This window comes from Phyllobates terribilis, unplaced genomic scaffold, assembly GCF_046119375.1.
Source record: "Phyllobates terribilis strain yellow unplaced genomic scaffold, ASM4611937v1 Scaffold_7__3_contigs__length_470593459, whole genome shotgun sequence".
NCBI lineage: Eukaryota > Metazoa > Chordata > Amphibia > Anura > Dendrobatidae > Phyllobates > Phyllobates terribilis.
In genome coordinates, this window is record NW_027362767.1 from 173,213,160 (window position 1) to 173,357,338 (window position 144,179).

The window sequence follows — 144,179 nt, forward strand, 5'->3', positions numbered from 1 at the left end:
AAGCGCGGATCCCTGTACATTACTGCTGGTACTTTTCTGTGGGAATTTGCTTGCCCCCTACCAGCCTGGAATATTTCCAGTAAACTATGGTATTCGCACTGCTCCCAGTAACAGTAGCGAAGTCATCCCCAATTTCCCTCTCAGGAATTTTATTTCGTAGACTGAGTGGCTGCCCAAATACAATAGTTTATTACAAAGGAGCTGAAGATAGAGTGGCAGTAGATGCAAGTTTCTCCAGCCTGTTAGATATTAGTGGGTGAATGGCAGCACATTGGATCAGTGGTTAGCACTGAAGCTTTGCAGTGCTGGGATCATGGGTTCAAATCCCAGCAAGGACAACATCTGCAAGGACTTTGTATGTTCCCCCCATGTTTGCATGGGTTTCCACCTCAGTAAAAAAGCAACCATAGAGTGTCCGGGAAACTTCTTAGCCAGGACTGCTTCTCGGCAGGGTTGGACGGTCCCATCAGAGAATCCTCTGGTCTGCCCTGGCTTCTACCTCAGGAGAGTTCATGATAGCGCTAACTTTGCAGCTGCTATGGGGCTCTTGAGAGGGGGAGAAAGGTGAGCGCTCAGAATCAAATCCTCTGGTGGGCACAATGTTTTTCAATCTGAAACAGCTTCTCAGTGGCAGTTGTATTTCACCACAGCCATATTCTTTAGCTCGGTGAAAGGACTGGCATAGAGGGAAACCGTATCTACTCCGGCTGTCATTTCTCCGTCACCAGGTTCCGTCCATTGTCACACACGACCATGCCTGGCTGTATGTTCAGCGGTGAGAGCCACAGATCAGGCTGCTATGTTACAGCTTTCAACAACTCTGCAGCGCTGGACGGTTTGTCACCTAAGCATTAAGCATGTTATCTTCAGCACAGCCTGTTGCCGCTTGGCCAAGGCAGTGCTGCAGTGCTGTCAGCTTGTGACTGATGTGGTCATTTCGGAGATGGAGGAGGAGGTGCAGGAGCTGAACAATGTGATTACATTGAGGTTACATTGGCGACTCTGTTTTTATACTAAAGAAAGATCCTACTGTTTTTTTTTTTTACGTTATTTTTTTAAGGCAAATGCATTCACCAGGAAATGTGATTTTAACGTTTTACAACCTTATCTGGCAATGTGGTGTGTGACACATCATCAGACTCATCCTGTTTCATTGATGATGGAGGGACTCTGAAAGACGCATATAGCAGGGCCACAGTAACGAGTACGACATGTTCCCATTAGAAAGGAGAGAGTCTGCTATACAGTTATAGGGTATGCAGTGAGTCCAACGGCTGACCAAATTTAGGAAAAACCCCACTAAGAATTTAAAGACACACAGAGCAAGGCCACAGTAACAAGTACGACATGTTCCCATTAGAAAGGAGAGGGTCTGCTATACAGTTATAGGGTATGCAGCGAGTCCAACGGCTGACCAAATTTAGGAAAAACCCCACTAATAATTTAAAGACACATAGAGCAGGGCCACAGTAACGACAAATTCCCATTAGAAAGGAGAGAGTCTCCCTTAGTGTTGGCCTATGCAGTGAATGCAAGGGCTGCCAAAAATTTGGAGGCACTTCAATGCCCCTTGGAAGAGACAAGGAGGTCAGAGAGCCTCCTCAAAACAATGCTCCCATTATTAGAAAGTGGGTCTCCCATAGTGTTGGCCCATGCAGTGAATGCCCCTTGCTAGAGACGTGGAGGAGGGCCTCATAAAAAAATGTTCCCATTAGAAAGGAGAGGGCCTCCTATACTTGTAATGCCCATGCACTAAGTGTATAGGCTGACAAACATTTACCCCTGGGGGATATACATGAACATACTGTATAAAAAAACTTTTTTACGGGCATCATAAACACCCTTTAAAAAAATGATGTGGGTGTTGCATCACGGACCACGGTCACCCTGGTGATATGGTGGTGGAGGATGAGGAGAAGGAGGAGGACAAGAGCAAATTGCCAAAATCAGGAAGCGTATACCCATGTCTTGGTGTGAAAAGGTGCATGGTAATACACCTCCCAAGAAAAGACACGGGATTTGAGTTTATGTTACGCTGCTATCATTCGGTGGTGTTGAGAAGCCTGGCCCAATCCAGCCCTTGTTCATTTTTATAAGAGTCAGCCTGTCAGCATTTTCAGTTGACAGGCGGATGCGCTTATCAGTTATAATCGCACCAGCGGCACTAAAAACACGCTCTGATAAAACGCTGGTGGCAGGGCAGGCCAGGACCTCCAAGGCATAGAGAGCCAGTTCTTTCCATGTATCCAGCTTGGATACCCAATAATTATAAGGCACAGAGGAATCACGGAGGATACTGGTACGGTCGGCAAGGTACTCCCTCAGCATCTTCCCAAACTTTGCACTCCTTGTGAGAGTACCCCGCGCCTCAGGGCCTGTGCGATGGGAGGGGCTGAGAAAACTCTCCCAGAACTTTGACAGTGTTCCCCTGCCTCTGCTGGATTGAAGTTTTGTCTCTCTCGCCTGTACTCCTTGGTTGTCCAACAAAGTGTGTCCTCTGCCGCCAGCGTTTTCAGATGGGAAATTTTTTTAATAGTTCTGCAACAAGGGCCTTCTGGTACTGCCCCATTTTTGTAGACCTGTCCGCCTGAGGAATAAGAGATATAAAGTTCTCCTACTAGCATGGGTCTAGAAGTGTCACCAACCAGTAATGACTGTCACCCAGAATTTTGAGAACACGAGGGTCATGGGAAAGGCAGCGTAACATAAACTCAGCCATGAGTGTCAGACTACTAACAGGCAAAACTTCCGTGTCTTCACCAAAAGGATGACTGACCATGCTCTCCTCCTCCTCCTTCTCCTCTCTGTCCTCTGGCCATCCATTCTGAACAGACGGTATAACAGCTGTGCAGGTAGTACCGTCTATAGCGCATGAAACTAGCTCTTGTCCTTCGTCCTCCTCTTCCTCATTGTCACCCAATCCACGTTGGGATGAGATGAGGTTGGACTGTGTGTAATCACCCTGTTTGGTTCCTTGCTCCATCTCATCGTACTCTGCGTGCAATGCATCCTCTTTGATTGTGAGCAGAGAGCGTTTCAGAAGACAGAGAAGCGGGATGGTGACGCTAATTATGGCGTCATCACCGCTCACCATCTTGGTGGAGTCCTCAAAGTTTTGGAGGATGGTACTTATGTCTGACATCCATGTCCACTCCTGAGGTCTTATGTTTGGAGTCTGAACTGAATACCAACGGCCTTGTTAATGTTGGTACTCAACAACTGCCCTCTTCTGCTCACAAATCCTTCCCAACATCTGCAGTGTAGAGTTCCAACGCGTGGGGACATCACACACCAGTCTGTGAGCCGGAAGCTGCAAACGCGGTTGTCTAAAATGGGCACACAGGCAGCGTACTTTAACAAGCAGATCCGGCATCTCTGGGTGGGATTTGAGAAACTGCTGAACCACGAGGTTAAGCACATGGGCCAGGAATGGTACGTGTGTGAGCTTGCCTCGCCTCAGAGCCGCCACCAGGTTCCGGCCATTGTCACACACGACCATGCCTGGCTGTAGGTTCAGCGGTGTGAGCCACAGATCTGCCTGCTCTTTCAGAGCTGTCCACAACTCTTCACCATTGTGCGGTTTGTCACCTAAGCATATTAGCTTCAGCACCGCCTGTTGCCGCTTGGCCGAGGCAGTGCTGCAGTGCTTCCAGCTTGTGACTGATGTGGCCATTTCGGAGATGGAGGCTGAAGAGGAGGAGGAGGCTGAGGAGGATGAGGTGCAGGAGCTGTAGACCGTGGGGGCAACCCTAATTGACTTAGGGCCCACAACAGAGTTTTAAATAGCTGGATTTCTAGCGCTGTAATATGGAAAGGACCTGGCTGTATTCTGCAGTGCCAACAAGCAAATGGTGCAGAAAAACGGTTTTCTCTGCACTGCTTTTTAAGCAAATAATGAGGATTAAAATCCAAAAAAAAGTATTCCTGGCCCCTGAGACCTGGGCCTTTGTATAGAAATATCTAACAGCAGCAGAAGGCAGAATTGGAATGGAGCCTCTTGTGCTATATGCACTGCAGTCTGCTATATATATACACTGCCTGCCTGCCTATATACACTGCCTGCCTGATATCTCTGCAGATGGATTAGTCCTCAAAAGGACTGTTTGTTAAGATGGATATGTGTAATGTATGGTTTTTCTCCCTACACTACCTAATACACAAGCAAATCTCTCCCTGACGCAGCAGCACCTCTCCCTACTCTGACTGATTCCTGGGTAGACTAATGAGCATGGCGGCGCCAGGTCTGATATAGACCCGATGACGCTGTGCTGCCAGCCAATCACTGTAATGCCACAACCACCATGGCTACGGCATTACAATGAGTGGCAAGCAATCCCTGCATGTTGATTGTCGCTCTAAAGAGTGACAAACATGCAGGGAGGGGACCCGATCTCCCACTGAGCAACCCCGGAAATACTTTCCAGCCAGTTAAATAGACGGGCAATTATCTGGAAAAGAAACACCTGGAGGAAACCCAAACAAAACACTGACAGCCCGACATAGCCCTGCTATCCATATTTTGGCTGAGCTGTCACTCGCAGCACTGACAGCCCGACACGCCCCCCGCTATTTTTTTTTTTATAGTTCAGACTTTTATGAACGCAGCAATAGTAAATAGCCTTAATTTTTATTTTTTACATTTCCTTGTCATTTTGTTTTTAGTTCTCTTAGGTGACTTGAATCTACAATCGTTTCATTGCTTGTTCTATATATTACGATACAACCGAAAATCATGGTCTCCTATGAAGCCCAACTTACAGCTGTACCAAAATGGCAGTGATGAGTCCTTCAGTAGGCTCACATTTGCCAAGGCAATCCATTGCCCCTCACAATCACGTCACAGGGGGTCAATGGGTGCCTGGAATCATGCGGCTTAACTTTTTCATGCAAATTTTCCCTAGTGATTTAATGTTCATGAAGCGATTGCGGGGTGCCATGAGATGCTATAGCATTAGTGGTCTGCTGAATATTATGGTGGTCCTCTGAAGACCAGACTGTAGCTGGCATTCATAAGAGGCTGTAATTTTTACTAAATATTGCAATATTGTGGCATTGTAGTATATAGTGTAAGCGATCCGGTGATCACAGGTTCACGTTCCCTAAAGAGGACTAAAACAAAAGTTTTAAAAATAGAAAAAAATAAAAATTCAAATCCCCTTACTTTTACCCCCATTAAAAATAAGAAAATAACAAAAATAGGAAAAAAACATATTTGGTATCGCTGCTTCCATAAAAGTCCAATTTATCAAAATATAAAATGAATTAACGCAATTGATAAATGCTGTAAAAATAAAAAAAAATTAAAATGCCAGCATTGTTTTTTTGGGGGGTTGATCAAAACATCAGATCTACACTAAAATGGAATTGATAAAAAGGTCAGCTTACGGTGCAGAAAACTGTTCCTCACACAGCCTAGTGGAAAAATTAAAACGTTATGGGCGTCAGAAAGAAGACTACACATGTTTGGTATCACCATAATCATGCTGACCTGGAGAATCATATTACAAGGTCATTTTTACCTTACACAATGAATATCGTAAAATCAAGGCCCCCAAAAAAACTATTTTGGAATTGCGTTTTTTGTGCAAATTTCACCGCACTTGGATTTTTTTTTTTCATTTTCCACAGCATTGACTGATAAAATGAATGGTGTGATTGAAAACTACAATTTATCTACCAAAAACAAGCTCTCATACATCTTAAAGGATAATTCTGGGTGTTGGAAAAAGGGGAGGAAAAAAACAAAAGAGAGAGAAGAGTAATAAAATCCTGTTTCCAGAATCATCCATAAAAAATCCAAAACCTTCATTTGAAAAAACAATTGCGGCTACACCACCCAAATGACCATGCGAATGTGTTTCAGACTTGCAATGATAAGGACATTCTCGTCTGAAACGCATTTGCACGGTCATTTGGGTGGTGTAGGCACAATGGTTTTTATTGTTTATTCAAATGAAAGTTTGGGATTTTTTTATGGATGATCCTGGAAGCTGGATTTTATTGAAATAAGAGCGTGCGGTGAATTACTTTCTACTGGTATCTTGGATGTTTCCCGCTTCACCAGCACCTCACCCTTAACACGGTGTGCATGCCAATTTTCTTCGACATACGGTAACTCCTTAGTGAACTGTCCTAGGGAGGCGATTCTGGTGCCATTGAATCCAGCCGGGTCCCTGCTACGTGTTAAGACCAAACACTGCTTTGCTATCTTTTTCCTATTAGCTATTCTATGTATCTCCCCACCCTGTGAGACCAGATCGGATCGAGACCCTGGAAGGTGTCCGGTCCGGTTTTCAGACCTCGGAAATATACACAATGTACGGCTAGAACATATAGTATCTCCATAACTCCTTATGAAATCATTGCTGTCTTAACAGAGCAGTTCAGACCTTATGATATTCACATGGCAAGCAAGCCTTTTGTTCTGCTCTGAGCTGGTCAAAGTGTGAGATCTGTCACTCACAGCCTTTTGGCTCTTGACCCCCCATGCTGCAGCTAGCTGTTTTGTTACAACTGCACACTGAAGGGTTTTTTATTATCCCATGCTAAATAGGATACAAATGATTGACTTGGAATTATATCTCCAATATTCTTCACATAAAGGTATCATTTTATTCAGCTTCCTTTGACCTACATGCCCATATAGACGGCTTAGGAGGCATGATTCTTCTGACAGATTAAGCTTTAATATTCCATATAGTGCAGATTTTCAGAACTGTAGGCACAATAACAGTAGTAATAATTAGTACAAATCACCTATAAAAAAGATCTGTAAATATCCAAACAAATACGGACACCAATAAGCCTCAACAAGGAGGGTCTTCAAGATCTACCTTGGGTGTTTGAATGGTGATGGCTTATAGTAAGTGACTATTATGAAACTTTACAGCTTGATGCAAAATGAAAGCAATTGCATAAAACCAGGAAACGTGCTTAGTAAATACGAAAGTGAATGTAAAATTAGAACTTTATAAAAGCCTACAGTGTGCAAGGGGAGAGACAGAACTGACATTTGGGACACCACAACATTTCTCTAGCCATGGACAACCCGGAAAGAAGAAGCCAAATCCTTCAGTTTGATGTTCAAAAAAATTCTCTGGAAGCGAACGGGTACAAGAGAATTCTCCTGCAGTTATTTGGCTTTTCAGGGCATGGTAAATCCTCCTTTGTTAACTCCTGTATATACACGTTACAAGATGGAATATTTCAAGCTAAAGCCAGTGCTAGTTTGAGGTATGGTGGTAAAACAATGGAGAGACTAGCCTATAAGCTGACTGATTGCATTACTCTTGTTGACAACAGAGGACATGGAAAGATGATGAACAGTGAGACTGGAGAAATATATGCCCAGCTGGGTAAGTGATCATTTATTATCTGTTATTCCTAGAAAGGCTAATTTTTTCCCAATAATCATGAAATGTAAACAAGGCAAACGAGCAAAACACAAATGATTTAGGCTTGCTTAAAAAAATCATCATTTTTGGCAGCACATCCTTCCTGTACAAATATGTGCAGCCAACTGAAGCAGGCTATGTAATAACCACATGTAAACCATTACTAAAATGCTCGAGTGCTCGGTACTCGAATCGAGCAGGTTGGACTCTCGGTCGGGCTCAACTCGAGTACCAAGTAAAATGGAAATCATTGGGAAACTCAAGCATTTTTCCGTAAAACCCTAAAAGGAGGGCTGGGGGCAGGGAAATCACTGAAATGGATGGAAACAGCATGTGGAAGACACCTGGACGCATCTCAGACTCACAGGTCACTGCTGGGAATGATGTTGTCAGAGTATTACTCCACTTTTACTGACTGACAATAAACCATACAAAACTGAAGAGAAAATGGGTTTTACAGGAAAAAATGTTAGGAAGCATGCTTTACTGTATAATGACTTGTATATAACTCCTGGATGAAGCATTTCAATGCAAAACGCACTTCGGGTGTGGTGGACTCCTGGACATCCAAACCTATAAGGTAATGACTCTATAACAGTTTTACTTATGTGGCTCAATGTAGGTATAGGTATGCTTATTAGTGATGGGCGAGCACTAAAATGCTCGGGTGCTCGATGCTCAGGTCTAGAGATGAGCGTTGTTCTACTCGAACTGTTCGCCAATCTCAAATTCGAGCTGTTTTGGGCGGTGTTCGAGCCGTTCGGCGAACACGAACAATTTGAGAAAAATTCGGCTGTTCGAGGTTATGTTCGATAACTGTTCGTGCACCAAAATCATAACTGGATTTTTTCTCAGTAATGATGAAAATTAATGTTAATACGCAGTTTGAGTGTACAGCGGGGTGGGGGGAGGGGCAGGGGATGGATCTCTGCAGGAACAATGAAGATCTCCATTTTTTTTTCTCTTTCCCGCATTTGCAGTGGGTAGGTGCAATCTGTCAGCCTATCAGCAGCGCACACACGGAGCGAAGTGCTTTTTTTCACACAAGCAAGGGCATGTGTGATTGGCAGTGTATGTCACATGTCCTTGCCCTATAAGACCAAGCCATTTTCCCCGTCGCCACCATTTTCTCACTGCTGCAGCTGCGTGTTAGACGGCACCGCTGTTGCTGTGTGTGCTATACCTTGTTAATTTCAAGCCAATTTTCGCACAAATCTACAGATAGCTTGGGAGTAGGGAATAGTTGTGATTGCAGTCCTTTTAAGGACTAGGTTACAGCATTTCCTACGACTTTTATCAGGCAGGTCTGTGCTCTTAAATAGATAGATTGTGGGAGTAAAGACTAATTGTAATTGCAGTCCTTTTCAGGACTAGGTTACATCAGTTCCTATCAGTTTTTGCCAGGCAGGTCTGTGCCAGTGCTGTGCAAGTTTTTTTCACAGCATTTGGCTGAATCTAGCAAAGCTAATCCTTTTTGGCCTATTGCAGAGTGTGTTAGTCAGTGGAGTAGCCTATCTGTGTTGCAAGATATACCACCTGTGTATAGAATACCAATTTTTTTACTGCACCTAGTGAAGTAAAATCTTTTGGGCATAGCATCATTCTATTAGTCCATCTATACTGACCTCCATCAGGTTGCAAACTGAATAGAATTTTTTTCTGCATCTAGCTCTGAAAAAATAGTTGGCCTTCTAGCAGTGTGTGGGACTTTCTCTATTAGTCCATCTATACTAACCTCCACCAGGTTGCAAATTAAAAATAATTTTTATCTGCATCTACCTCTGAAAAAATATTGGGCTTCTAGCTGTGTGTGGGACTTGTTCTATTAGTCCATCTATACTGACCTCCATCAGGTTGCAAACTGAATATAATTTTTTTCTGCATCTAGCTCTGAAAAAATATTTGGCCTTCTAGTAGTGTGTGGGACTTTCTCTATTAGTCCATCTATACTGACCTCCATCAGGTTGCAAATTAAAAATAATTTTTATCTGCATCTACCTCTGAAAAAATATTTGGCCTTCTAGCAGTGTGTGGGACTTTCTCTATTAGTCCATCTATACTGACCTCCATCAGGTTGCAAATTAAAAATAATTTTTATCTGCATCTACCTCTGAAAAAATATTTGGGCTTCTAGCTGTGTGTGGGACTTGTTCTATTAGTCCATCTATACTGACCTCCATCAGGTTGCAAATTAAAAATAATTTTTATCTGCATCTACCTCTGAAAAAATATTTGGGCTTCTAGCTGTGTGTGGGACTTGTTCTATTAATCCATCTATACAGACCTCCATCAGGTTGCAAACTGAATATAATTTTTTTCTGCATCGAGCTCTGAAAAAATAGTTGGCCTTCTAGCAGTGTGTGGGACTTTCTCTATTAGTCCATCTATACTGACCTCCATCAGGTTGCAAATTAAAAATAATTTTTATCTGCATCTAGCTCTGAAAAAATATTTGGCCTTCTAGCAGTGTGTGGGACTTTCTCTATTAGTCCATCTATACTGACCTCCATCAGGTTGCAAATTAAAAATAATTTTTATCTGCATCTACCTCTGAAAAAATATTTGGGCTTCTAGCTGTGTGTGGGACTTGTTCTATTAGTCCATCTATACTGACCTCCATCAGGTTGCAAATTAAAAATAATTTTTATCTGCATCTACCTCTGAAAAAATATTTGGGCTTCTAGCTGTGTGTGGGACTTGTTCTATTAGTCCATCTATACTGACCTCCATCAGGTTGCAAACTGAATATAATTTTTTTCTGCATCTAGCTCTGAAAAAATATTTGGGCTTCTAGCAGTGTGTGGGACTTGTTCTATTAGTCCATCTATACTGACCTCCATCAGGTTGCAAACTGAATATATTTTTTTTCTGCATCTACCTCTGAAAAAATATTGGTCTTCTAGCTGTGTGTGGGACTTGTTCTATTAATCCATCTATACAGACCTCCATCAGGTTGCAAACTGAATATATTTTTTTTCTGCATCTACCTCTGAAAAAATATTGGGCTTCTAGATGTGTGTGGGACTTGTTCTATTAATCCATCTATACAGACCTCCATCAGGTTGCAAACTGAATATAATTTTTTCTGCATCGAGCTCTGAAAAAATAGTTGGCCTTCTAGCAGTGTGTGGGACTTTCTCTATTAGTCCATCTATACTGACCTCCATCAGGTTGCAAATTAAAAATAATTTTTATCTGCATCTAGCTCTGAAAAAATATTTGGCCTTCTAGCAGTGTGTGGAACTTTCTCTATTAGTCCATCTATACTGACCTCCATCAGGTTGCAAATTAAAAATAATTTTTATCTGCATCTACCTCTGAAAAAATATTTGGGCTTCTAGCTGTGTGTGGGACTTGTTCTATTAGTCCATCTATACTGATCTCCATCAGGTTGCAAACTGAATATAATCTTTTTCTGCATCTAGCTCTGAAAAAATATTTGGCCTTCTAGCAGTGTGTGGGACTTTCTCTATTAGTCCATCTATACTGACCTCCATCAGGTTGCAAACTGAATATATATTTTTTCTGCATCTACCTCTGAAAAAATATTTGGCCTTCTAGCAGTGTGTGGGACTTGTTCTATTAGTCCATCTATACTGACCTCCATCAGGTTGCAAATTAAAAATAATTTTTTGTCTGTATCTAGCTCTGAAAAAATATTTGGCCTTCTAGCAGTGTGTGGGACTTTCTCTATTAGTCCATCTATACTGACCTCCATCAGGTTGCAAACTGAATATAATTTTTTTCTGCATCTAGCTCTGAAAAAATATTTGGCCTTCTAGTAGTGTGTGGGACTTTCTCTATTAGTCCATCTATACTGACCTCCATCAGGTTGCAAATTAAAAATAATTTTTATCTGCATCTACCTCTGAAAAAATATTTGGCCTTCTAGCAGTGTGTGGGACTTTCTCTATTAGTCCATCTATACTGACCTCCATCAGGTTGCAAATTAAAAATAATTTTTATCTGCATCTACCTCTGAAAAAATATTTGGGCTTCTAGCTGTGTGTGGGACTTGTTCTATTAGTCCATCTATACTGACCTCCATCAGGTTGCAAATTAAAAATAATTTTTATCTGCATCTACCTCTGAAAAAATATTTGGGCTTCTAGCTGTGTGTGGGACTTGTTCTATTAGTCCATCTATACTGACCTCCATCAGGTTGCAAACTGAATATAATTTTTTTCTGCATCTAGCTCTGAAAAAATATTTGGGCTTCTAACAGTGTGTGGGACTTGTTCTATTAGTCCATCTATACTGACCTCCATCAGGTTGCAAACTGAATATATTTTTTTTCTGCATCTACCTCTGAAAAAATATTGGGCTTCTAGCTGTGTGTGGGACTTGTTCTATTAATCCATCTATACAGACCTCCATCAGGTTGCAAACTGAATATATTTTTTTTCTGCATCTACCTCTGAAAAAATATTGGGCTTCTAGCTGTGTGTGGGACTTGTTCTATTAATCCATCTATACAGACCTCCATCAGGTTGCAAACTGAATATAATTTTTTTCTGCATCGAGCTCTGAAAAAATAATTGGCCTTCTAGCAGTGTGTGGGACTTTCTCTATTAGTCCATCTATACTGACCTCCATCAGGTTGCAAATTAAAAATAATTTTTATCTGCATCTAGCTCTGAAAAAATATTTGGCCTTCTAGCAGTGTGTGGGACTTTCTCTATTAGTCCATCTATACTGACCTCCATCAGGTTGCAAATTAAAAATAATTTTTATCTGCATCTACCTCTGAAAAAATATTTGGGCTTCTAGCTGTGTGTGGGACTTGTTCTATTAGTCCATCTATACTGACCTCCATCAGGTTGCAAATTAAAAATAATTTTTATCTGCATCTACCTCTGAAAAAATATTTGGGCTTCTAGCTGTGTGTGGGACTTGTTCTATTAGTCCATCTATACTGACCTCCATCAGGTTGCAAACTGAATATAATTTTTTTCTGCATCTAGCTCTGAAAAAATATTTGGGCTTCTAGCAGTGTGTGGGACTTGTTCTATTAGTCCATCTATACTGACCTCCATCAGGTTGCAAACTGAATATATTTTTTTTCTGCATCTACCTCTGAAAAAATATTGGTCTTCTAGCTGTGTGTGGGACTTGTTCTATTAATCCATCTATACAGACCTCCATCAGGTTGCAAACTGAATATATTTTTTTTCTGCATCTACCTCTGAAAAAATATTGGGCTTCTAGCTGTGTGTGGGACTTGTTCTATTAATCCATCTATACAGACCTCCATCAGGTTGCAAACTGAATATAATTTTTTTCTGCATCGAGCTCTGAAAAAATAGTTGGCCTTCTAGCAGTGTGTGGGACTTTCTCTATTAGTCCATCTATACTGACCTCCATCAGGTTGCAAATTAAAAATAATTTTTATCTGCATCTAGCTCTGAAAAAATATTTGGCCTTCTAGCAGTGTGTGTGACTTTCTCTATTAGTCCATCTATACTGACCTCCATCAGGTTGCAAATTAAAAATAATTTTTATCTGCATCTACCTCTGAAAAAATATTTGGGCTTCTAGCTGTGTGTGGGACTTGTTCTATTAGTCCATCTATACTGACCTCCATCAGGTTGCAAACTGAATATAATTTTTTTCTGCATCTAGCTCTGAAAAAATATTTGGCCTTCTAGCAGTGTGTGGGACTTTCTCTATTAGTCCATCTATACTGACCTCCATCAGGTTGCAAACTGAATATATATTTTTTCTGCATCTACCTCTGAAAAAATATTTGGCCTTCTAGCAGTGTGTGGGACTTGTTCTATTAGTCCATCTATACTGACCTCCATCAGGTTGCAAATTAAAAATAATTTTTTGTCTGTATCTAGCTCTGAAAAAATATTTGGCCTTCTAGCAGTGTGTGGGACTTTCTCTATTAGTCCATCTATACTGACCTCCATCAGGTTGCAAACTGAATATAATTTTTTTCTGCATCTAGCTCTGAAAAAATATTTGGCCTTCTAGTAGTGTGTGGGACTTTCTCTATTAGTCCATCTATACTGACCTCCATCAGGTTGCAAATTAAAAATAATTTTTATCTGCATCTACCTCTGAAAAAATATTTGGCCTTCTAGCAGTGTGTGGGACTTTCTCTATTAGTCCATCTATACTGACCTCCATCAGGTTGCAAATTAAAAATAATTTTTATCTGCATCTACCTCTGAAAAAATATTTGGGCTTCTAGCTGTGTGTGGGACTTGTTCTATTAGTCCATCTATACTGACCTCCATCAGGTTGCAAATTAAAAATAATTTTTATCTGCATCTACCTCTGAAAAAATATTTGGCTTCTAGCTGTGTGTGGGACTTGCTCTATTAGTCCATCTATACTGACCTCCATCAGGTTGCAAACTGAATATAATTTTTTTCTGCATCTAGCTCTGAAAAAATATTTGGGCTTCTAGCAGTGTGTGGGACTTGTTCTATTAGTCCATCTATACTGACCTCCATCAGGTTGCAAACTGAATATATTTTTTTTCTGCATCTACCTCTGAAAAAATATTGGGCTTCTAGCTGTGTGTGGGACTTGTTCTATTAATCCATCTATACAGACCTCCATCAGGTTGCAAACTGAATATATTTTTTTTCTGCATCTACCTCTGAAAAAATATTGGGCTTCTAGCTGTGTGTGGGACTTGTTCTATTAATCCATCTATACAGACCTCCATCAGGTTGCAAACTGAATATAATTTTTTTCTGCATCGAGCTCTGAAAAAATAGTTGGCCTTCTAGCAGTGTGTGGGACTTTCTCTATTAGTCCATCTATACTGACCTCCATCAGGTTGCAAATTAAAAATAATTTTTATCTGCATCTAGCTCTGAAAAAATATTTGGCCTTCTAGCAGTGTGTGGGACTTTCTCTATTAGTCCATCTATACTGACCTCCATCAGGTTGCAAATTAAAAATAATTTTTATCTGCATCTACCTCTGAAAAAATATTTGGGCTTCTAGCTGTGTGTGGGACTTGTTCTATTAGTCCATCTATACTGACCTCCATCAGGTTGCAAACTGAATATATATTTTTTCTGCATCTACCTCTGAAAAAATATTTGGCCTTCTAGCAGTGTGTGGGACTTGTTCTATTAGTCCATCTATACTGACCTCCATCAGGTTGCAAATTAAAAATAATTTTTTGTCTGCATCTAGCTCTGAAAAAATATTTGGCCTTCTAGCAGTGTGTGGGACTTTCTCTATTAGTCCATCTATACTGACCTCCATCAGGTTGCAAATTAAAAATAATTTTTATCTGCATCTACCTCTGAAAAAATATTTGGGCTTCTAGCTGTGTGTGGGACTTGTTCTATTAGTCCATCTATACTGACCTCCATCAGGTTGCAAACTGAATATATATTTTTTCTGCATCTACCTCTGAAAAAATACTTGGCCTTCTAGCAGTGTGTGGGACTTGTTCTATTAGTCCATCTATACTGACCTCCATCAGGTTGCAAATTGAATATAATTTTTTTCTGCATCTAACCCAGCCAATAGTTTTGGCCTAATACCACAGTTTGGCCACTCAGCTCTGCTCGGTTCCCATCCATTGTTTTTCTGTGCAAACAACTCCAGAGTTGTGAATTAGTTAACTACCAAAATGAGTGGCAAAAGGCCTGCTGCTGGTGGAAAGGGGAATAGGCGTGTTGGGAAGGAGAAAAAAGGTTGTGTCCGTGGGGTAGGTGTTAAAGCAACAGTAACATCTGCAGAAGAAAGACCATCTTCCAGCCAAACTAAAATGTCTACTTCTTTTAGCGGACAATGTGATAAGATCCCTTTCTTACGGCCACGCCAATCGCTACAAATTCCAGATGAGGCACAAAAACCGCAGGTGCTTCAACGGATATCAAGTGCTCCTTTAAGTGGGCTCTCCTCCACATCAACTTCAACATCACAAATACTCCAGTCCTCAAAGGTGTCACCCCAATCGCACTTGCTTCCTCACAGCTCCCAAATCTCCAGCTGCCCGTCTGAGTATGAGGTAGAACAGATGGTTGAGTCTGCAGAGCTGTTTACTCATACTATAGCCTGGGAATCAGAGGTCGACTCCAGCGCTTCTGTGAATCCAGACGAGGAAATGATCTGCACTGATGCCCAGAATCTTTATGAGTCGGATCCAGGACCAGACGCAGAAGGTTCTGACCATAATGTAGACCCTCATTCCCAAACTGTAACTCCTGTTGGTGGAGACAATGAGGAAGACGATGATGAGACTCAAATACCTGATTGGAGCCACAACTTTAGCTTTTTGTCAGGGCAGGAACAGGTTGGCTCTGAGGACGACGGGTGTGATAACGCACAGGGTGATGATGATGAGGTTGGAGATCCCACTTACTGTCAACCCACAGTCAGCCAAGAGATGAGGTCAGCAGAGGAGGTGGAGGAAGATGCTAGTGACGACGAGGTCAGGTTGCGCCTTCCTGGACAGAGACGTAGTACTGGAAGCACGTCAACAACTGCATCCTCAAACACAACTCTGCCTCTCACCACAAGTCGTGGTGGCTCTTCAGGTCGCATGGGTGCTAAGCCTTGCATAGCCTGGGCATTTTTTCAGATCGATAAAGATGACCCAACTCGTGTTATCTGTAACATTTGTCAGCAAAAGCTAAGTAGAGGCCAAAAAATACATAGTTTGAGTACTTCATGCATGAACTGACACATGGACATGAAGCATAAGTTGCAGTGGGAAGCTCAGTGTGCTACAATGCGGCCTAGCCGGCCGGGCCAACCACCGTCTGCCATATCTTGTGCATCCGCGGCCTCTTCATCCTCTGTGACTGGGGGGACAGCAGTCACACCTGTTTTGGGGCGCAGACCTGCCACCTCTTTACCCGCAACAGCCAGCGTGATTGGCAGGTCATCATTTTCTTTGGAGGTGGTAACGCCAGCTGGTGTTGAGCGCTGTCCGACATCGATAGCACCACCTTTGGATCAAGGCAACCTAACATGTCCGCCTGCATCTTCCTCACAGACCGGCAGTTTGCCGGGGACACCCTTATCAACCCCGTCTAAGCACAATAGCCAGCCCTCGGTCCCTCAGATGTGGACAAGTAAAAGACCATTTCCTCCTAGCCATGAGAAAGCTAAGAGGTTGAATTTCACCATCTGCAAGCTCTTGGCTACAGAAATGCTGCCTTTCCGCCTGGTGGACACAGAGGATTTTCGAGACCTTATGTCCATCGCAGTGCCCCAGTACCAGATGCCCAGTCGGCACTACTTCTCAAAGAAAGGTGTGCCTGCGCTCCACCAGCATGTCGCACACAACATCACCGCTTCTTTGAGAAACTCTGTGTGTGACAGGGTGCATTTCACCACAGACACTTGGACGAGTAGGCATGGACAGGGGCGTTACATGTCGCTGACTGGGCACTGGGTAACTATGGTGACAGCAGGACAAGGGGCTGCTGTCCAAGTCTTGCCATCCCCACGAGTTGTGCGTCAATCCTCTTTATGTCAAAGTTCCTCCACTGCTTCTGCCTCCTCAACCTCCTCTCGGTCTTCCACCTGCACCCAAAGCCTGTCTGGTCATGCCACAAGCTTTCTAACTGTGCAGAAGGGATCCTGCACACCTCCTTACTATGCTGGCAGTAGGGCTCAACGTCATCAGGCGGTTTTTACTTTGAAATGTCTGGGAAATGTGAGTCACACAGCTGAGGAGTTGTGGTCAGCTCTGGAGAACCAATTTCATGAATGGTTGTCTCCACTGGACCTGAAACCAGGGAAGGCCGTGTGCGACAATGCTTCAAACCTGGGTGCGGCCCTTCGCCGGGGCAATGTCACACACGTGCCTTGTATGGCTCACGTGTTGAACCTGGTTGTCCAGCAATTTTTAGCCCACTATCCCAGACTAGATGGCCTTCTGCAGAGGGCACGGTCGCTGTGTGCTCACTTCCGCCGTTCGCATCCCGCAGCTCAGCGACTTACATCTCTACAGAAGTCGTTGGGCCTGCCACTTCACCGGCTAAAATGCGATGTGCCTACCCGGTGGAATTCAACTCTGCACATGTTGCAGCGACTGTGGCAGCACCGACAAGCCCTGGTGCAATACGTTCTGACGTATAGCCTGGGCCAACGAGATCCGGAGCTGGGGCAAATCACGCTGGAGGAGTGGTCTCAGATCAGGGACCTATGCACCCTTCTGCACAGTTTTGAAATGGCGACGAAGATGTTTAGTGCTGACGATGCCATTATCAGCATGACTATTCCGGTGATTTACATGCTGGAGCACATGGTAAACAGAATTCGGAGTCAGGTGGTGGCACAAGAGGAGGTGGAGGAAGTAGAGGAGGAGGAGTTGTATGCGGAAGGGCTAACATCTGCAAGGTCCAGACGGTCGGCAGCACCAAGGCGGCAGGCATGTGAGGGTGGGGGAGATGGTTTTACCAGGGCGCATGGTAGCAGCCAAACTAGTGAGGAAGGTGCAGGAGCCCAGGAAGAAGTGGAGGACGAACTGATGGAAGACTCATCAGATGAGGGAGACCTTGATCACATTTCTGTTGTGCGAGGTTGGGGGGAGAGGACAGAGGAAGGAAGCATGATTGTTACCTCGCCACCAACACAACAGGGACTTGGTGCTCCTGGATGCGCAACACACATGAGTGCCTTCTTGCTGCACTACCTGCAACATGACCCTCGAATTGTGAGAATTAGAAATAATCCTGACTACTGGGTTGCCACACTGTTAGATCCCCGGTACAAAAGTAAATTTGCAGAAATTATTCCTGCCATAGAAAGGGATGCACGCATGCAGGAGTATCAGCAGAGACTGTTGCAGAATCTTACATGTGCTTTTCCACAAAACACCAGTGGTGCACGTAGTGAATCTCACAGTTCCAACTTGCCAACCGTGGGACCGTCAAGTGTTCAGCACTCAAACCGTAACAGAACCACAGTATCTGCTGGTAACATCAATTTTGCGCAATCTTTTCACCACTTTTTTAGCCCATCCTTTGCAAGGCCACAGGAGACAAGAAGTCTGACACATAGTCAACGCCTAGAGACGTTGGTACAGGAGTATCTCCAAGTAAACATTGAAGCCATGACTGTGTCACTGGACCCTTGCTCTTTTTGGGCTTCCAATCTGGATAAATGGCCGGAGCTAGCCACTTACGCCTTGGAGATCTTGTCATGCCCCGCAGCCAGCGTTCTGTCTGAACGTGTGTTCAGCGCTGCTGGTGGTGTGCTGACAGATAAGCGCACGTGGCTCTCCACTGATAATGTAGACAGACTCACGATCATAAAGATGAACAAATCATGGATCCGAAACGACTTTTCTACCCCTGTGTCATCCTGGGGAGAGTAAAAGCTTAATGATTTGTTAAAATCACCCTACCAACCGTTTTAAGCTTTCAAATTACTAATCATGTTTATCTGTATCTTGACTGGAAAATAATTTGGGCTTTGTAGCAGTGTGCAGCACTGATCCTATTAGGCCATCTATACTAAAGCTCCACCAGATTTAAAATTAATAATAATTTTTAGCTGCATCTAGCCCGGAAAATAATTTTGGGGCTCCGAGATGCGCAAGACACATAAGTGCCTTCTTGCTGCACTACCTGCAACATGACCCTCATATTGTCAGAATTCGAAGTAATCATGACTACTGGGTTGCCACACTCTTAGATCCCCCAAACTTTTCGATCAACCTTTTCATTTTAATAAAGACCAAAAAAATGGTCATTTTTGAAATTATAAGCATTAGCAGGTTATTAGAAACTGAAATCAAACAGTTTTCAACTCAAAACTTTATTCTAGGTGATGTTACATTTGTACATAAGACCCCTTGTTCGAAAGGAGCTTCTGAACTCTCTCGTCCATTCAATTTGTCAGGTTTTGGATGGTTTCTGCTTCAATTGTTTTGCATGAGGACAGAATACCCTCCCAGAGCTGTTGCTTAGATGTGAACTGCCACCCGCCATCATAGACACTCCTTTTGATGATGCTCCAGAGGTTCTGAATGGGGTGGAGGTCAGGGGAGCATGGGGGTCACACCATAAGTTTGTCCCCTTTTATGCCCATATCAGCCAGAGATGCAGATGTTTTATGTGCAGCATGAGATGGTGCATTATCATGCAAAAAAATGATCTTGCTGTGAAATACATGGTTCTTCTTCTTGAACCATGGCAGGAAGTGCTGTTTGAGAAAATCCACATACATTATGGAGTTCATCTTTAGCGCCTTCAGGGATCCTAAAGGGGCCGACAATCTCTCTCCCCATGATTCCAGCCCAAAACATTACTCCACCTCCTCCTTGTTGGCGCTGTAGCCGTGTTTGCGTGGGGTGTCCATCAACCAGCCATCCTCCACTCCATCCATCTGGACCATCGAGCGCTGCACGGCACTCATCCGTGAACAAAACAGTTTTGAAATCAGTCTTCATGTAATGTTTGGCCCACTGGAGCCGTTTCTGCTTGTGTGAAGTGGATAGAGGAGGTCGACAGGATGGCATATGCACAGCTGCAAACCTCTGAAGGACCCTGCATCTTGTTGTTCGGGGGACGTTGGAGGCACCAGCAGCTTCAAAAACTTGTCTGCTGCTATGACAAGGCTTTTTTGCCGCTGCTCTTTTAACCTGACGTAATTGCCTGTAGGAAAGAGTCCTCAAGTTGCCCTTATTAGCACGCACACGTGTGTACTGTGAATCAGCTACATACTTCTTGATTGCCAAGACACTTCATCCTGATCATCGCACAATGTTGATTGTAGTCATGCCTTGACCTAAACACTCCACAATTTGTTGCTTCTCAGCAGCCGACACATCCTTTTTCTTTCCCATTTTGGCAGAAAATGTAGGCTGCTTAATAATGTGAGACAGCCTTCTTAAGTAGTCTTGCCTTTCATTGGACACACCTGCCAAACTAATTAGCACAGGTGTCTGCAATTGCTTACAGTGATATAAAGAGCCCTGACACACATCACCATCAATGAGTTTAACTGACAAACAAACAAATTCTTACCTTATCACTCCTAAACACTTTTTGCATAATAATTTGGAACACAGTGTACATGTGCTTTTCCACAAAACACCAGTGGTTCACGTAGCAAATCTTACAGTTCTGACTTGCCAACCGTGGTCTGTATGGAGTTGTTCAATAAAGGGCCCAAAATTAAGATAACATAGATGGGAGAGGTCTCTATGAATAGGAATTCCTAAGTATTTGATACCCTGTGAGGGCCAGGCAAAGGGAAAGTTGGACTGGATGGAATCCTATATGGATTTGGGGAGGGAGACATCGAGGGCCTCAGACTTCGCTGCATTGATTTTAAAATTTGACCATGTAACAAAGTGATCTATTTCAGCCATAACAGCATGGATGGATATATGTGATTGAGTGATATATACTAGTACATCATCAGCAAATAGAGAGCACTTGTACTCGGTGCCTCCCACCTCAATCCACCTAATATTGGGGTTATGGCGAATTGATGAGAGCAGGTGCTCCGTCACTAGGATGTATAAGAGAGGGGACAGAGGACATCCCTGCCTTGTCCCATTGGTGATTGTGAAAGGTGATGAAAATGTTCTGATGCACCCCCTGGGCCTTGGGACACCCGGAGCCGGACCCTTTTTGGTGGATGCTGGTGGTTGTAGTCTTCGTGGCGGCGACCCGGTTCCGTGGCTCAGGGCGGTCAAACCAGTGGCGGAACTATTTATGTGGTTTTGATGTTTAAATGTCCGACTACGCCACCCGTGGATTGCGGTCAGAGTGAACCGCCGCTGCAGGGCAGACCGCTGAGGCTGGTGTTGTGGGTGCAGCAGAGCGTAGCATAACTCCCCACGGGAGGAGTATAGCCTCAGGGCAGTGTATGCGGAGGATGGGGGTGATGGTGCAGGGCAGCAGCAGTAACGACACGGAGTCAGTGATGCAGTCCAGGGCCTTTACTCACAGTTCTTATTATCCAGACCACGTCTGCAGGTAACGGCTGCCCACGTCGTACTGTGCTCACCAGGTGAGGGGCTCAGACAACTCCCAGATAACTTTGGAGCGCTTCACAGGACCCCCTTTGTGTGTCCTTTGTCTGGCCTTTCTTACCAACCCTTCTGTCCGGCTGCCTCGGGCCTCCTCTTGGTAAACTTGGCGCCAGTTTCCCTGACCCTATGTGCTGCCCTCCTAGCGGGTGTAGCGAGGGGCTGCGCCACATAAAATATCACAGTCTCCGGTTTCTAGCTGAGGGTCGTTTCCTGCCTCCACTAGTTTCGGGGACCGGTCTCCCCCTTTGGCCTGACCCCTCCATGCAGGTGGATTCGGGCGTGCGGTGGCGACTCGCCCGTCCGCACCCCTGGGATCCCTTCGTTCCTCGTTCCTGGAGCCTTCTCCGCTCCTCTTCCTTCCTTCTCCCTCTTCCAGGCCTGGGCCTCTGTTACTAGGCCCGCATCCGGAGCAGAGCTCATGCAGAGCCCCTGCTCCCTGCCACTTCTGCTCAGACTTCTCTGCACTGAACTAAGATGGTGCCCACCTTTTATACTCCCTTCTCAATGCACCCAGGAACTGCTTCCTCCCTGCTCCTGCACTACAGGGTTCCCCTTCCTCAGTGTTCCCTCCCCCCACTCCAGCCAGGGACAGGGACTGTCGTGCCCATCTCAGGGGCATATTGGTCGCCCTGCCCCACGGCAATGTGGTGTAATGCATGCAGGTGTCGGGTCCTGATCCACACTCCATCCTTACCTGAGAGTGAGATATCAGACCTCTGGGTGAGGTGCAATACCTCTGTAGCAACCGAGCCCTCAGGGTGCTACAGTTCCATTTATCTTCAGCCTAGGTGACGTATTGTGATACAGGGCCGTGATTTTGGCTATACAAGGGTCCCCTAGACCCCTACCCCAAGCTTTTTAAGAGAATCATATATGGCGTGCCAGGAGACTCTATGGAATGCTTTCTCAGCATAAAACGAGAGTATCTAATTACAAATTTTTAACTGCATCTAGCCCAGGAAATACTTTGTGCCTAGTAGCAGTGTCTGCTAGTCAGCGGATTATCCCGGCTGTTAAGCAAGCTACACCACCTGTAGTTTGGACACTTAATTTTTTCAAAGGAAATGCTTCGGGACCACGGGATACTCAGTGAAGAGCATCAGGAGGCACCCCAAGGCATAGGGGCTGGGACTGGCAGTAGGATGCCTTGCGGTGGACAGCCGAGCTCGATCCTTATAAAAGCTTTTTAACTGCAGCAGCTTTAGTGGACGCTACTGGAGCTGGAATTACGCGGCTGCTGGCATGAGACTTGCCCTCCAATAGATCCTTGTAAATGGATTTAAAGTGTATTCATTCAAATTAGAGGGACAATTTAAATTAAAAAGCTTAGAGCTGCCTCCACCACAGGGGGGCTCGCTCGACCCACCAGCGGACAGGCACCAGTATTGGGAGAGGGGGGCTGGCCGTCAGGGTTCACCGCGGCTCTGGCACAAACCCGGCGACACGGAGGTGGCACGTGCAGGAGCGGACTGAACGTGTCGGCTTCTCACTTTTTGGATTTTAGAAGGGCATGACGTCTATATCTGTGTCTCCCCCTCCTTTTACTCCTCCACCTCTTTTCTTTTCTCATGACTATATGTACTTGTCACTTTTCCATGTGTTAGTTGTGTCTTCTGAGCAGTTTGTCAGCTTTTGGACACCTTTGAAGGTGTTTTCTATGTGTTTCTATGTGTTTTTGTTTGCCTGCCATTGGTTTTAACGGTGTTCGAAGGTGTTCGACGAACAGTTCGGCGAACACACGGGTGTTCGACGAACCGAACCGAACTCGAACACTACGGGGGTGGCTCAACACTACTCAGGTCAAGCAAATTGGGATGCTTGGGTGCTCGACCCGAGCAACGAGCCCAATGTAAGTCTATGGGAAACTCGAGCATTTTTCAGGCGGCTCCCCCCGGCAGTCTGCAGAGGGCCTAAAAATTGCCCAAATCGATGGGAACAGTGCTCAAATGACATGGGAACAGCATGGGGAAGACCCCTGGAAGCATTTCTGACTCCCAGCTCACTGGTGTCAGCAATGTTGTCAGAGGTATTACGCCACTTTTACAGACTCACAATAAAGCATACAAAAACAAAAACAAAATGGATTTTCCTGGGAAATATGTTAAGGAACATCCTTTCCAGGGTAATGACTTGTATATAAGGCAAAATAAATAACCAAAAACAAAAATACTCCTCCACACCATAGGCTATGTTCACACGTAGCATTTTTGATGCGTTTTTGCACGTTTGCATTGTTTTCAACCGTGACAAATGCATTCACCAGGAAATGTCATTTTAACATTTTACAACCTTATCTGGCCATGTGGTGTGTGAGATATCATCAGACACATCCTGTTTCATTTATGAAGGAGGGACTCTGAAAGTCACAAAGCCTATTTTTATAGAGCCATCAGGCGGCCTTTACTATTCTTAACCCCTTTACAACCCTTGCCGTATTAGTACGCACATTTGCGTACCCCCCGTTCAGTGAGGGCTGCTGCGCTGAGCCCTCACTGAACCGAGCACGTCAGCTGATTCTTACAGCTGACATGTGCCCGCAACAGCCGCGGGTGGAATCGCGATCTCAGACAGCGGCATTTAACGCGCGCTTCCATCGGCGACCCCGTAACGTGATCGCGAGTTATCGATGGGTGGGCATGACAACTCAGGGTCTGCAGCAGACTCCCGTGGTTGTCATGATCTGGTTGCTATGAGCGCCACCTAGTGGTCGGCGCTCATAGCACAGGACCATTTCTGCTGCATGCAGGGGATCTTCTGGTCCCCTGTATGTAGCAGAGCCGATCGGACAGTTGCTGCTTCTAGTCTCCTATGGAGACTATTGGAGCATGCAAAAAGTAAAAAAAAAAGTTTTTAAAAATATAAAAAAAAATATAAAAGTTTAAATCATCCCCTTTTCGCCCCATTCAAAATAAAATATAAAAATAAAACCCTACATACACATATTTGGTATCGCCGCGTTCAGAATTGCCCGATCTATCAATATAAAAAAAGAATTAATCCGATCGGTAAACGGCGTAACGAGAAAAAAATTCTAAACGCCAGAATTACGTTTTTTGGTCGCCGCAAAATTGCAATAATATGCAATAACGGTAGACCAAAACATCAGATCTACCCCAAAATGTTATAAATAAAAACGTCAGCCCGGCGCGCAAAAAATAAGCCCTCACCCAGCCCCAGATCCCGAAAAATGGAGACGCTACAGGTCTCGGAAAATGGCGCTATATATATATATATTTTTTTACCAAATTTTTGAATTTTTTTTCACCACTTAAATATAAAAGAACCTACACATGTTTGGGGTCTATGAACTCCTAATGACCTGTAGAATAAGAAGGGCAGGTCAGTTTTAGCATTCAGTGAACGTGGTAAAAAAATAAATAAAAAACAACTGTGGTATTGCACTTTTTTTGCAATTTTAACGCACTTGGAATTTTTTTCCCGTTTTCCCGTACACGATATGGTAAAACTAGTAATGGCGTTGAAAAGTACAACTCGTCCCGCAAAAAATAAGCCCTCACTTGGCCATATTGACCAAAAAATAAAAACGCTATGGCTCTGGGAACAAGGGGAGCAAAAAACGAAAATGCAAAAATGGAAAATGCTCCGGGGCTTAAGGGGTTAAAGGGCCAGCAGTCAGCCCTCGCTACTCTTAGAGTCCCATCAGCCGGCTATGCTTTGTTGGTCCCATTACTAAAGATTGGTCTCCTATACTGTTATTGCATATGCAGTGAGTGCCAGGGCTGCCCAAAATTTGGACGCACCTCAATACCCCTTTGAAGAGACTTAGAGGAGGGCCTCCTGAAAACAATGTTCCCATTATTAGGAAGTGGGTCTCCCATACTGTTGGCCTATGCAGTGAATGCAAGGGCTGCCAAAAATTGGGAGGCACTCCAATCAGGGCCGGCTCCAGGTTTTTCTGGGGCCCGGGTGAAAGAGTCTCAGTGGCCCCTTTAACACATACCACGATTCATGATGCACAGATACGGCGGAGAAATATATATATATAGTACAATGCAAAGATTTCACTTCATGAGTGATATCTATTGTAAATTCCACAATAGCTCAGAAACCGGTGAATCGCTCCACACAGAATACTGGCCCCCATATAAGGCTCCATACAGAATACTGGCCCCCATATAAGGCTCCATACGGAATACTGGCCCCCATATAACGCTTCATACGGAATACTGGCCCCCATATAAGGCCCCATACGGAATACTGGCCCCCATATAAGGCCCCATACGGAATACTGGCCCCCATATAAGACCCCATACGGAATACTGGCCCCCATATAAGGCTCCATACGGAATACTGGCCCCCATATAAGGCCCCATACGGAATACTGGCCCCCATATAAGACCCCATACGGAATACTGGCCCCCATATAAGACCCCATACGGAATACTGGCCCCCATATAAGACCCTATACGGAATACTGGCCCCCATATAAGACCCCATACGGAATACTGGCCCCCATATAAGGCCCCATACGGAATACTGGCCCCCATATAAGACCCCATACGGAATACTGGCCCCCATATAAGACCCCATACGGAATACTGGCCCCCATATAAGACCCCATACGGAATACTGGCCCCCATATAAGGCCCCATACGGAATACTGACCCCCATATAAGGCTCCATGCGGAATACTGACCCCCATATAAGGCTCCATGCGGAATACTGACCCCCATATAAGGCTCCATGCGGAATACTGACCCCCATATAAGGCTCCATGCGGAATACTGACCCCCATATAAGGCTCCATGCGGAATACTGACCCCCATATAAGGCTCCATGCGGAATACTGGCCCCCATATAAGGCTCCATACGGAATACTGGCCCCCATATAAGGCTCCATACGGAATACTGGCCCCCATATAAGGCCCCATATGGAATACTGGCCCCTATATAAGGCTCCATATGGAATACTGGCCCCCATATAAGGCTCCATATGGAATACTGGCCCCCATATAAGGCTCCATACGGAATACTGGCCCCCATATGGAATACTGGCCCCCATATAAGGCTCCATACGGAATACTGGCTTCCATATAAGGCTCCATACGGAATACTGGCCCCCATATAAGGCTCCATACGGAATACTGGCCCCCATATAACGCTCCATACAGGATACTGGCCCCCATATAACGCTCCATACAGGATACTGGCCCCCATATAACGCTCCATACAGGATACCGGTCCCCATATAATGCTGCATGCAGGCTGTTACCCCCCACATAATGCCCCATACAGGCTGTCCCCCCCTTATAATGCTCCATGCAGGCTGTTACCCCCCACATAATGCCCCATACAGGCCCCTCCCTTTTAATGCTCCATGCAGGCTGTTACCCCCCACATAATGCCCCATACAGGCTGCCCCCCCCTTATAATGCTCCATGCAGGCTGTCCCCCCCCACATAATGCCCCATACAGGCCCCCCCTTTTAATGCTCCATGCAGGCTGTTACCCCCCACATAATGCCCCATACAGGCTGCCCCCCCCCTTATAATGCTCCATGCATTCTGTTCCCCCCCACATAATGCCTCATACAGGCCCCCCCCTTTTAATGCTCCATGCAGGCTGTTACCCCCCACATAATGCCCCATACAGGCTGCCCCCCCTCTTTATAATGCCCCATGCAGGCTGTCACCCCTCCTCTTTATAATGCTCCATGCAGGCTGTCACCCCTCCTCTTTATACTGCCCCATGCAGGCTGTCACCCCTCCTCTTTATAATGCCCCATGCAGGATGTCCCCCCCTCTCTTTATAATGCCCCGTGCAGGCTGTTCCCCACCTTATAATGCCCCATGCAGGCTGGTCCCCACCTTATAATGCCCCATGCAGGCTGTCACCCCTCCTCATTATAATGCCCCAAGCAGGAATCCCTCCCTCTTTATAATGCCCCATGCAGGCTGTTCCCCACCTTATAGTGCCCCATGCAGGCTGTCACCCCTCCTCTTTATACTGCCCCATGCAGGCTGTCACCCCCTCCTCTTTATACTGCCCCATGCAGGCTGTCACCCCTCCTCTTTATAATGCCCCATGCAGGATGTCCCCCCCTCTCTTTATACTGCCCCATGCAGGCTGTCACCCCTCCTCTTTATACTGCCCCATGCAGGCTGTCACCCCTCCTCTTTATAATGCCCCATGCAGGCTGTCACCCCTCCTCTTTATACTGCCCCATGCAGGCTGTCACCCCTCCTCTTTATAATGCCCCATGCAGGCTGTCACCCCTCCTCTTTATAATGCCCCATGCAGGCTGTCACCCCTCCTCTTTATACTGCCCCATGCAGGCTGTCACCCCCTCCTCTTTATAATGCCCCATGCAGGCTGTCACCCCTCCTCTTTATACTGCCCCATGCAGGCTGTCACCCCTCCTCTTTATAATGCCCCATGCAGGATGTCCCCCCCTCTCTTTATAATGCCCCGTGCAGGCTGTTCCCCACCTTATAATGCCCCATGCAGGCTGGTCCCCACCTTATAATGCCCCATGCAGGCTGGTCCCCACCTTATAATACCCCATGCAGGCTGTCACCCCTCCTCATTATAATGCCCCAAGCAGGAATCCCCCCCTCTTTATAATGCCCCATGCAGGCTGTTCCCCACCTTATAATGCCCCATGCAGGCTGTCACCCCTCCTCTTTATAATGCCCCATGCAGGATGCCCCCCCCCCTCTTTATAATGCCCCATGCCTCCATACATTAAAAAAAAAAAAAAATCAAATACTCACCTCCCTTCTCCTCACCTGCTACCTGCTGCCCGCTGCCTGCTGCCCGCCGCTCGCTGCTCGGCTCCGAACTCCAGCGTTGTCGGCGTCTTCCCGCTCAGCGCTCCCTGTGACGGCTCAGGGGAGGGCGCAGTGTAAAGACGTCACCGCGCCCTCTGACCTGAGACGTCACAGGGAGCGCAGAGCAGGAAGACAGCGGATCTGCAGAGGCACGGGGAGAGGTAAGTATCGGGCTGCCGGGGCCCTGAGCAAGCGGCGGAGAAGGGCGGGCGCTGACACCGCTCTCCTCCGCCCATAGCCCAGCGGGGTGCGCGACCGCCAGTGGGCCCCTCTGCCTGCTCAGGGCCCCGGCATTTGCCCGGGTGCGCCGGGTGCTGACGCCGGCCCTGACTCCAATGCACCTTGGAAAAGACGTGGGTCTCCTATACTTGTAATGCACATGTACTAAGTGTATGGGCTGACAAACATTTACCCCTGGAGGGTATACATGGACATATGGTATAAAAAAAAATTTTCACGGGCACCATAAACACCCTTTAAAAAAATAATGTGGGTGTTGCATCACGGACCACGGTCACCCTGGTGATATGGTGGTGGAGGATGAGGATGAAGAGAAGGAGGAGGACAAGAGCAAATAGCCAAAATCAGGAAGCGTATACCCATGTGTGGGTGTGAAAAGGTGCATGGAAATACACCTCCCAAAAAAAGACACTGGATTTGAGTTTATGTTACGCTGCTATCATTCAGTGGTGTTGAGAAGTTTGGCCCAATCCAGCCCTTGTTCATTCTTATAAGAGTCAGCCTGTCAGCATTTTCAGTTGACAGGCGGATATGCTTTTCAGTTCTAATTCCACCAGCGGCACTAAAAACCCGCTCTGATAAAACGTTGGCGGCAGGGCAGGCCAGGACCTCCAAGGCGTAGAGAGACAGTTCATTCCACGTATCCAGCTTGGATACCCAATAATTATAAGGCACAGAGGAATCAAGGAGGATGTTGGTACGGTTGGCAAGGGAGAGTACCCCACGCCTCAGGGCCTGTGCGATGGGAGGGGCTGAGAAAACTCTCCCAGAACTTTGACAGTGTTCCCCTGCCTCTGCTGGATTGCATCTGTGTCTCTCTCGCCTGTACTCCTTGGTTGTCCAACGAACTGTGACCTCTGCCGCCAGCGTTTTCAGATGGGATTTTTTTTAATAGTTCTGCAACAAGGGCCTTCTGTTACTGCCCTATTTTTGTAGACCTGTCCGCCTCAGAAATAAGAGATATAAAGTTCTCCTTTTAGCGTGAGTTAAGAAATGTCACCAACCAGTAATGACTGTCACCCAAAATTTTCAGAATGCGAGGGTCACGGGAAAGTAACATAAACTCAGCCATGCGTGCCAGACTACTAACAGGCAAAACTTCCGTGTCCTCACCAAGAGGATGACTGACCATGCTCTCCTCCTCCTCCTCCTTCCTGTCCTCAGGCCATTCATGCTGAACAGACGGTATGACAGTTGTGCAGGTAGTACCATTTATAGCGCATGAAACTAGCTCCTGTTCTTCCTCCTCCTTCTCCTCATTGTCACCCAATCCATAAGGGGTTAAGATGAGGCTGGGCTGTGTGTAATCACCCTGAATGGTTCCTTGCTCCATCTCATGGTGCTCCGCCTGCAATGCATCCTCTTTGATTGTGAGCAAAAAGCGTTTCAGAAGACAGAGAAGTGGGATGGTAATGCTCATTATAGCGTCATCACCGCTCACCATCTTGGTGGAGTCCTCAAAGTTTTGGAGGATGGTAAATATATCTGACATCCATGTCCACTCCTGAGGTCTTATGTGTGGAGTCTGAAGTGAATACCGACTGCCTTGTTAATGCTGGTAGTCAAAAACTGCCCTCTTCTGCTCACAAATCCTTCCCAACATCTGCAGTTTAGAGTTCCCAATGCGTGGGGACATCACACGCCAGTCGGTGAGCCGGGAGCTGCAAACGCTGCTGAAGCACGGCAGGGGCAGCGGGAGCTGTAGCTAACTTTCTAAAATGGGCACATAGGCGGTGTAGATTGACAAGCAGATCCTGTAGCTTTTGAGAAACCGCTGAACCACGAGGTTAAGCACATGGGCCAGGCATGTGTGAGCTCGCCTCACCTCAGAGCCGCCACCAGGTTCCGGCCATTGTCACACACACACCATGCCTGGCTGTAGGTTCAGCTGTGTCAGCCAAAGATCTGCCTGCTCTTTCAGAGCTGTCCACAACTCTTCAGCATTGTGTGGTTTGTCACCTAAGCATATTAGCTTCAGCACAGCCTGTTGCCACTTGGCTGAGGCAGTGCTGCAGTGCTTCCAGCTTGTGACTGATGTGGTAATTTCGGAGATGGAGGCTGAAGAGGAGGAGGAGGTTGAGGAGGATGAAGTGCAGGAGCTGTAAACTGTGGGGGCAACCCTGATTGATCTAGGGCCCGCAATCCTTGGCGTTGGGAGGATGTGTTCCGTTCCTAAGTCCGACTGGGTCCCGGCTTCCACTATGTTAACCCAGTGTGCCGGTAGCGAGATGTACCATCCCTGCCCACAAGCACGTCCATGTGTCGGTCCATATGTCCGTGGTTAGGTGGACTTTCCCTGTAACTGCATTGTTGAGGGCAAGGCTAATGTTGTGGGACATGTGCTTGTGTAATGCAGGGACGGCACACCCAGAGAAATGGTGGCGGCTGGGGACCGAGTACCAAGGGACGGCCGCTGCCATCAGGTTGCGGAAAGCTTCCATCTCCACGAGCCTAAAAGGCAACATTTCAAGCGCAAGCAGTCGCGAAATGTGGGAATTTAGCAGTGTGGCTTGTGGGGTGTTGGCTGTGTATTTGAGCTTGCATTCCAAGGACTGGAGTATGGACAACTAAACACTGTGCTGGGACAAGGACGTGCTTGCTGATAGTGCTAGTTGAGAGTGTGCAACGACAGGTGCAGGACAGGAGGCATCTTCGCATGCACTATGGACAGGGGATTGGTTAGCATGCACAACAGCGGAATTAGCAGTGGTGTAACTCACACACACTGTTCCTGGACCCTGGGGTTCGGCCCACAAAGTCGGGTGCTTTGCTGTCATGTGCCTGATCATGTTGGTGGTGGTCAGGCTGGTAGTTTTGCTACCCCTGCTGATGCTGGCCTGGCAGGCGGAGCAAGTGGCCTGTTTGGGGTTATCGGCAGAGTCTTTAAAAAACAACCAGACTCGGGAAGAGCTAACAGTTCTACTGGCAATGTCCGTCGTTTTGGTGTTACGGGCAATGGTTGCCCGCCCTCTGTCTGCAGCCACCACACTGCTTCTTCCTGCCTGTTGTGGTGCTCTGCCTCCCTCCCCCTGTGTGCTTCTGTCCTCGCTCTGCATGTCCTCCTGCCAGTTTCGGTCAGTTACTATATCATCCACCACCTCGTCTTCCACTTCCGCACCACCCTGGTCCTCCTCCTGACTTTCTGGCAATTGTGTCTGATCATCGCCAACCTCTTGTGACACTTTCCCACCGTCGCCTTCGTATAACCGTGGCTGCTCAAATATTTGGGCATCGCTACATGCAATCTCCTCTTGCCCCACTTCAAGTGGACCAGGCGAGAGGCCTGAATCTATAAATGGAAAAGTGAACAGCTCTTCGGAGTGTCCAATTGTGGGATCAGTTGTCTCTGGGCACTCGGCATGGTGGTAGGAAGGAGGTTCAGGGTGAGGAATATACGGTCCAGACTCACAGCTACTGAGACTTGACTGTGTGGAAGACAGGGTGGTGGTGGTGGCTAAGTGACTGGAGGCATTATCTGCTATCCAACCAATAACCTTTTCACACTGCTCTGTGTTCACTAGTGGTGTTCTGCGGTCCCCTATTAATTGGGACAGGAAGGTCGAGCAAGAAGATATGGGTGTTTGTTGTGGCACAATTTCAGCTTGCCCACGGCCTCGGCCTCTGCATGCACCATCACCATCACATCCAGTTCCCAGTCCCTTGCCACGTGCCTTACCCATTTTAAATGGAGGACAATATCTTCCAAGCTCACTACAAATTACTAAATTTGGAGCGAACTTATATGTGATCCGTGTGACAGACAAACACAGTTTTAAATACCTGGCCTGTAGGTAACTATTTTTAACAGCAAACCGGTGTCAAGAACTTCGATGACACACTGGAACAAAATTTCAATGGAGGGCAGAAATGGCAATATTTTCAGTGTGACGGACAAACCACAGTTTTAAATAGCTGGTGTTAGAACTCTCCTGTTAGGTTTTTTTGAGTTTGCTGGTCACATGACCATTTTTGCCTATTTAATCCGGCTCCGCCCTCCTTGCCTTGCTGGACTTCATTGTATTTACTACTCTTGAGCTAACTTGGTGCTCTGTTGCCGTTCTCTGTTAGTTTTGCTAGGTCTTCTGACCTCTATGCTTTTTGTTGTGTGTTTGTCTTTGACTGCTACTATTTCTGCTAGGAGGTGTCCAACTTATCCCAGTCCCTAGTTCTTGTAGGGATTCCTCCCTCACATCTATAGGTCTTCGTACAGACTAGCCGAGGACTTTAGCGGGTCTGATCGCAGGATCAGGTTCCCCGTTACATCGTAGGGATCTAGTTTAGTTCTATTGTAGGGACAGATCTCCTGTCTTTCCTTAGTCTCTGTAGCAGATCATAACAGTAAGTCCAGCCCTAAAAGAAAAAAAAAAAAAATTTTCTCTAAGGAAAGACCTCCAGTTTTCCATCATGGTCTCGGTTCAAGATTTGGCTCAACGCTTGCAGGGACTCTCTCTGGAGGTGGCCAAGCTCCAACAACACGTGAGTAGCTGTCCTGGAGCACATTTTGTTGAACCAAAGGTACGTCTGCCTGATTTATTTTTTGGCGAACAACAATATTTTTTTTCTTTTAAAAATGCTTGTTTATTGTATTTTCGTTTGAGACCCGGATCCTCTGGTGATGAATCACAGTGCATAGGGTTCATAATGTCACTTTTGCGCAAAGATCCTCAGGGATGGGCCTTCTCTCTCCAACCTAGTGATCCGTGCTTTAGATCAGTGGATAGTTTTTTTTCTGCTTTGGGTTTGTTGTACGATGATCCTGATCGTGTCTCATCTGCTGAGTCTGAATTAAGACGTTTGAGGCAGGGATCGGGTAATGTGGAAAAATATTGTTCTCACTTCCGTCGGTGGTCTGCCCAGGTGGGGTGGAAAGATTCAGCTTTGAAAAGCTTGTTTCTTGCAGGGCTATGTGAAAGGGTTAAGGATTTACTGATTGCTTATCCCACACCTGGAAACTTGCAGGAGGCAATGCAATTAGCTATATGGGTGGACAGGAGACTGCGTGCTAGGATTAATGAGAGCAAATCCTCTGCTATGTCAACTCCGAGTCTTGAGAGGGTCTGTGCTGACAATGGAGAGCCGATGGAGATTGGGGCGATGGCACCCCGCTCTCAGGAAAAAGACCGCAGGCTTTCTGAAGGCTTGTGCTTCTATTGCGAAAATTCTGGTTATTTTATTAAGAACTGTGTGCTTCGTATGAAGAAAGAAAAAAAAATGGTCAGTCATGCCCGTATTGCCTGTTTAAATTCTAAGGGAGTATTCCTATATGCCACTACTGCTGCTCAGGATGAATTAATTGAATTTCGGGTATTTTTGGATTGTGGTTCTACTCTGAATGTGATTGATGGGGGATTCTTGGAAAAACTTAGATTAGAACCTAAAACTTTGTCATCCCCTATTTCTGTGGTTTCTGTTGATGGCTCTCCCTTGAAGAGTGTTACTCACAAGGTCTGTGAATTTCCCCTCACTATTAATGGTATTCATCAAGAGAATTTGGATTTGGTGGTATTGGATAATTTGCATTCTCCAGTAATATTGGGGTTACCCTGGTTAAAATTGCACAATCCTGTATTGGATTGGTCTACCAATGAAATTAAGTCCTGGAGCCCTAAGTGTTATGACAAGTGTTGTAACGGGCGCATTGCTGCGGTGGAAAAAGGGGAATTACCTGTACCTATTCAGGATTTTTGGAGAGTTTTTTTCTGAGGAGGAGTCGCAAATTTTGCCTCCCCATAGAGACTATGATTGTACCATTGAATTTGTCCCTGGAGCGACTCTTCCTAAGAGTCGTTTATTTAATCTTACTATTCCTGAGAGAAAGGCTTTGGAGGAATACATACAGACAAGCTTGGCCGCCGGTCACATTAGGACTTCCAAGTCTCCTGTGGCTGTTGGATTTTTTTTTGTAAAAAAGAAAGATGGCGGTTTACGTCCTTGTCTGGACTTTCGTGAGATTAATAAAATTACTGTACGCAATCCTTACCCACTGCCATTGATTCCTGATTTATTTAACCAGTTAGTGGGGGCCAAGTGGTTCTCTAAAATTGATCTCCGGGGGGCATACAATTTGTTGCGCATGAAGGAGGGTGATGAATGGAAGACTGCTTTTAACACTCCTGTGGGTCATTTTGAGAATCTGGTGATGCCTTTTGGTCTTACCAATGCTCCAGCATTTTTTCAGAATCTTATTAATGACATCCTTAGACCTTTAATCGGTAAAAATGTGGTTGTGTATTTGGATGACATTCTGATTTATTCGCCTGATCTGGAGTCTCATTGGCGGAGCGTACGTGAGGTATTACAGTTATTAATGGACAATTCGCTTTTTGCTAAGCTGGAGAAATGTGAGTTCGCTGTACAGAGAATTAGTTTTTTGGGCTACATTATCTCCAGTGAAGGTTTTGAGATGGACCCGGTGAAGGTTCAGGCGGTTCAGGAATGGCCTAGGCCTATTGGTTTGAAATCGATACAGAGGTTTTTGGGTTTCGCCAATTATTACAGAAAATTCATAAAAAATTTTTCTATTATTGTCAAACCGCTGACCGATCTCACCAGGAAAGGTGCTAATGCGGTTCAGTGGACTTCTGAGGCCATTGAAGCTTTTGTGTTTCTAAAGGAGAGGTTCACCTCTGCTCCCATCCTTATGCAGCCTGATGTGACTAAGCCGTTTTCGGTTGAGGTTGATGCTTCTTCGGTGGGGGTCGGTGCGGTGTTGTCTCAGGAAAACAAGGATGGAGTACATCCCTGTGCCTTTTTTTCAAAGAAATTTTCTGAGACTGAACTTAATTACGATATTGGTAATCGGGAATTGCTGGCGATTAAACTCGCATTTGAACACTGGCGTCATCTCTTGGAAGGTGCTGAATTTCCCATTCAGGTTTTCACTGATCATAAAAATCTGATCTATCTTGATGCTGCCAAGCGCTTGAATGCCCGTCAGGCTAGGTGGGCACTTTTTTTCTCGAGGTTTAATTTTTCCGTTACTTACATCCCGGGTACCAAGAATGTTAAAGCGGATGCTTTGTCTCGCAGCTTTTCTCCCATGGTCGGTGTTGAGGAGGAAGAGGAGACCATTTTACAAGAAGGTGTTGTGATTGCTGCTTTGGACTCCGTTTTGGAGGATGAGATTCTTAAAGCTCAGGAGAATGCCCCATCTAACACTCTCCATGGGAGGTTGTTTGTGCCTAGGACCTTTAGGAGAGATTTGTTTGTTGAGTGTCATGAGTCTCGGTTGGCAGGTTATCCAGGAATTTCTGAGACCAAGAGACTTGTGGGTCGCAGTTTTTGGTGACCTGGATGGCAGAAGGAAGTCATTAAGTGGGTGCGCCAATGTACTGTGTGTTGAAGATCCAAGTCTTCGCATGCTCCTGCTGCGGGGTTGCTTTGCCCTCTGGAGGTTCCTAGTGCACCTTGGACACATCTGGCTATGGACTTTATTACTGACCTTCCCCCCTCTGAAGGTTTCACGGTCATCTTTGTGGTCGTGGACCGTTTTAGCAAGATGTGTCACTTGGTTCCCTTCATCAAACTGCCCTGCGCTAAGACACTCGCTAAGGCCTTTGTCAAGGAAATTGTCAGACTACATGGTGTTCCTACTGACATTGTTTCTGATAGGGGACCTCAGTTCGTGGCTCGTTTTTGGCGTGCCTTTTGTGACAGGTTGGGAGTTCATTTGTCGTTTTCATCCGGATATCATCCTGAGTCTAATGGCCAGACAGAAAGGAAGAACCAGGATGTTGAGCAGTTCTTGCGTTGTTTTGTGGCAGACAATCAAGAGGGGTGGTCTGAGTTTCTGCCACTTGCTGAATTTGCTCTTAACAACCATACATCCTCTTCTGCTGGGTGTTCGCCTTTTTTTTGTTGTTCTGGGAGACATCCGTCTTTTGGGTCATTCTCCAAATTGGTTTCGGCTGTGCCTGAGGAGAGTTTTTCCGGTGATTTGGAGAGAGTTTGGACGGATGTGCGTGGTAATCTTCAGGAGACTAACAAAAAATCTAAGAGGTACTTTGATAGGAAACGGCAAGAGGTTTTGTTTGCTGTTGGTGACAAGGTTTGGTTGTCCTCTAAGAATCTGCGATTGAGGATTCCTTCTAAAAAATTGGGTCCCAAGTTCGTAGGGCCCTTTAAGGTGCTTCAGATAGTTAACCAATCTGCTGTTAGGTTGGAGGTTCCTACGTCCTGGAAGATTAACCCGGTGTTTCATGTTTCTCTATTGAAAAAAGCTGATGTGTCAGATGGTGACGCCTCTGCCACTGTTCCTCCGGTGGTGGAGGACGGGGAATATGAAATTTCCCGCATCCTAAATTCTAGACGGTATAGAGGGAGTTTGCAGTATCTCGTCGCTTGGAAGGGTTTCGGACCTGAGGATAACTCATGGGTGAGGGCGGATGATGTTTCTGCTTCCAGACTTGTCAGAGCGTTTCACAGGAGGTTTCCTGGTAAGCCTGGGCCTAGGGGATCCGGAGGATCCTCTTAGAAGAGGGGGTACTGTTAGAACTCTCCTGTTAGGTTTTTTTGAGTTTGCTGGTCACATGACCATTTTTGCCTATTTAATCCGGCTCCGCCCTCCTTGCCTTGCTGGACTTCATTGTATTTACTACTCTTGAGCTAACTTGGTGCTCTGTTGCCGTTCTCTGTTAGTTTTGCTAGGTCTTCTGACCTCTATGCTTTTTGTTGTGTGTTTGTCTTTGACTGCTACTATTTCTGCTAGGAGGTGTCCAACTTATCCCAGTCCCTAGTTCTTGTAGGGATTCCTCTCTCACATCTATAGGTCTTCGTACAGACTAGCCAAGGACTTTAGCGGGTCTGATCGCAGGATCAGGTTCCCCGTTACATCGTAGGGATCTAGTTTAGTTCTATTTTAGGGACAGATCTCCTGTCTTTCCTTAGTCTCTGTAGCAGATCATAACAGCTGGATTTTTAGTGCTGTAATATGGAAAGGACCTGGCTGTATTCTGCAGTGCCAGCAAGCAAATGGCACAGAAAAACGGTGTTCTCTGGATTGCTTTTTAAGCAAATAATGAGGATTAAGATAAAAAAAAAATTATTCCTGGCCCCTGATTCCTGGGCCTATTTCTACAAATATCTGTAAAAGCACCAGCAGACAGAACTGGAATGGAGCCTCTTGCTATGTGCACTGCAGTCTGCTATATACCCTGCCTGCCTATATACACTGCCTGCCTGATATTTCTGCAACTGGATTAGTCCTTAGAAGGACTGGTAGTTGAGATGGATATGTGTCTCTAATATAGTCTGGTATACCTACACTAACTAGAAACAAGCAAATCTCTACCTAGCTCAGCAGCAGCTCTCCCTACACTGTCTGATTGTGGAGTAGACTGTGATGAGCATGGCGGCGCCAGGTCTGATATAGACCTGATAACGCTATGCGGCCAGCCAATCACTGTAATGCCACAACCAACATGGCTGCGGCATTACAGTGTGTGGCAGACAATCCCTGCATGTTGATTGGCTCTATAAAGAGCGCCAAACATGCAGGGAGGGGACCTCAGCTCCCGCCGAGCAACCCCGGAAATACTCGGCAAGCGCAGAGCATCTCGAGCAGTGAGATGCTCGGGCGAGCACTGAGCAGTAGCGAGTATGCTCGCTCATCACTAATGCTTATGTATATTTACAGTAGTGTTCAAAATAATAGCAGTGTGTTCAAAAACATGATTTAAGCACAAAATCTTTCTACTAGTTTTTATTTCCAGCATTGGGAACATTGCACACTGTTTTCTAATTCAAAACATGAAGAGAAATGTATATAATTTTTAGCTACTTTACAGAAAATAATAAAAAATTAACATTGGGCTGTTCTCAAAAATAGCAGTGTCTGCATTTATCTTTACAAACTCACAATATGTTTTTTCTTTTTTTGAGGATTTAGCATTCCTGTGAATCACAAACCTAATATTTAGTTGTACACCCACAGTTTTTTAGAACTGCTTCACATCTACGTTGCATAGAGTCAACCAACTTCTGGCACCTGTCACCTGTTATTTTGGCTCAGGATGATTTGATTACATCCCACAATTTTTTGGCATTTGTTGGCTTTACCTCAGAAACCTTATTTTTGATGTCACCCCACAAGTGTTCTATCGGATTAAGGTCCTGGGATCGGGCTGGCCACTCCATAACCTCAATTTTGTTGGACTGGAACAAAGATTTTGCTCATTTACTGGTGTGTTTAGCGTCATTTTATTGAAACACCGATTTCAAGGGCATATCCCCTTCAGCGTAAGACAACATGACCTCTTCAAGTATTTTAATATATGCAAACTGGTCCATGGTACCTGGTATGCGGTAAATAGGTCCTGCACCATAGTAAGAAAAACATGCTCAGATCATGATGCTTGCACCATCATGCTTTACTGTCTTCATAGTGTACTGTGGCTTGAAAGCAGAGTTTGGGGGGCGTGTGATGAACTGTCTGAGGCCCTTGTATTCAAAAAGAACAATTTTACTTTCATCAGTTCAAAAAATGTTTCTCCATTTCTCTATAGCTCTGTAGGCCAGTTGATGTGTTCTTTGGCAAATTGTATCCGCTTCAGTACATGTGTTTTTTTTAACAGTGGGACTTTGCAGGGACTTTTTGCTAAAAGATTAACTTCACACAGGTGTCTTTTAACTGTCACAGTACTCACAGGTAACTTGAGACTGTCTGTGATCATCCTGGAGCTGATCATTGGCTGAGCCTTTGCCATTCTGGCTATTCTTCCATCCATTCGAATGGTAGTCTTCCATTTTCTTCCACGTCTCTCTGGTTTTGCTTTCCATTTTAAAGCATTGGAGATCATTTTAGCTGAACAGCCGATCATTGTCTGCACTTCTTTATAAGCTTTACCCTCTCCAATCAACTTTTTAATCAAAGTACTCTGTTCTTCTGAATAAAGTCTCCAACGACCCATATTTCTCAGGCTTTCAAGGAGAAATGCATGTACAACATGTGCTGGCTTCACACTTAAATAAGGGCCACCTGAGTAACACCTGTTTCTTCACAGAATGATTGACCTCACATAGTGAACTCCACACTGCTATTATTTTGAACTCATCCCTTTTCAATTAATTATTCAAATACACAGACTCAAAAACACACAGATCATGAATCATGAGTCTTTTGGTTTTCTTAAAATCTACTGCACCAACTGGTAAATTGTTTGACATGTGGTGATATAATTTATATCAAAAACAGTGATTCATCTGGTTAGTCATATTGGACTGCTATTATTTTGAACAATAATAATAATAATATTTTTTATTTATATATCGCCAACATATTCCGCAGCATTTTACAATTAAGCGGGGACATGTACAGACAATAAATTCAATACAAGGTAAGACAGTTTAAACAGTTACATTAGGAGTGAGGGTCCCTGCTCGCAAGCTTACATTCTACAAGGAAATGGGGGGGACACAATAGGTGGAAAGTGCTTGTTATTTCCGGTTATTTCAGGTCAGGCAATTATAATATGTAGGGATTTTCATATAAGACTGCATGATCCGGTCATCAGCCAGTATGTTTAAGTGCAATAATCAAGTATCGAGTGCAGTTATCGTGTGCATGGAGGGTGTGGAGACAGATGAATAGTAGGGTGCAGATTCTGAATAATATTTAGGAGAGAACAGGGGAAAGTTAGTTTACTGAGTAGTTGAAGTGGTAGGCTTTTTATTAAAGAGATGGGTTTTTAAAGCGCGCTTGAAGACGTGGGGGCTAGGCATCAGTCGGATCGTCTGGGGTAGAGCATTCCAGAGAACTGGAGCAGCATGAGAGAAGTCTTGGAGATGAAGGTGCGAGGTTCGGATTATGGGGGATGTTAGTCTTAGGTCATTTGTAGAACGTAGGGCACGTGTAGGGCGATAGACAGAGATGAGAGAGGAGATATAAGGCAGTGCAGAACTGTGGAGAGCTTTGTGGGTGAGAGCGATGAGTTTATATTGGACCCTGTAGCGAATGGGTAACCAGTGTAATGACTGGCACAAGATGGAGGCATCGGTGAAGCGACTGGACACAAATTCGACCCTGGGTGCCGCATTCAGGACAGATTGGAGAGGAGAAAGTTTGGTAAGAGGGAGGCCGATGAGAAGAGAGTTGCAGTAGTCCGAACGAGAGTGAATAAGAGCGACAGTAAGAGTTTTAGAAGTTCCAAAGATGAGAAAAGGTTGGATTCTGGAGATGTTTTTAAGATGCAGGTGACAAGAGCGAGTGAGTGATCGGATATGGGGAGTAAAGGAAAGGTTAGTGTCGAATATGACCCCAAGGCAGCGGGCGTGCTGCTTGGGAGTTATGGTTGAACCCTTCAAGGTAATTTCGATGTTAGGTAGAGTTGGGTTAGTAGAGTGTAGAAACACAAGAAGTTCAGTTTTGGAGAGATTCAGTTTAAGATAGAGGGAGGACATGATGTTAGAGACAGCAGACAAACAATCCTTGGTATTTTGTATTAGGGTAGGGGTGATGTCCGGTGACGAAGTGTATAATTGGATGTCGTCAGCATTCAGATGATAATGGAACCCAAATCTGCTGATTGTTTGTCCAATAGGGGCAGTGTATAGAGAGAAGAGGAGGGGGCCTAGGACTGAGCCCTGCAGAACCCCGATAGTAAGGGGACGAGGAGAGGAAGAGGAGCCGGCAAAAGATACCGTGAAAGAGCGGTCAGAGAGGTAGGAGGAGAACCAGGAGAGAACAGTGTCCTTGAACTCAATAGAGCGAAGCATAGTGAGGAGGAGCTGGTGATCCACAGTGTCAAAAGCGGCAGAGAGATCTAGGAGAATCAGCAGGGAGCAGTGACCTTTGGATTTAGCTGTTAGTAGATCATTAGAGACTTTAGTGAGGGCAGTTTCAGTGGAGTGTAAAGAGCGGAAACCAGATTGTAGAGGGTCGAGGAGAGAGTTATCTGAGAGATAGCGGATTAGACGGGAATGGACCAGGCGTTCCAGGAGTTTATAGATGAATGGCAGATTAGAGACCGGTCTGTAGTTAGCAGTGCAGTTCTGGTCCAGGGATGGCTTTTTAAGTAAAGGTCTTATGATGGCATGTTTAAATGACGAGGGAAAGATACCTGAAGAAAGAGAGAGCTTAAATGTTTTAGTCAGGTGAGTGGTGACCACCGGTGAGAACACTACTGTATCTAGGCATATCCCTAGTGGTATTTTATGAGTGGTATACTGTATTATTGCCAGATTTCTCATCCATCTACAGTGGAGTGTAAATGTATTAACCACTGAGTCATTTTTGTATAGTTTTGTTTAATGCTCCATGACCTACTGTTTAAATGATTATATTTCATACAGACACACATAGTTGTGCTGTCCTTACCATATTGCTCTTGCCTTGAATAACCTTTGGGTATTCTATTAGTGTTACTGTTACTCCATAATCCTACGTATTTAACTTATGTATACGTTATGGCTGGGTTTGTCCACCAATTTACCTCATCTGTGGTCTTTTCCTGTTTTATGTCTGTCATTTTATGGCTTGAATTTATGAATTGTTAAATAAAAAATGTATTTTTATATTTCTCTTGGCCTATGCATAAAGTGTTTTCTCTCTTAGTGCTTCTCTGACTTGTATATAAGGCAAAATTAAAAAAAATGTAAAAAAAAATAAAAATGCCTCCCTCACTCCTTTACAACCTATGATGTATACAACTGTGGCACCCCAGGGGTCTGGTTTCCACAGTAACAAGCAATGTTATGTCTGAGAGCAGGTGGGAGGTCTCTTGGTCAGGAATCCTATGCATGCCACACCTCCTGCCCAGTCCTGGGAGGGGAAGAACTTCCCCTGTATAAACCTGGGGCTGAGGCAGGGTTAGAGATTTCAGAGGGAGAGTTCAGCCAGGAGGGCTGACAGGGAGCTGTGGCTCCGGCTGGGCCCAGCTCCTGGGCCATGCCAGGAGTAGAGAAGAAGTAGAGAAGAGAAGCAGCATAGGAAGAAACAACAGGAGCTCTGTGGGAGCAGTGTTACAAAGAGTCAGGGGCTGGCAGCTGCAGAGCTCGCCCTGACTGAGCAGATTTCTTACCGGACCCGGAGTCCGAGGCTGTGGGGACTAACTCCTACCCAGCAGCAGAATCCGTCAGGCAGGGGATTTCAGGTCCTCTGGCCAAGAAACCCGAAGGCACGGTCACACGCATGGGACCAGCACCGCCGTCGTGGAGCGGAAGCTACTAGAAGGCCCCGAGTCACCGGCCATACGGGTGAGCACCACACGGTACACTCAGGGACGTGGGCTACTTATACTCGCTTCTAGCAAGGTAGCCAGAAGAGTATCGTTAGTTTGGGAGGCCTACAACTCCGCCTGGCCAGGGGAGATCCCATCTGCTCAAGGACTGACCAGGCCCCAACCGCTAGCCAGTACTCCGGGAGGGTCTATCTTTGTCACCAGTAAAGACCCTGAACTACACCGCATCGTCTCTGAGTGGTTCCTGCTACCCCCATCATCCACGTCGGCTGCCCTGAGGCCATACCCCTCCCGTTGGGGGTTATACCATCCACGCTGCACCATCCTTCCACCGGCCTTAGCGGTCTGCCCTGCAGCGGCAGCTCCATAGCTGCATTCAACGGGTGGCGTAGTCGTCCATCATCTACCGCTGATACAGCGCCACTTAGTCTGACTCCCTGGGCACGGACCGGATCACCGCCACGAGACTACAACCCTCAAGAGATCCGGCTCCGGGTAAGCTCCCGCGTGCGCAACGCAGCGCGACACAGGCCCAGGGGCGCGTCACAACCCCTGGCAAAAATTATGGAATCACCGGGCTCGGAGGATGTTCATTCAGTTGTTTAATGTTGTTGAAAAAAATCAGATCACAGACATGGCACAAAACTAAAGTCATTTCAAATGGCAACTTTAGGGCTTTAAGAAACACTAAAAGAAATCAAGAAAAAAAAATGTGGTACTCCGTAAGGGTAATATATCTACTGCCCTTCCCAGCCAATTAATATCAGCTCCCAGCTGTCTGCTTTGCCTTAGCTGGTTGTTAAAGATAGTGGGAACAGCAAGTCATTTTAAGGGTCCTCATAATAACCAGCAAAGGAAAAGCAGACAGCTGGGGGCTAATATTAATAGACTGGTAGGTTCATGGATATTGGCCACTTCCCAGCATAATAGGACCAGCTCACAGCTGTCTGCTTTCCCTTGGCTGGTTATTAAAAATGGGTGGGACCTTACGACATTTTTTCATTTATTTATTTATTAGTAATCAATAAATAAATGAAAACAACATAAGGGCCCCCCTATTTTTGACAACGAGCCAACGTAAAGCAGACAGGTGGGGGCTGGTACTCTCAGGCTGGGAAGGTCCATGGTTATTGGGCCCTTCCCAGCCTAAAAATAGCATCCCGCAGCCACCACAGAAAAGGTGCATCCATTAGATGCGCCAATTCTGGCACTTTGCCCGGCTCTTCCCACTTACCCTGGTGAGTTGGTAAACGGGGTAATATTTTGGGGTTGCTGTCAGCTGTGTAATGTCCGCTGGCATTAAGCCCAGAGGTTAGTAATAGGGCGGTGTCTATCAGACACCCCCATCAGTAACCCGGTAAGTGAATAGTTAAAAAAAACACAGACACACAGGAAAAATACTTTATTTGAATAAAGACCCCACACTCCTTTGTTTACCCATTTATTAATTAAATATAAATCCAGGAAGTTCCGACGGTAATAAAAGAGTGTAATGTCCCACCACGACATCAATCGAACCCTACGGAGTCTCTTTCTTAGAAAGTTCTCAGAATGAAACTTCATAGTTCACTTGCGGTCAGCGGCAGGCACGGAAAATGTCACGCTCCTGCCTGCCATTGACCGCAAGTAACCCTATTGAGCCTCGTCCTCAAAACTTTCTCAGAGTGAGACTCCATAGGATTCGATGGGTATTGTGGAACATTTCACTATTGGATTACCATCGGAGAGTAAACTCTTAGACAAATGACAAGGCCCCTATGAGGTGGTGGAGAAGCTTGGTGAATTGAACTACAATGTTCATCAACCAGGAAGACGAAAATCATATCAAATGTACCACATCATTCTTATCAAACTGTGGCAAGACAGGGAGCCCATTGAAACTCCATGTTTTCTGGTCCAGCTAGAAGCAGATGTTGAAGGAGTCGCAATAAAGGAGACACTGTCGAAGCCCAAAAACAGCAGTGTCAGGAGTTTCTGCAGCAGAAATGAGACCTGTTCTATGAAGCTCTATCAAATTCCCGAGGCCCAGCGGGAGCTGATCTCCAAGGAAGTAAAGCGTATAATGAATCTTGGAGTTATTGAGGAACCCAAGACTAGCCCAATTGACCTGGTTCCAAAACTTGATGGTGAATGGAGGTTCTGGAATGATTATAGGAAGCTGAATGAAGTCTCCTAGACTTGGGCCAGCAAGGTACAAAACCACCCTAGATTTAACAAAGGGATATTGACAAGGAGAAGACCGCTTTCTCTATGCCAGATGGATGCTCCCAATACGTCCGGATGCCATTTGGACTACAGGGAGCCCCCACCCATGGCTTTAGGCAGAGGGGGGAGGTATGCAAGGATGGATGCCTGACACATAGTGGATAGGATATATGTATCACAGAGGTGCATGTCCTCTGTGATATAAACTGGGAGTAATGCTCTAGTACACATAGTACTAAGAGGGGTTAATCTGCCGTGTTAGGTCCAGCTCTAATCATGAGCAGCTGAAGAGTTAGGTGTAACAATAAGGCTGTGTTCACACGATGCGTATTTCATGCGTTTCCGCGGCGTTTTTGCAGTTGCGTAAACGCCGCGGAAACGCATGAAAAACGCATGGTAGAAGGGCAGCAATGTTCCCCAATGGAAATCCGCATGTGCTGTGCCCATGATGCGGATTTTTCCGCAGCGTTAACGCTGCGGTCAAAAATCCGCAGCATGTCAATTAATTTTGCGGAAACGCGGCGATTTCGCCGCCATTGACTTGCATTAGAACGCGCCAATTCCGCAAGACAGCATTTGTACTTGCGTAATTGGTGCGTTCTAATGTGCGGATGGTACCCGGGTGTGGAGGAGAGGAGAGTCTCATCCACACCCAGGTACCATTAAAAAAGCTGTAAAAAGAAGAATAAAATAAAAAATAAATGTATTCTTACCTTCTGTCGGCCCGCGCAGCGCTCCCGCTTGGTTCCCGGCACTTGCAGTGAGTTGTAGGACCTGCGGTGACGTCAGAGTCATGTGACGGGTCACGTGACGCTGACGTCGGCAGGTCTTTCAATTCAAAGTTGCCGGCAGCCGGGAGAACGGAGTGAGCAGGACAGCGCGGGCCATCAGAGGTAAGTATATACACTCTCTCGGTTCACACTGTATAAATCCATGCTGTTTGCATGGATTTATATAGTGTGACCTAGTTATCAAGCACTTTCCAGGTGATGCTAAAATCGCCTGGAAAGCGCTTGTCAATCTGCATGCGGAAACGCATGTGAATCTGCATGTGGATCCGCATGTATTCTGCAGGAAAAACGCATGCACAATCTGCATGCGTTTTTTCTGCCAGGGAGATGCAGAAATGATGCAGAAATTTTCTGCTTCATTTCTGCATCGTGTGCACATACCCTTATAATGGATAGCTCAGGAGTCCCTTTGCATGGAGACACTACAGAACACAGTTTATAGGTGGAAAGTCTATATTATAAACACACGGTGAATAAACACTAGTGCAGAGAAAACCTCGAAGTCCATAAACACTTGAAGATGCTTGACACAAGAAAGTCTTTGTTTAGTCCAAACACAATTAAGTGCATATATATTCAAGAAAGTCCATATATACATATTATATATATATATATATATATATATATATATATATATATATATATATATTATATTATATTATAATATATATATATATATATATATATATATATATATATATATATATATATATAATTGTCCAGGGAGGCCTGGATAGAAAGTCTCAAAGTCCAGAACAGACCTGTGCTCTGATTTTATCAATCATAGGTAGGAACAGATCAGAAACCAGCTTACATGCTCAGCAAATGCAGGTGGGAGCAGAGGCACAGAGGAAGCAGCACAAGCAGCAGAGGCAGAAGGAATGCTGGAAACCAGGGTATTCAGCAGGATCTCTTGTGAGCCGGAGACTGGAGAATCACACAGGATTGCAGGAGAGTGCAGAAAGCCAAGAAGCTACCAGGAACTGGTCACAGGCCGAATACTCAAGCACTGGCTGGAGGGTGGGGTGGAGTTATAAAGCAGAAGACAAAGGGCACATGAGACCAAGGACGCCATCTTGAAAAAGGGCAGAAATGCCAAAAGGTAATAGAAAATACTCAGAGTCCTGACATTAGGGCAGGTAGGCTGCTCACCATATCTCCACCCCTGGGTGTGGTTCACAAAATAAAATGGAGTCTGTTTGTTTGACACATGGCATGTGTGTCTGGAGGTGTGCAGACCTCTTGTGTGATGTCTCCAGACTAAGCCAGTATGTGTGTTCTGAACTAACCATTCATAGTTTGCAGTCTGCTCACCATCCTGGAAGCTCTTCTCTGAACTTGGTCCATTTTTTTTATGTCTTTTTTTTTTTTTTAAATGTGGTGCCCAGAACTGGACACAGTATTCCAGATGAAGTCTGACCAAGGAGAAGTAGAGGGGAATAATTACTTCACGTGATCTAGACTCCATGCTTCTCTTAATACATCCCAGAACTGTGTTTTTAATTGTGTTTTTATTGTGTAAAATGTGTTTTTCCAGGTAATTTTCTTCCTCTTAACAAGAAGGTGGAGTGGAAAACAGATTTCGTTGAGATAATGTCCAGTGTGGAAGATTCAGATATGGAGCCAAACTATTCAGATTTTGTTGTTCCAATATTTGTTTATAGGTAAGAGAGACACCCAATGCAAAAGCTGGATATAGGATATTTCCAGATGTGATGTAAATACTATTTTTCAATTTTTATCTGAATATGTCAACAGGTTTTTGCTATGTAATCTAAGAGCTGCATGTAGGGGTTGAGACTCTGATTCCAGCAATGTGTTTGCATGCTGTAATTTTGATACAATCACTGTTTTATCTGATGCTGATCTAACATTGCTTGGGAATGCAGAGCCCTGTGTAACCCTGCCCATACCATAGATTGGCAGTTTTCTATGTAGACTGTACATTAACAGGAAGCTGCTAATCAGTGTTTGTTGCAGGCTTACAGAGTAGCAGGACTAGATGGCATGTGACACCTAGTCCTGTAGTGATAATCTCCTGCTGATAAAACAATGATTTTATTGAAACAACACACAGCCCAATAAGTGATACATTACTGGAATCAGGGTCTCAGCCCCTACATCACGCTGCTGTCAGATTATATAGCAAAATTCTGCTGACAGATTCCCATTAACCCCTTAACAACATTTGACGTACTAATATACGTCTGTGCCCTGGGACTTAAGAGCCAGACCCGTATTAGTACGTCATGGTGATCGCGTGCGCACACAGGCTGTGCGGGCGCGATCACAGCCGGGTGTCAGCTGATTGTCACAGCTGACACCCGGTACTATGTGCAGGGAGTGGTCCTGCACCGCTCCCAGCACATTAACCCCCGCGATGCTGCGATCGAAGTCGATCGCAGCATTGCGGTGGCAAGGGGAGGTGATCGCAGATACTCACCTCCTCTTCCGGCTTCCAGCGCTGACTGCCGTGGCTTCCAGGATGTTGCCATGACAACATCCGGGTCACCAGACAGCAGGAAGATTTTTTGGACATGCGCAGTGCATCTCCAAACAATCTTCTCCCTGTCCAGCGCTGACTGCCTGCATGGCATAGGGATGGTACTGCATTCCTGTGTCATGCAGGCAATCAGAGAAAAAAAAATGAAAGTCCCACAGTGGGACAAAGTAATAAAGTATAAAATCTATTAGAAAGTGAAAAAAATAATAAAAATGTAAAAATATTAAAAAAATAAAAAAAATAATCCACCAAAAATAAAAATATAATGTACCCATCAATAAATATTATTATAAAAAAAAAAAAAAAACAATAAAAGTACACATATTTGGTTTCGCCGCGTCCGGAACAACCTGACCTATAAAACTGTCCCACTAGTTAACCCCTTCAGTGAACACTGTAAAAAAATATAAAAAAAATGAAGCAAAAAACAATGCTTTATCACCATACCGCCAAAGAAATAATGGAATAACACGCGATCAAAAAGACAAATATAAATAAAAATGGTACCGCTGAAAACGTCATCTCGTCCCGCAAAAAAACAAGCCGACATACAGCTCCATCAGCCGAAAAATAAAAAAGTTATAGCTCTCAGAATAAAGCTATGCTAAAAAATTTTTTTTTCTATAAAATTGCTTTTATTATGTAAAAGTGCAAAACATAGAAATACGATATAAATGTGGCACCGCTGTAAACGTACTGACCCGAAGAATAAAGCTACCTTATCAATTTTACCACACGCGGAACAGAATAAAAAAAAAATTCCTGAATTGTTGGTGTTTGTTTATTCTGCCTCCCAAAAATCGGAATAGAAAGCGATCAAAAAATGTCACGTGCCTGAAAATGGCACCAATAACAACGTCAACTCATCCCGCAAAAAAAGCCATCACATGACTGTCTGCCAAAATCTGGAAAAATTATAGCTCTCAAAATATGGTGACGCAAAAACTAGATTTTACAAAAAATGCGACTTTTAGTGTGTGACAGTTGTCAGTCATAAAAACCCCATATGATTCTGGTATCGCTGTAATCACACCGACCCGAAGAATAAAGTCGTCTAATCACTTATACCGCATGAGGAACGGCGTAAAAAATAAACTCTCAGGTTAGGGTTCTGCTAAGGTTAGGGTTGTGCTACGGTTAGGGTTGAGCGCAAGTGCTTGCTACTTGAGTTTGCATCGGGTGCTCTGGTATGCATTGAGTATCGTGGGTATTTGAGTGACATGCTTGAGTCTCCGCCCCATATGCTTCACGGCCCAAAAAACTTTGCGGGGATTGCCTGCCATGCACGAGCGATCCCCGCATGGTTTTTTTTGGGTGTCTAATAACTGTGAAACATCCGGGCAGGGACTTGAGCATGTCACTCGAGCACACGCAGTACATGGTGCATACCTGAGTACCCGATGCAAACTCAAGTAGCGAGCACTTGCGCTCAAGACTAATGACAACTTATTCAATATGATGACCTAATTTTATCAAATACTGTGTCGTACCTCTGGGTTCAAAATGTTCACTATACACCTTAATAAAATCCTTGAGGGGTATAGTTTCCAAAATGGGGTCACTTGTGGGGGAGCTCCACTGTTTAGGCACATCAGGGGCTCTCCAAACGCGACATGGTGTCCGCTAACAAATTGAATGGAAAATCGGCTCAAATTGTTAGCAGACGCCATGTTGCGTTTGGAGAGCCCCTGTGTGCCCAAACATTGGAGCTCCCCCACAAGTGACCCCATTTTGGAAACTAGACCCCCCAAGGCACCTATCTAGATGCATAGTGAGCACTTGGAACCCCCAGATGCTTCACAAATTGATTCATAAAAATGAAAACTGTTTTTTTTTTCACTTTTTCATTTTTACAAATCAATTTGTGAAGCACCTGGGGGTTCCAACTGCTCACTATGCATCTAGACAGGTGCCTTGGGGGGTCTAGTTTCCAAAATGGGGTCACTTGTGGGGGAGCTCCAATGTTTGGGCACACAGGGGCTCTCCAAACGGAACATGGTGTCCGCTAACAATTTGAGCCGATTTTCCATTCAATTTGTTAGCGGACACCATGTTGCATTTGGAGAGTCCCTGTGTGCCCAAACATTGGAGCTCCCCCACAAGTGACCCCATTTTGGAAACTAGACCCCCCAAGGCACCTATCTAGATGCATACTGAGCACTTGGAACCCCTAGGTGCTTCACAAATTGATTCGTAAAAATGAAAAAGTGAAAAAAAAAAACACTTTTTCATTTTTACGAATCAATTTGTGAAAAAAAATTTGGGTTCCAAAATTGTGCTGATGTAAAGTAGACATGTGGGAAATGTTATTTATTAACTCTTTTGTGTGACATATCTCTCTGATTTAAGGGCATAAAAATAAAAATTTTGAAAATTGCAAAATTTTCGAAATTTTCGCCAAATTTCCGTTTTTTTCACAAATAAACGCAAGTGATATCGAAGAAATTTTACCACAAACATGAAGTACAATATGTCATGAAAAAACAATCTCAGAATCAGGGGCATCCGTTGAAGAATTCCAGAGTAATTACCTCAGAATTGTAAAAATTGGCCTGGTCATTAACGTGCAAACCACCCTCGGGGGTTAAGGGGTTAAAGTGATCAAATTTGCATATTTCCTACACTCAGTATTTTCCGTGAAGCACTAATGCATGGAAACTTTTCACATAAAGTTCTTCAGAATATATAGACATTGATAACAGTTTTACAATCAACCATAATGCCGCTAACAGAGAGTCCTCTCATCACATCATCCTCAGGTTTTGTAAAAATGTTGTTTTTCCTTTTTTATTTGTCTAGTGTGAAGAACACAATGTCAGATGATGTTTTTTCAAATGTGAAGACATTTTTCAAGAACTGTCGAAATTTGACAGGTATGTTTTATGTGTAGGCAATCCTATGAAGACAGAGCCGTAGTCACCATATACAATAAATACTTGCTGGCAGAGGCATAGCTAGGGGCTCAGCTCAGGAGGGGCAAAACATCTGAGTGGACCCCTTACCGGTAACCCTGATTACAACTATGGTGGCGCACCCTAATTGCTGGTATAGGGGAACCTCAGCAGATGACCGAGCTATTACTGAAAATAAATCTCTACACAAAGACCAACAGTGATATTACCTCCATATGGCGACATATAGTGGTAGATACCGGACCTGCAGAACATACAAGTGATTACAGTACAGTTATAGATGGTGACCTACAGCTGCTGTTCTTTCTGATGGAGTTGTTCTTTCTGTATAATGGCCCCCGCATTACCTCTCGCACTCTATAATGGCCCCCATAGTAGTCCCCACATTGTATGATTGCCCCCACAGTAGGTCCCAAACTGTATAATGGCCCCCATATTAGCTCCCACACTGCATAATGCCCCCCACACACACACACTTTATGAGGACCCCCACAGATGTACCTACAATGTATTAGAGCCCTCCACACTGTATGATTTCCCCCATGGTAGGCCCCAAACTATATAATGATTCCCGCATTAGCCACCAAACTATATAATGGCCCCCACATGAAACCCAAACTCTATAATGGCCATAGTATTAGCCCCAAATTGTACATTGACCCCCACATTAGCCCCCAAACTGTATACTAGCCCCTGCATTAGCTCCCAAACTGTATAATGGCCCCCACATTAGCCTGCAAACTGTACAATGGCCCCCACATTAGCCTGCAAACTGTACAATGGCCCCCACATTAGCCTGCAAACTGTACAATGGCCCCCACATTAGCTCCCATGCAGCATAATGGCCCCCACACTTTATAAGGGCCCCCACAGTAGTCCCTATAATGTATGAGGGCCCCCACACTGTTTCAGAGTCCCCCACAGTAACCCCTACACTGTATTAGGGTCCCACATAGTTTATGATGCCCTCACCAGTATTAAATAAAATTGAAAACATCATATACTCACTGATTCCAGGATCCTGAGGAGTCCACCGGCAAGGCCCAGGCAGACCAACACGCTGTGATCGCACCGGAAAATATTTAAGAAAGTAAAAGTGAGATATTGTCTTTCTTAAGAGAATATCTATGTGGGCATAATAACTGGGCAAATATTAGAGTGCAGAGTTATTATGTAGCTAAATGAGAAATGTAAAATTCCCCATCAAAATAGTTTATTTTCATCTGTTAAAGTGAGAATAATAACCAAACTACTCAAAATGTACAAAGATACATTTTTGACATTTCCATAAAAAATATCAGTGATCAATGTTGCCCCCCTTCTTCTCAACTTCAATTATATTCTCCATCCATGGAGTCTGCTAGGTTTTTCATCTGTTGATGATGATCAACACCAAGCACAGCCTCAGACACTGATGCTGAATTTTATGGTGAAGACGCAGGAGAGGTTTTCTTCTGATGACTCTTCCATGAAGGCCATATTTGGGCTGGTGTTTCTGAACAGTAGAACAATGTACCACAACTCCAGAGTCTGCTCAATCTTTCCGAAGATCTTGTGCAGTCAAGAGGGGGGTTCTGATATGCCTCTCTAGGCAGACCTTATCTTGACTTCCACTGTTCCTGATAATTGACATTTCTTAATTACATTTCGAACTGAGGAAAGAGCAACTTGAAAACGCTTTGCTATCTTCTTATAGCCTTCTCCTGCTTTGTGGGCCTCCACCATTTTCATTTTCACAGTGCTAGACAGCTGCTTAGAAGAACCCATGGCTGTTGTTTTTTGGCACAAGGCTAGAGGAGCTGTTTTTTATAAAACTGGGAAATTTGCATCACCTGGCCTTTCCAAAGGATGATAGTGAACAAGCCCTAACCCTAACAGACTAATTAATGTCTGAAATCTTGGCCAAAGTTATTTGAGCACATAAATCTCCAAGGGTACCCAAAGTTTTGCATCAGCCCATTTTCCTTTTTGTATTTTTTTAAATGAAAGAAATTTATATATATATATATATATATACACACACACACACACACACACACACACACACACACACACACACCTTCTCATTTAAAGATTTTTCTGTATTTTCATGACTATGAAAATTGTACATTCACACTGAAGGCATCAAAACTATGAATTAACACATGCGGAATTATATACTTAACAAAAAAGTGTGAAACAACTGAAAATATGTCTTATATTCTAGGTTCTTCAAAGTAGCCACCTTTTGCTTTGATGACTGCTTTGCACACTCTTGGCATTCTCTTGATGAGCTTCAAGAGGTAGTCACCGGAAATGGTTTTCACTTCACAGGTGTGCCCTGTCAGGTTTAATAAGTGGGGTTTCTTGCCTTATAAATGGGGTTGGGACCATCAGTTGTGTTGTGCAGAAGTCTGGTGGATACACAGCTGATAGTCCTACTGAATAGACTGTTAGAATTTGTATTATGGCAATAAAAAAGCAGCTAAGTATAGAAAAACGAGTGGCCATCATTACTTTAAGAAATGAAGGTTAGTCAGTCTGAAAAATTGGGAAAACTTTGAAAGTGTCCCCAAGTGCAGTTGCAAAAACCATCAAGCGCTACAAAGAAACTGGCTCACATGAGGACCGCCCCTGGAAAGGAAGACCAAGAGTCACCTCTGCTTCTGAGGATAAGTTTATCTGAGTCACCAGCCTTAGAAATCGCACATTAACAGCAGCTCAGATTAGAGACCAGGTCAATGCCACACAGAGTTCTAGCAGCAGACACATCTCTTCAACATCATCTCTGTTAAGAGGAGACTTTGTGCAGCAGGCCTTCATGGTAAAATAGCTGCTAGGAAACCACTGCTAAGGACAGGCAACAAGCAGAAGAGACTTGTTTGGGCTAAAGAACACAAGGAATGGACATTAGACCAGTGGAAATCTGTGCTTTGGTCTGATGAGTCCAAATTTGAGATCTTTGGTTCCAACCACCGTGTCTTTGTGCGACGCAGAAAAGGTGAACAGATGGACTCTACATGCTTGGTTCCCACCGTGAAGCATGGAGGAGGAGGTGTGATGGTGTGGGGGTGCTTTGTTGGTGACACTGTTGGGGATTTATTCAAAATTGAAGGCATACTGAACCAGCATGGCTACCACAGCATCTTGCAGCGGCATGCTATTCCGTCCGGTTTGCGTTTAGTTGGACCATCATTTATTTTTCAACAGGACAATGACCCCAAACACACCTCCAGGCTGTGTAAGGGCTATATGCCCAAGAGGGAGAGTGATGGGGTGCTAAGCCAGATGACCTGGCCTCCACAGTCACCAGACCTGAACCCAATCGAGATGGTTTGGGGTGAGCTGGACCGCAGAGTGAAGGCAAAAGGGTGTAATGTGTAGAATTCAGTGTATATGGAGTCTATGCATGAGTGCAAAGGAAGTACGAGAAACACAGATCTTGATAAAGTGATATTCTTGTATTATGTCATACAAGCAGATGCACAGTAAAATACAAGCCTCTGAGTAAAAGAGAACACCTCCTGGTGTACTGGATTAACCCCGGATTCCCCGAGGTTGCAAAAGGCACAACAACAAAAGACAGTCTTTAAGCAATAAGCAAAGTCTCTCTTACGGGTGCTGAGAAGTCCTTTGAGTAGACCAATAGTCCAGTGATCCAGCAGGTAAGAAGACTCAGATCCATAAAGGGAAACCTCAGACATGCAGGTTAACAAGGAGGATTCCTCAGAGAGTGAAGCTGACTTGAAGAGCTTAGTCCAGAGGCTTCAGGAAGCAATGTTACAAACTGGCTGCAGACAGGATTCAGAAGCACTGAACTGACAGCTGAGGCTGCTTAAATGCAAATGGCAGAAAAACAGGGTGGAGATGTAGAGGCTGAAGACTCCATTACAACTGAGGGCAAAATGGATGCACAAAACAGAAAGCATGATGGCTGCAGGGAAAAAACAATATCCAAGCACAATATGACATAAAAACCATGATAGATAGTCTCAGAACCTCACAAAGGGCCAACAAGTGCTAAGCATCTCTGGGACTCCTTCAAGATTGTTGGAAGACCATTTCCGGTGACTACCTCTTGAAGCTCATCAAGAGAATGCCAAGAGTGTGCAAAGCAGTCATCAAAGCAAAAGGTGGCTACTTTGAAGAACCTAGAATATAAGACATATTTTCAGTTGTTTCACACTTTTTTGTTAAGTATATAATTCCACATGTGTTAATTCATAGTTTTAATCCCTTCAGTGTGAATGTACAATTTTCATAGTCATGAAAATACAGAAAAATCTTTAAATGAGAAGGTGTGTCCAAACTGTGTGTATATACATATATATATATATATATATATATATATATATATATATACCGTATTTTTCGGACTATAAGACGCACCTAGGTTTTAGAGGAGGAAAATAAAAAAAAAAATTAAGCAAAAAATGTGGTCATGATGCACTGTTAAGAGGGAGCGGGTCTGCTGCTGACACTGGTATAGGGGTAATGTCCCCCAATTCTGATAATATCTCCCATCCTGGTAGGTATGGCCCCCCTTCCTATTATACGTGGCCCCCATCCCCATTCTGGTATGCATGGCACCCCTCCATTCTGATATGCATGGCACCCCTCATCCTTATCCTGCTATGCATGGCACCCCTCATCCCTATCCTGGTATGCATGGCACCCCTCATCCCTATCCTGGTATGCATGGCACCCCTCATCCCTATCCTGGTATGCATGGCACCCCTCATCCCTATCCTGGTATGCATGGCACCCCTTATCAATATCCTGGTATGCATGGCACAGCAATCCCCATCCTGGTATGCATGGTACCCCTCATCCCTATCCTGGTATGTATGGCACCCCTCATCCCTATCCTGGTATGCATGACACCCCTCATCAATATCCTGATATGCATGGCACAGCAATCCCTATCCTGGTATGTATGGCAACCCTCATCCCTATCCTGGTATGCATGGCTCACCTCATCCCTATCCTGGTATGCATGGCTCACCTCATCCCTATCCTGGTATGCATGGCATCCCTCATCCCTATCCTGGTATGCATGGCCCACTCATCCTTATCCTGATATGCATGGCCCCCTCATCCTTATCCTGGTATGTATGATCCCTCTCATCCTTATACTGGTATGTATGATCCCCCTCATCCTTATCCTGGTATGCATGGCCCCCATCATCATTATTCTGGTATGTATGATCCCCCTCATCCTTATCCTGGCATGCATGGCATCCCTCATCCCTATCCTGGTATGCATGGCACAGCAATCCCCATCCTGGTATGCATGGCATCCCTTATCCCTATCCTGGTATGCATGGTACAGCAATCCCCATCCTGGTATGCATGGCATCCCTCATCCCTATCCTGGTATGTATGGCACCCCTCATCCCTATCCTGGTATGCATGACACCCCTCATCAATATCCTGGTATGCATGGCACAGCAATCCCTATCCTGGTATGTATGGCAACCCTCATCCCTATCCTGGTATGCATGGCTCACCTCATCCCTATCCTGGTATGCATGGCATCCCTCATCCCTATCCTGGTATGCATGGCCCACTCATCTTTATCCTGATATGCATGGCCCCCTCATCCTTATCCTGGTATGTATGATCCCTCTCATCCTTATACTGGTATGTATGATCCCCCTCATCCTTATCCTGGTATGCATGGCCCCCATCATCATTATTCTGGTATGTATGATCCTCCTCATCCTTATCCTGGCATGCATGGCATCCCTTATCCCTATCCTGGTATGCATGGCACAGCAATCCCCATCCTGGTATGCATGGCATCCCTCATCCCTATCCTGGTATGCATGGCACAGCAATCCCCATCCTGGTATGCATGGCATCCCTCATCCCTATCCTGGTATGCATGGCACAGCAATCCCCATCCTGGTATGCATGGCACCCCTCATCCCTATGCTGGTATGTATGGCACCCCTCATCCCTATCCTGGTATGCATGGCTCCCCTCATCCCTATCCTGGTATGCATGGCACCCCTCATCCCTATCCTGGTATGCATGGTCCCCTCATCCTTACCCTTGTATGTATGGCCCCCTCATCCTTACCCTGGTATGCATGGCCCCCTCATCCTTACACTGGTATGTATGACCCCCCTCATCCTTATCCTGGTATGCATGACCTCCCTCATCCTTATCCTGGTATGCATGGCCCCCATCATCATTATTCTGGTATGTATGATCCCCCTCATCCTTACCCTGGTATGTATGGCCCTCTCATCCTTACCCTGGTATGTATGGCCCCTTCATCCTTACCCTGGTATGTATGGCCCCCCTCTTCCTTATCCTGGTATGTATGGCCCCCCTCTTCCTTATCCTGGTATGTATGGCCCCCTCATCCTTACCCTGGTATGTATGGCCCCCTCATCCTTACCCTGGTATGTATGGCCCCCTCATCCTTATCCTAGTATGCATGGTCCCCCTAATCCCCATCACGCTGCGCATAAAAAAATAAACACTCCTACTCACCTCTCTTCTCTCTCCTCCAGCGCTGCGTCCTGTCTGCCCGCACTGATCTCGCCATGTGATCCGCGCATGGTGTCACTGCCATGCGCAGCTCACAAAGAGAGATCAGCTGCCGGAAATCACGCCGGGACTGTGTGCGCGGGGAGCAGTGACTTCATGCTCCTTAATAGCCGGCACACAGTGTAGCCGCATCACATGGGCGTGGGGAGGGGGTGAATGTTCATGCCCTTTAATATCGGGCACACGCGATCGCCCGGCAGTAGCAGGAGCCGCGCTACGGATACACTGTGTGGTGCTATTAAGGAGCATGAATATTCAGTGCTCCCCACGCCTATGGGCGTGGGGAGCAGTGAATATTCATTTTCTTTAGCAGCGGGGACAGTGTAGGCTGCAGCAGGAAGCTGCTGCCTCCTGTGCCCCGCTCCTCCGCCACAACTACTCCCCCCACTCCCCACACAGTATATTTATATACCCCCCAACATTTGGACTATAAGACGGACCCCCCATTTTCCTCCAAAATTTTGGAGGAAAAAAGTGTGTCTTATAGTCCGAAAAATACGGGGCATATATATATATATATATTTTTTACTAAAATACTAAGGAAATGTGTCCTCTTTAACTTTAGGCCTTTTAGAGATCATTTCACCTTCAACTTGCTTAACTGTTCACAATAACAGTCATTTTGACCAGGAGTGACCACACTTTTACATGCCACCTTTAACCTAAACTTCACACTAAATCTGTCTGACTAAACCAGGAAATGCTTTCCCTTTTTTACTTGACCTTACTTCCTCCCATGCTGGGCTGATCCCAAACATATTAACTATATGAAGAAACCTATAAATTGACTCTATACTACAGCATTCCAAACAAATATTAGATCTTACATGAGACATGGAGTACCACAGCCAAGATAAATTAAACATAAATTTTATTAAATAACATAAAAATTTAAAACATATAATTAAAAAAGAGTAAAAGGAGATGCTAAAACAGAAATGAATACCACACTAGATGCATATCAGGTATAAATAGCAGCTGCCAAGAAAATGGTTAAATCACTCATTAGATACACAGGTAGGATTAATCAGAGTTCACAAAAGAGTCATACATAAACTTTTGAATACAATATTCATATCATGACAGAAAATTATTAAATTCATGTGCCAAATGGTAGGATATAACCTGTATCTAACATAGGCCCAGAGAGAAATGGATTGCTTTATATATTGTATAGTACTATAGCCAATCAGGCTAAGCCAGAATAGTAAGAACGATATTTTTGGGACAGTGTGCAGTTAGCATAGAGGGAACGGCACAAAACTAATGTTGCATAATCAGATGTCTAAAGTAGACAGTCAATGTTGTAAAATCTATGCAAGTATGCACAAGGTTTCATAGGGCAATCTAGAGTATCAGGAGAGGCCCATACAAAAAGAAACATAAGTATGCAGAGATGGCAGCATGATATAAACAGTAAATAAATTGTAATAAAGAGGCAAATCAGGGTATTCAAGCAAAAAACACCCTTGACGCGCGTTTCGCCTTGAGCTTCTTCCGAGGGGTCCTTTTCTTGGCAGCTGCTATTTATACCTGATATGCATCTAGTGTGGTATTCATTTCTGTTTTAGCATCTCCTTTTACTCTTTTTTTAATTGTTTGTTTTGAATTTTGTGTTATTTAATAATATGTATATTATATTTATCTTGGCTGTGATACTCCATGTCTCATATAGGATCTAATATTAACTGTATCCTAAGTGGTCTGACCCAGCAGTTTGTTGCTGGGGAAACTTCACCTTCTACTTAACTTCAGTCACTAACTTGTAACAGTATACACTGAATTTCCTATCCTGTACACGATTTCCTACTACTAATACGCCCAACAGTGCATATTTCCCTTTCTTAATATTTCCTCTAAGCCCTATACTTTACTTTATGTCTTAAACCTAACTCTATACTTTCCCTATTCACTACACTTTACTCAAATTGTACAATAATTACATTACATTACCATAACCACATTAAATAGTACTAGTGATGAGCGAGCACTAAAATGGTCGTGTACTCGTTGCTCGGGTCGAGCAAATTGGAATATAAACATTAGTGATGAGCGAGCACTAAAATGTTCGGGTGCTCAATGCTCAGGTCGAGCAAATTGGAATATAAACATTAGTGATGAGCGAGCTGCCATGCCAGCATCAGCAGGGGTGACAAAACTACCATCCTGACCACCACCAGCATGATCAGGCACATGTCAGCAAAGCACCCGACTTTGTGGGGCGAACCCCAGGGTCCACGACCAGTGTCAGCAGGTGTCACCACTGCTTCTTCCGCTGTTGTGCGTGTAAGAAAACCCCCTGTTGTGCGTGCAAGGCAATCCCCTGTCCATACTGCATGCAAAGATGCCCCTTCCTCTCAATCTTCACTTGTTATAGCAGTTTCTCAAGAAACAGCATCAACGTCCACATCCCACCGCAGCGTTCAATTGTCTATTTCCCAGACCTTTGAATGAAAGCGCAAATTCGCAGCCAACGCCCCACAGGCCACAGTCCTAAACTCGCACATTTCACGACTGCTTGCGTTGGAAATGCTGCCTTTTAGGCTGGTGGAGACTTCCGCAACCTTATGGCGGTGGCTGTCCCTCGGTACTCGGTCCCCAGCCGACACTATTTTGCCTGGAGTGCCATCCCCGCACTACACAAGCATGTGTGCCAAAACATCTGCCGTGCACTCAGCAACGCAGTTACTGGGAGAGTCCACCTGACAACGGACACGTGGACAAGTGCTTGTGGCCAGGGACGGTGCATCTCCCTGATGGCACACTGGGTAAACATAGTGGAAGCCGGGACCCAGTCGGACCTTGGGACGGAACACATCCTCCCCACACCGAGGATTGCGGGCCCTATGTCAGTCAGAGTTGCCCCCACAGTGTACAGCTCCTGCGCATCCTCCTCCTCCTCATGTTCAGCCTCCATCTCAGATATCACCACATCAGTTACAAGCTGGAAGCACTGCAGTACTGCCTCAACCAAGCGGCAACAGGCTGTGCTGAAACTCAGAAGCTTAGGTGATAAACCTCACACTGCTTGTGAGTTGTGGACAGCTGTGAAAGAGCAGGCTGATCTGTGGCTGAGACCGCTGAACCTACATCCAGGCATGGTCGTGTGTGAAAATGGCCATAACCTGGTGGCGGCTCTGAGGCGAGGCGTGATCACACACGTACCATGCCTAGCTCATGTGCTTAACCTCGTGGTTCAACGGTTTCTTAAATCGTACCACGAGTTGCCAGATCTGCTCGTCAAAGTACGCCGCCTGTCAGCTCATTTTCGGAAGACAGCCACCGCTTCCGCCGCCCTTGCTGTGTTGCATCCGCGTTTGCAGCTTCCGGCACACCGACTGGTGTGTGATGTCCCCACACGTTGGAACTCTACCCTCCACATGTTGCAAAGGATTTGTGAGCAGAAGAGAGCAGTTGTGGAGTACCAGCTGCAACAAGGCCATCGATATTCAGGTCAGACTCCACACATAAGACCTCAGGAGTGGACCTGGATGTCTGACATATGTACCATCCTGACAAACTTTGAGGAGTCCACCAAGATGGTGAGTGGCGATGACACCATCATTAGCGTCAGCATCCCACTTCTCTGTCTTTTGCAACGCTCTCTGCAGAGAATTAAAGAGGAGGCATTGCAGCCAGAGTATGATGAGATGGATCAAGAAGCCGTATCGGGCGATTACACACAGCCCAGCCTCATCTCATCCCAATGTGCATTGGGGGACAATGAGGGAGAAAAGGAGGAGGAAGAACAGGAGCTGGTATCATGCGCTGTAGACGGTAGTACCTGTACAACTGTCATACCATCAGTTCAGCGTGGGTGGCCTGAGGACAGGGGGGAGGAGGAGGAGGAGAGCATGGTCAGTCGTCATGTTGGTGAGGACACGGAAGTCTTGCCCGTTACCAGTCTGGCACGCATGGCTGACTTTATGTTACGCTGCCTTAACCGTGACCCTCGCGTTGTCAAAATGTTGGGTGACAGTCATTACTGGTTGGTGACACTTTTAGACCCCCGCTACAAGGAGAACTTTCACTCTCTTATTCCTGAGGCAGAGAGGTCTACAAAAAATGGGGCAGTACCAGAAGGCCCTTGCTGCAGAACTGTTAAAAAAATTCCCATCTGAACACTCTAGCGGCAGAGGTCACAGTTCGTTGCCCAACCAAGGCGTACAGGTGAGAGAGACGCAACTCCAATCCAGCAGAGGCAGGGGAACACTGTCAACTTTCTGCGACAGTTTTCTGAGACCCGCCCAGCTTACAGGCCCTGAGGCGTGGGGTACTCTCACAAGGAGCGGAAAGTTTCAAAAGATGGTGAGGGAGTACCTTGCCGACCGTACCAGCGCCCTCCGTGATTCCTCTGTGCCTGTTAATTATTGGGTATCCAAGCTGGACACTTGGAATGAACTTGCTCTGTACGCCTTGGAGGTCCTGGCCTGCCCTGCCGCTAGTGTGTTATCGGAGCGTGTTTTTAGTGCCGCTGGGGGAATTATAACTGATAAGCGCACTCGCCTGTCAACTGACAATGCTGACAAGCTGACCCTTATCAAAATGAACAAGGACTGGATTGGGCCAGACTTCTCATCACCACCAAATGACAGCAGAGTAACATAAAGTCAAATCCACTGTGTTATTTCGGGCGGTGTATTCCCATGACCCGCTTCACACCCACACATGGGTATACGCTTCCTCATTTCGGCTGTATTTTGCTCTTCTCCTTATCCTCAGCCTCCACCAACACTATACCACCAGGGTGACCGTGGTCCGTGTTGCCAGCATTGCAAGTTCCTCCGTCCTAATTTTTGGCAGCTTTTGCTTGGAAGGCATAGGCAAAGACTATGGGAGACCCACTCCCCAATAATGGGAATAATGTTTTTAATATGCTGTACTGCATGGCTCTTGTAAGGGGCATGAAAACTGTCTTGTTAAACCACTCTGAACTCCACCACTCTTCCAAGGGGCATTAAAACTGTCTTGTTAAGCTACTGTGACCTCCACGTCTCTTCCAAGAGGCATTAAAACAGTCTTGTTAAACCACTCTGAACTCCACAGCTCTTCCAAGGGGCATTGAAATGTTGTTTTTAATTACCTCTAACCTCGACGACTCTTCCAACGGGCATTACATTTCCTCCTAATTTTAGTCAGCTTTTACTTTTCAATGCATAGGTGAACACTAAGGGAGACCCACTCCCCATAATGGGTAGAAGGTTTTTAGTACGCTGTAATCCACATGTGTTTCAAGGGGCATTGCAGTTCCTCATAATTTTTGGAAAGCCTTCCATTCACTGCTTAGGCCGACAGTGTACAGGAGACCCAGTTGCTATAAATGGAAAAAAAACGGTTTAGTTAAGGACCTCTGATCTCCATGTCACTTCCAAGGGGCATTGGAGTGCTTCGAAATTTTTGGTAGGCATTGCACTCACTGTATGCCCTATAACTGTGTAGCCGAACCGCTCCTTTTGGTACAGAAACATATCCTACAAGACATGTGTGGTTGACTGGTCTGGTATTGATGTGAATGGTCCCTGTTCCTCCTGCTCTTTCTCCTTTGCCACCACCTCATCCATCATTCATCACCTGAAGCTTTGTTTTAACGAGAGTCATAGAACTGGGATAGTAGCAGGAAAACATCCAGCAATCCTCGGAGGAGGTAGGATATGCGCCAAAATGCTGACCACCTCAGGCCTAGCCGCTACTACATACATGTGCTTCCATTCCAAGGAACAGAAAGCTAAGGAGATGGATGGCCTCATGATCATGAATAATTTACTCGTTGTGTAGGAGGCCGACCACTGCTGCTGTCTACCTTCTGAACTTTGTGTTGAAGCCTGATTGACCCAGGACCTGCAATCCTCTATGTCTGGAGGACGTGTTGCATCCCAGTGTCCAACTGTGTCCCGGCTTCCACAATATTAACCCAGTGTGAAGGCGTCAGTCAGATGGACCATCCCTGGCCACATTCACTTGTCCACGTGTTTGTGGTTAGGCTGTCCTTCAAATAGGGGTGGCTGGGAAACGTTTATGGACACCCGGCCGCCCCCAGGCAGCTGGGGACCGTGTATGGACACCCGGCCGCCGGGCGGCTGGGGACTGAGTATGGATACCAGGCCGCCGACGCAGTCATGACGTGGTGGCCAGATTCCGCCTCCACATGCCTAAAAGGCCCAATTTCAAGTGCAAGCAAGCAAGCAGTATGGCATTGCAGCCTGGGGGTGGGTGGAAGGCTGCATACTTGCGCTTGCATTGCAAGGAATGGGGGAGGTACAATTGAACACTGCCCTGGGACAAGGACTTGCACAGGGATAGTTGCAAGTCTGCATCTTCTGATGCGGCAAGGATCACTTCTGATGGGCACACTTTTAGGCAGTGACCTGGGTGTCAGAGATGCTTCCAGGGGTCTTCCCCATGCTGTTCCCATGTCTTTTCAGCACTGTATGCATGTGTCACACAGCACATGGCCAGATAAGGTTGTAAAATGTTAAAATGACATTTCCCGGTGAATGCATTTGTCACGGTTGAAAGCAATACAAAAGTGCAAAAACGTATAAAAAATGCTACTTGTGAACATAGCCCAAGGTGTGGAGGAGTATTTTTGTTTTTGGTTATTTATTTTACCTTATACTCAAGTCTTTACCCTGGAAAGGAAGTTCCTTAACATATTTCACAGGAAAGCAGTTTCAGTTTCGTTTTTGAACGTTTTATTGTGAGCCTGTAAAAGTGGTTTAATACCTCTGACCACGTTGTTGACAACAGTGACCTGGGGGTTAGAAATGCTTCCTGGAGCGATGCCCATGCTGTCCCCATGTCATTTGAGCATTGTAACTATCGTTTTGGGCACTTTTTAGGCTTTCTACAGACTGCCGGGGGTGCCGCCGCAAAAATGCTCGGGTCTCCCATAGACTAACATTGGGCTCGTTGCTCGGGTCGAGCACCAGAGTATCACGGTGAGCTCGGCCCGAGCTTCGAGCACCCGAGCATTTTAGTGCTCGCTCAACACTAATAAACACCCTTTAAAAAAATTATGCGGTTGTTGCATCACGGACCACGGTCACCCTGGCTATATGGTGGTGGAGGATGAGGATGAGGAGAAGGAGGAGGACAAGAGCAAATAGACAAAATCAGGAAGCGTATACCCATGTGTGGGTGTGAAGAGGTGCATGGGAATACACCTCCCAAAAAAAGATACTGGATTTGAGTTTATGTTATGCTGCTATCACTCGGTGGTGTTGACAAGTCTAGCCCAATCCAGCCCTTGTTCATTTTTATAAGAGTCAGCCTGTCAGCATTTTCAGTTGACAGGCGGATGCGCTTATCAGTTATAATTCCACCAGCAGCACTAAAAACCGCTGTGATAAAACGCTGGTGGCAGGGCAGGCCAGGACCTCCAAGGCGCAGAGAGCCAGTTCATTCCACGTAACCAGCTTGGATACCCAATAATTATAAGGCACAGAGGAATCACGGAGGACGTTGGTACGGTCGGCAAGGTACCAAACTTTGCACTCCTTGTGAGAGTACCCGGCCCCTCAGGGCCTGTGCAATGGGAGGGGCTGAGAAAATTCTCCCAGAACTTTGACAGTGTTCCCCTGCCTCTGCTGGATTGAAGCTGTGTTTCTCTTGCCTGTACTCCTTGGTTGTCCAACGAACTGTGACCTCTGCCGCCAGCGTTTTCAGATGGGAATTTTTTTTATAGTTCCGCAACAAGGGCCTTCTGGTACTGCCGCATTTTTGTAGACCTGTCCGCCTCAGGAATAAGAGATATAAAGTTCTCCTCATAGCGTGAGTCTAGAAGTGTCACCAACCAGTAATGACTGTCACCCAAAACGAGGGTCATGGGAAACATAAACTCAGCTATGTGTGCCAGACTGCTAACAGGCAAAACTTCCGTGTCCTCACCAAGAGGATGACTGACCATGTTCTCCTTCTCCTCCTCCTCCTCTCTGTCTTCTGGCCATCTACGCTGAACAGACGGTATGACAGTTGTGCAGGTAGTACCGTCTATAGCGCATGAAACTAGCTCCTGTTCTTCCTCCTCCTTCTCCTCTTCCTCATTGTCACACAGTCCACGTTGGGATGAGATGAGACTAGGCTGTGTGTGTGTCCCTGTATGGTTCCTTGCTCCATCTCATCGTGCTCCGCCTGCAATGCATCCTCTTTGATTGTGAGCAGAGAGCATTTCAGAAGACAGAGAAGCGGCATGGTGACGCTAATTATGACGTCATCGCCGCTCACCATCTTGGTGGAGTGCTCAAAGTTTTGGAGGATGGTACAGATGTCTGACATCAATGTCCACTCCTGAGGTCATATGTGTGCAGTCTGAACTGAATACCGACGACCTTGTTGAAGCTGGTACTCAACAACTGTCCTCTTCTGCTCCCAAATCCTTCCCAACATCTGCAGTGTAAGAGTTCCAACGCGTGGGGACATCACATACCAGTCTGTGAGCCGGAAGCTGCAAACGCTACTGAAACACGGCAAGGGCGGCGGAGGCTGTGTGTGACTTTCTAAAATGGGCACACAGGCGGCGTACTTTAACAAGCAGATTCGGCAGCTACGGGTAGGATTTGAGAAACCGCTGAACCACAAGGTTAAGGACATGGGCCAGGCATGGCAAATATGTGAGCTCGCCTTTCCTCAGAGCCGCCACCAGGTTCCGGCCATTGTCACACACGACCATGCCTGGCTGTAGGTTCAGCGGTGTGAGCCATAGATCTGCCTGCTCTTTCAGAGCTGTCCTCAACTCTTCAGCATTGTGCGGTTTGTCACCTAAGCATATTAGCTTCAGCACAGCCTGTTGCCCCTAAGCCGAGGCAGTGCTGCAGTGCTTCCAACTTGTGACTGATGTGGTCATTTCGGAGATGGAGGCTGAAGAGGAGGATGAGGTGCAGGAGCTGTAGACTGTGGGGGCAACCCTGATTGACCTAGGGCCCGCAGTCCTCGGCGTCGGGAGGACGTGTTCCGTCCCAAGGTCCGACTTGGTCCCGGCTTCCACTATATTAATCCAGTGTGCCGTCAGCGAGATGTACCGTCCCTGCCGACAAGCACTTGTCCACGTGTCCTTGGTTAGGTGGACTTTCCCAGTAACTGCATTGTTGAGGGCACGGCTAATGTTTTGGGGCACGTACTTGTGTAATGCGGGGACGGCACACCGGGAGAAATAGTGGCGGCTGGTGACTGAGTACCGAGGAACGGCCGCCAACATCACGTTGCGGAATGCTTCCGTCTCCACGAGCCTAAAAGGAAACCATTCCTAGTGCAAGCAGTCGCGAAATGTGGGAATTTAGTAGTGGGGCGTTGGCTGCGTATTTGCACCTGCGTTCCAAGGACTGGGGTATGAACAACTGAACACTGCGCTGGGACAAGGATGTGGACGTGCTTTCTGATGCTGCTACTTGAGAGTGTGCAATGACAGGTGCAAGGCAGGAGGCATCTTCGCATGCACCATGGACAGGGGATTGGCTTGCATGCACAACAGCAAAAGAAGCAGTGGTGCCACCGACAGACACTGTTCCTGGACCCTGGGGTTCGGCCCACAAAGTCGCGTACTTTGCTGCCATGTGCCTGATCATGCTGATGGTGGTCAGGCTGGTTGTTTTACCACCCCTGCTGATGCTGGCCTGGCAGGTGGTGCAAATGGCGTTTTTGGGGTTATCGGCAGAGTCTTTAAAAAACAACCAGACTCAGGTAGACCTAATAGTTGTACTGGCAACTTCCTTCGTATGGGTGTTACTGGGAATGGTTGCCTGCCTTCTTTCTGCGGCCACCACACTGCTTCTCCCTGCCTGTTGGGGTGCTTTGCCTTCCTTCCCCTATGTGCTGCTCTCCTCGCTCTGCATGTCCTCCTGCCAGTTTAGGTCAGTTACTATATCATCCACCACCTCATCTTCCACTTCTGCACTCTGGTCCTCTTCCTGACTTTCTGGCAATTGTGTCTCATCATCGTCCACCTCTTGTGACACTTTCCCACAGTCGCCTTTGTGTGACCGTGGCTGCTCAAATATTTGGGCATTGCTACATGCGATCTCCTCTTGCCCCGTTTCAAGTGGACCGGGCGGGAGGCCCGAATCTATAAATGGGAAAGTGAACAGCTCTTCGGAGTGTCCAAGTGTGGGATCAGTTGTCTCTGGGCACTCGGCATGGTCTGAGGAAGGAGGTTGAGGGTGAGGAATATGCGGTCCAGACTTACAGCTACTGAGACTTGACTGTGTGGAAGACAAGGTTGTGGTGGTGGTGGCTAAGTGACTGGAAGCATTATCTGCTATCCAACCAATAACCTTTTCACACTGTTCTGTGTTCAATAGTGGTGTACTGCGGTCCCCTATTAATTGGGAAAGGAAGGTCGAGCAAGAAGATGTGGGTGTTTGTTGTGGCACAATTTCAGCTTGCCCACGGCCTTGGCCTCGGCATGCACCATCACCATCACGTCCAGTTCCCACAGCTTCAGGAAGATGGACGGGCACACCGGAAACTTGCGCCGCTCACAGCCCCAGCCCGCAGTCAGACACTGCCCGCATCCAGTCTAACCCCAGCCAGACACCAAGGGCCCCCAGCCAAACACCCACGGCCCCCAGCTAGTCACCCACAGCACCTCACCTCCTCCCCCTTTGCTGTTGCCGCCGCTGCCACCACCACCACCACCGGTCCCGGTCCCCAGGCACGCCTCGGTGGCACGTAGCCAGACCCTGGTCCTTGCCCTCAGGCAGGCCCCTATCGCCAAACACTGGCCCCGGCCCTCAGCCAGGCCCAGGGCCTGGCCCCCAGCCAGGCCCCCAGCCATTCACTGGGCCTCAGCAAGGCCCCGGCCCCCAGCCTGGCATCGGGCCCCAGCCATCTCTTCTGCTGCAGCCGCCAGGTTCCTGAGGGAGGTAACGGAGGGCCCTGCAATCTTGCTCCACTGCAACTCCCCGCTGCTGGAGCACCGAATTCCTGAAGGACCCTGCCTCCTGTGACCCTCGCTCCACCGACCCCCAGGTAAGATACTGTACCTATTAAGACTATAAGACAGACCCAATCTTATAAAAATATTTTTTTTTCTATATTCCACCCCAAAATTTGGGATGCGTCTTATGGTCCGGTGCGTCTTATAGTCCAAAAAATATGGTATATGTGATCCATGTGATGGACAAACCACAGTTTTAAATACCTGGCATGTAGATAACTATTTTTAACAGCAAACTGGTGTCAATTGCTTCACTGACACACTGAAACAAATTTTTAATGGAGGTTAGAAATGGCAGTATTTTCTGAAAACATATATGTGATCCGTGTGACGGACAAACCACAGTTTTAAATACCTGGCATGTAGATAACTATTTTTAACAGCAAACTGGTGTCAATTGCTTCACTAACACAATGAAATTTTTTTAATGGAGGCCAGAAATGGCGCAATTATAAGTGATCCGAGTGACAGACAAACCACAGTTTTAAATAGCTGGATTTTAGCGCTGTAATATGGAAAGTACCTGGCTGTATTCTGCAGTGCCAACAAGCAAATGGCGCAGAAAAACTGTGTTCTCTGGATTGCTTTTTAAGCAAATAATGAGGATTAAGATCCCAAAAAAATTATTCCTGACCCCTGAGACCTGGGCCTATTTCTAGAAATATCTAACAGCAGCAGCAGCAAACAAAACTGGAATGGAGCCTCTTGTGCTATATGCACTGCAGTCTGCTATATACACTGCCTGCCTGCCTACATACACTGCCTACCTGATATCTCCCCAGATCGATTAGTCCTCAGAAGGACTGTTTGTTGAGATGGATATGTGTCTCTAATGTAGTTTGGTACACCTACACGAACTAGAAACAAGCAAATCTCTGCTAGCTCACCAGCACCTCTCCCTACACTGTCTGATTCCGGAGTGACTGTGATGAGCATGGCGGCGCTAGGTCTGATATAGACCTGATGACGCTATGCGGCCAGCAAATTACTGTAATGCCACAACCAACATGGCTATGGCATTACAGTGAGTGGCAGGCAATCCCTGCATGTTCATTGGCTCTTTAAAGAGCGCCAAACATGCAGGGAGGAGAGCTGAGCTCCTGCCGAGCAACCCCGGAAATACTTGGCGAGCGCCAAGCATCTCGAGCAGTGAGATGCTCGGGCGAGCACCGAGCAGTAGCGAACATGCTCGCTCATCACTAATAAACATACAAAAACTAAACCAAAATGGATTTTCCTGGAAAAAGGTTAAGGAACATCCTTTCCAGGGTAATGACTTGTATATAAGGCAAAATAAATAACCAAAAACAAAAATGCTCCTCCACACCTTGGGCTTTTCTCACACGTAGCGTTTTTGATGCGTTTTTGCACTTTTGCATTGCTTCCAACGGTGAAAAATGCATTCACCAGGAAATGTTATTTTAACATTTTACTGCCTTATCTGGCCATGTGGTGTGTGAGATATCATCAGACACATACAGTTTCATTTATGAAGGAGGAACTATGAAAGACACAAACTCTATTTTTATAGGTCCGTCAGGCGGCCCTTACTATTCTTAAAGTACCAGCAGTCGGCTATGCTTTGTTATTCCTATTAATAAAAAGTGGGTCTGCAAGGGCTGCCAAAAATTTGGACGCACCCCAATATCCCTTTGAAGAGACATGGAGGAGGATCTCAGTAAAAAAAATGTTCTCCTATAGTGGTAATGCCCATGCAGTGACTGCAAGGGCTGCCAAAATTTGTGAAAAACCCAAATACCAATTTAAAGACACATAGAGCTAGGCCACAGTAACGACATGTTCCCATTAGAAAGGGGCGGGTCTGCTATACAGTTATAGGGTATGCAGTGAGTTCAGCGGCTGCTAAAATTTAGGAAATACCCCAATAACAATTTAAAGACACATAGAGCTGGGCCACAGTAACGACATGTTCCCATTAGAAAGGGGTGGGTCTCCCATACTGTTTGCCTATGCAGTGAATGCAACAGCAGCCAAAAATTTGGAGGAACTCCAATGTCCCTTGCAAGAGACGTAGAGGTCGGAGGGCCTCCTGAAAACAATGTTCCCATTATTAGGAAGTGGGTCTCCCATACTGTTTGCCTATGCAGTGAATGCAACAGCTGCCAAAAATTTGGAGGAACTCCAATGTCCGTTGCAAAAGATGTAGATATGGTGCTGATATGGTAGTGGAGGATAAGGAGGAGGACAAGAGCAAATAGACAAAATCGGGAAGCTTATACCCATGTCTGGGTGTGAACACAGAGGTGCATGCGAATAGAGTTAAACCTCCCAAAAAAAGACACTTTTTGAGTTTATGCTATGCTGCTATCATTCAGTGGTGTTGAGAAGTCTGGCCCAATCCAGCTCTTGTTCATTTTTATAAGAGTCAGCCTGTCAGCATTTTCAGTTGACAGACGGATGTGCCTACCGGTTATAATTTTACCTGCGGCACTAAAAACCCACTCTGACAAAACGCTAGCAGCAGGGCAGGCCAGGACCTCCAAGGCGTAAAGAGCCAGTTCATGCCATGTGTCCAGCTTGAATACCCAATAATTATAAGGCACAGAGGAATCACAGATGATGTTGGTACGGTCGACAAGGTACTCCCTCAGCATTTTCCGAAACTTTTCCCTCCTTGGGAGAGTACCCCGAGACTAATGGCCTGTGCGATGGGAGGGTCTAAGAAAACTGTCCCAGAACTTTGACAGTATTCCCCTGCCTCTGCTAGATTGGATTTGTGTCTATCTTGCCTGTACTCCTTGGTTGTCCAACGAACTGTGACCTCAGCCGCCAGCGTTTTCAGATGGGAATTTTTTTAATAATTCCGCAACACGGGTATTCTGGTACTGCCCCATTTTATTAGGCCTGTTCGGCAAGGGAATAAGAGACAGAAAGTTCTCCTTGCAGCGTGAGTCTAGAAATGTCACCAACCAGTAATGACTGTCACTCAAAATTTGGACAACGCAAGGGTAAAGGGAAAGGCAGCGTAACAAACTCAGCCATGTGTGCCAGACTGCATAAAGGCAAGACTTCCGTGTCCTCACCAAGAGGACGACTAATCATGCTCTCCTCCTCATCCTCCTACTCCTCCTCTTCCTCCTCCTCCCTGTTCTCAGGCCATCCACACTGAACAGACGGTATGACAGTAGTACCGTTTATAGTGCAGGAAACTAGCTCCTGTTCTTCCTCCTCCTCCCCATTGTCACCCAATCCACGTTGGGATGAGATGAGGCTGGGCTGTGTGGAATTACCCTGTATGGTTCCATGCTCCAACTCATCATGCTCTGCCTGCAATGCATCCTCTTTAATTGTGAGCAGAGAGTGTTTCAGAAGAGAGAAACGTGATGGTGATGCTAATTACGGCGTCATCACCGATCACCATCTTGGTAGAGTCCTCAAATTTTGGAGGATGGTACAAATGTCTGACATCCATGTTCACTCCTTAGATCTTATGTGTGTGGTCTGACCTGAATACCGATGGCCTTGTTGACGCTGGTAGTCAACGACTGCTCTCTTCTGCTCACAAATCCTTCCCAACATCTGCAATGTAGAGTTTCAACGCATGGGGACATCACACACCAGTTGGTGAGATGGAAGCTGCAAACGCTGCTGAAGCACGGCAAAAGCGGCGGAACTGTAGGTGACTTCCTAAAATGGGCACACACACGCCGTACTTTGACAAGCAGATGCAACTGTTAGAACTCTCCTGTTAGTTTTTTTTTAGTTTGCTGGTCACATGACCATTTTTGCCTATTTAATCCGGCTCCGCCCTCCTGGCCTTGCTGGACTTCATTGTATTTACTACTCTTGAGCTAGCTTGGTGCTCTGTTGCCGTTCTCTGTTAGTTTTGCTAGGTCTTCTGACCTCTATGCTTTTTGTTGTGTGTTTGTCTTTGACTGCTACTATTTCTGCTAGGAGGTGTCCAACTTATCCCAGTCCCTAGTTCTTGTAGGGATCCCTCCCTCACATCTATAGGTCTTCGTACAGACTAGCTGAGGACTTTAGCGGGTCTGATCGCAGGATCAGGTTCCCCGTTACATCGTAGGGATCTAGTTTAGTTCTATTGTAGGGACAGATCTCCTGTCTTTCCTTAGTCCCTGTAGCAGATCATAACAGTAAGTCCAGCCCTAAAAGAAAAAAAAAAAAAAATTTTCTCTAAGGAAAGACCTCCAGTTTTCCATCATGGTCTCGGTTCAAGATTTGGCTCAACGCTTGCAGGGACTCTCTCTGGAGGTGGCCAAGCTCCAACAACACGTGAGTAGCTGTTCTGGAGCACATTTTGTGGAACCAAAGGTACGTCTGCCTGATTTATTTTTTGGTGAACAACAAGATTTTTTTTCTTTTAAAAATGCTTGTTTATTGTATTTTCGTTTGAGACCCGGATCCTCTGGTGATGAATCACAGCGCATAGGGTTCATAATGTCACTTTTGCGCAAAGATCCTCAGGGATGGGCCTTCTCTCTCCAACCTAGTGATCCGTGCTTTAGATCAGTGGATAGTTTTTTTTCTGCTTTGGGTTTGTTGTACGATGATCCTGATCGTGTCTCATCTGCTGAGTCTGAATTGAGACGTTTGAGGCAGGGATCAGGTAATGTGGAAAAATATTGTTCTCACTTCCGTCGGTGGTCTGCCCAGGTGGTGTGGAACGATTCAGCTTTGAAAAGCTTGTTTCTTGCAGGGCTAGGTGAAAGGGTTAAGGATTTACTGATTGCTTATCCCACACCTGGAAACTTGCAGGAGGCAATGCAATTAGCTATACGGGTGGACAGGAGACTGCGTGCAAGGGTTAATGAGAGCAAATCCTCTGCTATGTCAGCTCCGAGTCCTGAGAGGGTCTGTGCTGACAATGGAGAGCCGATGGAGATTGGGGCGATGGCACCCCGCTCTCAGGAAAAAGACCGCAGGCTTTCTGAAGGCTTGTGCTTCTATTGCGGAAATTCTGGTCATTTTATTAAGAACTGTGTGCTTCGTATGAAGAAAGAAAAAAAATGGTCAGTCATGCACGTATTGCCTGTTTAAATTCTAAGGGAGTATTCCTATCTGCTACTACCGCTGCTCAGGATGAATTAATTGAATTTCGGGTATTTGTGGATTGTGGTTCTACTCTGAATGTGATTGATGGGGGATTCTTGGAAAAACTTAGATTAGAACCTAAAACTTTATCATCCCCTATTGCTGTGGTTTCTGTTGATGGCTCTCCCTTGAAGAGTGTTACTCATAAGGTCTGTGAATTTCCCCTCACTATTAATGGTATTCATCAAGAGAATTTGGATTTGGTGGTATTGGATAATTTGCCTTCTCCAGTAATATTGGGGTTACCCTGGTTAAAATTGCACAATCCTGTACTGGATTGGTCTACCAATGAAATTAAGTCCTGGAGCCCTAAGTGTTATGACAATTGTTGTAACGGACGTATTGCTGCGGTGGAAAAAGGGGAATTACCTGTACCTATTCAGGATTTTTGGAGAGTTTTTTCTGAGGAGGAGTCACAAATTTTGCCTCCCCATAGAGACTATGATTGTACCATTGAATTTGTCCCTGGAGCGACTCTTCCTAAAAGTCGTTTATTTAATCTTACTGTTCCTGAGAGAAAGGCTTTGGAGGAATACATACAGACAAGCTTGGCCGCGGGCACATTAGGCCTTCCAAGTCTCCTGTGGCTGTTGGATTTTTTTTTGTAAAAAAAAAAGATGGCGGTTTACGTCCTTGTCTGGACTTTCGTGAGATTAATAAAATTACTGTACGCAATCCTTACCCACTGCCATTGATTCCTGATTTATTTAACCAGTTAGTGGGGGTCAAGTGGTTCTCTAAAATTGATCTCCGGGGGGCATACAATTTGTTGCGCATGAAGGAGGGTGATGAATGGAAGACTGCTTTTAACACTCCTGTGGGTCATTTTGAGAATCTGGTTATGCCTTTTGGTCTTACCAATGCTCCAGCATTTTTTCAGAATCTTATTAATGACATCCTTAGACCTTTAATCGGCAAAAATGTGGTTGTGTATTTGGATGACATTCTGATTTATTCGCCTGATCTGGAGTCTCATTAGCGGAGCGTACGTGAGGTATTACAGTTATTAATGGAGAATTCGCTTTTTGCTAAGCTAGGGAAATGTGAGTTCGCTGTACAGAGAATTGGTTTTTTGGGCTACATTATCTCCAGTGAAGGTTTTGAGATGGACCCGGTTAAAGTTCAAGCTGTGCAGGAATGGCCTAGGCCTATTGGTTTGAAATCGATACAGAGGTTTTTGGGTTTCGCCAATTATTACAGAAAATTCATAAAAAAAATTTCTATTATTGTCAAACCACTGACCGATCTCACCAGGAAAGGTGCTAATACGGTTCAGTGGACTTCTGAGGCCATTGAAGCTTTTGTGTTTCTAAAGGAGAGGTTCACCTCTGCTCCCATCCTTATGCAGCCTGATGTGACTAAGCCGTTTTTGGTTGAGGTTGATGCTTCTTCGGTGGGGGTCGGTGCGGTGTTGTCTCAGGAAAACAAGGATGGAGTACATCCCTGTGCCTTTTTTTCAAAAAAATTTTCTGAGACTGAACTTAATTACGATATTGGTAATTGGGAATTGCTGGCAATTAAACTCGCATTTGAACACTGGCGTCACCTCTTGGAAGGTGCTGAATTTCCCATTCAGGTTTTCACTGATCATAAAAATCTGATCTATCTTGATGCTGCCAAGCGCTTGAATGCCCGTCAGGCTAGGTGGGCACTTTTTTTCTCGCGGTTTAATTTTTCCGTTACTTACATCCCGGGTACCAAGAATGTTAAAGCGGATGCTTTGTCTCGCAGCTTTTCTCCCATGGTCGGTGTTGAGGAGGAAGAGGAGAGCATTTTACAAGAAGGTGTTGTGATTGCTGCTTTGGACTCCGTTTTGGAGGATGAGATTCTTAAAGCTCAGGAGAATGCCCCATCTAACACTCCCCATGGGAGGTTGTTTGTGCCTAGGACCTTTAGGAGAGATTTGTTTGTTGAGTGTCATGAGTCTCGGTTGGCAGGTCATCCAGGAATTTCTGAGACCAAGAGACTTGTGGGTCGCAGTTTTTGGTGGCCTGGATGGCAGAAGGAAGTCATTAGGTGGGTGCGCCAATGTACTGTGTGTGCTAGATCCAAGTCTTCGCATGCTCCTGCTGCGGGGTTGCTTTGCCCTCTGGAGGTTCCTAGTGCACCTTGGACACATCTGGCTATGGACTTTATTACTGACCTTCCCCCCTCTGAAGGTTTCACGGTCATCTGGGTGGTCGTGGACCGTTTTAGCAAGATGTGTCACTTGGTTCCCTTCATCAAACTGCCTTGCGCTAAGACACTCGCTAAGGCCTTTGTCAAGGAAATTGTCAGACTACATGGTGTTCCTACTGACATTGTTTCTGATAGGGGACCTCAGTTCGTGGCTCGTTTTTGGCGTGCCTTTTGTGACAGGTTGGGAGTTCATTTGTCGTTTTCATCCGGATATCATCCTGAGTCTAATGGCCAGACAGAAAGGAAGAACCAGGATGTTGAGCAGTTCTTGCGTTGTTTTGTGGCAGACAATCAAGAGGGGTGGTCTGAGTTTCTGCCACTTGCTGAATTTGCTCTTAACAACCATACATCCTCTTCTGCTGGGTGTTCGCCTTTTTTTTGTTGTTCTGGGAGACATCCGTCTTTTGGGTCATTCTCCAAATTGGTTTCGGCTGTGCCTGAGGAGGAGAGTTTTTCCGGTGATTTGGAGAGAGTTTGGACGGATGTGCGTGGTAATCTTCAGGAGGCTAATAAAAAATCTAAGAGGTACTTTGATAGGAAACGGCAAGAGGTTTTGTTTGCTGTTGGTGACATGGTTTGGTTGTCCTCTAAGAATCTGCGATTGAGGATTCCTTCTAAAAAATTGGGTCCCAAGTTCGTAGGGCCCTTTAAGGTGCTTCAGATAGTTAACCAATCTGCTGTTAGGTTGGAGGTTCCTACGTCCTGGAAGATTAACCCGGTGTTTCATGTTTCTCTGTTGAAAAAAGCTGATGTGTCGGATGGTGACGCCTCTGCCACTTTTCCTCCGGTGGTGGAGGACGGGGAATATGAAATTTCCCGCATCCTAAATTCTAGACGGTATAGAGGGAGTTTGCAGTATCTCGTCGCTTGGAAGGGTTTCGGACCTGAGGATAACTCATGGGTGAGGGCGGATGATGTTTCTGCTTCCAGACTTGTCAGAGCTTTTCACAGGAGGTTTCCTGGTAAGCCTGGGCCTAGGGGATCCGGAGGATCCTCTTAGAAGAGGGGGTACTGTTATAACTCTCCTGTTAGTTTTTTTTTAGTTTGCTGGTCACATGACCATTTTTGCCTATTTAATCCGGCTCCGCCCTCCTGGCCTTGCTGGACTTCATTGTATTTACTACTCTTGAGCTAGCTTGGTGCTCTGTTGCCGTTCTCTGTTAGTTTTGCTAGGTCTTCTGACCTCTATGCTTTTTGTTGTGTGTTTGTCTTTGACTGCTACTATTTCTGCTAGGAGGTGTCCAACTTATCCCAGTCCCTAGTTCTTGTAGGGATCCCTCCCTCACATCTATAGGTCTTCGTACAGACTAGCCGAGGACTTTAGCGGGTCTGATCGCAGGATCAGGTTCCCCATTACATCGTAGGGATCTAGTTTAGTTCTATTGTAGGGACAGATCTCCTGTCTTTCCTTAGTCCCTGTAGCAGATCATAACAGCAACAGATCTGGGTAGGTTTTGAGAAACCGCTGAACCACAAGGTTGGCTGTAGCTTCAGCGGTGTCAGCCACAGATCTGCCTGCTCTTTTAGTGCTGTCCACAACTCTTCAGTGGTGTGCGGTTTGTCACCTAAGCATATTAGCTTCAGCACAGCCTGTTGCCGCTTGGCCGAGGCAGTGCTGTGGTGCTTCCACCTTCTGACGGATGTGCTCATTTCAGAGATGGAGGATGAAGAGGATGAGGAGGTGCAGGAGCTGTAGAATGTGGGGGCAACCCTGATTGACTCAGGGCCCGCAATCCTCGGCGTCGGGAGGACATGTTCCATCCTAAGGTCTGACTGGGTCCCGGCTTCCACTATATTAACCCAGTGTGCCATCAGCGTGATGTTCCATCCCTGCCCACAAGCACTTGTCCATGTGTTCGTGGTTAGGTGGACTTTCCCAGTAACTGCGTTGTTGAGGGCATAACTAATGTTGTAGGACACGTGCTCGTGTAATGCGGGGACGGCACACCGGGAGAAATAGTGGCAGCTGGGGACCGAGTACCAAGGGATGGCCGCCGCCATCAGGTTGCAGAAATCTTCCATCTCCACAAGCCTAAAAGGCAACATTTTGAGCGTAAGCAGTCGAGAAATGTGTGAATTTAGTACTGTGGCTTGTGGGGCGTTGGCTGCGTATTTGCACTTGCGTTACAAGGAGTAGGTTAGGGACAACTGAACGCTGCGCTGGGACAAGGAAGTGGACGTGCTTGCTGATAGTGCTAGTTGAGAGTGTGCAATGACAGTTGCAGGGCGGGAGGCATCTTTGCATGCGCCATGGACAGGGAATTGGCGTGCACGCACAACAGCGGAAGAAGTGGTGTCACCCACAGACACTGTTTCTGGACCCTGGGGTTCAGCCCACTTAGTAGGGTGCTTTACTGTCATGTGCCTGATCATGCTGGTGGTGGTCAGGCTGCTAGTTTTGCTACCCCTGCTGATGCTGGCCTGGCAGGTGGAGCAAATGGCTTTTGGTTTATCTGCAGAGTCTTTAAAAACAACCAGACTCGGGAAGACTTAACAGTTGAACTGGCAACTTCCGTCGTGTTGGTGTTACGGGGAACGCTTTCCCGCCTTGTGTCTGCAGCCACCACACTGCTTCTTCCTTCCTTTTGTGGTGCTACACCTCCCTCCCCCTGTGTGCTGCCAGGTTGGGTCAGTTACTATATCATCCACCACATCTTCCTCTTCTGCTCCCCATTCCTCCTCCTGACTTTCTGACAATTGTGTCTCATCATCATCATCATCATCCACCTCTTGCGACAGTGATTGCACTTTCCCACTGTTGTCTTCATATGACCGTGGCTGCTCCAATATTTGGGCATTGCTACACACGTTCTCTTCTTGACTCACTTGAAGCTGGCCGGGTGTGATGCCCGAATCTACAAATGGAAAAGTGAACAGCTCTACTGAGTGTCCAAGTGTGGGATCAGTTGTCTCCGAGCACTCGCCATGGTGGGAGGAGGAGGATCAGGGTGAGGAATATGCCGTCCAGACTCATGACTACTGAAACCTGACCGTGTGGAAGACAGGGTGGTAGTGATGGTGGCAAAGTGACTGGAAGCATTATCTGCTAACCAAACAACAACCTTTTGACATTGCTCTGGGTTCAATAGTGGTGTGCTGTGGTCCCCTAGCATTTGGGACCGGAAGGTCGGGCGACAAGATGTGGGTGTTTGTTGTGGCACAATTTCAGCTTGCCCACGGCCTCGGCCTCGGCCTCTGCATGCACCATCACCATCACGTCCACTTCCCCATCCCTTGCCACGCACCTTGACCATTTTAAATGGAGGACAATATTTTCCTCGTTCCCTAGAAATGGCTGATTTTGGGACGCAGTTATATTGATACGTCTGACAGAGAATCACGGTTTTAAATAGCAGTCCTGTAATTTACTAATATTATTCTTCACAGAGACCTATTGTGAATAGCTTGACTGACAAATTGCAACGAAATGGCAGGCAGAAATGGCTGATTTTGGAACACTGTTATATGTGATATGTCTGACCGAGAACCACGGTCTTAAATAGCAGGCAATTTCAGCTTGCCCACGGCCTTGGCCTCTGCATGCACCATCACCATTACGTCCACTTCCCCATCCCTTGCCACGCACCTTGACCATTTTAAATGGAGGACAATATTTTCCTCGCTCCCTAGAAATGGCTGATTTTGGGATGCAGTTATATTGATACGTCTGACAGAGAATCATGGTTTTAAATAGCAGGCCTGTAATTTACTAATATTATTCTTCACAGAGACCTAGTGTGAATAGCTTGACCGACACACTGCAACGAAATGGAAGGCAGAATTGTCTGATTTTGGAACGCTGTTATATGTGATATGTCTGACAGAGAACCACGGTTTTAAATAGCAGGCCTGTAATTTACTAATATTATTCTACACAGAGACCTAGTGTGTAGAACTTTTTTCAATGATCAAACGCACGTAATACATATGACTGTCGTAATAATGCAGAAATTTTATGGAGCGTGCCAAATATTCCATTCCTTTTTAAAGTCAGCTACCTGTGTTTTGTTGAACCAATTGACACTTGGTCACTGACAAATACTATACTATTAGGCAACTAATAATCCAGCAATTATTGTGAGTGTCTCAAATATTACACTCCATTTATAGTATTGCAGGTGAGGGTTCAAACCTATTCTCAGTTGGCCGCTGACAAATAGCATATATGTGAACAATGTTGTCAGAGTATTACGCCACTTTTGCGGACTGACAAAAAGCAAACATACAAAAAACAAGCTAAAATGGGAAAAAATGTTAAGAAACATTCTTTTCAGGGTAATGACTTGTACATAAGGCCAAAGAAATAAAAAAAAATAAAGTTATGGAATGTTGAAGACATTTATGCAACCAGACTGAACACTCATGTGTAGCTGGTGATTATACCACCTAGCAGCAGCACCTGTTCCTATTGTAAATGCATCTAACAGCGTTATCGATAAAGAATAGAATAGATTTTACATTTTTTGGGCAGCACCAGCAGCACGCAGTATAAGGCAATAATACCTGGCTGGATCAGTGTAATACGCTATCCATACTGTGATAACTCACCCGTAAAAGAATTTCAGATAACACAGTTAATATTCTTAAACATAGAATCTATTTGAATTGTCCTTCCCATTATTAAGGAGTGTGTCTCCTATACTGTTATCGCATATGCAACAATTTCAAGGGCTGCCAAAAATTAGGATGCACTCCAATACACACACAATTTGAAGAGATGTAAAAAAAAGAATAAAAAAATAAAAACACAGTAGGATCTTTCTTTAGTATAAAAACCAGACTCGCCAATGTAACCTCAATGTAATCACATTGTTCAGCTCCTACATTTCCTCCTCCAGTTCAGCCTCCATCTCCAAAATGACCACATCTGTCACAAGCTGGAAGCATGCCCTGGCAAAGCGGCAACAGGCTGTGCTGAAGATAATATGCTTAATGTTTAGGTGACAAACCGCCCACCACTGAAATAACAGCCAGAGTAGATAGGGTTTCCCTATATGCCAGTCCTTTCACTGAGCTAAAGAATATGGCTGTGGTGAAATACAACTCTCACCGAGAAACAGTGTCGGTGAAAAACATTGGGCACACCAGAGGATTTGATTTTGAGGACCCACATTTCTCCCTTGCTCAAGAGCCTCATAGCAGCTGCAAAGTTTGTGCTATCATGAACTCTCCTGATGGAGAAGCCAGGGCCCACCTGAGGATTCTCAGATGGGCCCGTAAAACCCTGCCGAGAAGCAGCCCGGCTAAGAAAAGTGTGTGGGAAGGTTCCTGGACACTCTATGGCTGCTTTTTTACTGTGGACTGCCTCCAGCAATCTATAAGATTGCAATCTATGATCCCTTCACTGGCTACCCATTGGCCAGATACTTCAGTTCAAAACCATAACCATGACATGCAAAGCCATCCACAACCTGTCTGCTCCATATATCTGTGACCTAGTCTCCTGGTACATACCAGCACGTAACCTCCGATCCTCACAAGATCTCCTTCTCTACTCCCATCTTCTCTCCTCTTCCCACAATCGCATACAAGATTTTTCCTGTGCATCCCTTCTACTCTTGAACTCTCTACCCCAACATATCAGACTCTCGCCTACTGTTGAAACCTTTAAAAAGAAGCTGAAGACCCACCTCTTCCGACAAGACTACAACCTGCAGTAACCCTCTCTCCACCATACCGGTGCATGACTAGCTGTATCCTGACCTACTGTATCCTCACCCATTCCTTATAGACTGTTTGTGCGCCCTCGCGGGCAGGGTCCTCTCTGCTCTTGTACCAGTCAATGACTTCTTTTCCAAGTAAAGGCAATGGAATAAATGGCGCTATAATAATGAATAATAATAATTATACTACTTGTAGTCTGGGTCAATTGATGTCACTTTCCTGGTGACTGCCCCTAAATTCATGTGTTTTGGCAGCTTTTGGTCCCGTTTGAAGGCGTTGTGTATTCGTTTGGCTTTGGCATCCATTGAATCCAATAGAGTTTGGCAGTGTTTCGGCGAATATTCGACAATTACATTGGCAAATATTGCAAAAACGGCGATTGTAATCCGAAACGAATATTGAAATATTTGCTTGTCTCTAAACAGAAACACCCTTAAAAAAATTATGTGGGTGTTGCATCACGGTCTCCCTGGTGATATGGTGGTGGAGGATCAGGAGAAGGAGGAGGGCGACATAAAATATAACAATTCCTGAAGGGTATACCCATGCCTGGGTGTGAAGGAGTGCATGGGAATAGATCACCCAAAAAAATAACCACTGAATTTGATTTTATGTTTGATGCTATTATCTGATGGTGTTGAGAAGGCTGACCCAATTCAGCGCTTGTTCATTTGTATAAGAGTCAGCCTGTCAGCATTTTCAGTTGACAGGCAAATGCGTCTATCAGTTTTATCAGTTATAATGCCCCCTTCGGCACTAAAAACTATCTCTGACAAAACGCTATGGGTCAGGACCTCCGAGGCGTAGAAAGACAGTTCATGCCACGTATTCAGCTTGCATCTTCCAAAACTTTTCCTTCCTTGTCAGAGTACCCCGTGTATCAGGGCCTGGGCGCTGGGAGGGTGTGAGAAAACTGTCCCAGTTCTTTGACAGCGTTCTCCTGCCTCTGCAGCATCTGGTTTGTGTCTTCCTCGCTTGTACTCTTTGGTTGTCCAATGACCTGTCTGATTGTGACCTCTGCTGCCAGCGTTGTCAGATGGGAATTTTTTTTTTTGTTATAATTCTTCAACAAGGCACTGGACTTAATATCTCCCAAAATGAACTTCTTCGGTTTCCTCCCTCTACTAACCTACCTATATCTGACTTTGCAATTTCCTTTAGGTGCTGCCACCATAACTTCCACTTGGCACGCCTGCTATTTTGGAGTCATATTTGACACACAACTTTCCTTTATTCAACTTGGAAAATCACTTACTCGCTCATATCACCTGCACCTTAAAAACTTCTCCAGAAGTCGACCTTTTCACACCTTTGACACTGCAAAAACTCTTACTGTGACTCTTATTCACTAGTGCAACTTTCTTCTAATCGGTCTCCCCCTAACCAAACTGTCTCCTCTACAATCCCTTCTGAATGCAGCAGCCAGGGTCATATTTCTATCAAACCGCTTCACTGACACCTATACCCTGTGCCAGTCATTGCACGGGTTAGGTTAAACAATCATTACAGAATACAATGCAAACTTATCTCTCTCACCCATCAAGCTGTCCACAGTTCTGCACCGGACTATATCTCTTCTCTCATTTCTGTGTATCACCCCTCCTGTGCCCTCTATTCTGCAACTGATCTAAAGGCCCCGTCACACTTAGCGACGCTACAGCGATCCCGACAACGATACGACCTGTCAGGGATCTTTGCTGCGTCGCTATGTGATCGTTGGTGAGCTGTCAAACAGGCAGGCTCACCAGCGATGAGGGGAGCAGCGACATCATTGAAAGAATCTTTCCACGATGTCCTGCTCCTGGTTACCAGCCTGCTGAAGCAGGAGCAGGCTGGTAACCATGATAAACAGTGGGTTACTAGGGGCACACGCGCACCTAGTAACGCGCTGTTTATCATGGTTACCACTCTGCTACGGTGAGCGGGAGGTTACCGCTCACCGTAGCAGAGTGGTAGCCATGATAAACAGCGGGTTACTAAGTGCGCGTGTGCCCCTAGTAACCCCGCTGTTTATCATGGTTACCAGCCTGATCGCTGGTCCCGCTGGTCACACACAGCGATGTGTGCTGACCAGCGGGAGGGCAAAGACCAAAAAATGGTCCAGGACATTTTGCAGCGATCAGCGACCTCACAGCAGGGGCCTGATCATTGCAAAGTGTCACACATAGCGACATCGCTGGTGAGGTCGCTGTTGCGTCACCAAAACTGTGACTCAGCAGCGATCTCACTAGCGATCTCGCTATGTGAGACGGGGGCTTAAGACAGACATCCTCCTTAATCTGAATTTCACACCTCCGTCTCCAAGAATTCTCTCGTGCCGTGCCAGTTTTCTGTAATGCCCAAAAATGCGTACAACGCGATGGTCACGGTAAAGGCAGGGGAACATAAAGTCAGCCTTATGTGCCAGACTGCCAACAGCCAAGACTTCCCTGTTCTCACCAAGAGTATTACTGTCTATGTTCTCTTTCTCCTCCTCCTCATTATCACCCAATCCTTGCTGAGATGAGGCTGGGCTGGGTAGCATCACCCTGTACAGTTCCTTGCTCCGTCTGCAATGCCTCCTCTTTAATTGTGGGCAGCGAGCGTTTCAGTAGAAAGAGAAGCGGGATGGTGACGTTAATTATGGCATCATCGCCGCTTACCATCTTGGTGGAGTCCTCAAATTTTTGGAGGAGGGCACAGATGTCAGACATCCATGCCGACTCATCAGCTCTTATGTGCGGAGGCTGACCTGAATGCCGACGGACGTGTTGAAGCTGGTACTCAACAATTGCTCTCTGCTGCTCAAAATCATTCCAAACATCTGCAACGTTGATTTCCAATGCATAGTCACATCACACACCAGTTGGTGAGCTGGAAGCTGCAAATTCTTCTGAAGCTCTGCCAGGACGGCGGAAGCTGTAGCTGACTTTCTGAAATGGGCACACACACGGCGTACTTTCACAAGCTGCTCTGGGAGGTCCGAGTAGATTTTGAGAAACTGCAGAACCACTAAGTTAAGCACATGGGCCAGGCATGGTACATGTGCGAGCTTGCCTAGCTTCAGAACTGACACCAGGTTCTCTGATACAGCTTTCAACAACTCTGAAATGGTGTGCGGTTTGTCGCCTAAGCATACAATCCTGCTTATTGTTATTGCCACATACGAAGTTTAAGTAAATAATCTGAAATATGTCCTGAAAAAATGAATCAAGTGATGGAGATGGAGGCTGAAGAGGAGGAGGAGGAGGTGGTACAGGAGCTGTAGAATGTAGGGGTAACCCTGATTGTCCCAGGGCCCACAATCCTCTGCGTTGGGAGGATGTGTTCCGTCCCAGGGTTCCGGCTTACACAATATTAACCCAGTGGAATACATCAGTGAGATGAATTGTCCCTGGCCACATTCACTTGTCCAAGTGTTTGTGGTTAGGTGGTCCTTCCCACTTAAGTGCACTGGGGAGGGCACGGGTAATGTTTTGGGACTCGCGCTTGTGGAAGGCGGAGACGATACCGGGAGAAATAGTGGCGGCTGGAGACAGAGTACGGATACCAGGCCGCCGTCGGCATGAGGTTGTGAGGTTCTTTTGTGAAGTTGAGGTTGTCCACCTCCACGAGCCTAAAATACATTTCAAGTGCAAACAAGCAGTCCAGAAATGTGGCAGATTAGTATTGCGGCCTGTGGGTGGGTGGTTGGCTACATACTTGCTCTTGCATTCCAAGTAACACAAAGCTAAGGAGATGGATGATCCAACCATCATGAATAATTTGGTCGTTGTCTAGGAGACTGAGCACAATATTAACCTAGTGACATGCGTCAGTGAGATGTACCGTCCCTGGCCACATTCACTTGCCCACGTGTTTGTGGTTAGGCGCTCCTTCCCACTTAAGTGCACCTGGAAGGGCACGGGTAATTTTCTGGGTCCCGCACTTGTAGAAGGCGGAGACTATACCGGGAGAAATAGTGGTGGCTGAGGACCGAGTATGGACACCCGGCCGCCGCCGCCCTGAGGTTGTGGAAAGCTTCTGCCTCCATGAGCCTAAAAGGCAACATTTCAAGTGCAAGCAGTCTAAAAATGTGGCAGTTTAGTATTGCTGCGTGTGGGTGGGACAAGGACGTGGACGGTGATGGTTGCAAGTCTGCAATGACAGGTGCAGGGCGGTAGGCATCTTCGCATGCGCCATGGACAGGGGATTGGTGTGAAAGCACAATAGCAGAAGAGGCAGTGGTGTCACTCGTAGACACTGTTTCTGGACTTTGGTGTTTGGTCCAGCTTGTCAGGTGCTTTGCTGTCATGTGTCTGAGCATGCTGGTGTTGGTCAGACTGGTAGTTTTGGTGCTCTTTTTTTTCTGAAACACAGGGGCACCAAGGAGGGGTGCGCTACCTGTGTTTCCCTTCTAGTATTGTTCTTCCACCAACTGGAGTTACATTATCGCCATCTGGATATTTTTAAAAAAGTTCTAAACAAAAGACATTTGTTATTACTATTGGAGTCTGTGGAGCTGGATCATCGTCTTTCCCATTACAGTTTCATCTTGCCCACGGCCTCTCCGTGCACTATTACCATCACCATAACGTCTACTTCCCCCGTCCCTTGACACACACCTTGCCCATTTTAAATGGAGTTTAAGATTTGTCACGTTGCAGTAATATAGGATCATGTCAGATGAGATGACCACAGTTTTAGGCAGTGCCCTGGGAGTCAGAGATGCTTCCAGGGGTCTTCCCCATGCTGTTCCCATGTCACACACCACATGGCCAGATAAGTTTGTAAAATGTTAAAATGACATTTCCTGCTGAGTGCAAAAATGCATCAAAAACGCTACGTGTGAACATAGCCCAAGGTGTGGAGGAGCATTTTTGTATATTTATTTTGCCTTATAGTCAAGTTATTACCCTGAAAAGGATGTTCCTTAACATTTTTTCCAGGAAAATCCATTTTGGTTTCGTTTTTGCATGTTTTATTGTGAGTCTGTAAAAGTGGCATAATACTCTGACAACATTGCTGATAGCAGTGATCTGGGAGTCAGAAATGCTTCCAGGGGTCTTCCCCATGCAGCTCCCATGTCATTTGAGCACTGTTCCCATCGATTTGGGCAATTTTTAGGCCCTCTGCAGACCGCTGGGGGGGGGGGGGGGGCAGAAAAATGCTTGAGTTTTCCGTAGACTTACATTGGGCTCGTTACTCGGACCGAGCACTTGAGCATTCCAATTTGCTCGACCCGAGCAACGAGCACCCGAGCATTTTAGTGCTCGCTCATTACTAGAGCAGACAGGTTGTGGATGGCTTTGCATGTCATAGTTACGGTTTTGAACTGAAGTCTCTGGCCAATGGGGAGCCAGTGAAGGGATCATAGATGCAATCTTATAGATTTGCTGGAGGCAGTACACAGTAAAAAAGCAGCCATAGAGTGTCCAGGAACCTTCCTACAGACTTTTCTTAGCCAGGGCTGCTTCTCGGCAGGGTTGGACAGGCCCACCTGAGAATCCTCGGGTGGGGCCAGGCTTCTCCATCAGGAGAGTTCATGATAGCGCAAACTTTGCAGCTGCTGTTCTTGAGTGGGGGGAAAGGTTAGCACTAGAGATGAGCGGTGTTCGACTAGAACTGTTCGCCAATCTCAAATTCGAGCTGTTTTGGGCGGTGTTCGAGTTGTTCGACGAACCCGAACGATTTGCAAAAAATTCGGCTGTTCGAGGTTATGTTTGATAACTGTTCGTGCACCAAAAGCGTGTCCTGCATGTCTGGCGCTATTTAGAGCACCAATCATGCAGGGATTGCCTGCCACTCACTGTAATGCCACAGCCATGGTGGTTGTGGCATTACAGTGATTGCCCAAATCGATGGGAACAGTGCCAACAGTGAAACATGAAAAGCCGGCAATTCAGCAGCGGCATACACCTGTACCCGACAATTTAGAACCGAAAGAATAGAGCTTCACACATAGATTAGATAGATATAAACATGTCAGCCACATATATACGAAGTACAGTGAAAGTGCTGCTTACTGTACTTGTCATTTAGCGTAAAGGATTTATCAAAAAAAATAATAGTGTTTTCATGCACCGTCTCTTTAAGAAAGCCGGCCGGCAATTCAGCATCTGTACCCAACAATTTATAACAGACAGAATAGAGCTTCACACATAGATTAGATAGATAGAAACATGTCAGTCACATATATATGAAGTACAGTGATAGTGTTGGTTACTGTACTTGTCATTTAGTATTAAAATAAAGGATTTATTATTAAAAAAATTGGCGTGGGGTTCCCCTTAATTTTAGGCTCTAGCGGAGGTTAAGCAGACGGCTGGGGCAGATGTTTGAAGCCTGGGAAGGGGGTAATACCCACGGAGCTTCCCAGGCTACTAATATCAGCCCCCAGCTGAATACATAGCCTTTACTAGCTATTAAAATGGGGGACACCCCAAAAAAAATGACGTGGGGTCCCCCCTAATTTAATAGCTAGCAAAGGCTAGGCAGACAGCTGGGGGCTGATATTAATAGCCCAGGAAGGGAGCCATGAATATTGGCCCCCTCCCAGGCTAGAAACACCAGCCGTCAGCCGCCCCAGAAATGGCGCATTCATAGGATGCGCCAATTCTGGCACTTAGCCTCGCTCTTTCACGCTGCCCTGGTGCGGTGGCAGGGGGTAATAGGGCTGGGGTTGATGTCAGCTTATAATGAGAGCTGACATCAAGCCCAGGTTAGTAATGGAGAGGCGTCTATAAGACACCCCAATTACTAACCCCATAGTCAAAGTTAAAAAAAACACAAACACCCAGAATAAAGTCCTTTAATTGAAATAAAGACACAATCCTTTATTGTTCTAAATTAAACCATACTTACCGTCACGCCCATTCCAGCTGAAGCCAACGATCTCCTGCAATAAAAGAAAAATAATAAAGCAACCTCATCCTTACCTTTCCATGGTTCCCACGACAGCTTCAGCTCTGCTACATCGAGATGACAGGCTGGACCGCAGCAGAACGCTGCCATCCAGCCTCTCATCCCGCAGACACTGAGAAGCGCAGGCTTGCTTGCGCTGCTCAGCGTCTCTCTGTGACGACATCCAGATGAGCCGAGTTCATGTCCAATGAACTCGGCTCACCTCATGCACGTCACTGACAGCGTGGGAAAATTCTCACGCTGAAGCGGTGAGTGCAGGAGAATTCTCCCACGCTGTCAGTGACGTGCATAAGGTGAGCTCATGTCCAATGAACTCAGCTCACCTCCTGCACGTCACTGACAGCGTGGGAGAATTCTCCTGCACTCAGCGCTTCAGTGTGAGAATTCTCCCACGCTGAAGCGCTGAGTGCAGGAGAATTTTCCCACGCTGTCAGTGACGTGCATGAGGTGAGCCGAGTTCATTGGACATTAACTCGGCTCATCTGGATGCCGTCACAGAGAGACACTGTGGAGCGCAAGCAAGCCTGCGCTTCTCAGTGTCTGCGGGATGAGAGGCTGGATGGCAGCGTTCTGCTGCGGTCCAGCCTGTCATCTCGATGTAGCAGAGCTGAAGCTGTCATGGGAACCATGGAAAGGTAAGGATGATGTTGCTTTATTATTTTTCTTTTATTGCAGGAGATCGTTGGCTTCAGCTGGAATGGGCGTGATGGTAAGTATGGTTTAATTTAGAACAATAAAGAATTGTGTGTTTATTTCAATTAAAGGACTTTTTTCTGGGTGTTGTGTTTTTTTTAAATACTTTACTAGAAATTCATGGTGGTCATGTCTAATATTGGCGTGACCCCATGAATTTCGGGCTTAGGGCCAGCTGATAATGCCAAGCTGGCCCTAACCCCTTTATTACCCAGTGAGCCACCGCATCAGGGACCTGGATGAGTTGGGTACAGCGCCAGAAGATGGCGCTTCTATGAACGCGCCATTTTCCGGGGTGGCTGCGGACTGCAATTTGCAGCGGGGGTGGCCCAGAAAGCTTGGGCTTCCCTGCGCTGCGGATTCCAGCCCCCAGCTGCCTAGTTGTACCTGGCTGGACACAAAAACAGGGCGAAGCCCCACGTCAATTTTCTTTAAATTATTTCATGAAATAATTAAGAAAAAAAGGGCTTCCCTATATTGTTGTGTCCGGCCAGGTACAAATAGGCAGCTGGTGGTTGGGGGCAGCCCGTTCCTGCAGGCAGGAACGGGCTGCCCCCAACCACCAGCAGCCTATTTGTACCTGGCCGGACACAACAATATAGGGAAGGCCTTTTTTTCTTAATTATTTCATGAATTTCATGAAATAATTAAAAAAAAAGTACGTGGGGCTTCGCCCTATTTTTGTGTCCAGCCAGGTACAACTAGGCAGCTGGGGGCTGGAATCTGCAGCGCAGGGAGGCCCAAGCTTTCTGGGCCCCCCCCCGCTACAAATTGCAGTCCGCAGCCACCCCGGAAAATGGCGCGTTCATAGAAGCGCCATCTTCTGGCGCTGTACCCAACTCATCCAGGGCCCTGGTGCGGTGGCTCACTGGGTAATAAAGGGGTTAGGGCCAGCTTGGTATTATCAGCTGGCCCCAAGCCCAAAATTCATGGGGTCACGCCAGTATTAGACATGACCACCATGAATTTCTAGTAAAGTATTTAAAAAAAACACAACACCCAGAAAAAAGTCCTTTAATTGAAATAAAGACACAATTCTTTATTGTTCTAAATTAAACCATACTTACCATCACACCCATTCCAGCTGAAGCCAACGATCTCCTGCAATAAAAGAAAAATAATAAACCAACCTCATCCTTACCTTTCCATGGTTCCCACGACAGCTTCAGCTCTGCTACATCGAGATGACAGGCTGGACCGCAGCAGAACGCTGCCATCCAGTCTGTCATCCCGCAGACACTGAGAAGCGCAGGCATGCTTGCGCTCCTCACTGTCTCGCTGTGACGGCATCCAGATGAGCCGAGGTCATGTCCAATGAACTCGGCTCACCTCATGCACGTCACTGACAGCGTGGGAAAATTCTCACGCTGAAGTGCTGAGTGCAGGAGAATTCTCCCACGCTGTCAGTGATGTGCATGAGGTGAGCTCATGTCCAATGAACTCAGCTCACCTCCTGCACGTCACTGACAGCGTGGGAAAATTCTCCTGCAATCAGCGCTTCAGCGTGAGAATTTTCCCACGCTGTCAGTGACGTGCATGAGGTGAGCCGAGTTCATTGGACATGAACTCGGCTCATCTGGATGTCGTCACAGAGAGACGCTGAGCAGCGCAAGCAAGCCTGCACTTCTCAGTGTCTGCGGGATGAGAGGCTGGATGGCAGCGTTCTGCTGCGGTCCAGCCTGTCATCTCGATGTAGCAGAGCTGAAGCTGTCGTGGGAACCATGGAAAGGTAAGGATGAGGTTGCTTTATTATTTTTCTTTTATTGCAGGAGATCGTTGGCTTCAGCTGGAATGGGCGTGATGGTAAGTATGGTTTAATTTAGAACAATAAAGGATTGTGTCTTTATTTCAATTAAAGGACTTTATTCTGGGTGTTTGTGTTTTTTTTAACTTTGACTATGGGGTTAGTAATGGGGGTGTCTTATAGACGCCTCTCCATTACTAACCTGGGCTTGATGTCAGCTGGCATTATAAGCTGACATCAACCCCAACCCTATTACCCCCTGCCACCGCACCAGGGCAGCGTGGAAGAGCGAGGCTAAGTGCCAGAATTGGCGCATCCTATGAATGCGCCATTTCTGGGGCGGCTGACGGCTGGTGTTTCTAGCCTGGGAGGGGGCCAATATTCATGGCTCCCTTCCTGGGCTATTAATATCAGCCCCCAGCTGTCTGCCTAGCCTTTGCTAGCTATTAAATTAGGGGGGGCCCCACGTCATTTTTTTTGGGGGGTCCCCCATTTTAATAGCTAGTAAAGGCTATGTATTCAGCTGGGGGCTGATATTAGTAGCCTGGGAAGCTCCGTGGGTATTACCCCCTTCCCAGGCTTCAAACATCTGCCCCAGCCGTCTGCTTAACCTCCGCTAGAGCCTAAAATTAAGGGGAACCCCACGCCAATTTTTTTAATAATAAATCCTTTATTTTAATACTAAATGACAAGTACAGTAACCAACACTATCACTGTACTTCATATATATGTGACTGACATGTTTCTATCTATCTAATCTATGTGTGAAGCTCTATTCTGTCTGTTATAAATTGTCGGGTACCGCTGCTGAATTGCCGGCCGGCTTTTTTAAAGAGACGGTGCATGAAAACACTAATATTTTTTTTAATAAATCCTTTACACTAAATGACAAGTGCAGTAACCAACACTGTCACTGTGCTTCTTATATGTGTGACTGACATGTTTCTATCGATCTAATCTATGTGTGATGCTCTATTCCTTCTTGTCTAAATTGTCGGGTACCGGTGTATGCCGCTGCTGAATTTGCCGGCCGGCTTTTTTAAAGAGAGTGTCTTCTGAGCAGTTTGTCAGCTTTTGGACACCTTTGCAGGTGTTTTCTATGTGTTTCTATGTGTTTTTGTTTGCCTGCCATTGGTTTTAACGGTGTTCGACGGTGTTCGACGAACTGTTCGACGAACAGTTCCTCGAACATCCCGGTGTTCGACGAACCGAACCGAACCCGAACACTACGGGGGTGGCTCAACACTAGTTAGCACTCAGAATCAAATCCTCTGGTGGGCACAATGTTTTCAGTCTGACACTGCTTCTCGGTGAGATTTGTATTTCACCACAGCCATACTCTTTAGCTCGGTGAAAGGACTGGCATAGAGGGAAACCGTATCTACTCCAGCTGTTATTTCTCCGCCACCAGGTTCCGCCCATTGTCACACACGACCATGCCTGGCTGTATGTTCAGCGGTGAGAGCCACAGATCAGGCTGCTGTGTTACAGCTTTCAACAACTCTGCAGCGGTGGGCGGTTTGTCACCTCAGCATTAAGCATGTTATCTTCAGCACAGCTTGTTGTTACATGGCAAAGGCAGTGCTGCAGTGCTGTCAGCTTGTGACTGATGTGGCTGGATTTGAACCGCAGTTTTATGTGATACGTCTGACAGAGAACCATGGTTTTAAATAACAGGCCTGTAATTTACTAATACTATTCTTCACAGAGACATATTGTGAATAGCTTGACCGACACACTGCAACGAAATGGAAGGCAGAAATTGATGATTTTGGAGCGCTTTTATATGTGATACATCTGACAGAGAACTCACGGTTTTAAATAGCAGGCCTGTAATTTACTAATATTATTCTTCACAGAGACCTAGGGTGAATAGCTTGACTGGCACACTGCAACAAAATGGAAGGCAGTATTGGCTGATTTTGGAACACTCTTATAGGTGATATGTCTGACAGAGAACCACGGTTTTAGATAGCAGGCCTGTAATTTACTAATACTATTCTTCACAGCGACCTAGTGTGAATAGCTTCACCGACACACTGCAACGAAATGGAAGGCAGAAATGCCTGAATTTGGAGCACTGTTATATGTGATATGTCTGACAGAGAACCACGGATTTAAATAGCAGGCCTGTAATTTACTAATATTATTCTACAGAGAGACCTAGTGTGAATAGCTTGACCGACACACTGCTACAGAATGGTAAAGGAGGCCAATATTTTTCCAGGTTCAGTTCAAATTTGTGAATTTTTATCGCTGAAATATGGAACAGATCTGGCTTTATTCTGCAGTGCTAACAAGCAAATGGAGCAGAAAAATGGTGTACTCTGGATTGCTTTTTAAGCAAATAACCAAGATTAAGTTAAAAAAAATTGCCCTGGCCCCTGATATCCAGGGTTATGTCTACAAATATCTGTAAGAACAGCAGCAGCAGACAGGACGTTCACTGGACCCTCTTGCACTATATGCTCTGCAGTCTGCCACATACACTGCCTGCCTAACTCCTGCCTAGCACGGATTATCTGCAGCTGGATTAGTCCTCAGAAGGACTGTTAGTTCAGATATATATATATACAGTACAGACCAAAAGTTTGGACACACCTTCTCATTTAAAGATTTTTCTATATTTTCATGACTATGAAAATTGTACATTCACACTGAAGGCATCAAAACTATGAATTAACACATGTGGAATTATATACTTAACAAAAAAGTGTGAAACAACTGAAAATATGTCTTATATTCTAGATTCTTCAAAGTAGCCACCTTTTGCTTTGATGACTGCTTTGCACACTCTTGGCATTCTCTTGATGAGCTTCAAGAGGCAGTTACCGGAAATGGTTTTCACTTCACAGGTGTGCCCTGTCAGGTTTAATAAGTGGGATTTCTTGCCTTATAAATGGGGTTGGGACCATCAGTTGTGTTGTGCAGAAGTCTGGTGGATGCACAGCTGATAGTTATACTGAATAGACTGTTAGAATTTGTATTATGGCAAGAAAAAAGCAGCTAAGTAAAGAAAAACGAGTAGCCATCATTACTTTAAGAAATGAAGGTCAGTCAGTCCGAAAAATTGGGAAAACTTTGAAAGTGTCCCCAAGTGCAGTTGCAAAAACCATCAAGCGCTAAAAAGAAACTGGCTCACATGAGGACCGCCCCAGGAAAGGAAGACCAAGAGTCACCTCTGCTTCTGAGGATAAGTTTATCCGAGTCACCAGCCTCAGGAATCGCAGGTTAAAAGCAGCTCAGATTAGAGACCAGGTCAATGCCACACAGAGTTCTAGCAGCAGACACATCTCTTCAACAACTGTTAAGAGGAGACTTTGTGCAGCAGGCCTTCATGGTAAAATAGCTGCTAGGAAACCACTGCTAAGGACAGGCAACAAGCAGAAGAGACTTGTTTGGGCTAAAGAATACAAGGAATGGACATTAGACCAGTGGAAATCTGTGCTTTGATCTGATGAGTCCAAATTTGAGATCTTTGGTTCCAACCACCGTGTCTTTGTGCAACACAGAAAAGGTGAACGGATGGACTCTACATGCCTGGTTCCCACCGTGAAGCATGGAGGAGGAGGTGTGATGGTGTGGGGGTGCTTTGCTGGTGACACTGTTGGGGATTTATTCAAAATTGAAGGCATACTGAACCGGCATGGCTACCACAGCATCTTGCAGCAGCATGCTATTCCATCCGGTTTGCGTTTAGTTGGGCCATCATTTATTTTTCAACAGGACAATGACCCCAAACACACCTCCAGGCTGTGTAAGGGCTATTTGACCAAGAAGGAGAGTGATGGCGTGCTACGCCAGATGACCTGGCCTCCACATTCACCAGATCTGAACCCAATCGAGATGGTTTGGGGTGAGCTGGACCGCAGAGTGAAGGCAAAAGGGCCAACAAGTGCTAAGCATCTCTGGGAACTCCTTCAAGTTTGTTGGAAGACCATTTCCGGTGACTACCTCTTGAAGCTCATCAAGAGAATGCCAAGAGTGTTCAAAGCAGTCATCAAAGCAAAAGGTGGCTACTTTGAAGAACCTAGAATATAAGACATATTTTCAGTTGTTTCACACTTTTTTGTTAAGTATATAAATCCACATGTGTTAATTCACAGTTTTGATGCCTTCAGTGTGAATGTAAAATTTTCTTAGTCATGAAAATACAGAAAAATCTTAAAATGAGAAGGTGTGTCCAAACTTTTGGTCTGTACTGTACATATGTATGTTGTAGAATACCTATACTAACAGGACGTTCAATGGACCCTCTTGCACTATATGCACTGCAGTCCGCCACATACCATGCCTGCCTGCCTAACTCCTGCACCATATATTCACCACTGAAAATATGCAGCTGGATTAGTCCTCAGAAGGACTGTTACTTCAGATGGATATATATATGCTGTGGAATACCTATACTAACTATAAGCAAGCAAATCTCTCCCTGACGCAGCAGCAGCTCTTCCTACACTGTCTGATCCAGAGTGACTGTGACGAGCACAGCGGCGCCAGGTCTTATATAGACCCGATGATGATGTGCGGCCATCCAATCACTGTAATGCCCACAACCAACATGGCTACGGCATTACAGGGCGTGGCAAGCAATCCCTGCATGTTCATTGGCTCTCTAAAGAGCGCCAAACATGCAGGGAGGGGACCTGAGTTCCCGCTTGAGCAACTCAGAAATACTCGCCGAGCTTGTCAAGCACAGTGCTCGGACGAGTACTGAGCAGTGGCTAGCACATTCGCTCATCACTAATTAGTACTTATAAGATTATATGGAGTTTCACATTTTACAACAGACATAGAAATGCAATAAAACCACATATTTTACAAATGTTGTCTTTCAGGCGGGAAGGCACATGACAGTCCCTGTTACCCTCTTACACTGTATCCCATGGACACATTCCCAACTTGAGTACACCTCTTTAACGCTAAGATTTTGTTCTTGCAGGAGTATATCCCATAGTCGTTCTTACCAACAAACTGAGTAAACCTTACAGTGATTTGGTAAGTAAGTTTAAGGAGACTGGTGTGGAACAGATCCACGCTGTTGAGAATTACACCCCAAGTGACAACCTGAAGACACGAGGGAGATGCAACGACCTGCAAGTAATCATTGAAAATGCGCTGAAAGATGCAAAATTCCGCATGGAACAGAAGAGAGACCCAATCAAAGAAAGGGTAGAGCGAAAGAAATTCATCCTGAAATTTGCATATCAATTTACAGTCGCAGAAAAAGAAAAAGAGGCTACAAAAAAAGAAAAAGCTAGACTGAAAGAAAAAGCAAGTAAAATGTGGTTTACAAGATTTCCAGAATAATTATTGGCCATTACCTTCTTGAGTCTGACATACGCCTAACTTTTATGCAAACAATGTTATCTGTAAGAAGATTGTGCTTTCATTAGCTATATATATATATATATATATATATATATATATATATAAATATATATATAGAGCATATCATATAGAGCTTGTAATATGGTATAGAAGATGTATTAGTGTAGTGGACCATCATCTGTTACTACTGGGGAGGACAGAAAAAATGTCCATGGCTCTAGGGTCTAATTCATCATAAATCGGGTAAGCAGCATAGTTGGAGTCATCCAGTTGGCACCATATTTTCAGCTGTAGCTTTGAAAATAATTGGTGTCGTTATACAAATAGGAACTGTGACATTGTTATTCAACATTCCCCATCATCAAAATATCACATATACTGTAAGAACCCTGAACATAATTCTTAAAGGGAATATGTCAGCACACAATGACTGTTCAAACCAAGTATAGGCGCTCGGTGCACCCATGGTGTGGCCAAACATTTAAGTGCACTTACTTGATTTCCATCTATCTCTGCCCTTCTTTGGCTCTGTAAAGCAAGAGCTGTCAATCAAATAGGTGGGTGGTAATAAAGGGAAAAAAAACAGGAAGGAAGGTGCAATTAAATCTTTAGCCACACCAAGGGTGCACTGAGTGCCTGTGCTTGGTTTGAACAGTCATTATGTGCCCGCAGAGTCCCCTTACCACCATATCCTGACCAATACAGAATCAGTATTCAATTATATTGAGGTCTTATATATATTGTATGGTGTAGGAGTTATCTGTAATAATATCTAGCCGAATGTACATGAGAAAGTAATGAGTTGAATACTGATTCTGAATTGGCCACAATATGACCATCAGAATGAGATTACTTGTCTTAATGTATTTTTATATAGTACTAAAATAATAAGATTATTTTATAAAAAATACTCCAAATTCCACTGATATTATAGTTAACATTTTTTGAATTCAGGGCCGGATTATAGGAAGGGCACAAGGAATAATTGCCCTGGCGCCTCCACTATTCATCCTCCTTAAGGGACTTAGGAAATATCCAGCCTATAAGTGTTAGTCCAAAGAGAACGGTCTGAGCTCGAGACCACCCACTTACTTCATATGTATTGTAAAACTGTATTTCACCAAGGAAGTAGCCACATAATATGCTATGCACCATATGTTCCGGCTGAAGTGCTTTAAAAAGTTGCCTTTCAAGAAACTGGCCAGTGATATTGTACTAGTAACACCGGTCATATGAGTATAATGGTCCCAGTCTGTGTAGCATGTTATTGCTTATGACACGTGGTCTCTCTAGACACAGTATTCCACTGCTTACACTGGTCCCAGTGACCACACAACTATGTAGTTGGGTTTGACAAGACTAAACTAAAGATCACCTATTCGGCCTATGTATTAGGAAATACCCTGATGAAGTTAGCGACTTCTTGGGCCTGTTCATTAAGGGGCACATTGGTGAAACCATTGACCTCAGAGGTTACTGTAAGGGGGAATTCTTATTAAATTTGTTACCTGCATCACACTTGTCGCACAACCTCCTACAGTGAGTGCTTTTTGGCTTCTGCCAGTGAGCTTCAATATGAAGTTGCCAGGTGGGTTGAGTGCTGCTAAAAGCTGGACCTGTTGCTTTGGAAAATACATGCTGCATGTTAATTATATTTTATATTAACAGACTATTCCTCTTGCCGGTAGCAACTACTAAGCCCTGTGCCTCTACTTTGAAGTGTAACCACCAAGCTTTGTGCCTTTTTTCTGTTGCGTAGCCACCAAAATTGTACCTTTGTCGAGAGACTATACTCATGAACCAATTACAGTTGACTCCTGCTGTGTCTGTGTAATGTCGCATTTATACACTTGTCTCTCTTATGTGAAATAAAAGATTTTTACAGTGTTATTTCTATGTGGTTCCATATTTATAAAGAGTTGATATGTTCAGTTACTGAAAGTTTCTTTCTTTTGGAATATAAGAAATCAATCTAGTAAGTACCATTTAGGAGAGGAAGGCAATGTCTGGAAGTCAGTGATTGACTCTTTAACCCCTGTAGCAAGTTCAGGTAGTTGAGGGTTAAGTCCTAGCACTGCAGGTCTTGATTAGTAGTGTACCTGCAGTGTGTTGCTAACAACCAGGAAATGGGCTCAGCGTGTGCTGCAGGGGAGCCAGTGAATCTGCTGAAGCAGAGGCAAGTGTGTTGGAGCTGGTGAGTGACCAGCCAAGATGTGAGCTGCAGTTGGGAGAGAAACAAATGAGGGTCTCTCTGAATGGAGTGACTGGAGAGTCAGTTGAGCAGTCTTTGGTCCTAGCAAGAAAAAGGACCAACTAATCGTGGGGAGTTTACCAGAGTGTGGGAGCTGGAGAGATCTCATACTGAGCTGTATGTGGGTGAACGTATACCTGCCAGATGATTGGAGTATACCTGTCAGAGTATTGACCTGCTGTATGTACTTTACTTTCCAGCTGTGTTTACTTTTGTGTCGGATAACGGCTGTTTTGTGTTAAAGTCCCTCCACGGTTTATGTAACTAACAAACCTTGCCTTGATGGACTAAAAACTTTGCCTGTGTGAACGCTGCCTAATGTCTACCTGAGCAAATCCCTACAATTGCTGGAGAATATGGGCATGAAGTCCGAAACAATCATCGAAGATTGCACAGCGAAGGTTCTTATGTGTGTTACGTGTCACTGGTGGCAGCCGTGTCTCCAGGTCGGGTTGCACCTATAGAGATACAGCGGTACACAGTCTGGAAGCATGGAGGAGATGTGGAGTCCCCAGTAGCCAGGGGCGAAGCTCACATAGCACCTCGGTACAGAGAGATTGTGAAACTGACCAAGTCCCAGAACCAATAGACTGCAGTATTTGCAGGCGCAGCTTCAACTTTGCCTACCCTGCCTGCAACACTGTTCCTCACTCTGACAAGGGACCTCAGTTACGGTCTGTGACTGTAAATGGACTTCAGGACTCAGGGAGTTTGATGACTCTAGAAGGGGCCACACTTCTGCATGTGCTAGTCTCTGTGGTGTGGGTGAGGTGTGTCCGTGGGGATGCCGGAAACTGTCCAGTGGTTGGCGTACGCACGGGGTTGTGTTTTTTGTCCCATGATGTGTGCAGTATGTAGGACGGTGTGCAGTGAGTTTGCAGCATTATTATATGTCGGCATTGGTAGTGCAGCGTGCACTGTGTGAGACTGTGTGTCTGCAGAGCTGTATGGTACTTGTGCAAGTGTTGTGAGGTTGCTTGTAGTACTGGACTTTGCTGGTGTCAGAGCCTGTGTGAATGATGCAGGTGTCAGAGCCTGTGTGTATGATGGCGCAGACGTGTATGATGGGGCAGACAGAAGAGCATTGCGTGTAGTCTGTAGGTAGCAGGGCCCTGTGTGAAATGTGTAAATTATGCTCCCCATGAGGGGGAGACAAGCGTTTTCCACAATTGGCCAGGCATGAGCCTCCCGCTTAGGTCCATGTATTCCCTGTAGGCACTTAGAGGTTGGCAGATTGTGCCCAGCCCTCAGCTTTGGGTAGAGGGTGAGGGTATGTAGCAAGGCCAGGTAAAAGAGGGTTAAGTCCTAGTACTGCAGGTCTTGATTAGCAGTGCACCTGTAGTGCAGTGTGTTGCTAAGAACCAGGAAATGGGTTCAGCGTGTGGTGCTGCAGGTGAGTCAGGGAGTCTTCTGGACATTGAATAATAATAATAATAATCTTTATTTATATAGCACCAACATATTCCGCAGTGCTTTACAATTCACAGGTTCATGTACAACAGTCATAAGTAACATAGCTAAAGATAATACAATAATTACAGCAAAAATCATGACAACCCTGCTCGTAAGAGCTTACAATCTACAAAGTAGTGGGGGTGACACAAAGTACAGGGGCTTATTTACAATGATGGCCCGGGCATCTTGAGGGGATGAGGGATGGATAAAGGCTGCATGAGCTCATCACCAGCCAGTATCTGTAGTGCTTTAAGGTTCGATGGAGAGTTATGTTTGGAGAAATAAGGGATGGGCTATAAGAAGATAAAAGGACTTTGATCAGGGAAGGTGATAGGCCGCCCTAAACAGGTGTGTTTTTAGGGAGCGCCTAAAACTGTGTAAGTTGTGGTTCATCCTAATTTCTTGGGGTAGAGCATTCCAGAGAATAGGTGCAGCTCGGGAGAAGTCTTGAAGCCGGGAGTGGGAGGTATGGATTAGTGCGGATGTTAGTCGAAAGTCGCTTGCGGAGCGTAGAGAACGGGTAGGCCGATAAACAGAGATGAGGGAAGAGATGTAGGGGGGTGCCGCACTGTGGAGAGCTTTGTGGGTGAGAATAAGCAATTTAAACTGGATCCTATAATTCATGGGCAGCCAGTGCAATGACTGGCACAGAGCGGAGGAGTCTGAGTAACGGTTAGCCAAATAGATGACCCTGGCTGCAACATTAAGGATGGACTGGAGGGGGGAAAGTCGAGTGAGGGGGAGGCCAATTAATAGAGAGTTACAGTAGTGAAGGCGAGAGTGGATCAGGGCAACAGTGAGTGTTTTTGTTGTTTCCAAGGTGAGAAAGGGGCGGATTCTAGAGATGTTCCTCAGGTGCAAGCGACAAGAGCGGGCAAGAGATTGTATGTGGAAGGTGAAGGAGAGATTGGTGTCAAACACAATGCCCAGACAGCGAGCCTGCTGGCTCGGCGTTATTGTGGTGCCCACACAGGGAGAGAGAGATGTCAGATTTAGGGAGGTGAGTAGACGGCGGGAGCAGAAGAAGTCCAGTTTTGGAAAGGTTGAGTTTCAGGTAGAGAGCGGACATGAAGTTAGAAACTGCAGCCAGACAGTCACTGGTGTTCTGTAGTACAGCAGGGGTAAGGTCAGGGGATGAGGTGTATAGTTGTGTGTCATCAGCATAAAGATGGTACTGAAAACCAAATTTGCTGATGGTCTGTCCAATTGGGGCTGTGTAGAGAGAGAAGAGAAGAGGGCCAAGGACTGAACCCTGAGGAACCCCAATAGTGAGAGGAAGGGGGAAAGAAGTGGAGCCAGCGAACGATACACTGAAAGAGCAGTCAGATAGGTAGGAGAAGAACCAGGAGAGAGCAATGTCCTTTATGCCGATTGAGTGGAGCATAGAGAGTAGGATGTGGTGGTCAACGGTGTCAAAGGCAGCAGAGAGGTCAAGAAGAATGAGAAGAGAGTGGTCACCATTACGTTTTGCTGTCAGAAGGTCATTGGTTACTTTGATGAGTGCAGTTTCTGTAGAATGTAGGGGGACGAAGCCGGACTGTGATGGGTCTAGAAGAGAGTGAGTGGAGAGGTAACTGGTAAGGCAGGAGTAGACCAGGTGCTCTAAGAGTTAAGAGATGAAGGGAAGATTGGAGACTGGTCTGTAGTTGTTTGTGCAGGAAGGGTCAAGAGAGGGCTTTTTTAATAATGGAGTAATGATGGAGTGTTTGAAGGAGGAGGGGAAGATACCAAAAGAGAGGGAGAGGTTGAAGATTTTAGTTAGGTGAGTAGTAACGACTGAAGAAAGAGACTGGAGTAGATGTGAGGGGATGGGGTCAGTGGTGCATGTAGTAGGATGAGAAGAAGAGAGGAGCCTGGAGACTTCGTCTTCTGTGACTGGGTCAAATGTGGAGAGTGATCCAGAGGGGATGTGGGGAGGGATGGGAGTCACGGCACTTGGTGGCTGGGAGCTGATTTCCTGACGGATGGTGTCTATTTTCTCTGTGAAGTAGGAGGCCAAGTCCTCGGCACAAATGTCCGTGATGGGGGCCTGTGCTTTAGGACTGAGGAGGGAGTGAAAGGTACCGAAGAGTTTTTTGGGGTTGTTGGATAGTGAGGAAATCAGGGTGGTGAAGTAGGTCTGTTTGGCGAGGTGAAGAGCAGAGTTATATGTTTTTAACATAAATTTATAGTGGATAAAGTTTTCTAGTGTGCGAGATTTCCTCCATAGGCGTTCGGCACTTCTAGAGCATCGCTGGAGAAATCGGGTTTGCGATGTGAGCCAGGGCTGTTTTACTCTGTGTTTAGAGGTTCTGAGGGTGAGGGGCGCTACTTGGTCCAGCGTGCTTCTGAGATTGTCACTGTAGTGACTTACAGCCAGATCAGGACAGGAAAAAGAGGAGATTGGGGACAGTGATGAGTGAAGGGAGTCTGTAAGTGTATGAGGGTTAATGGCTTGTAGATTTCTGAATGTGTAATAGGTGGGAGTGTGCTGGGGCGGGCGAGGATTTGTGAGCGTGAAGGACAGAATGTTATGATCAGAGAGGGGAAGAGGGGAGTTATTTAAGTGGGGGATTGAACTAAGCCGGACAAAGACCAGATCAAGGGTGTTTCCGTCTTTGTGTGTCTCAGAGGTTGAAAGCTGTGAGAGGCCAAGAGAAGTGGTTAAAGATAGAAGCTGGGATGCGGATGAGGAGGTGGGGCTGTTTATGGGGATGTTGAAGTCTCCCAGGATAAGGGTTGGTAAATCTGAGGACATGAAGTGTGGCAGCCAGGCAGAAAAATGGTCAAGGAACTGGGTGGGTGAGCCTGGGGGACGGTATACGACTGCTACTCTGAGAGAGAGGGGATGGAAGAGCCTGATGGTGTGTACCTCAAAAGAAGGGAATGAGAGTGATGGTACTGGCGGGATGACCTGGAAGGTGCAATGTGGGGACAGGAGTAAGCTGACTCCACCACCAAGTCTGTTTGCAAGTCTCGGGGAATGGGAAAAATGCAAGTCGCCATGAGAAATAGCGGCATAGGAGACAGTGTCAGAATCCTGGATCCAGGTTTCAGTGAGGGCCGGCAGATTGAGAGAGTTGGTCAGAAAGTAATTGTGCAGGAAAGGAATCTTGTTGCATACAGACCGTGGATCCCACAGTGCACAATTGAAGGAGGGAGATGAAGGAGTACAGCTGATGGTAATAAGGTGAGCAGGGTTTCGATGTGAGGTGAGGGAGAGGTTCAGGTTGGTGGAGGGTGGTCCGGGGTTAGGAGAGATATCCCCTGAAATGAGTAGTAGCAGTAAAAAGAGAAAGAGCAGATAGTTTTTGGATTTGTGACATGGTTTCTTGTGCAATACCTTTGGATGAGACAGAGTGAGATTTTTCAGGAAGTTCAAAAGAGCATGGGAGCTGTACATGGGAGAGGGAAGGAGAGAGGGGCAGATATGGATGAGAGGTGATGGAGGGGGGATGGGGCGGTGAATGTGGATGAAAAAAGCACTCAGGAATATGGACCCAGGAATAAAGTACATAATTAGAAGAGAGTATAAAGTGTAGGTTACCTGACTCCTGCCCTGAATGACTGCTGAAGCAGAGGTGTGTTAATGCTCGTGAGTGACCAATCAAGATGTGAGCTGGAGTTGGGAGAGCGAAAAATGAGGGTCTCTCTCTGAACGGAGTGACTGCGGAGTCAGCTGAGCAGTCTTTGGTCTTAGAGAGAAAAAGACCATTTTAATGGTGGACAGTCTACCAGTGTGTGGAGCTGGAGAGATCCCATACTGACCTGTGTGTGGGTGGATGTATACCTGCCAGAGTATTGACCTGCCGTATGCTCTGTACTTTCCTGTTGAGTTTACCTTTGTGCCGGATCACGGCTGTGGGGGATATGGAGCTAATAAACCTTGCCTTGTAGGACTAAAAACATTGCCTGTGTGAACATTGCCTAATGCCTACCTGAGCAAATCCCTACACGCCTTAGCACCAAATCACGTACATGGACATGATTGTGGGGGTTACAGCATTTGATGAGGGTCAGAAGCAGACCTTTCTCCAGATGTAGTTAATGCCGTCTATAGTATATAGTCATCATAGGCGGATTATAATGAGGGCAATCTGGGCTACCACCCATGGCCCGCATCTCCAGGGTGGGCCACTGCCAGATTGTCCCCATTATAATGTTTTGTGCGCTGCCGGCTATGCTGAATGGCAGCGCAATTCCACGTGATGTGATGACGCAATCAGCCGGCGCCAGCCACAAGAAGAAATGGAGCCCCGGATATCCGAGTACAGCGCCGGGAGTACAGGAGTGAAGTAAGTATGTGTTGTGTATTTTTTTTTTATTATTAATATGTGTATGGGATGTGTGCTTAAATATATGGGCTATGTGAGGGCTTGTGGTGCATATAGGCAGCTATGTGGGGGCTCATACTGTATATAGGTATCTTTGTGCAGGCTCACACTCTATATAGCAGGCAATATGGGGCTCATTCTGTGTATAGGCAACTATGTGGGGCTCATATTGTATATAGGAGGCTATATGGGGGCTCATACTGTATGTAGGCAGCTATGTGGGGCTCATACTGTATATAGGAGGCTATATGGGGGCTCATACTGTATGTAGGCAGCTATGTGGGGCTCATACTGTATATAGGAGGCTATATGGGGGCTCATACTGTATATAGGCAGCTATGTGGGGCTCATACTGTATATAGGAGGCTATATGGGGGCTCATACTGTATGTAAGCAGCTATGTGGGGCTCATGCTGTATATAGGAGGCCATGTGGAGGCTCATACGGTATATAGGAAGCTATGTGGGGGGGTCATACTGTATATAGAAGGCTATTTGGGAGTTCATACTGTATATAGGCGTCTATGTGTGGGCTCATACTGTATATAGGCAGCTATGTGGGGTCTCATGCTGTATATAAGCAGCTATGTGGGGGCTCATACTGTATAAAGGAGGCTATATGGGAGCTCATACTGTATATAGGAGGCCATTTAGGGGCTCATACTGTATATAGGCAACTATGTGGAGCTCATACTGTATATAGGAGGCCATATGGGGGCTCATACGGTATATAGGGAGCTATGTGTGGGCTCATACTGTATATGGGAGGCTATATGGGGGCTCATACTGTATATAGGCAGCTATGTGGGGCTCATACTGTATATAGGAGGCCATATGGGGGCTCATACGGTGTATAGGGAGCTATGTGTGGGCTCATACTGTATATGGGAGGCTATATGGGGGCTCATACTGTATATAGGCAGCTATGTGGGGCTCATACTGTTTATAGGAGGCCATACAGGGGCTCATACAGTATATAGGGAGCTATGTGTGGGCTCATACTGTATATAAAAGGCTACAGTGGTGGCCAAGAGTATTGGCACCCCTGCAATTCTGTCAGATAATACTCAGTTTCTTCCTGAAAATGATTGCAATCACAAATTCTTTGGTATTATTATCTTCATTTAATTTGTCTTCAATGAAAAAACACAAAAAGAATTGTCCTAAAGCCAAATTGGATATAATTCCACACCAAACCTAAAAAAGGGGGTGGACAAAAGTATTGGCACTGTTTGAAAAATCATGTGATGCTTCTCTAATTCGTGTAATTAACAGGACCTGTAACTTACCTGTGGCACCTAACAGGTGTTGGCAATAACTAAATCACACTTGCAGCCAGTTAACATGGATTAAAGTTGACTCAACCTCTGTCCTGTGTCCTTGTGTGTACCACATTGAGCATGGAGAAAAGAAAGAAGACCAAAGAACTGTCTGAGGACTTGAGAAACCAAATTGTGAGGAAGCATGAGCAATCTCAAGGCTACAAGTCCATCTCCAAAGACCTGAATGTTCCTGTGTCTTCCGTGCGCAGAGTCATCAAGAAGTTTAAAGCACATGGCACTGTGGCTAACCTCCCTAGATGTGGACGGAAAAGAAAAATTGACGAGAGATTTCAACCCAAGATTGTGCGGATGGTGGATAAAGAACCTCGACTAACATCCAAACAAGTTCAAGCTGCCCTGCAGTCCGAGGGTACAACAGTGTCAACCCGTACTATCCGTCGACGTCTGAATGAAAAGGGACTGTATGGTAGGATACCCAGGAAGACCCCACTTCTTACCCCGAGACATAAAAAAGCCAGGCTGGAGTTTGCCAAAACTTACCTGAGAAAGCCTAAAACGTTTTGGAAGAATGTTCTCTGGTCAGATGAGACAAAAGTAGAGCTTTTTGGGAAAAAGCATCAACATAGAGTGTACAGGAAAAAAAAAGAGGCATTCAAAGAAAAGAACACGGTCCCTACAGTCAAACATGGCGGAGGTTCCCTGATGTTTTGGGGTTGCTTTGCTGCCTCTGGCACTGGACTGCTTGACCGTGTGCATAGCATTATGAAGTCTGAAGACTACCAACAAATTTTGCAGCATAATGTAGGGCCCAGTGTGAGAAAGCTGGGTCTCCCTCAGAGGTCATGGGTCTTCCAGCAGGACAATGACCCAAAACACACTTCCAAAAGCACTATAAAATGGTTTGAGAGAAAGCACTGGAGACTTCTAAGGTGGTCAGCAATGAGTCCAGACCTGAATCCCATAGAACACCTGTGGAGAGATCTCAAAATGGCAGTTTGGAGAAGGCACCCTTCAAATATCAGGGACCTGGAGCAGTTTGCCAAAGAAGAATGGTCTACAATTCCAGCAGAGCATTGTAAGAAACTCATTGATGGTTACCGGAAGTGGTTGTTCGCAGTTATTTTGGCTAAAGGTTGTGGAACCAAGTATTAGGCTGAGGGTGCCAATACTTTTGTCCGGCCCTTTTTTGGAGTTTTGTGTGAAATGATCAATGATTTGATTTTTGCTTCATTCTCTTTTGTATTTTTTCATTGAAGACAAATTAAATGAAGAGAATAATACCAAAGAATTTGTGATTGCAATCATTTTCAGGAAGAAACTGAGTATTATCTGACAGAATTGCAGGGGTGCCAATACTTTTGGCCACCACTGTATATGGGGGCTCATACTGTATATAGGCAGCTATGTGTGGGCTCACTCTGTATATAAGGAGCTGTGTGTGGGCTCATACTGTATATAGGCTGTTTGTGGGGTCTCATGCTGTATATAAGCAGCTATGTGGGGTCATACTGTATATACTGTAGATGGCTATGTGGGGCTCACACTATATATAGGAGGCTATATGGGGGCTCACACTGTATATATAAGGCTATGTGGGGCCTCATACTGTATATAGGAGGCTATGTGCTGGCTCATACTGAATGTAGGAGGCTATGTAGGGGCTCATACTGTATATAGGGGGCTATGTGGGGGCTCATACTGTATGTAGGGGGTTATTTAGGGGGTACACACTGTATATTGGGGGCTATGTTGGGCTCATACTGTATATTGGGGCTATGTGGGGGCTTATACAGTATATAGGGGGATGTCAGTGTAGCGCCCCGAGGGTTTGGTTGCTACAGGGGTATTGCACCTCATCCAGAGGTGTGATATTCCACTCCCAGGTAAGGATGGAGTGTGGACCAGGGCTCAGTTAGCTGCATACACATACTTACTCCCCATTTCCGGGGGACAGCTCGACGATGCTCCCATTTATGCAGGCACAACTGACCATGTCCCTGGCTGGAGTGGGGAGGGGGGAGAGAACCCAGTGATGTAGGAGCAGAGGGGACGGTTTCTGGAGCATAGGAAGGAGCTCATTGGGTGCAGGTCACCTGAGCTCAGACACAGAGAAGCAGATAAAAAGGTGGAGGCCATCTTAGGAGGGAGTTCTGTGAGAGGAGAAGGCAGGGAGCAGAGCTGCTGCATGGGCTCTGCTCCCTGGGCAGGCCTAGCACAAAGGCCGGGGCCAGAGAGGAGAAGAGGAGAAGGAGAAGGAAGGAAAGAGGAGAGACAGAGGAGTAGAAAGGCTCCAGAAACAAGGAGGCAGAAGGGACCCTAAGAGAGCAGAACGGACAGTAACCGTTGCAAGCCTGCGTTATATCGGGTGAAGGGTCAGGCCGCAGAAGGGTACCGGATTCCCAAGTTGGTGGAGGTAAATCATCCCTCAGCCAAGAACCGGAGGTCATGATCTTTTATTGGTGCGGCCCCCCGCCAAACCTGCTAGGAAGGCACCACATAGGGTCAGGGAAACTGGCACCAAGTTTTACCAGAGAAGGCCCGAGGCAGCTGGACAGAAGCGTGGTCACTGGTGGGGCACGAGAGGCCAGAGAAAGGATAGAAGGGGGTCCTGTGCCATACTCCTGAATTGCCTGGGGGTTGACCGAGCCCCTCACCTGGTGGACGCAGCACGGCTCGGGCAGTCCTTGCCGACGGAAGTGACTTGGATATCAACTGTGAGTAAAAGCCCTGGACTGCACCATTGGACTCTGTGTGATTTATGCTGCGCCTGCACCATCACCCCCAGCATCCACCTACATTGCCCTGAGGCTACACTCTTCCCGTGGGGAGTTATCCTATCCCTGTGCTGCACACCAACACCAGCCTCAGCGGTCTGCCTTGCAGCGACGGTCATCCCTGACCGCAATCCACGGGTGGCGTAGTCAAACATTCAAAACACTGATAAATAGACTGCCACAATTTGGTCTGACCACCCTGAGCCATGGGATCGGGTTGCCACTACTACCCCCAGCATCGTACAGAAGCCCGGTTCCGGGTGCCCCACGGCCTAGGGGGCGAGTCATCAGCATAATTAATTCTGCTCAATATTAAGTCATACAATTAATATAAAAAAATAATTATAATCAATATGTTAATACTGAGCAGAATTAATTTCATCTTATTGGTTCGGCCTCCACAACAGTCACGGTCTCTCATGTGGCCCCTCGGGAAAATTAATCTCCCACCCTGACTCTATTATGTATAGTGCTATGTTATGTGTAGTGCTGATCATAAGGGAAAAATTTGTGTGGTGCGCTACGTGGTGCTATCTCTGTCATTTTCTATCTACAGATGTCACCAGAGCACCTGTGTGTTACTTACATGACCTATCACATGACCTATCACATGATCTATCAAAAAGGGATCCTGTGACATGGCACGTGATACATCGGGTACCTGGGGGGGACCCGCACCTTGTAAACTGCCCAGGGCCCTGGCTACTCCTAATCTGCCCCCGATAGCCATCATCGGTGTCTAAAAGGCACTGACAGAGCTGAGCTGCTCCTCCTGTAAGAGGGTGTATAGAGAGAGATATGTGTGTTGGTGATGACTGCGAGTGGAGGCCACACCTGTAATGATGACATCTGACCACTAGATGTCAGTGACACTCACTGTTGGTCTAAATTTTATTAAGTGTTAACAAAACAATACTTGTCTAATTTTATGGATGCAAATGATAGACGAACTGTGCAGTGAAAATGCAATTTTGCTGCTTGATTTATAAAATACTTTCATTGCATCATTGCTCTGCCACTCAAGCTGAGGATGGATAAAGTTTGTTTGGTGGAGAGTAGTGATGAGCGAACATGCTCGCCACTACTCGGTACTCGCCCGAGCATCTCACTGCTCAAGATGCTCGGAGCTCGCCGAGTACTTGCGCGATGCTCGGGTCCCCGTCCTACATGTTTGGCGCTATTTAGTGTGCCAATCAACATGCAGGGATTGTCTGCCACTCACTGTAATGCTGCAGCCATGGTGGTTGTGGCATTACAGTGGTTGCCCAAATCGATGGGAACAGTGCTCACAGTGAAACATGAAAAGCCGGCAATTCAGCAGCGGCATACACCGGTACCCGACAATTTATAACAGAAAGAATAGAGCATCACACATAGATTAGATAGATAGAAACATGTCAGTCACATACAGTTATATGAAAAAGTTTGGGCACCCCTATTAATCTTAAGCTTAATGTTTTATAAAAATTGGTGTTTTTGCAGCAGCTATTTCAGTTTGATATATGTAATAACTGTTGGACACAGTAATGTTTCTGCTTTGAAATGAGGTTTATTGTACTAACAGAAAATGTGCAATCTGCATTCAAACAAAATTTGACAGGTGCATAAGTATGGGCACCCTTATCATTTTCTTGTTTTAAATACTCCTACCTACTTTTTACTGACTTACTAAAGCACTTTTTTTGGTTTTGTAACCTCATTGAGCTTTGAACTTCATAGCCAGGTGTATGCAATCATGAGAAAAGCTACTTAAAGTGGCCACTTGCAAGTTGTTCTCCTGTTTGAATCTGCTCTGAAGAGTGGCATCATGGGCTCCTCAAAACAACTGTCAAATGATCTGAAAACAAAGATTATTCAACATAGTTGTTCATGGGAAGGATACAAAAAGCTGTCTCAGAGATTTAACCTGTCAGTTTCCACAGTGAGGAACATAGTAAGGAAATGGAAGAACACAGGGACAGTTCTTGTTAAGGCCAGAAGTGGCAGGCCAAGAAAAACATCAGAAAGGCAGAGAAGAAGAATGGTGAGATCAGTCAAGGACAATCCTCAGACCACCTCCAGAGAGCTGCAGCATCAACTTGCTGCAGATGGTGTCACTGTGCATCGGTCAACTATACAACGCACTTTGCACAAGGAGAAGCTGTATGGGAGAGTGATGCGAAAGAAACCATTTCTGCAAGCACGCCACAAACAGAGTCGGCTGAGGTATGCAAAAGCACATTTGGAGAAGCCAATTTATTTTTGGAAGAAAGTCCTGTGGACTGATGAAAGCAAGATTGAGCTGTTTGGTCATACAAAAAGGCATTATGCATGGCGGCAAAAAAACACAGGATTCCAAGAAAAACTCTTGCTACCCACAGTAAAATTTGGTGGAGGTTCCATCATGCTTTGGGGCTGTGTGGCCAATGCCGGCACCGGGAATCTTGTTAAAGTTGAGGGACGCATGGATTCCACTCAGTATCAGCAGATTCTTGACAATAATGTTCAAGAATCAGTGACAAAGTTGAAGTTACGCAGGGGATGGATCTTTCAGCAAGACAATGATCCAAAACACCGCTCCAAATCTACTCAGGCATTCATGCAGAGGAACAATTACAGTGTTCTGGAATGGCCATCCCTGTCCCCAGACCTGAATATCATTGAACATCTGTGGGATCATTTGAAGAGGGCTGTCCAAGCTCGGCGACCATCAAACATAACTGAACTGGAATTGTTTTGTAAAGAGGAATGGTGAAAAATACCTTCATCCAGGATCAAGGAAATCATTAAAAGCTACAGGAAGCGACTAGAGGCTGTTATTTTTGCAAAAGGAGGATCTACTAAATATTAATGTCACTTTTCTGGTGAGGTGCCCATACTTATGCACCTGTCAAATTTTGTTTGAATGCAGATTGCACATTTTCTGTTCGTACAATAAACCTCATTTCAAGGCAGAAACATTACTGTGTCCAACAGTTATTACATATATCAAACTGAAATAGCTGTTGCAAAAACACCAATTTTTATAAAACATTAAGCTTAAGATTAATAGGGGTGCCCAAACTTTTTCATATAACTGTATATAAGAAGTACAGTGATAGTGTTGATTACTGTACTTGTCATTTAGTGTTAAAATAAAGGATTTATTAAAAAAAAAAAATTGGCGTGGGGTTCCCCATAATTCTAGTCTCTAGTAGAGGTTAAGCAGACGGCTGGGGCAGATGTTTGAAGCCTGGGAAGGGGGTAATACCCACGGAGCTTCCCAGGCTACTAATATCAGCCCCAGCTGAATACCTAGCCTTTACTAGCTATTAAAATGGGAGATCCAAAAAAATGACGTGGGGTCCCCCCTATTTTAATAGCTAGCAAAGGCTAGGCAGACAGCTGGGGGCTGATATTAATAGCCCAGGAAAGGGTGCCATGAATATTGGCCCACTCCCAGGCTAGAAACACCAGCCGTCAGCCGCCCCAGAAATGGCGCATCCATAGGATGCGCCAATTCTGGCACTTAGCCTCGCTCTTCCCACTGCCCTGTAGCGGTGGCAGTGGGGTAATAGGGCTGGGGTTGATGTCAGCTTATAATGCCAGCTGACATCAAGCCCAGGTTAGTAATGGAGAGACGTCTTTAAGACACCCCCATTACTAACCCCATAGTGAAAGTTAAAAAAAAAAACACAAACACCCAGAATAAAATCCTTTAATTGAAATAAACACACAATTCTTTAATATCCTAAATTAAACTCTATTTACCGTCACGCCCATTCCAGCTGAATCCCATGTCTCCTGCAATAAAAGTAAAATAATAAACCAACCTCATCCTTACCTTTCCATGGTTCCCAGGATGGCTTCAGCTCTGCTACATTGAGATGGCAGGCTGGATCGTAGCAGAACGCTGCCATCCAGCTTGCCATGCCGCAGAGACACTGAGAAGCCGCTTGTGCTCCTCAGTCTCTCGCTGTGACGGCATCCAGATGAGCCGAGTTCATGTTAAATGAACTCAGCTCACCTCATGCACGTCACTGACAGCGTTGGAGAATTCTCCTGCGCATGCGATGCCGGCAAATGGGACTGGGACAGAGGTTCACCTTCTAACAAAACAATGACCCAAAGCATACTGCTAAAGCAACATTCAAGTGGTTTAAGGGGAAACGTGTAAATGTTTTGTAGAGACCTAGTCAGAGCCCAGACCTTAATCCAATTGAGAATCTGTGATCAGACTTGAATATTGCTGTTCACCAGAGGAAACCATCTAACTTGAAGGAGCTGGAGCAGTTTAGTCTTGAGCAATGGCAAAAATCCCATTGGCGAGATGTGGAAAGCTCATATAGACTTATCCAACGCGACTTTCAACTGTAATCGCCGCAAAAAGAGGCTCTACAAAGTACTGACTTTAGGGAGGTGAATAGTTATGCACACTGAAGTTTTCAGTTATTTTGTCCTATGTGTTGTTTGCTTCACAATAAAAATAAAACCAAATGTCCACATTTGTAGGCATGTTCTGTACATGAACTGATGCAAACCCTCAATAAAAACATTGAAATTCCAGGTTGTGAGGTAGCAAAACACAAAAAAATGACAAGGGGTGAGTGGGTGAATACTTTCGCCCAAAGCAATAGGGCAGAAGCCGGCATGACGGGGTTGCGGCATAGGTGGGGATGGGTATAGAGAAGGTGGGGGCAGCTTATAAGGCCACCGGGGGAGTAAGTTGGTCTTTTCTTCCTATCTTCAGGACACGACACAAGTTCTGCTGCTAGTCCATAGCCCCCTCTGTGTCCCTCAGCCCTGCTTCATACCTCTGTGTGAAGTTTATCTTCAGCCACACCAAGAACTGAAGAGCCCAGAAACTTCCTCCCTATCAAGTGGCTAAGTATCACTATTAACCCCTTCTTTACCTTAGGGATAGTATAGTGATTGGCGGGTGGGATATAACAATTCATGTATGTGTGATTGTTTAGGTACAGTGGTGGCCAAAAGTATTGGCACCCCTGTAATTCTGTCAGATAATACTCAGTTTCTTCCTGAAAATGATTGCAATCACAAATTCTTTGGTCTTATTCTCTTCATTTAATTTGTCTTCAATGAAAAAACACAAAAAGAATTGTCCTAAAGCCAAATTGGATACAATTCCACACCAAACCTAAAAAAGGGGGTGGACAAAAGTATTGGCACTGTTTGAAAAATCATGTGATGCTTCTCTAATTGGTGTAATTAACAGCACCTGTAACTTACCTGTGGCACCTAACAGGTGTTGGCAATAACTAAATCACACTTGCAGCCAGTTAACATGGATTAAAGTTGACTCAACCTCTGTCCTGTGTCCTTGTGTGTACCACATTGAGCATGGAGAAAAGAAAGAAGACCAAAGAACTGTCTGAGGACTTGAGAAACCAAATTGTGAGGAAGCATGAGCAATCTCAAGGCTACAAGTCCATCTCCAAAGACCTGAATGTTCCTGTGTCTTCCGTGCGCAGAGTCATCAAGAAGTGTAAAGCCCATGGCACTGTGGCTAAAAATTGAAAAATTGACGAGAGATTTCAACGCAAGATTGTGCGGATGGTGGATAAAGAACCTCGACTAACATCCAAACAAGTTCAAGCTGTCCTGCAGTCCGAGGGTACAACAGTGTCAACCCGTACTATCCGTCGGCGTCTGAATGAAAAGGGACTGTATGGTAGGATACCCAGGAAGACCCCACTTCTTACCCCGAGACATAAAAAAGCCAGGCTGGAGTTTGCCAAAACTTACCTGAGAAAGCCTAAAATGTTTTGGAAGAATGTTCTCTGGTCAGATGAGACAAAAGTAGAGCTTTTTGGGAAAAAGCATCAACATAGAGTGTACAGAAAAAAAAAGAGGCATTCAAAGAAAAGAACACGGTCCCTACAGTCAAACATGGCGGAGGTTCCCTGATGTTTTGGGGTTGCTTTGCTGCCTCTGACACTGGACTGCTTGACCGTGTGCATGGCATTATGAAGTCTGAAGACTACCAACAAATTTTGCAGCATAATGTAGGGCCCAGTGTGAGAAAGCTGGGTCTCCCTTAGAGGTCATGGGTCTTCCAGCAGAACAATGACCCAAAGCACACTTCCAAAAGCACTATAAAATGGTTTGAGAGAAAGCACTGGAGACTTCTAAGGTGGCCAGCAATGAGTCCAGACCTGAATCCCATAGAACACCTGTGGAGAGATCTCAAAATGGCAGTTTGGAGAAGGCACCGTTCAAATATCAGGGACCTGGAGCAGTTTGCCAAAGAAGAATGGTCTACAATTCCAGCAGAGCATTGTAAGAAACTCATTGATGGTTACCGGAAGTGGTTGTTCGCAGTTATTTTGGCTAAAGGTTGTGGAACCAAGTATTAGGCTGAGGGTGCCAATACTTTTGTCTGGCCCATTTTTGGAGTTTTGTGTGAAATGATCAATGATTTGATTTTTGCTTCATTCTCTTTTGTGCTTTTTCCTTGCAAGCAAATTAAATGAAGATAATAATACCAAAGAATTTGTGATTGCAATCATTTTCAGGAAGAAACTGAGTATTATCTGACAGAATTGCAGGGGGCCAATACTTTTGGCCACCACTGTAAGTGGGTGGGAAGAATAAATAGGTTATTGTGGGGTTAACTGTATATCCATATTATTATTATTGTTTTATTCAGTGTTAGTGTGGTAATAAATAGTAGAATTAACTGTAGACTTGTGTAATAAATATATTTTACTGATAACACGGTTTTTGTCTCAGTTAGCCATAGTCTAGTATAGTGTATAGCAAAGGAATTGGAGTACATAACAGGCACGGTAATGGCCGGATATTGTTATTAATAGTCAAACCCGACATTAATAATTAATATATGGAATAACACCTTTAACAAGTAGAGGAAACTTGTTGAGTAAATGGAAACAGAAACCCAACGGAAACACAGCAAAAGTAGAGTGTTTATATAACGTGAAGGCAAGGATTAAATAACGGATAATAAAAGCATGTTGAAATGACTGAAATTCCCCACAGCGAGGGTCTGGTCTGTATGTGTTCAGGGAGAAGGATGTTCATTAGAGCAAGCATGGTCAAGACAGCTGAGCAGTAGTGATGAGCGAGCACTAAAATGCTCGGGTACTCGTTGCTTGGGTCGAGCTAATTGGAATACTCGGGTACTCGACCTGAGCAATGAGCCCAATGTAAGTCTATGGGAAACTCAAGCATTTTTCAGGCGGCTCCCCATGGCGTTCAGCAGCGGGCCTAAAAATTGCCCAAATCGATGGGAACAGTGCTAAAATGACATGGGGACAGCATGGGGAAGACCCCTGGAAGCATTTCTGACTCCCAGGTCACTGCTGTCAGCAACGTGGTCAGAGTATTACGCCACTTTTATGGACTCACAATAAAACATACAAAAACGAAACCAAAATGGATTTTCCTTGCAAATATGTTAAGGAACATCCTTTCCAGGGTAATGACTTGTATATAAGGCAAAATAAATAACCAAAACCAAAAATATTCCTCCACACCTTGGGCTATGTTTACATATAGCGTTTTTGATACGTTTTTGCACTTTTGCATTGCTTTCAACCAAGACAAATGCATTCACTGGGAAATGTAATTTTAACATTTTACAACCTTATCTGGCCATGTGGTGTGTGACACATCATTAGACACATGCATACAGTGCTGAAAAGACATGGGAACAGCATGAGGAAGACCTCTGGAAGCATTTCTGACTCCCAGGTCACTGCCTAAAAGTGTGCCCATCATAAGTGATCCTTGGCGCATGCGAAGATGCCTTCCGCCATGCACCTGTTGTTGCAGACTTGCAACAATCACCATCCACGTCCTTGTCCCAGTGCAGCATTCAATTGTCCCTACCCCATTCCTTGGAATGCAAGTGTAGCACCCTGAGGATTCGGCTGCTACAGGGGTATTGCACCTCAACCCAGAGGTGTGATATTCCACTCCCGGGTAAGGAAGGAGTGTGGAACTGAGCTCAGATAGACTGCATGCACTACATACATCCCATTCCAGAGGAGCAGGCCGACGGTACTCCCACTTAGAAATGTGCAGGTACAACCGAGCCTGTTCCTGGCTGGAGTGGGAGGGGGGTGGTACATCCCATGTAGTGTAGGGGCAGATAGGGGGAGCAGTCTGGGTAGTGATAGGAGCTCATTGGGTGCTGGTCACCTGAGCTCACACATAGAGGGATATATAAGGAGGGCACCAACTTAGATCAGGGTCAGACGCTGAGAACAAGTCAGTTGGAGAGGAGAGAGAAGGAAACAGCAGCCCTGGAGAGAGAGAGAGTGGAGCAGAGAAAGACCCAGAGGGGGAAGACTGAAGGGACCCAAGAACCCAAATTAGAGCACCGGGTGAGGAGTCAGCAAGAGGGTACCGGAACCCAAGCTGGTGGGGGCAAAGACATTCCCCAGCCAGAGACCGGAGACCGTGGGCAGTGTCTGTCACGGTCACCCACCACATTCACCCCGAAGGCACACCACATGAAGGGTCAGGGAACCCAGGGCCAAGGGTGTCCCAAAAGAAGGCCCGAGGGAGCTGGACCTAGGTGAATCCCTGGTGGGGACGGCTGAAGAAAGGACAGAGGGAGAGCTCAGGGCCACGCTCCGGACTTGTTTGGGGGTTGGCTGGATCCAGGACCTGGTGGATGCAGCACGGCTCGGGTGGTCACTAGCAGCTGGAGTGACCAGTACAACATCTGCAGTAAGTAAACACCCTTAACTGCACAACCCGAGTCTGTCTTCATTGCCGGCTGCACCGCACCACTACAACCCCCATCCTCTGCGCCTGTCCCCCTGAGGCTATACCCCTCCCGTTGGGGGTTATCTCACCAAGCTGCGCACCCACCATCAGCCTCAGCGGACCCTGCAGCAGCGGCGGCCACAGTGACCGCATCACAACGGGTGGCGTAGTCGACACAAAAGAACTTTAGTAACATCTGTAAAGCTGCCACATAACACTTAGCTTGACGCCCTGGGCACGGGACCGGGTCACAGCCGCTCGGAGACTACAACCCCCCATCTGATCCGGTGCCGGGTATTCCCCTCAAAAAGGAATATGTCCCAGGGGGCGCGTCAACTTTGGCGTAGTCGGCAAGATTACGTGCCCGCAACACCCGGGTACTGCGTGCCTGAAGAAAAGTGCAAGTTTACCTCAGAAAGAAGTCTCCCGCCGGTTCCGGAGGGTCCACGCCATCGGACTCCATCACCAGTCGTTTCCCGCCGATTGTCCGCCATTTCCAACTTGTTCCCGCCATCTGCAGAGTTTCCCGCCACTGGGCGACGCTTCCCGCCAAAACCGCAGATTTCCCGCCTTGGAAGAGCAGCGGACGCCATTATGGGCGTGCCAAAGGAGGGCAAGAGGCCACCTCCCATCGTGGGCCGGGACAGAAAATGGCGCCAAAAGTGGAAACCGCCCCCACCAACAGAGACTGTGATGCTGGAGGTGTCTGTCAGCGTGAAAGAACTACCCCTGGAGCTGACAGTCACCGAGTTGCCCCGGGACCGCCCTCGAAGTGGGAGGAGACGAAAGAGAAGAGAAAAGATGGGTGTCGCTTGGAGCAGTCTGGAGCGAGCGCACCCGGAGGCAAGAGGTCTAACAAGGAGTAGCGGAGGAGCTCACCCGGAGATGGAAAGAAAGCAGAACAGCACCGGCCCGCTGGCCAGGAGTCTGCTAGAGACCGAGGAAGGAGGGCAGAGCAGCACCGGCCCGCTGGCCAGGAGCCTGCCGGAAGCAGAGTAGAGCAGCACCGACCCGATGGTCAGGAGCCTGCTAGAGTCCACAACCCCGCTAGGTCTAGCGGAGATCCTAGCGCAGCTCCCCCGAGACCGGGAGTGTGCACAAACTGCCCTGGAGGGCCTCGCAAGGAGGATGGCCCGGGTACAGCGCGAGATACTGGCGGAGTGGGGCCGGGAGATGGCTCAGCACGCAGAGACCAGTCAGCGGAGCACGCTACCCTGGAAGAGGAAGCAGACCGCCTCTGAGGATGGCGCAGGAGGACCCAAGGCCGGAGACGGCGCCGAGGAGGGAGCCGAACGCATGGAGGCAGGTAAAGGGGACGCTTATACCCCAAGCCGTGACACCGCTTACCTGCCCCAGCTCCCCGTCGCAGAGCCCGAAAGTCCCCCTGCTGTGCCCGTAGCCGCCAGGTCACCGCCATGGACTAGGCCCCAACCGGAAGCCGCCGCCGCGACCCCTGTGACGTCACGCGCCCCGACCCGGAGCGTGACAAAGCAGGAAGTACCACCAGCCTGGTCGCAAGGCCTAGTACCCCCGGGCGCCGCACCACCAACAGCGCCCCCTACCTCCGCGGAGCCTCCGGCCTGGCCGCAAGGCCAGGTAGCCCAGGGCGCCGCCGTCCTAACGGTGCCCTTCACCTTCCAGGTGCCCCAGGCCTGGCCGCAAGGCCTGGGCAACCCGGGCGCCACCACCACCGCGCCCGCGCCCGCAATACCTAGGGTGCCACACCTGGGGGAGGACCTCTTCGGCCAGCTCGCATGGCCGGACGGGCGGCCCTTCATCTGGCCCGAAGGGTACCCTGAGCTGGAGCGGCAGCAAAGACTAGGGCCCTTGTGTGAGCCCCTAATCCCGGCTCCGAAGCCCGTGGCTCGGGTCTCGCCTCCTCTAGCAGAAGCCCAATTCGTGTGGGACCCCACGGGAGAAGATTTGATGGGGTTCACCGGAGAAACTCGGGCAGCCGCAGCTGAACGTACAGAGTGTTGCCGTCAACAGCTGGCAGAGTTTAAGAGAGAACGGGAGGAGAGGCGGGTCAGAGAACAACAGGCCCAAATCCAGAGCGCGGAGCAGAAGAGCCGGACTAGGAGGAACCCCCGTGCAGCGCATTGTCCCCGCACCATCGGGACAGTGATAAAGTTCAACCCGCAGCATGGGTGGGGCTTTATTCGGGACCGTAACAACCGCGGTGACGTTTTTGTGACCCGCAGAGATGTCGAGTCCCACCTGCCGGAAGGTCACAAAGGCCGTGACCTCTACATCGGAGACGAGGTCACCTTCACCCGGCACAAGTGTGCCAAAGGACCTTACGCCCTCCACGTACACCGCCTGACGGAGGAGGAGTTGCGGTGCGAGGAGGAGGAGCAAGAGGACCCGGACGGGTCTGAGGTAACAACCAGCTATAAGCAAAGAGCAGGAGGAAGACGCCGTTGAGTGCGGCAGAGCAGGAGCTGTAAATAGTTACCCAATCGGGGTATATAGAAACTGAAACTGTTGCTGCTAAAATAGTCCCCGTTGGGACCAGTGAACTGTTACCCGTTAACCCCTTCATCCTACAGGCTGAGGACTGTGAGCAGCCATTCCCTTTCCCCTCCTTACCTGGCCGAGGACTGAGAGCGGCCATATCCCCTGTATATAGTTGCGCGTCCTAAAGCGCCCCCTACCGGTTTTATAGTAAAACCAGTTTTCTAAGAGACTGTCGCACTTTTCCCGGACATACGTTGCACAGTGTCCGGAGGAGGAACCAGAGACAAGAGAAGTCTACGAGAATGTTTATATAAAAAGTTTTATATATATATAATGTTTATATGTTTTATATGTTCATATAAAAATTTTGTATGTTTTGGTGTTTTATGTCTTACAGCCCGAGGACGTGCTGTGATTTACCAGGGGGGAATGTAGCACCCTGAGGATTCGGCTGCTACAGGGGTATTGCACCTCAACCCAGAGGTGTGATATTCCACTCCCGGGTAAGGAAGGAGTGTGGAACTGAGCTCAGATAGACTGCATGCACTACATACATCCCATTCCAGAGGAGCAGGCCGACGGTACTCCCACTTAGAAATGTGCAGGTACAACCGAGCCTGTTCCTGGCTGGAGTGGGAGGGGGGTGGTACATCCCATGTAGTGTAGGGGCAGATAGGGGGAGCAGTCTGGGTAGTGATAGGAGCTCATTGGGTGCTGGTCACCTGAGCTCACACATAGAGGGATATATAAGGAGGGCACCAACTTAGATCAGGGTCAGACGCTGAGAACAAGTCAGTTGGAGAGGAGAGAGAAGGAAACAGCAGCCCTGGAGAGAGAGAGAGTGGAGCAGAGAAAGACCCAGAGGGGGAAGACTGAAGGGACCCAAGAACCCAAATTAGAGCACCGGGTGAGGAGTCAGCAAGAGGGTACCGGAACCCAAGCTGGTGGGGGCAAAGACATTCCCCAGCCAGAGACCGGAGACCGTGGGCAGTGTCTGTCACGGTCACCCACCACATTCACCCCGAAGGCACACCACATGAAGGGTCAGGGAACCCAGGGCCAAGGGTGTCCCAAAAGAAGGCCCGAGGGAGCTGGACCTAGGTGAATCCCTGGTGGGGACGGCTGAAGAAAGGACAGAGGGAGAGCTCAGGGCCACGCTCCGGACTTGTTTGGGGGTTGGCTGGATCCAGGACCTGGTGGATGCAGCACGGCTCGGGTGGTCACTAGCAGCTGGAGTGACCAGTACAACATCTGCAGTAAGTAAACACCCTTAACTGCACAACCCGAGTCTGTCTTCATTGCCGGCTGCACCGCACCACTACAACCCCCATCCTCTGCGCCTGTCCCCCTGAGGCTATACCCCTCCCGTTGGGGGTTATCTCACCAAGCTGCGCACCCACCATCAGCCTCAGCGGACCCTGCAGCAGCGGCGGCCACAGTGACCGCATCACAACGGGTGGCGTAGTCGACACAAAAGAACTTTAGTAACATCTGTAAAGCTGCCACATAACACTTAGCTTGACGCCCTGGGCACGGGACCGGGTCACAGCCGCTCGGAGACTACAACCCCCCATCTGATCCGGTGCCGGGTATTCCCCTCAAAAAGGAATATGTCCCAGGGGGCGCGTCACAAGCGCAAGTATGCAGCAAGCCAGCCACCCACCCACAGGCTGCAATATTATACTGCCAAATTTTTGACAGCTGCTTGCACTTGAAATGTGGCCTTTTAGGCTCGTGGAGGCGGAAGCTGTCCACAACCTTACGGCAGCAATACTCGGTCCCTAGCCGCCACTATTTGTCCCGGTGTCATGCCTTCCACAAGCAGGGTTCCTACAGCATTACCCATGCCCTCCCCAGTGAACTTACTGGGAAGGACCGCCTACCCACAAACACGTGGACAAGTGAATGTGGCCAGGGACGGTACGGAACCAGTTCATAGCTTGTCAGTGAGCTGTATTTCACCACTGCCATATTTTTTAGCTCAGTGAAAGGACTGACTTTTGGGAAACCGTATCTACTCCAGCTGTCATTTCTCCCAGAAAGTCCTCTAAAGCTGCTTGCACTGGAAATGTGGCCTTTTAGGCTTGTGGAGGTGGAAGCTGTCCAAAACCTCATGACGACGGCGGCCGGGTTTCCATACTCAGTCCCCAGCCGCCACTATTTCTCCCGGTATCGTCGCCGCCTTCCACAAGCATGGGTCGCTGAACATTACTGCTGGTACTTTTCTGTGGGAATCCGCTTGCCTCCTACCAGCCTGGAATATTTCCAGTGAACTATGGTACGACGCCATGGTATTAGCACGGCCCCCAGTACCAGTAGTGAAGCCTTCCCCAATTTCTTTCTCAGGAATTCTATTTGGTAGACTGAGTGGCTGCCCAAATACATTCGTTTCTCACAAAGGAGCTGAAGATAGAGTGGCAGTAGGTGCAAGTTTCTCCAGCCTGTTAGATATCACAGGGTGAACGGCAGCACATTGGCTCAGTGGTTAGCAGCACTGAAGCCTTGCAGCGCTGGGATCCTGGGTTTAAATCCCAGCAAGGACAACATCTGCAAGGATTTTGTATGTTCTCCCCGTGTTTGCGAGGGTTTCCACCTCAGTAAAAAAAGGAGCCATAGAATGTCCGTGAACCTTCCCACACACTTTTCTTAGCCAGGACTGCTTCTCGGCAGGGTTGGACAGTTCCACCAGAGAGTCCTCGGGTGGGCCCTGGCTTCTCCATCAGGAGAGTTCATGATAGCCCAAACTTTGCAGCAGCTATGGGGCTCTTGAGAGGGGGAGAAAGGTGAGCCTTCAGAATCAAATCCTCTGGTAGACCCAATGTTTTTCAGTTTGAAAATGCTTCTCAGTGGGAGTTGTATTTCACCACAGCCATATTCTTTAGCTCGGTATAAGGACTGGCATAGAGGGAAACCGTATCTACTCTGGCTGTCATTTCTCCGTCACTAGGTTCCACCCATTGTCACACACGACCATGCAGCGCTGGGCGGCTTGTCACCTAAGCATCAAGCATGTTATGTTCAGCACAGCCTGTTGCCGCTTGGCCAAGGCAGTGCTGCAGTGCTTTCAGCTTGTGACTGATGTGGTCATTTCAGAGATGGAGGAGGAGGTGCAGGAGCTGAACAATGTGATTACATTTAGATTACATTGGCGACTCTGTTTTTTATACTAAAGAAAGATCCTACTTTTTTTTTTTTACGTTATTTTTTAAGACAAATGCATTCCCCGGGAAATGTCATTATAACATTTTACAACCTTATCTGGCCATGTGGTGTGTGACACATCATCAGACACATCCTGTTTCATTTATGATGGAGGGACTCTGTAAGTCATAAAGCCCATTTTTATAGGGCCATCAGGCGGTCCTTACTATTCTTAAAGGGCCAGCAGTCGGCCCTCGCTGTTGTTAGAGAGCCATCAGCCGGCTATGCTTTGTTATTCCCATTATTAACGAGTGGGTCTCCTATACTGTTATTGCATATGCAGTGACTGCAAGGGCTGCCAAAAATTCAGGCTCAACCCAATACCCCTTTGAAGAGACATAGAGGAGGGTCTCAGTAAAAAAAATGTTCCCATTATAAAGGAGCGGGTCTCCTATAGTGATAATGCCCATGCTGTGACTGCAAGGGCTGTCAAAATTTGGGAAATACCCCACTAGGAATTTAAAGACACATAGAGCAGGGCCACAGTAACAAGTACGACAAATTCCCATTAGAAAGGAGAGAGTCTGCTATACAGTTATAGGGTATGCAGTGAGTCCAACGGCTGACAGAATTTAGGAAAAACCCCACTAACAATTTAAAGACACCTAGAGCAGGGCCACAGTAATGACAAATTCCCATTAGAAAGGAGAAGGTCTCCCATATTGTTTGCCTATGGCTGCCAAAAATTTGGAGGAACTCCAATGCCCCTTGCAAGAGACGTAGAGGGCGGAGAGCCTCCTAAAAACAATGTTCCCATTATTAGGAAATGGGTCTCCCATAGTGTTGGCCTATGCAGTGAATGCAAGGGCTGCCAAAAATTGGGAGGCACTCCAATGCCCCCTGGAAGAGACGTGGAGGAGGGCCTCATAAAAAAATGTTCCCATTAGAAAGGAGCGGGCCTCCTATACTTGTAATTCCCATGCACTAAGTGTATGGGCTGACAAACATTTACCCTTGGGGGGTATACATGAACATACTGTATAAAAGATTTTTTTTACAGGCATCATAAAGACCCTTTAAAAAAATTATGTGGGTGTTGCATCACGGACCACGGTTACCCTGGTGATATGGTGGTGGAGGATGAGGAGAAGGAGAAGGAGGAGGACAAGGGCAAATAGCCCAAATCAGGAAGCGTATACCCATGTGTGGGTGTGAAAAGGTGCATGGGAATACACCTCCCAAAAAAAGACACTGGATTTGAGTTTATGTTACTCTGCTATCATTCGGTGGTGTTGAGAAGTCTGGCCCAATCCAGCCCTTGTTCATTTTTATAAGAGTCAGCCTGTCAGCATTTTCAGTTGACAGGCGGATGCGCTTATTAGTTATAATTCCACCAGCGGCACTAAAAACCCGCTCTGATAAAACAGCGGCAGGGCAGGCCAGGACCTCCAAGGCGTAGAGAGCCAGTTCATTCCACGTATCCAGCTTGGATGCCCAATAATTATGAGGCATGGAGGACGTTGGTATGGTCGTCAAGGTACTCCCTCAGCATCTTCCCAAACTTTGCATTCCTTGTGAGAGTACCCCGCGCCTCAGGGCCTGTGCGATGGGAGGGGCTGAGAAAATTCTCCCAGAACTTTGACAGTGTTCCCCTGCCTCTACTGGATTGGAGTTGTGTCTCTCTCGCCTGTAATCCTTGGTTGTCCAACGAACTGTGACCTCTGCCGCCAGCGTTTTCAGATGGGAATTTTTTAATAGTTCCTCAACAAGGGCCTTCTGGTGCTGCCCCATTTTTGCAGACCTGTCCGCCTCAGGAATAAGAGATATAAAGTTCTCCTTGTAGCGTGGGTCTAGAAGTGTCACCAACCAGAAATGACTGTCACCCAAAATTTTGAGAACGCGAGGGTCATGGGAAAGGCAGCGTAACATAAACTCAGCCATGCGTGCCAGACTGCTAACAGGCAAGACTTCTGTGTCCTCAACAAGAGGACGAGTGACCATGCTCTCCTCCTCCTCCTCTCTGTCCTCAGGCCATCCACGCTGAACAGACGGTATGACAGTTGTGCAGTCTATAGCGCATGAAACTAGCTCCTGTTCTTCCTCCTCCTCTTCCTCATTGTCACCCAATCCACGTTGGGATGAGATGAGGCTGGCTGTGTGGAATCACCCTGTATGGTTCCTTGCTCCATCTCATCGTGCTCGGCCTGCAATGCATCCTCTTTGATTGTGAGCAGAGAGCGTTTCAGAAGACAGAGAGCTAATTCCGCTCACCATCTTGGTGGAGTCCTCAAAGTTTTGGAGGATGGTACATATGTCTGACATCCATGTCCACTCCTGAGGTCTTATGTGTGGAGTCTGAACTGAATACCGACGGCCTTGTTGATGATGGTGCTCAACAACTGCCCTCTTCTGCTCACAAATCCTTCTCAACATCTGCAGTGTAGAGTTCCAACGTGTGGGGACATCACATACTATATCAATCTTCGTGAATATTGGTGACGGCAAACATGATGTATCCATCCTGGATGTGGGACCCCCCCATACCAAGATATGAAAGATGGAGGATTTTTATGTCTTGTGCACAAACCCTAGCCCCCGTGTAAGGTAAACAACATGGGTGTGTCCTCCTTACTAAAAACCAAACGTCCATTTTGGCTTATTCCAACCCAGGGACGTCAGACACAAGCACTACTTGCTGCGTGGAGGAATCACAACTAATTTCCGGGGAGCCGTCCCCCCCACAGAATCTGAGACCATCACCTCATGGCGCAGGTTTTGCTATTATTTACCCCTTTTATTTTAATAACTGTTTTATGCATATATGTAAATTGTCTCTTTTATAATATCTTGTATATCTTTTGTAAACACTGCCAACTTTCGGGAGTAAATTATTATTATTTAACAGCTTCGTTCTTCTTGTCCTATGTCGAGCAAACACGTTCCTCACCTGCTAATTCACGTTACCTAACGGGTATCCGATCCACCTGTTAAGAGATTGGCGGTGGCAGCATACTGTGTATTTATGTGATATTGTGGTTTGAGGGTGGCTGGATTGAGGTATATATACGTTCCTGGAAGGAACTCGTGGTATATATACAGTACAGACCAAAAGTTTGGACACACCTTCTCATTTAAAGATTTTTCTGTATTTTCATGACTTTGAAAATTGTACATTCACACTGAAGGCATCAAAACTATGAATTAACACATCAAGAGAATTCCAAGAGTGTGCAAAGCAATCATCAAAGCAAAAGGTGGCTACTTTGAATAACCTAGAATATAAGACATATTTTCAGTTGTTTCACACTTTTTTGTTAAGTATATAATTCCACATGTGTTAATTCATAGTTTTGATGCCTTCAGTGTGAATGTACAATTTTCAAAGTCATGAAAATACAGAAAAATCTTTAAATGAGAAGGTGTGTCCAAACTTTTGGTCTGTACTGTACGTCCTGTCACATCACGTGCCACAATAGTCGACATAAATGAGAGCAGCTGCGCCCTGTTGCTTATCCTCGGTCAATACCGTGTTTGACCAGCAGGATAAGGGGGCGCCAGAGGGCTGCAAGGTCTGACCAAGTTTTCCTGACACCATCTAGAATTCAAGACACGAGAAATTTCATATTCACCGTCTTCCACCACAGGGGGAACTGTGACAGTGGCGTCCCTATCAGATACATCAGCCTTTTTCAACAAGGAAACATGAAACACAGGATTAATCTTCCAGGAAGTAGGGACATCCAACCTAACAGCAGACGGGTTAACCACCTGAAGCACTTTAAATGGACCCACAAACTTAGGACCCAATTTTTTAGAGGGAATCCTCAACCGCAGGTTCTTTGAGGACAACCAAACCATGTCACCCACAGTAAACAAAACCTCCTTACGTTTCCTGTCAAAATACTTCTTGGACTTCTTGTTAGCCTCTTGAAGGCTGCAACATACATTAGTCCAAACTCTCTTTCCAAATCACCGGAAAAATTCTCCTCCTCCGGCACCGCCGACCCCAATTTGGAGAACGAACCAAAAGACGGATGTCTCCCAGTACAACAAAAAAAAGGAGAACACCCAGCAGAGGATGATGTATGATTGTTAAGAGCAAATTCTGCGAGAGGCAGAAACTCAGACCACACCTCTTGATTGTCCGCCACAAAACAACGCAAAAACTGTTCAACATCCTGGTTCTTTCTTTCAGTCTGTCCATTAGACTCAGGATGATAACCAGACGAAAATGACAAATGGACTCCCAACCTGTCACAAAAAGCACGCCAAAAGCGAGCCACAAACTGAGGTCCTCTATCAGAAACAATATCCGTGGGAACGCCATGGAGCTTGACAATCTCCTTAACAAACGCCTTAGCGAGTGTCTTGGCGCAGGGCAACTTAATGAATGGAACCAAATGACACATCTTACTAAAACGGTCCACGACCACCCAGATGACAGTAAAACCCTCGGACACAGGAAGATCAGTAATAAAATCCATTGTGAGATGCGTCCAAGGCGCACTAGGAACCTCCAGAGGGCAAAGCAACCCCGCAGCAGGAGTATGTGAAGCCTTTGACCTAGCACACACAGTACATTGACACACCCACGTGATGACTTCTTTCTGCTATCCAGGCCACCAAAAACCGCGCCTGATAAGTCTCTTAGTCTCCGAAATTCCTGGATGACCTGGCAACCGAGACTCATGACACTCCACAAACAAATCTCTCCTAAAGGTTTTAGGCACGAACAACCTCCCATGGGGAGTGTTAGATGGGGCATCATCTTGAGCTTTCAGAATCCCATCCTCCAAAACGGAGTCCAAAGCCGCCACCACAACTCCTTTCTGCAAAATGCTCTCCTCCTCCTCGGCACCGACCGTAGGAGAGAAGCTGCAAGATAAAGCATCGGCTTTATCATTCTTAGTACCAGGGATATAAGTAACAGAAAAATGAAACCGAGAAAAAAAAAAGTGCCCACCTAGCTTGACGGGCATTCAGGCGCTTGTCAGCATCCAGATAGATCAAATTCTTATGATCTGTGAAACCTGAATAGGAAATCTAGCGCCTTCCAAAAAACGACACCAATGTTCAAACGCGAGTTTAATAGCCAGCAACTCCCGATTTCCAACATCATAATTCAGTTCGGTTTTCGAAAAATTTTTCGAAAAAAAAGCACAAGGATGTACTCCACCCCTGTTCTCCTGAGACAAAACTGCTCCGACCCCCACCGATGAAGCATCGACCTCGACCAAAAAAGGCTTGGTCTCATCAGGCTGCATAAGGATAGGGGCAGAACTGAACCTCTCTTTGAGATACTCAAACGCTTCAATGGCCTCAGTAGTCCACTGGACCGTATTCGCACCTTTCCTGGTGAGATCAGTCAGAGTCTTAACAATTATAGAAAAATTCTTATTGAATTTCCTGTAATAATTGGCAAAACCCAAAAATCTCTGTATAGATTTCAAACCAATAGGCCTAGGCCATTCCTGCACAGCCTGAACCTTCACAGGGTCCATCTCAAAGCCCTCGCTGGAGACAATGTAGCCCAAAAAACTAATTCTCTGCACAGCGAACTCGCATTTCTCCAGCTTAGCAAAGAGTGAATTATCACTCAATAACTGCAAAACTTCACGTACACTCTGCCAATGAGACTCCAGATCTGGTGAATAAATCAAAATGTCATCCAAATACACAACCACATTCTTACCAATCAAAGGTCTCAGGATGTCATTAATAAGGTTCAGAAAAAATGCAGGTTTGCGTACGGTAATCTTATTAATTTCACGAAAATCCAGACATGGACATAAACCCCCGTCCTTTTTTTTTAGCAAAGAAAAATCCAACGGCCACAGACTACTTAGGCTGTGTGCCCACTATGCGTTTTCCAAGCATTTATGCTGCGGAATTTCCGCAGCATAAATGCTTGGGAAACGCTTGGCAATCCGTCCCCCATGGTCCCCAATGACAAACCGCAATGTCAATGCCCATGCTGCGGATTTTTCCGCAGCGTTTATTCTGCGCTCAAAAATCCGCAGCATGTCCATTAATTTTGCTGACACGCAGCGTAATCGCCGCCATTGACTTGCATTGGAACGTTTGGATTCCACATCAATACATGTGCACAAGTGGAATCCAAGCGTTTCAATGTGCGGATGGTACTAGGTCTGGAGAAGAGGAGACTCATCCAGACCTCGGTACCATAGAAACTGTAAAAAAAAGACTAAAATAAAAAATAGATATTATACTTACCTTCCGACTCCTTCTCTATGCTTGCCGGCAACTCGCGGTGGACTGTAGGACCTGCGCTGACGTCACAGTCATGTGACGGCAGGTCCTAGTACACTGTACCGCGATCTGCCGGCAACGGAGAACGGAGCGAAGCAAGACTCCGGGGGCCATCAGAGGGTAAGTATACATTTATTTTTTTATTTTTTAACATTCTTTACGGTCACACTATATAAATCCATGCCGTTTGCATGGATTTATATAGCAGGGCTGTGGAGTCGGAGTCGTGGAGTCGGAGTTAGTTTTGGTTGGAGTCGGAGTCGGTAGAAATTTACCGACTCCGACTCCAGCTTTAAAAATTTTTTATTAATATTTCATAATTGAATTTTCATATGAATTTTATAAATGTTACTCAAATATATATGTTCTATCAAACTATGAACAACAGTGATAAGCAGTTCTGCTGGAGATAGAGACATTTCTTACTTCTTGTGTGTCACTGTTCTCCACTGCCCTTATCTAATCTTATACTTGGTTAACCTGATGCTGCCCCAACCCCCCTACTTACAATGTATGAAACTGAAAGTGAAAATGTGTTGCAAATTCTTAGTAGTAAAGCTCCTCCTCTAGACTAGATGTTTACTAGGTGTGCGTCTTCCAAGCATCTCACAGCTGCTACTCAGAAGAGGATAGTGTGCCTATTTCATTATTTTCACAATCAGCTTTTATGTGTTTGAATGGGGAAATGGCCCACAAGCTTGGTGTTTCTCTGGAGAGAGAGAGTATTAGAAAATGAGTAATTGAAGAAGCTTTTAAACAAAAGGAAGAACTTAAAAAAACTCTCAAGGGACGCTTTCTGTTTCTTAAAATGGATGCCTGCACACGTCACAGAGTGAACTATTTTGCCATCAATGTCCGATTTGTTTGTGACAAAAATGAAATAGTTACCAAGACATTGGCAGTAAAAGACACCAAAGCTCATCACACCAGTGAGTTTCTCCAGGTCTTGGTGGAAAAAGTTCTGCAAGACTATGAACTTAAAAAAGAGCAAGTTCTTTCTGTCGTAACTGACAATGCTTCAAATATGATAAGTTCTATTAAGCTAATGAATGAGAGTAATGATGGTGACAAGCAGCTAGAAGAACATTCTGGGTCCACAGACACAGAAATGTTTGAAATAGAGGAACACAGTATTGTAACTGAGGAGCAAACTGAAGTTGCTTCAGATGAACAGCAACATGATAGTTTAGATGATCTTGTTGAAACTGTGTCAATACGTTCTTTCATTCATCACATGCGCTGTGTTGTGCACACGCTACAGCTGGCTATAAGAGACAGTCTGCAAGAAGGACATGCTGCTGCACTGATTGGCTACTGTTGCCAGAACCCCTAAAGTTGACTCAATTTTGAAGAGACGTGCTGGAAAAGGGGCAATTATTGATCAAGGCACACGATGGGGCAGTACTTACTTAATGATTCAGCGCTTGGTTGAACTGAAAACCTTTCTTGTAGACATGGCTAACCCTCAACTGACGCTAAATGAAAGTCAGTGAATCAGGAGACTGAGCTGGAAAAATTGCTAGAGCACCCATTTACAGTGACTAAAAAATTACAAGCAGAGGACTTAACTCCAGGTATTTTCTTAAAGGAGTGGAAGATCCTGATGTTTCGCCTGTCCCAAAGAGGAGGGTTAATTGCAAGTGGCATTGCTACATCAATGAAACGAGAGAGGAGCTACTATTACAAAATACCATTCTTTTGGCAGCTGTTTATGTAGACCCAATGCATCGGATTCTTCTAGATGATCAACAGCTAACTAAAGGAAAAGAAGCTCTGTTTGAAATAGCAGTAAGGATGAAAGGGTTGCAGAACAGTCGGGAGGAACCAGAAGAATTTGGTCGTCCTGCCACATCTTCACCCTCATCATCAACTGATGAAGAATTTAATTTCAAAAAATATTTGGATCACAAGGACCGTGCAAAGCGTTCCCGCATAGAAGAAGAGTCATCCCCATCAAAGAACACAGCCAGGACATTTCAGCAGAATTTTTCATGTGCACTAAAAGAAATTGAGAAATTTGACCGTTCATCAAAAATAACAGTGCAACAAGCGATTCCTCTGTATCCTGACATTGTCAGAGATGTTGCCCGAGTGGTTACTGCTTTGCCACCAACCCAAGTTAGTGTAGAGAGGTTGTTCTCTGCTCTCAAAATAATTAGATCAGATTTGAGGGCATCCATGAAGGAGGATCTGACAGAGGCAATACTTTTTCTGAGGACAAATTTATAGATTTCTTCTTATTAACTGCATAACAGTGTTTATTGCATATTTACTTACAAGAGTTTAGAAAAGTTTATAAAAGTTATTTGCTATATTCTAATTGTATTCTAATAAATATAGTTTTTGCTCTAAGTGGTCTGATTACTTATATGATGGTGAGAAACTGAATAAGCACGATGTTAATATTTTACAACAGTAAATTTATTGTTACGAATTGGCCATTTATGAAGGAGTCGGAGCCGGAGTCGGAGTCGGAACCTGATAAAATCCAGGAGTCGGAGTCGCAACTGTGGCTTACCGACTCCACAGCCCTGTTATATAGTGTGACCAAGTTGTCAAGCACTTTCCAAGTGATGCTAAAATCACTTGGAAATCGCTTGTCAACCCGCATGCAGAAATGCAAGTGAAGAACGCTTCACATCCGCATGTCCCTGGCAGGAAAAACGCATGTACAATCCGCATGTACAATCCGCATGCGTTTTTTCTGCCAGGGAAATGCAGAAACGCTCAGGAAAAAATCCTGAGCATTTCTGCATTGTGGGCACATAGCCTTAGAAGGTCTAATGTGACCAGCAGCCAGGCTAGTCTGTATGTGTAGCGCCCCGAGGGTTCTGTTGCTACAGGGGTATTGCACCTCATACTGAGGTGTGATATTCCACTCCCAGGTAAGGATGGAGTGTGGACCAGGGCTCAGTTAGCTGCATACACACACCCACCCCATTTCCGGGGGACAGCTCGACGGTGCTCCCAGCTGCGGGTACAACTGACCATGTCCCTGGCTGGAGGGGGGAGAGAATCCAGTGGTGTAGGAGCAGATAGGGGGCAGTTTCTGGAGCATAGGAAGGAGCTCATTGGGTGCTGGTCACCTGAGCTCAGACACAGAGAAGCAGATAAAAGGTGGAAGCCATCTTAGTAGGGCAGTTCAGTCAGAGTAGGTGAGAGAGAGAGCTGACAGGGAGCCGAGGCTCAGCCTGAGCTCAGCTCCACGAGGCACGCCTAGAGAAAAGGCCGGGGCCAGAGAGGAGAAGAGAAGAAGGAGAAGGAAGGAGAAGAGACAGAGGAGTGGAAGGGCTCCAGAAACAAGAAGGCAGAAGGGACCCTAAGAGAGCAGAATGGATAGCAAGCGTTGCAAACCCGCGTTATATCGGGTGAAGGGTCAGGCTGTGGAAGGGTACCGGATTCCCAAGTTGGTGGAGGTAAATCATCCCTCAGCCAAGAACCGGAGGTCGTGATCATTTATTAGTGCGACCCCCCGCCAAACCTGCTAGGAAGGCACCATATAGGATAGCGGGAAGTGAAGGCCAACGCTTGCCCGACACGGTCCGCGGTAGCCGGACAGAAGTTTGGTCACTGGTGGGGCACGAGAGGCCAGAGAAAGGACAGAAGGGGGTCCTGTGCCATACTCCTGAATTGTCTGGGGGTTGACCGAGCCCCTCACCTGGTGGACGCAGCACGGCTTGGGCAGTCATTGCTGACAGAAGTGACTTGGATAACAACTGTGAGTAAAAGACTCTGGACTGCATCATTGGACTCTGTGTGATTTCTGCTGCGCCTGCACCATCACCCCCAGCATCCAACTACACTGCCCTGAGGCTACACTCTTCCCGTGGGGAGTTATCCTACCCCTGTGCTGCACACCAACACCAGCCTCAGCGGTCTGCCTCGCAGCGGCGGTTATCTCTGACCGCAATCTACGGGTGGCGTAGTCGGACATTCAAAACACTGATAAATAGCCTGCCACAACTTGGTCTGACCACCCTGAGCCACGGGATCGGGTTGCCACTACTACCCCCAGCATCGTACAGAGGCCCGGTTCCGGGTACCCCACGGCCCAGGGGGCGAGTCAGCTTTGACGTAGTCGGCAGGATTGTGACCAACCCACCACAAACTCGTATTGCGTGCCTGAAAAGAGACTGTTTTACTGTATTGAAAATGGCACCCGCCTTGGCAGAACGGACGCCATAATGTGTGTGCCAAAAGATAACAGTAAGCCACCTCCCATCGTGGGCCAGGTCCCAGAATGGCGCAAAAGAAGGAGCGCACCACCAACAGCCATGAGTGCGGCTGTAGAGATGTCCATCAAGGTGGGGGGGCTGCCCCTGAGAGTGATTGTCAGCAGATTGCCCCAGGACCACCCCCAACAGGGGTGGAAAGAGAAGAAAACCGGGGGGCAGGGTGTGGTTTGGATCTGTCTCGCCAGATCACAACCGGAGATGGAGAGGAGCACCAACTCCAGCACCCTGGCAAGCGGCCTGCTGCAGGCCGAGGCGACCCCGTACAGCCTCACGGAGCTGATGGCCCAGCTCCCCGCAGAAGACCCTGAGTTCCTGCGGACAGCGCAGGAGGAGTTGGACCGGAGGCTGGTCCGGGTGCAGAGGGAAGTCATTGCCGGATGGAGGGAGGAGATTGCTCAGCGGGTCACGACCCGGCAGCAAGAGACGCTGCCAGCACCCGGCAGTGCGCCTACCCCCGAGGACAGAGAGAGGAGACCGGAGGCCGAGAACAGCGCTGCCGTGGAGGCAGGTAAGGAAGACACCCCTGCCCCGGATCCTGACACCGAAAGCTTACCCCTGGATCCCGCCGCAGAGCCAGAAGTCGCGAGAGCCGCTGCAGCTTCCACGCTCCCGCCGTATACACCTGGGACTCAAGCCGCGAACACCGCCGCTGAACCACGCCCCACATCGTGCTCCCTGACCCCGGGTGCGGTCGGAAGCGGCCCGCTCCAGGCCCGGTCGCAAGGCCTGACCTTCCCAGGTGCCTCCCAACTGCGTGTGCCCCCGGTCCCAAAGCCACCACCCCTTGGGACTGACTTGTACAGCCAGCTCGCCGGATCCGATGGAGAGCCGGTCTCTGTACCGGAGGGATGGGTTCACCCCAGTCAGCGGAAAAACCTGTCCGCAGAGGTCGAGACCCCGCTTGCTCCGCTCTTGCCCCTACCACAGCCAGTCGCCGTCTCTCAGCTCCCGGAGGAAGAGGTCCAGATAGGATGGGACCAGACCGGGGAGGGTGTGATGGGGTTTTCACAGGAGAAAGCGGGCGGCCGCAGTCCACAGGCAAGAGATCTGTGAGTAGCTTGAAAAGGAGGAGCGGGCGCGACACCAGAAGAGGGAGCAGCTTCAGGCCCGGAGCGCGGAGGAGAAGACACAGACTCGTAGAAACCCCCATGCAGCACGCGGTCCTAAAGTAGCTGGGACCGTGGTGAAGTTCCACCAGGAGAAAGGGTGGGGGTTTATCCAGGACTCTGCCACAGCCACAGACCTCCATGTCGTCAGGAGGGATGTGGAGGGTCACCTGCCAGCGGGTCACCCGAAGCGGGAGTTGTTCCCGGGAGATTGAGTGTCCTACACCAGACACAGAGGTCTGCAGGGGTGGTACGCCGTTAACGTCCAGAGGGTGGAGGAGGAACAGTACCAGGAGCATTGCTACCCAGATGACCCGGACGGGTCTGGAGAGTATTGTGAGGAGGAAGAAGGTGCGCAAGGAGGACACCGCTACTGAGGAGCGGCAGCGTACAAATGTATATAGTTACCCGTCAGGGTAAAGAGACTGTTATTTAGAGTTACCCGGCATCGGGTCAGTTAAAACCGGCTGAGGACTGGGAGCAGCCAACTTAGTGAACTATCCGGCCGAGGACTGGGAGCAGTCAACTTTGTATATATTAGCACTTCTTAAAGTGCCCCCTACTGGTTTTATAGGAAACTACAACAACTGACCTCAGAACAAAAACCCGTTAGAGGTGGCCGAAGATGAGGTCCAGCAGCTGGATCAGCTATGCCCTGCAGCCACCCCAGGGCCTACGTTGAGGGTTTACGAACGGGTCCCCCCTGTTAAAAGTTTTGCCAAGTTTGCACTTTATGGAAAAATGGACACCAGGTCGCAAGTTGCACAGTGGCCAGTGAAGAAGAGAATTTACTTAAAAATGTTTTACCTGAAAAAGTTTTATATATAGAATTGTTATGTATGCTGCTAGGAGAGTTACATGATATTGAAAATGTTCTGCATGATTAAAGTGTTTCCCAAAAAGGGAATTGAATAATGTCGGCCGTTTTCTAACGCAAAAAAAAAAACAAAAAAAACTTTAATTCTGCATGTCTTGTAAATCAAATGTTTTTACTCTTTCCAGCCCGAGGACGTGCTGTGATTTACCAGGGGGGAATGTAGCGCCCCGAGGGTTTGGTTGCTACAGGGGTATTGCACCTCAACCAGAGGTGTGATATTCCACTCCCAGGTAAGGATGGAGTGTGGACCAGGGCTCAGTTAGCTGCATACACACACTCACCCCATTTCCGGGGGACAGCTCGACGGTGCTCCCAGCTGCGGGCACAACTGACCATGTCCCTGGCTGGAGTGGGCAGGGGGGAGAGAACCCAGTGGTGTAGGAGCAGCTAGGGAGCGGTTTCTGGAGCATAGGAAGGAGCTCATTGGGTGCAGGTCACCTGAGCTCAGACACAGCGAAGCAGATAAAAGGTGGAAGCCATCTTAGTAGGGCAGTTCAGTCAGAGTAGGTGAGAGAGAGAGCTGACAGGGAGCCGAGGCTCAGCCTGAGCTCAGCTCCACGAGGCAGGCCTAGAGAAAAGGCCGGGGCCAGAGAGGAGAAGAGAAGAAGGAGAAGGAAGGAGAAGAGACAGAGGAGTGGAAGGGCTCCAGAAACAAGAAGGCAGAAGGGACCCTAAGAGAGCAGAACGGATAGCAAGCGTTGCAAACCCGCGTTATATCGGGTGAAGGGTCAGGCTGTGGAAGGGTACCGGATTCCCAAGTTGGTGGAGGTAAATCATCCCTCAGCCAAGAACCGGAGGTCGTGATCATTTATTAGTGCGACCCCCCGCCAAACCAGCTAGGAAGGCACCATATAGGATAGCGGGAAGTGAAGGCCAACGCTTGCCCGACACGGTCCGCGGTAGCCGGACAGAAGTTTGGTCACTGGTGGGGCACGAGAGGCCAGAGAAAGGACAGAAGGGGGTCGTGTGCCATACTCCTGAATTGTCTGGGGGTTGACCGAGCCCCTCACCTGGTGGACGCAGCACGGCTTGGGCAGTCTTTGCTGACAGAAGTGACTTGGATAACAACTGTGAGTAAAAGACCCTGGACTGCATCATTGGACTCTGTGTGATTTCTGCTGCGCCTGCACCATCACCCCCATCATCCACCTACACTGCCCTGAGGCTACACTCTTCCCGTGGGGAGTTATCCTACCCCTGTGCTGCACACCAACACTAGCCTCAGCAGTCTGCCTCGCAGCGGCGGTTATCTCTGACCGCAATCCACGGGTGGTGTAGTCGGACATTCAAAACACTGATAAATAGCCTGCCACAACTTGGTCTGACCACCCTGAGCCACGGGATCGGGTTGCCACTACTACCCCCAGCATCGTACAGAGGCCCGGTTCCGGGTACCCCACGGCCCAGGGGGCGAGTTATATGTACTCCTCCAAGGCCTTTCTTTCAGGAATAGTCAGATTAAATAAGCGACTCTTGGGAAGAGTAGCTCCAGGAACAAACTCAATAGCGCAATCATAATCCCTATGAGGAGGTAAAACTTGTGACTCCTTCTCAGAAAAAAAACCTCCAAAAATCTTGAATAGGTACAGGTAATTCCCCTTTTTCCACAGCCGCAATGCGACCATTACAACATTTATCATAGCAGTTCGGACTCCAAGACTTAATCACATTAGTAGACCAGTCCAGTAAAGGATTATGCAGTTTTAACCAAGGCAATCCTAGAACAACTGGAGAGGGCAAATTATCTAATACAACCAAGTCCAAAATTTCTTGGCGAAGTCCATTGATAGTGAGGAGAAATGCAGCAACCTTGTGAGTAATACATTTCAAGGGAGTGTTATCAATTGCAATCACAGAAATAGGTGATGACAAAGGTTTGGATTTCAATTTAAGGTTTTCCAAAAACCCTTTATCAATCACATTAAGTGTTGAACCACAATCCACAAATACCTGAAATTCAATCAAATCTCCCTGCAGAGTAGTACTCCCAGAAAGAAATACTCCTGCAGAGCGTAAACAAGCTATATGGGCGTAACTGACCTTTTTTTTTTTCTTTACTTAAACGAAGCTTACAATCCTTAATCAAATGGTCAGCTTTACCACAATAAAGACACAATCCCTCGGCGAACCTCCGGTCTCTTTCCTGAGAGCGGAGTGACATCGCCCCAACCGCCATCAGTTCTCCGCGGTCAGAGCAGATCTTCTGGGGACTAGGACCTGACGTTACAGGAGTTTTTACTTCATTGACCCTAGACCTAAGTCTCCTGTCCACACAAACAGCTAATTGCATGGCATCCTGCAGAGTCTCAGGTGTGGGGAATGCAATTAGCAAATCCTTAACCCTTTCACTCAGACCAGCCAGAAATAAACATCTCAGCGCAGGATCATTCCATTTGACTTCTGAAGCCCATCTTCTGAAGTGAGTGCAATAATTTTCAACATCACCTGATCCCTGATTCAAACGCTTGAGTTCTGCCTCAGCAGATGAGATTCTATCACAATTGTCATATAATAGCCCCATAGCAGAAAAAAATTCTTCAACAGACCTTAAACATGGATCATTAGGTTGGAGAGAAAAGGCCCACCCCTGTGGTTCCTTGCGCAAAAGTGACATAATAAAACCAATGCGCTGTGATTCATTCCCAGAGGACCTCGGTCTCAAACGAAAATATAACAAACAAGCATTTTTAAAGGAAAAAAAATCTTGCTGTTTACCATAAAAAACATCAGGCAGTCCTACCTTTGATAACACAAAATGCGCTCCAGAACAGCTACTCATGTGTTGCTGAAGCTCGGCCACCTCCAGAGACAATCCCTGCAAGCGTTGAAACAAATCCTGGATGGAAACCATACTGATCCCCGAATTTCTTTCCTTTTAGTTTTTTTGGGCTGGACTTACTGTTATGATCTGCAACATGTACTAAGGAAAGATAGGGGAAAGCTGTCCCTACAGTAAGACTAAGCTGAATCCCTACGATGTAGCGGGAAGACTGTTCCTAGCGAACCCGCCTTAGTCCTCGGCTAGTCTGAACGGAGACCTATAGCATAGGGGGAGGGGTCCCTAAAAGAACTAAGGACTGGGACAAAAATGGGACACCTCCTAAACAGAGAAGTTGTGGCAGAACACAAAAAGACAAACTGACAAAAAGGTACTAAAGGTCACAGAAGGACCAAGCGAACTGACAGAGAAAGGCACCGAAGCTCCTGGCTAGAGAAACAGTCAAACACTGAAGTCCAGCACAGCCAAAAGGGCGGAGCTGGAATATAAAGGCAGATGGTCATGTGACCGCAAAACACAAGATGGAAAAAACAAATAGGAGGGGTCTAACAGCTGCAGTGCTTCCAGCTTGTGACTGATGTGGTCATTTCGGAGATGGAGGCTGAAGAGGAGAAGGAGGCTGAGGAGGATGAGGAGCAGGAGCTGTAGACTGTGGGGGCAACTTTGATTGACCTACGGCCTGCAATCCTTGGCGTCGGGAGGACGTGTTCCGTCAGCGAAATGTATCGTCCCTACCCACAAGCACTTGTCCACGTGTCCGTGGTTAGGTGGACTTTCCCAGTAACTGCGTTGTTGAGGGCACGGCTAATGTTTTGGGACACGTGCTTGTGTAATGCGGGTACGGCGCACCGGGAAAAATAGTGGCGGCTGGGGACCGAGTATTGAGGAACGGCCGCCGTCATCAGGTTGCGGAATGCTTCCGTCTCCACGAGCCTAAAAGGCAACATTTCTAGCACACGCAGTTGCTAAATGTGGGAATTTAGTAGTGTGGCCTGTGGGGCGTTGGCTGCGTATTTGTGCTTGCGTTCCAAGGACTGGGGCATGGACAACTGAACGCTGCGCTGGGACAAGGACATGGACGTGCTTCCTGATGCTACTACTTGAGAGTGTGCAATGACAGGTGCAGGGCAGGAGGCATCTTCGCATGCACCATGGACAGGGGATTGGCTTGCATGCACAACAGTGGAAGAAGCAGTGGTGCCACCCGCAGACACTGTTCCTGGACCCTGGGGTTAGGCCCACAAAGTCGGGTGCTTTGCTGCCATGTGCCTGATCATACGGGTGGTGGTCAGGCTGGTAGTTTTGCCACCCCTGCTGATGCTGGCCTGACAGGTTGTGCAAATGGCCTTTTTGGGGTTATCGGCAGAGTCTTTAAAAAATAACCAAACGCGGGAAGACCTAACAGTTGTACTGGAAACTTCCTTCGTGTTGGTGTTACGGGGAGTGGTTGCATGCATTCTGTCTGCGGCCACCACACTGCTTCTTCCTGCCTGTTGGGGTGCGACGCCTCCCTCCCCTTGTGTGCTGCTCTCCTCGCTCTGCATGTCCTCCTGCTAGGTTGGGTCAGTTACTATATCATCCACCACCTCGTCTTCCACTTCCGCACCCTGGTCCTCCTCCTGACTTTCTAGCAATTGTGTCTCATCATCGTCCACCTCTTGTGACACTTTCCCACCATCGCCTTCATGTGACCGTAGCTGCTCAAATATTTGTGCATCGTTAAATGCGATCTCCTCTTGACCCGCTTCAAGTGGACCGGACGAGAGGCCGGAATCTATAAATGGGAAAGTGAACAGCTCTTCGAAGTGTCCAAGTGTGGGATCAGTTGTCTCTGGGCACTCGGCATGGTGGGAGGAAGGAGGTTCAGGGTGAGGAATATGCGGTGCAGACTCACGGCTACTGAGACTTGACCGTATGGAAGACAAGGGTGGTGGTGGCTAAGTGACTGAAAGCATTATCTGCTATCCAACCAATAACCTTTTGACACTGCTCTGGGTTTAATAGTGGTGTTCTGCAGTCCCCTATTAATTGGGACAGGAAGGTTGAGAGAGAAGATGTGGGTGTTTGTTGTGGCACAATTTCAGCTTGCCCACGGCCTCGGCCTCTGCATGCACCATCACCATCACGTCCAGTTCCCCGTCCTTTGCCACGTGCCTTGCCCATTTTAAATGGAGGACAATATCTTCCATGCTCACTACAAATGGCTGAATTTGGAGCGAACTTATATGTGATCCGTGTGACAGACAAACCACAGTTTTAAATACCTGGCCTGTAGGTAACTATTTTGAACAGCAAACTGGTGTGAATTGCTTCACTGACACACTGAAACAAATTTTTAATGGAGGCCAGAAATGGCAGTATTTTCTGAAAATGTATATGTGATCCGTGTGACGAAGAAAACACAGTTTTAAATAGCTGGCCTGTATGTAGGTAACTATTTTGAACAGCAAACCAGTGTCAATAGTTTCACTGACACACTGAAACAAATTTTTAATGGAGGTCAGAAATTGCAGTATTTTCAGCGCAATTATATGTGATCCGTGTGACGGACAAACAACAGTTTTAAATAGCTGGATTTCTAGTGCTGTAATATGGAAAGGACCTGGCTGTATTCTGCAGTGCCAACAAGCAAATGGCGCAGAAAAACAGTGTTCTCTGGTTTGCTGTTTAAGCAAATAATGATTAAGATCCAAAAAAACAATTATTCCTGGCCCCTGAGAACTGGGCCTATTTCTAGAAATATCTAACAGCAGCAGAAAACTGAATTGGAATGGAGCCTCTTGTGCTATATGCACTGCAGTCTGCTATATACCCTGCCTGCCTATATACACTGCCTGCCTGATATCTCTGCAGATGGATTAGTCCAAAGAATGACTGTTTTTTGAGATGGATATGTGTCTCTAATATAGTTTGGTACACCTACACTAACTAGAAACAAGCAAATCTCTCCCTAGCTCAGCAGCAGCTCTCCATACACTGTCTGATTCCGGAGTGACTGTGACAAGCATGGCGGCGCCAGGTCTGATATAGACCCGATGACGCTGTGCGGCCAGCCAATCACTGTAATGCCACAACCAACATGGTTACGGCATTACAGTGAGTGGCAGACAATCCCTGTATGTTCATTGGCTCTGTAAAGAGCGCCAAACATGCAGGGAGGAGACCCGAGCTCCCGCCGAGCAACCCCGGAAATACTCCGCGAGCGCCGAACATCTCGAGCAGTGAGATGCTCGGGCGAGCACCGAGCAGTAGTGAGCATGCTCGCTCAACACTACTGAGCAGTTAAAGAATGTTGGCTCTGGAAGTAATTATTGCAGAAAGTGTGATGGAAACCACTATAAGTAAAAGTATTGTGTGAATGCATTTGACAATGGACTGTACGGACTTAATGAGACAGAATTAACAGTACCTCCTCCCTTTAAACGGACCAGGACAGTGTACATGTACAGTATGTAGTGTGTCACCCTGGCCTGGATGCCACAAATATAATAAAGTTGTGTCTGAGAGCAAGGGGGAGGTTCTCTGGTCAGGGGAACATTAGCATGCAATACCTCCTGTCTCAGGCCAGTAGGGGGAGCAGGCTGCCCCTATAAAAGCTGGTGCTGGGGGCAGGATTAGAGAGAACTGGACGACCTGTCTCAGGACTGAGAGGTGTCCCAGAGCAGAGAGGGACAGTTGTATTGCACCCTAAGAGGACGTGTGGCAGTAGGAGAGCCACAAGCCAGAGACAAGAGGCGAAGTGCGCCTGTCCTGGCAGACAAAGAACCCAATTTACCAGACTTTGGCGTCTGAGGCTGTGAGGATTCCACGTCCTACAGCAGATAACCAGTCCGCAGGGGACTGTATGTTCCTTGGCCTAAGAAGCCCGGAGGTTCTCCCACAACAGAAGGGACCAGCAAAGCCGTACCAGGCCGGGAATAGAAAGGGACCCAAGTCGCAGGCCATACGGGTGAGAAGACACGGTGAGCTTGGGAACGTGGGCTGTTACCCTATAAGGAGGAAATAGCCAGAAGGAGCGCAGAGAGCACGTTAGGCCTACACCCTCACCCTGACCGGGGCCAATTTCCCGTTTGCTCTCAGACGTCCAGGGCCCCCCCTCCTAGCCGGGCCTGTTTGTGGGTCAGTTCACCTGTTCTAGTAAAGACCCTGGACTTCAACCTGTTGTCTGTGTGCTCCTTGCTCCTCCAGCACTAACGGAGCTGGGACGCCCTACACCATCACCCCCATCTTCTACTCTACTGCCCTGGGGCCGCACTCTTCCCGTGGGGAGTCACACTACCCCAGCTGCATACACCATCAGCCCCAGCGGTCTGCCTTGCAGCGGCGGTTCGCACTGACCGCAATCCACGGGTGGCGTAGTTGGACATTACCAACAGCGCATGGCAGACTACCAATGGTCTGACCACCCTGAGCCACGGAACCGGGTTGCCACTACTACCCCCATCGTTTCCCTATTGCCCGGCTCCGAGTGCCCCATGGCCCAGGGGGCGAGTCATGTAGAGTACAGAATACAGCATGGGAAAATAGTTGTTCAAATTGAAGGGCGACTACCAATTCTTTAAATATTATAATGCCTATAATAACAAAGACTCGTGGCTGGAGCAGACACCACCTCCCTTAGAGCTAATCACATGGAGAGGGGAGGAGGGGTGAACTTAGAGTAGGTGAAGGCTGACGGAGCAACTTTTAACAAAAGACTATTGATAAATTATTGCTAAAGTAGTTAACTAAAATGATAAGAAGCTTGTGTCCTTTTATCAGACATGCAACAGATGCAGGTCAGATATAACTGCTCAGGTTTAAGAACTTGAGGAATCGATAAATGCAAAGAGAAAGCCGTGACTGCACATATTAATAAAGTAGTGAATGGAACAGTCAAAAGAATATCTAATCAGTAGATAAGGGACTGAATATTTGCAGATGTGGACTCAGGGGAGGAATACTCAAGTCCTGCAGCATTGGGGATTGATAAAATAGAGGGAACAACCCATCTTAAATTTTAAATGACATACCTAAGAGAAAGATGAGATGATAGAAAATATTTTGCCATTTGTAGATGAATTGAATGGACTTTGGAGGCCATGTTTGGTGTTACTTCTGTGAATGAAATAAGGAATCCATTACAGAGGGGCTTGTAAACTTGTGTCTTCAAAACAGGGAAGGATATTGAATGGCTTTTACAATTCATTAAAGGGGAGAAGCAGGAGTTGATTCAAACTTGTAGAACAAAGAGAGTAAGTTTTTTCCTTACCATAGAAAAAGGTGAGGTGGGGGATGCAGCAGCCCCTCACCCATGCACATGGCAGGAAGGCATATGGTCAGTCCCAACTAAGGACAACGTAATGCAGCAGCCCCCACTCACATAGCAGATAGCTGTGAAGGACTTTTTCTCTTCATCCTAATTATTGAAAACCAGTAAATAAAAACTATAATGGCAGGAAAACTAATTTTACTGATTCTATTCCAATGATCAAAATTAACTCCAGACAAAGTTTTATTTTTATTTATTTATTTTTCTCTTACTAGATACTGAGCAGCTAGGTCTGGCATGTATGCAATTAATGTTTTCTTTAAGAAATCATCAAAGCAGTTTATGGTGATTTACTTAGAAAATGCATTCTTTTCCGTGCCTCTGCACCCAGATTGCCAGCGTTTATTTGTTTTTATTTTATTTATTTTTTTATTTTTTCCTTTTCCCAACAATTTACATGGATGGTGCTATCACAAGGTGCCCACAATTCACCAATAATGTCTACTTTTGCAGTGTTTTCCATTTTGAACATTTTTTTGACTCCTCCATATTTGGAGGTTGTGATTAGTGATGGGCGAGCACTAAAATGCTCGGGTGCTCGATGCTCGGGTCTAACACATTGGAATACTCAGGTGCTCGACCTGAGCAATAAGCCCAATGTAAGTCTATGGGAAACTCGAGCATTTTTCAGGCGGCTAACCCCGGCGGTCTGCAGAGGGCCTAAAAATTGCCCAAATCGATGGGAACAGTGCTCAAATGACATGGGAACAGCATGGGGAAGACCCCTGGAAGCATCTCTGACACCCAGGTCACTGCTGTCAGCAACGTTGTCAGAGGTATTACGCCACTTTTATGGACTCACAATAAAACGTACAAAAACGAAACCAAAATGGATTTTCCTGAAAAATATGTTAAGGAACTTCCTTTCCAGGGTAATGACTTGTATATAAGGCAAAATAAATAACCAAAAACAAAAATACTCCTCCACACCTTGGGTTATTTTCACATGTAGCGTTTTTGATGCATTTTTGCACTTTTGCATTGCTTTCAACCAAGACAAATACATTCACCGGGAAATGTCATTTTAACATTTTACAACCTTATCTGGCCATGTGGTGTGTGACACATCATCAGACACATGCATACAGTGCTGAAAAGACATGGGGAGGACCCCTGGAAGCATCTCTGACTCCCAGGTCACTGCCTAAAAGTGTGCCCATCATAAGTGATCCTTGTCGCATTCGAAGATG

At 46.5% G+C, this 144,179-nt stretch overlaps 1 protein-coding gene across 1 annotated transcript; it reads left to right on the forward strand.

Moving 5' to 3' along the window:
- Nucleotides 1-6,948: 6,948 nt before the first annotated feature.
- Nucleotides 6,949-97,913, forward strand: LOC141153034 (uncharacterized). The gene is made up of 4 exons (XM_073637708.1): nucleotides 6,949-7,355; nucleotides 47,111-47,237; nucleotides 50,876-50,949; nucleotides 95,635-97,913. Exons 1-4 carry the CDS (start codon nucleotides 7,040-7,042, stop codon nucleotides 96,000-96,002), a joined length of 885 nt encoding a protein of 294 aa, XP_073493809.1. The 5' UTR covers nucleotides 6,949-7,039; the 3' UTR covers nucleotides 96,003-97,913.
- Nucleotides 97,914-144,179: the final 46,266 nt, after the last annotated feature.

Coding starts and splice junctions, on each gene's coding strand:
- LOC141153034 (XM_073637708.1), top strand. CDS start 7,040: ATGGACAACCCGGAAAGAAGAAGCCAAATCCTTCAGTTTGATGTTCAA. Junction 7,356..47,110: donor AGAAATATATGCCCAGCTGG/GTAAGTGATCAT, acceptor GTGTTTTTCCAG/GTAATTTTCTTCCTCTTAAC. Junction 50,950..95,634: donor GAACTGTCGAAATTTGACAG/GTATGTTTTATG, acceptor TTGTTCTTGCAG/GAGTATATCCCATAGTCGTT.